The sequence below is a fragment of the Caretta caretta genome, chromosome 7 (genome assembly GCF_965140235.1).
Source record: "Caretta caretta isolate rCarCar2 chromosome 7, rCarCar1.hap1, whole genome shotgun sequence".
Classification (NCBI taxonomy): domain Eukaryota; kingdom Metazoa; phylum Chordata; order Testudines; family Cheloniidae; genus Caretta; species Caretta caretta.
Window position 1 is genome coordinate 806,147 of NC_134212.1, and position 117,744 is coordinate 923,890.

At 62.5% G+C, this 117,744-nt stretch overlaps 8 protein-coding genes across 27 annotated transcripts; 5 read left to right on the top strand and 3 right to left on the bottom strand.

Moving 5' to 3' along the window:
• The first annotated feature begins 594 nt into the window (after positions 1-594).
• On the top strand, positions 595-23,848 carry BRPF1 (bromodomain and PHD finger containing 1). Of its 2 annotated transcripts, none has more exons than XM_048856395.2 (14): positions 595-704; positions 1,075-1,683; positions 3,168-4,127; positions 8,608-8,764; positions 9,892-10,023; positions 10,529-10,675; positions 11,622-11,934; positions 13,959-14,261; positions 18,893-19,180; positions 19,274-19,421; positions 20,154-20,290; positions 20,383-20,501; positions 22,585-22,739; positions 22,917-23,848. In XM_048856395.2, exons 2-14 carry the CDS (start codon positions 1,085-1,087, stop codon positions 23,098-23,100), a joined length of 3,642 nt encoding a protein of 1,213 aa, XP_048712352.1. In that variant the 5' UTR covers positions 595-704; positions 1,075-1,084; the 3' UTR covers positions 23,101-23,848. The 2 variants fall into 2 exon arrangements, with proteins under 2 accessions (XP_048712352.1, XP_048712353.1); XM_048856396.2 differs by having other exon boundaries at positions 10,529-10,657.
• Positions 23,849-24,074: 226 nt separating this feature from the next.
• Positions 24,075-30,828, top strand: OGG1 (8-oxoguanine DNA glycosylase). The gene is made up of 7 exons (XM_048856404.2): positions 24,075-24,177; positions 24,746-25,095; positions 28,080-28,259; positions 28,459-28,637; positions 29,276-29,423; positions 29,569-29,618; positions 29,772-30,828. Exons 1-7 carry the CDS (start codon positions 24,080-24,082, stop codon positions 30,063-30,065), a joined length of 1,299 nt encoding a protein of 432 aa, XP_048712361.2. The 5' UTR covers positions 24,075-24,079; the 3' UTR covers positions 30,066-30,828.
• Positions 30,785-48,563, bottom strand: CAMK1 (calcium/calmodulin dependent protein kinase I). Of its 5 annotated transcripts, none has more exons than XM_075130163.1 (13): positions 48,461-48,563; positions 46,346-46,538; positions 40,159-40,290; positions 39,688-39,840; positions 38,832-38,906; positions 36,529-36,667; positions 34,506-34,632; positions 34,097-34,172; positions 33,723-33,835; positions 33,485-33,563; positions 33,140-33,227; positions 31,727-31,853; positions 30,785-31,569 (listed from the first exon to the last, which is right to left on the bottom strand). In XM_075130163.1, the coding sequence occupies exons 2-13, from the start codon at positions 46,432-46,434 to the stop codon at positions 31,505-31,507; spliced, it is 1,263 nt and encodes a 420-aa protein (XP_074986264.1). In that variant the 5' UTR covers positions 46,435-46,538; positions 48,461-48,563; the 3' UTR covers positions 30,785-31,504. The 5 variants fall into 5 exon arrangements, with proteins under 5 accessions (XP_074986264.1, XP_074986263.1, XP_048712358.1 ...); XM_075130162.1 differs by having other exon boundaries at positions 31,727-31,871; XM_048856401.2 differs by lacking the exon at positions 39,688-39,840 and having other exon boundaries at positions 48,461-48,562.
• Positions 48,564-50,141: 1,578 nt separating this feature from the next.
• TADA3 (transcriptional adaptor 3) lies at positions 50,142-68,060 on the bottom strand. 2 transcript variants are annotated; one of them, XM_048858073.2, is made up of 8 exons: positions 67,470-68,045; positions 66,248-66,498; positions 65,827-65,932; positions 63,523-63,664; positions 62,944-63,047; positions 62,738-62,847; positions 53,490-53,675; positions 50,142-53,421 (listed from the first exon to the last, which is right to left on the bottom strand). In XM_048858073.2, exons 1-8 carry the CDS (start codon positions 67,674-67,676, stop codon positions 53,229-53,231), a joined length of 1,299 nt encoding a protein of 432 aa, XP_048714030.1. In that variant the 5' UTR covers positions 67,677-68,045; the 3' UTR covers positions 50,142-53,228. The 2 variants fall into 2 exon arrangements, with proteins under 2 accessions (XP_048714030.1, XP_048714031.1); XM_048858074.2 differs by lacking the exon at positions 53,490-53,675 and having other exon boundaries at positions 67,470-68,060.
• A 682-nt stretch (positions 68,061-68,742) lies between these two features.
• On the top strand, positions 68,743-79,173 carry ARPC4 (actin related protein 2/3 complex subunit 4). Its single transcript, XM_048856603.2, is given in 7 exon segments — positions 68,743-68,835; positions 68,838-68,864; positions 70,056-70,174; positions 72,632-72,743; positions 72,852-72,947; positions 73,125-73,295; positions 78,309-79,173. Coding segments are annotated over 7 exon segments (609 nt in total). The 5' UTR covers positions 68,743-68,757; the 3' UTR covers positions 78,315-79,173.
• Positions 79,174-80,487: 1,314 nt separating this feature from the next.
• Positions 80,488-97,199, top strand: TTLL3 (tubulin tyrosine ligase like 3). 11 transcript variants are annotated; one of them, XM_048856587.2, is made up of 15 exons: positions 80,488-80,587; positions 83,393-83,478; positions 84,148-84,249; positions 84,823-84,932; positions 86,819-86,984; positions 87,634-87,695; positions 88,292-88,420; positions 88,609-88,723; positions 89,065-89,199; positions 91,741-91,933; positions 92,013-92,161; positions 92,531-92,774; positions 92,857-93,292; positions 94,231-95,051; positions 95,781-97,199. In XM_048856587.2, exons 2-15 carry the CDS (start codon positions 83,415-83,417, stop codon positions 95,899-95,901), a joined length of 2,847 nt encoding a protein of 948 aa, XP_048712544.2. In that variant the 5' UTR covers positions 80,488-80,587; positions 83,393-83,414; the 3' UTR covers positions 95,902-97,199. The 11 variants fall into 11 exon arrangements, with proteins under 11 accessions (XP_048712544.2, XP_048712553.2, XP_048712556.1 ...); XM_048856596.2 differs by having other exon boundaries at positions 94,231-94,753; XM_048856599.2 differs by having other exon boundaries at positions 94,850-95,051.
• On the bottom strand, positions 97,177-105,625 carry RPUSD3 (RNA pseudouridine synthase D3). Of its 3 annotated transcripts, XM_048856601.2 has the most exons (9): positions 105,519-105,625; positions 102,326-102,471; positions 101,996-102,040; positions 101,694-101,790; positions 101,200-101,307; positions 100,846-100,930; positions 100,544-100,670; positions 100,191-100,330; positions 97,177-99,311 (listed from the first exon to the last, which is right to left on the bottom strand). In XM_048856601.2, exons 1-9 carry the CDS (start codon positions 105,584-105,586, stop codon positions 99,129-99,131), a joined length of 999 nt encoding a protein of 332 aa, XP_048712558.1. In that variant the 5' UTR covers positions 105,587-105,625; the 3' UTR covers positions 97,177-99,128. The 3 variants fall into 3 exon arrangements, with proteins under 3 accessions (XP_048712558.1, XP_074986265.1, XP_048712559.1); XM_075130164.1 differs by lacking the exon at positions 101,996-102,040; XM_048856602.2 differs by lacking the exon at positions 101,200-101,307.
• A 4,652-nt stretch (positions 105,626-110,277) lies between these two features.
• Positions 110,278-115,578, top strand: JAGN1 (jagunal vesicle mediated transporter 1). Of its 2 annotated transcripts, none has more exons than XM_048858862.2 (3): positions 110,278-110,419; positions 113,378-113,486; positions 114,403-115,578. In XM_048858862.2, exons 2-3 carry the CDS (start codon positions 113,398-113,400, stop codon positions 114,863-114,865), a joined length of 552 nt encoding a protein of 183 aa, XP_048714819.2. In that variant the 5' UTR covers positions 110,278-110,419; positions 113,378-113,397; the 3' UTR covers positions 114,866-115,578. The 2 variants fall into 2 exon arrangements, with proteins under 2 accessions (XP_048714819.2, XP_074986260.1); XM_075130159.1 differs by having other exon boundaries at positions 110,291-110,415.
• Positions 115,579-117,744: the final 2,166 nt, after the last annotated feature.

Sequence of the window (117,744 nt, forward strand, 5' to 3'; positions counted from 1 at the left end):
GCCGACCCCCCACAGCCCTCCCTGCATTCCCCTCCCCATCCCCCACAGCCCCCCATCCCCCCAGCCGACCCCCCACAGCCCTCCCCGCATTCCCCTCCCCATCCCCCACAGCCCCCCATCCGACCCCCCACAGCCCTCCCTGCATTCCCCACAGCCCCCCGCCGACCCCCCACAGCCCCCCATCCCCCCAGCCGACCCCCCACAGCCCTCCCCGCATTCCCCTGCCGACCCCCACAGCCCCCCCCAGCGGGGCCTATCCCGGGCTGGCCGCGGGGGGGCGGGGCCTGCTCCTCGAACCGCCAGCAGCGAGAGAACCCAGGCGTCCTGCGCCTCCCGCGCTCATTGGCTGGGCCGGAGCCGCCAGTGATTCCCGGCCGCAGATTCGCCTCGCCCGGCCCGGCGCGGCCCGGCTCCGGGGGGCGCTGTAGGGCGCGGCCCGCCCCGGCCCGCCAGCCAGGCCCGGCCCCGCTGTCCCGCCCGGCCCGGCGCGGCCTCGCCCGGCCCGCCCGCTGTCCCGCCCGGCCGTGGCGAAAGTGCGGTTGCTAAGGGCCGCGAGGCGCTTTACCCAGCGGGGCCGCCCCGCGCCAGGAGCCGCCGGAGCCTCCATTGTTCCGGGCCCGGCCCGGCCCCGCCGCCGCCATGGCCCCGCCGCCCCCGCCCGCCGCGACCGGGCTCCGCCGCTGAGCGCGGCCTCCGGGCGGCCGGTGCGTCCCAGGCCGCTGCCCCGCGCGGGAGCCCCGGGGTGGGGACACCGGGGGGCGAGCCCGGGGCGTGGGGGGCACCGGGGGGCGAGCCCGGGGGGCGGGCGGGGGGCGAGCCCGGGGCGTGGGGGGCACCGGGGGGCGGGGGCCGCGGGGGGGCACCGTGGGGCGGGGGACGAGCCCGGGGCGTGGGGGGCGGCGGGGGGCGAGCCCGGGGCGTGGGGGGCGGCGGGGGGCGAGCCCGGGGGGCGGGGGGCACCGGAGAGCGAGCCCGCAGGGGATGAGGGAGGGGGCAGGGCGGGTAGTGAGAGCGCTGGGGGGCGAGGGCACGTGACAGCACCCCATGCCTGTCTCGCACCCCTCTCCCTTGCAGAGGTGACGCCATGGGGGTGGACTTTGACGTGAAGACTTTCTGCCACAATCTGCGGGCAACCAAGCCCCCCTACGAGTGCCCCGTGGGCACCTGCCGCAAGATCTACAAGAGCTACAGCGGCATCGAGTACCATCTTTACCACTATGACCATGACAACCCCCCTCCACCCCAGCATACTCCCATCCGCAAACACAAGAAGAAGGGGCGCCAGGCCCGCGCCGCCAACAAGCAGTCCCCCAGCCCTTCGGAGACCTCGCAGTCACCGGGCCGTGAAGTGATGACCTACGCCCAGGCCCAGCGCATGGTGGAAGTGGACTTGCACGGACGCGTGCACCGCATCAGCATCTTTGACAACCTGGATGTAGTGTCAGAGGATGAGGAGGCTCCTGAGGAGCTGCCGGAGAATGGGAGCAACAAGGAGAACACCGAGACCCCGGCCACCACCCCTAAAGCTGGCAAGCACAAGAACAAGGAGAAGCGCAAGGATTCCAACCACCACCACCACCACAGCGCCTCTGCAGGCACCACCCCCAAGCTCCCAGAGGTGGTGTACCGGGAGCTGGAGCAGGACACCCCTGATGCACCACCTCGCCCCACTTCTTACTACAGGTACCATCTGCATGTTGGAGGGCGGGGGGACTCCCTGCTAGGTTTCATCTAAGCTGTCCCCCAGGGGCTGGGGCAGGATTGTTCCCCATATTCTATTTACTAGTACTTTGTCCAGGCGCTGTGTAGATGGTACTTGTCTGATCCTTCTCTGGGCCTCTCTGGTGCCTGTCTGGGGAGGCGAATCCTACAGATCCTGCTGCACTGTTGTTTCAGGCTCCAGGGACTTTTTCTTTTGCTCCCCTTTGTGGTGTTCCGTTAGCCCTGGACTGGGGTCTGTAAGCTGGAGACTCGGTTCCCACTTCTTGTCTGGCTGCCAAAACCTCTCTTGTTATCAAATCCCTTCTCACTGGTACAGTCCCATAGCAGGTGGAGGAACAGGAGCCTGATGGTTCCTGAGAGTATGTCGGCACTTCAGTAAAATACCCGTGACTGGGCCATGTCAACGGACTTGGACTGGGGGCTAGCAAATTGCAGTGTAAACGTTCAGGCTTTGGGACCCTCCCCCCTTGCAGGTCTCAGAGGCCTAGCTCCTGCCCAAGCCAAAGGTCTACACTGCAATTTTACTGTCTCACAGCCCGAGTCAGATGACCCAGGCCAGCTGCTGTGTGTTGCCGCAGTGTAAACGTACCCTGTGTCTTCCACTGTTCTGCTCCGTGTAACTGGCTGCAGAATTTGCTCCAGAATGTAAGCGTTTAAAACACAATACAAGTTTCTCCTCTTATGTGCGTGAAGAAGAGATTCCAAGTGGGACTTGATGTGGCAGCCAGCCCATGAGAATAGCTGAACTACCCCACTTGTCTGCAGACTAATGGGGACCATTTAGCTGAACTTTGCTGTTCTGTCTCTGGAATGTGAGGCCAGCGTTATTGAATTTCTGATCCCTGTACTAGAGATCTCCAAGTCCTGTGCCTCATCGGGGTGGCTGTTTGGGAGGAGGTGAGGATAATGGCGAGGTCAGTGCTGCCCTTAGCTGCTGGAATAGGAAACCAGAAGGTCAAGCCCTTCCTCCAAAAACCAAATCCCCCAGTTGGGAGGGAAAGAGAGTATTCGGTCCCTTTTCATGACAAACCCAAACTGTGCTCTATGCCTTCTTTCCACAGAATTCAGCATTGTTAGGTCAAATGGCCCCGGAACACATGGGAACTTGCTTGGGGGTTTTTACCATGTTCCGTTTGATGGCCTTGTCTTCGTGAGACACCCCAAGCTTCATCAGTTGCCAAGCAGGAGCATTGTTTGGTGCAGTGTGCTTGCTGTGTTGTGCTGGCCGCACCAGCATACTGCAGTTCTGCTCAGTAACTGAGAAAAGGGGCGTGCGGCAACATCTCTCATTTCAGTGGGTTCCTTCCCCTTCCTTTTTCTTTCTGGCTCATTGCTGCTTTGTGGCCCTGGTGGTAAAATCTCCCCCTCTCGTCCCTTTGGAAGGTTAGGCTGGACTAGCTCTTGGTCCCTCCCAGTCACTCATTCCCTCTCTATGTGCCTCTCAGGTACATTGAAAAGTCAGCAGAGGAGCTGGATGAGGAGGTGGAATATGACATGGACGAGGAAGATTATATCTGGCTGGATATCATGAATGACCGACGGAAGACAGAGGGTGTGAGTCCCATTCCCCAGGAGATCTTTGAGTACTTAATGGACCGGCTGGAGAAGGAGTCCTACTTTGAGAGTCACAACAAGGGGGACCCCAATGCCCTGGTTGATGAGGATGCAGTCTGCTGCATCTGCAATGATGGAGAGTGTCAGAACAGCAATGTCATCCTCTTCTGTGACATGTGCAACCTGGCTGTCCATCAGGAGTGCTATGGGGTGCCCTACATCCCCGAGGGCCAGTGGCTCTGCAGAAGGTGTCTCCAGTCCCCCTCCAGGGCAGTGGACTGTGCTCTGTGCCCGAACAAGGGTGGTGCTTTCAAGCAGACAGACGATGGGCGCTGGGCACATGTGGTCTGTGCCCTCTGGATCCCAGAGGTTTGCTTTGCCAACACTGTGTTCCTGGAGCCCATAGACAGCATTGAACACATCCCACCTGCCCGGTGGAAGCTGACCTGCTACATCTGCAAGCAGCGTGGCTCTGGGGCTTGCATCCAGTGCCATAAAGCCAACTGCTACACTGCCTTCCATGTCACCTGTGCCCAGCAGGCTGGACTCTACATGAAAATGGAGCCCGTCCGGGAGACGGGAGCAAACGGCACCTCCTTCAGTGTACGCAAAACTGCCTACTGTGACATCCACACGCCACCCGGCTCTGTGCGCAGGCTGCCTGCCCTCTCCCACAGCGAAGGGGAGGAGGAGGACGAGGAGGAGGAGGAGGAGGGCAAAGGCTGGAGCTCAGAGAAGGTGAAGAAGGCAAAGGCCAAATCCAGAATCAAAATGAAGAAGGCAAGGAAGATCCTGGCAGAAAAGCGAGCGGCAGCACCTGTGGTGTCAGTGCCCTGCATCCCACCCCACAGGTACAGCTCCCAGCACTCTGCCCTCTGTCCAGACAGCCCCTTGCCTCGGGGTCCTGGGCCCCCCCCAGTACGGCCCCTTGCCTTGGGGCCCTGCATCCCACCCCACAGGTACAGCTCCCAGCACTCTGCCCTCTGTCCAGACAGCCCCTTGCCTCGGGGTCCTGGGCCCCCCCCAGTACGGCCCCTTGCCTCGGGGCCCTGCATCCCACCCCACAGGTACAGCTCCCAGCACTCTGCCCTCTGTCCAGACAGCCCCTTGCCTCGGGGTCCTGGGCCCCCCAGTACGGCCCCTTGCCTCGGGGCCCTGCATCCCACCCCACAGGTACAGCTCCCAGCACTCAGCCCTCTGTCCAGACAGCCCCTTGCCTCGGGGTCCTGGGCCCCCCCCAGTACGGCTCCCAGCACTCTGCCCTCTGTCCAGACAGCCCCTTGCCTCGGGGTCCTGGGCCCCCCCCAGTACGGCTCCCAGCACTCTGCCCTCTGTCCAGACAGCCCCTTGCCTCGGGGTCCTGGGCCCCCCCCCAGTACAGCTCCCAGCACTCTGCCCTCTCTCCAGACAGCCCCTTGCCTCGGGGTCCTGGGCCCCCCAGTACGGCCCCTAGCCTTGGGGCCCTGCATCCCACCCCACAGGTACAGCTCCCAGCACTCTGCCCTCTGTCCAGACAGCCCCTTGCCTCGGGGTCCTGGGCCCCCACCAGTACGGCTCCCAGCACTCTGCCCTCTCTCTCCAGACAGCCCCTTGCCTCGGGGTCCTGGGCCCCCCCAGTACGGCTCCCAGCACTCTGCCCTCTGTCCATACAGCCCCTTGCCTCGGGGTCCTGGGCCCCCCCAGTACGGCCCCTTGCCTCGGGGCCCTGCATCCCATCCCACAGGTACGGCTCCCAGCACTCTGCCCTCTGTCCAGACAGCCCCTTGCCTCGGGGTCCTGGGCCCCCCCCAGTACGGCCCCTTGCCTCGGGGCCCTGCATCCCACCCCACAGGTACAGCTCCCAGCACTCTGCCCTCTGTCCAGACAGCCCCTTGCCTTGGGGCCCTGCGTGCCCCCCACAGGTACGGCCCCTTGCCTTGGGGCCCTGCGTGCCCCCCACAGGTACGGCCCCTTGCCTTGGGGCCCTGCGTGCCCCCCACAGGTACGGCCCCTTGCCTTGGGGCCCTGCGTGCCCCCCACAGGTACGGCCCCTTGCCTTGGGGCCCTGCGTGCCCCCCACAGGTACGGCCCGCCTGTCCAGACAGTCTGTGTCCCTGTCATTAGCCCCTCCAAGCTCTGTTTATTTCGTTCCATGTTCGCGGTGCTCGGTGGCTTTGCTGGTGGATCTGGCAAGCAGTGTGACTCCGGGGCTTGCTGCCAGTTTCCTCCGTCCAAGTTGACCTCCTCTCCTCTGTGCCGCTCCCTGAACGTGGCTGGGGCAGGAGCAGGAGGTGGCTTCTCTTAGTCTAAGGGCAGGAAGCAGCTGGGGGTTCCCAGGGTTCCCTTCCTGTTATGTTAACCTCAGGGACTTTGGAACAAACCATTGTAGAAGAAAGGGGGTACTGTTAATTTATCTGACTTGTATTTCTCCCCTTGGCCCTACTGCTCTTTCAGCTCTTTGTTAGGGCCAAGGCCATCCTGCTGAAGAAGTCTGTGCAGAATGGAGCTGGCTGCTGGGATACCATGTGAGGGTCCCAGGAAAGGCACTAACTTTATGCTTTCTGCTGGCTGTTAACCAGCCCCGTCTCCCAGCCTGGAGTGGTACCTGCTCTCCTCTGGAGCACAACTAGAAGTTGTGGGAACTAGGAAACCCCCTGTGCTCCACAGACCCATAAGGTTAGCCAGGACCACAAGGGTCATCTAATCTCAGGATCTGTGGTGTCCTCATGGTGTTTCTCACCTCCTGTTAGCTGTCTCATGACCTGCAGTTTACCCTCCAAGCAGGACAGGGAGCATGCCAGTTGTACAGTGGCCTTGCTAAGTGAGCTGGGTAAGAGGATGAAGGGCTGGTAACCAGCAGAGCAGTGGGGCTTTGCAGGGAGATAGCAATTGCCAGACTGGATCAGACCCAGGGTCTATCTAATCCAGTCTTCTGTATCTGACCATGACCAGCCCCAGAAGCTTCAGAGGAAGGAGAACCCCACACTAGGGATGATCTGCCCCTCCACGTTAGACCTTATCCTGGTCTCTAATAGTTAGAAACTGGCTTAAGCCTTGAAGTTCTTGACCTCAGTGAGATCATGTGACAGAGAGTTCCACAGACTAACTACATGTTGTGTGAATAAAGTGTTTCCTCTTATTGGGTTTGAGGTCAGAATATCATGCAGCACAGTCCTGCAGAGAAGCCCGTCTGTCCCATGCCCTTCTCGGCTGGACTGCTGCCTTGCAGGAAACTCCCCAGCCAACCCTGAGCTGGGTCTCTGGTGTTTGGCTTGTGTGGCTAGGCACCTCTTGCTGGGCTTGGCAGGGCTCACTTGGCTGATTATGTACGTGCTTTCCCTCCCTCCCCAGGCTCAGTAAGATCACTAACCGTTTAACCATCCTGAGGAAGAGCCAGTTCATGCGGTCTGCCATCTTCCGTTTAATTAAATGCCTCTTTGTTCTTGTGTTGTGATATGGGGAGAAGGGATGAACTAGGGCCTGGACAGTGACCATGTGAAATCCTAGCACGCTGGATGCCTGATAGGACTGAATATTTACTGAGTCTACTTCCTCCTTGGAGCGCATCCTGTGGCTAGACTCCAACTCTCTCTTTCAGGCTGATAGTAGATCTCTGAGGCTGTGTTGGGTCCCTGTTGGCTGGGGGATGGATAGGCAGAAGTGGTGGGGTTTGGTTCACATGGGTGTAGACTGCTCAGAGACAGTGCTGTGGTGTATTGTGCAGGGAGAGATCTCTGTTCCTGAGCTGATGGCTTGGGGTTGTGGCCTTTTGCCTACTAGGCTGGCTCACTGCCTTTCTCCTGGTTGATTCTGGGCCTGCAGTCTCTCCTTTTGGTGATTTGACTCCTGTTTGACTCCCTGCCAGCCTGCGTGTGTGCTTGCTGCTGTCACTATGTCGCAGTGGAGCACATGGAGAAGTGATTGCTCTGACCTGGGGCCCTCCTGTTTCTGAGAAACTGTGTGTGAAAATGCTGGCTATTACTGTGCAAACTGTGGCAACAAGTATCTAACAGGGCTGCCCTCCCCTGCTCCCTCAGAAATGCATGCGGCACACGGGGAAGAATGGATCACATCTAAACAGAGTGTCTGTTAGGGGCACCTTCCACCCCTTGCCCAGCCCCCAGCTCCCCACAGACCAGAGTCAGCCAGAAGCTCCAGCTGCGGAGCTGCAGGAGTAGCCAAAGCAGGGACTCTGGGTGTCTAGAGGACTGGACTGTGCGGATTGTCTGTTTGCGCCAACCCTCCCCAGTCTCTTCACTTCAGCTTTACGCCACACTGGCCCTTCACTCTCCCCTTCTTCTCCTCTGTCCCTCTTTTCCCTTTCCTTTCCATTTAGCTGATCTCCTTCTAACACCGCCCCCCAAAAGTGATGGCCCTAGCATGCTGTTTGCTGCCACCACACTGGTCACTCAGCTGGCGTTCGACGCCTTCCCCCGCCCTGGGTCTTTCTGGTCTCGTTAGACCGTAAGCTCTTCAGGGTGGCTCTGTGCTGGACTTCGTACAGCACCTGGCTCTTGCTAGCTCCTTAGCGACTGCTGTCATGAGCCTGATGGATGCCCAGGTGGGAAATAAGCACTGGGAACACATGTGCAGTACTGAGGAGAGTCAGCGCCAGGTGTCTGGCAGACTCCCATAGACTATGTGTTTGAGAACTGCTGGACTAAGATTTTCCTGTAGGCCCCCATGGCTGGGTCAACGTCCCAGGCCACATGGCTGCTGCCTGCACAGCCCTCCTCAAGCCCCGCCCTGCAGCGAGCCCCACAAGAAACAGGGCCCTGAGGCTGGCCAGTGATGGCCCCTCAGCTGGTGACTGACAACAGAAACCCATGTCCCTGGAGTCCCTGGGCCCTGTCACTCAGCTGGGCCTGGTGCTAACCCCTGTAGCCCCGTGATCCCCCCTTTCCTCCTCTTACGCACACGGATTGTGTGTTGGGAGCTCTTCAGGGCAGGGACCTTCGCTGTGTGTGCAGTGCCCAGCAACGGGGCCCAGACCCAGGCTGCAGGCACTTCGACCGTGCACATAATAATTGTAATTTTCACAGAGGCCTGCGAAGGCCCATCCTGTCTGCGACACCCCTGTGCAGAGTTCCCAGCCCCGCCTGCCAGACTGGTGTGCAGGAGGAAGGATGATAACTGTCCCCCAGAATGCCATGGAGCACAGTCCTGCAGAGAAGCCTGTCTGTCCCATGCCCTTCTTGGCTGGACTGCTGCCTTGCAGGAAACTCCCCAGCCAACCCTGAGCTGGGTCTCTGGTGTTTGGCTTGTGTGACTAGGCCCCTCTTGCTGGGCCTGGTTTGGTAGTGGCAGGGCTCACTTGGCTGATCATGTACTTGCTTTCCCTCTCCTCCCCAGGCTCAGTAAGATCACTAACCGTTTAACCATCCCGAGGAAGAGCCAGTTCATGCAGAGACTTCACAGCTACTGGACACTGAAGAGACAGTCCCGCAATGGGGTGCCTCTGCTGCGCCGGCTGCAGACACACTTGCAGTCACAAAGGAACTGTGACCAGGTATGGGGTGGGCTCTGGGCACTGATGCTCTGTGTGCTTTGTGCATCCCAGGGCCTTGGGGCTGAAGCATTTCCTGTACGTGATGCCTGCAATTTCAGAGCCATGCCGGAGAATGGCCCGACCTGTCCTTGGGAGGAAAGGCCAGTCCCAGCTCCGCACCACAGCTGCTTCCCCTTTCTCTACTCTGTTCAGCATCCTAGACTTGCCAGGCAATGACCTTCCAAAGCTCACCGTGGGGAGGGATGCAAAGAGTGTGTCTAGCTGGCTTGGTCTCTCCTGCCCATCTCCAGCTGGCAGGGGTTGGAAAAACCTACTAGAGAGTGCTAGCCAGAGGCCAGGTGAGAGTGGGGGACCTACTAGTGAGGTCCATGGCAGTGTCCCGAGGAAAAACACAGTCCCCCATTCCTGATGCAGGGGTCCTACCAGAGTTCTGGCTCTGGGCCCTTCTTGTTCCCACCATCTGCATCAGTCTGTCGCTAGTGGGTGCCTCTGGTTTCTGGAAAGGAGCAGGGGGTTTCTGCTCCCTGCTCACCACTTTAGAGCCTCCTGGCTCGTGGGCGTCTCTTACCCTACCTCTTCTCCGGCACCCTGGGTGCTGGGATGGGGCAGAGGTCTCCCCTACTCTGCTCCTTCTCAGGTTTGTGGGCTGCTCCCCGAGAGCAGCTCCAGTGCCTGCCCCTAGCTATCCCCAGCAGAGTGAAATTCACCATTTCCCTGCTGCCCCAGCAGCGGAACTGACCAGAGTATTATTAGCTTTGCTCCACTGTCCTTTAGCAGAGCTCTGAGCAGCTGCAGAGGCACACCAGCTTTTCTGTCTGCAGACTTGGCAGGCCGTGCTGCGTGGGGTCAGTGCTGGGAAGGGTCCCTCTAACCTTGGGGACGAGGAGCCTGCATTTTCAGAAGCGACTGCCCAACTTGAGACACCGCAGGGGCTTGGCACTGGCTGGAAATCAACCCATTTTTGGGTGTGCCGGGCACCCAAAATCACAAGTCACTTCTGAAAATGTAGGCAGGTTTTTCAAAATAAAGATAGGTCAGGCCCCTCCCTCTTCACGGGGGAAAGAGTGCCCGCACACTGCCACGGGGAGCTGCTTCCCTCCATCTCATGGTCTCTGATGTTCCTGCAGAGGGAGACAGAGGATAAGAATTGGGCCCTGAAGGAGCAGCTGAAATCATGGCAGCGCCTCCGCCATGACCTAGAGCGTGCGCGCCTGCTGGTGGAGCTGATACGCAAACGGGAGAAGCTCAAGAGAGAGACGGTAACCATTGTGTGTCCCTCCTGGGAGCTTGGGGCTGACAGCACAGGCCCATCCTGCAGGAGCTGTGGGGCGAGCCCATCTTCCTGACCTGAGTGTGGGGAGGGAGAGGAGCGCAGGTTCCCCCTGCGGGTACTGGCTGGTTCTCCTGTCTGTGCCATGCGGTGGTGTGTGCCCACACAGTGCCCTGCCCCGCAGGGTCTGAACGGGGTGGGGCTTTGGGAAGTGCAGGTGCAGTTCCTGCATCTCTGCTTTTCACTGGCATTGACAGGCTGAGTCAGAGCCTGTTTCTCCAGTCAGAGTATCCCGCCTGCAGCCATCACGCGGGGAGGTTGGCCTCTTGAAGCAGCTGGGAAATGGCTCCTCTTTGCTACAAAGCGGATCTCTCTGAAGTCCAGATCTCACCCTGTGAGCCTTGTCTGCGTCCCAAGGGCAGTAGCTGTCCTGGCTGGCTGTAGCATGGTCAAGGAGGCAAAAGGCTCAGTCCCGCCCTGTTCTTGTGTTTCAGATTAAAATCCAGCAGGTGGCGCTGGAGATGCAGCTGACCCCCTTCCTCATCCTCCTCCGCAGGACTCTCGAGCAGCTCCAGGAGAAGGATACGGGCAACATCTTCAGCGAGCCGGTCCCTCTGTCTGAGGTAACAGAAATCTACGAAGTAAGAACCCCCTCCCCCCAGATTTCTACTTCGCTCGAACTCAACCCCAGTCTGCCCATGCCAAGGGCAGCAAATGGTGCTCTCCAGACAGCTAGCGGGCAGCCCGGGGCAGTTAGCTAAGTGGGGACATGGGCAGCTGAGCTGAGCACAGCTGTGACTGTAGCATCGAGCAGGGACTGGCAGAGAGATTAATGGTCCGTCTTCCTCTTGTGTGTCAACGGTCTCTCTGTGTGCATGGTGGGCCAAGCCAGGCCAGGCAAGCGGGGCTCCTTGCTTGGAAAGGCAAGGTGCAGTGGGACCCTCAGCACGCTCCCATCCGTTCCCTTGGAAGCACTCTGTCTAGGCATAGACATGAAATGAGTTTGGCCTCAGACTTCTCCCGAGCGGGTGCAGCAGAAAACACTGTCCGAGTCTGTCAGCTCTGTCATTCTTGGCCTTGTCCTGCCAGGGGCTGGGGAGAGGGTTGCACTGTGCCTGCCTGCGCCTGCTGTCCCATTCTTGCAATTCTTCTGTGTGTTTGTATGTCTTGGAGCCCTGTGTAACTGGGCTATGAAATTCCACCCCCTCCAACCCATCTGGAATTAAAGCAAGCCTCTGCCATGCCCTGGGGAATTCCAGAGCCGGGGCCAGATTCCTGCTTGCCACCGACTGGAGGAGAGGGCTAGGGCTGTGCAGTGTGCAATGGCACCTCTGAAATACCTCTAATTGTATTACTCCCAGTGTTGGGTTGGGCTGCAGTATGCAGGGCCGCTTGTCTAGCCCCAGTCTGGTCGTGCCGGGGTATTGCCGTTCCCTGTGTCTACACAGAGCGGGCAGTGTTTGCAGGGTATGCAACGCCATTTGGGGCAAAGCACCAGGACTGGATTCTTCTAACAGCTGTTTTCTTGGAGCAGGTAGTTCTGAGGTATGACTTCCAGGCTCAGATCTGACTGTTCTCCCTGTGCAGGTCCCAGACTATCTAGATCACATCAAGAAGCCAATGGATTTCTATACCATGAAGCAGAACCTGGAGGCCTATCGTTACCTGAACTTTGATGACTTTGAGGAAGATTTCAACCTGATTGTCAGCAATTGCTTGAAATACAATGCCAAGGACACAATCTTTTACCGTGCAGCTGTCCGGCTGCGAGAGCAGGGGGGAGCTGTGCTGCGCCAGGCTCGCCGGCAAGCGGAGAAGATGGGCATTGATTTTGAGACAGGCATGCACTTTCCACACTGCATCCCTGTGGACGAAGCGCTGCACCGAGACACGGAGGAGGGTGGGTACTGACACCCCGTCCGAGGATGCAAAGGCTGCATGCAGGAGGGTCACCTGTGGAAGTCACAGCTGAGAATTTCTGTTAGATCATTGGAGGCCAGGGCAAGATTGTCCCCCCTCCTCAGCGCATAATCTAGTGCCCCCATCCTCCCCCCGCAGTCTCTGCCACATCCTCTTATGTCTCCTAGCCAGCCCACATGCCCTTTCCCCAAAGAGACAGGGCCAGTCCCAGGTCAATTCTGGACCCCGAGGGTCAGGTGCATTTTGCTGGTTGGCAGCTGTGACACGCTTGCCCAGATGGAGACGGGCTTCCTGGCTTGCCCCATGGTGCTGTTGGTGCGCAGGGTCAGCCTGCAACAAGAGAATCTGGTTTTTGTGGTCTTGTGCTAAGGATTCGAGGGTGACGTCGTGCATATTGTGCCATGCAGGGGCCTCTGGCAAGCTGCTGTTGTGTGCCTCCGAGCCAGACTCTTCCCTTCAGTCACTGCTCCCCTCTCAGCTCCCTCCAGCAGAGCAGTGAGGGTGCAGAATGGAGGGCACTGCCCTTATCAGGGCCATCCCCATGCCCCTGCACAGGGCCGGCCTTAGGGAACATGGCACCCTGGGTGAACTTGCATTTTGGTGACCCTGGTCCCTGTGGGTCCCCCCCATTGCCCTTGGCCCCCATGGGCTCCCCACCCTCCCTTCACCCCAACCCCTGCACTGTGTCCCCTTCATCCCAACCCCTGGCCCCTCCTGTGCCCCTAATCCCTGCACTGTGCCCCCTTGACCCCAACCCCTGCACTCCCCTCCTGAACCCCTAACTCCTGCACTGTGCCCTCTTCACCTCAGCCTCTGTCCCCCTCCTGTGCCCCTAGCCTCTGCATCTCCCTTCTGCCCCCACATGGGAAAACTGATCTGGATGCAGTGACAGGAGCTGTGTGGGGGGAGCAAGGAGCGACATCCGGGCTCCCTGCATCCAGGTCACTTTCCCTGCAGGCTGTGTAAGGAAAGGGCAAAAGAGCAGCAGCTCCTGATATCAGGACTGTGCTGTGAGGTGTATGTGTTGAGGGGAGTGTGTGAAAGACCATGTGTGTGCTGATTGCATGGCGAGCACGCTATCTCTTTAAGAAAGCACTCAGGGTCAGGTGCCTGAAGGTCTGTTCAGACCCAAGCAGCTGCTGCTGGGATCCATAGAGGCAGCAGATCACACCGATTCCCCCGTCCCATCATCCCAGGTCAGTAGAGACCGGGTACACAGGTGTGGGGAGGGGGAACACCCTGATATCAGTCCCCCGCACACAGCAGACAGGAGGATATGCCCAGTCCAGAGTGACCAGGAGCTCTGGGGAGGAATGGGAGGGGGGGACAGGAGCAGTGGGGCCTGGGGGAGGATGGTCACCCCGGCTCTGGAGGAGTTCTCTAGCTCAGCTTTTCGTCCAGCTGCCCCCTGAAGCTCGGGTCCCTCCCCCCCTCTCCAGAGCTGCTTCACCTTCCTGTCTGCTGCCTCTGTTAGCCCAGCTAGCTCTCAGCAGGTCAGGTAGGAATCGGGCAAACCCTGCACGGCACCCCCTTTGGTGGGCCGCCCTGGGCCACCGCCTGGACCACCCACCCGCAGGGCTGGCCCTGTCCCTGCAGTCTGGGCTGCTGGAGGAATTAAGGGGCCTGGAGCTGAGCACAGGGCCCAGGAAGTGGGGTCTCCCCAGAGCTGGGGGTGGTGGGGGGGAACGACCCTTCTCTCCCTGCTCCAGGACACCCCCGAATGAATTGATTCTTGTGCTGCTCTATCCAGTTGCAAACCCCTGTCTTATTCTTGCCAGTCCTTTGGCCCATTCAGCATGATGTGGATTATTCTCTGCATTTCTGAGGCTAAGCCTGTTCGGCTCCTCCCTTCCCAAGGAGCTCATCTCTTGGGCCCCTTCAGGTGACTGTTCTGTGCCCGTGGGTTAATCCCCTCTGGATTGCCATGTCCCCTGTCCAGGAGGAAGGGAATTCCAAAGACCTACCTGGCTTCTCTCACCTATCTGCCCCTCTTTGTGCCCACAGAGGAGGTGCGGCTGTTGCTGTCAGAGAACCAGAAACACCTGCCCTTGGAGGAGCAGCTTAAGATCTTGCTGGAGCACTTGGATGAGGTCAATGCTGGGAAGCAGAGCATCGGGCGCTCCCGCCGTGCCAAGATGATCAAGAAGGAGATCACAGTCCTGCGCCGGAAGTTGGCTCACCCACGGGATGTGCTGGACAGACACGGCCCCTCCGCCAGGGGGATTCTGCAGGCCCACCACCCCTGTGAGAAGGACATGCAGACCGACAGCGCTGCAGAGGAGAGCAGCAGCCAGGAAACTGGCAAAGGTACTGGCTGGGAGGTGGTATTGACGCTCTGGCACAGCACATTATGCCCAGGGGCTTGGCGTAACCCCACATCTGGGCAGGGCATGAGAAGGGTGGAGGATGCAGAATCAGCAGCCATGGACCTTCCCTCCCAGAGCAGAGGCTGGGGTGGGGGGAGGTCCTGCTCCTTCCTTGGTTCCTCATTAGTGTCCCTGAAGATGGCTGGGAGCTCCTCCTTGCAGCGGGGCCCCTCCCAAGGGGATTGGGAACCAACTAGAGATGCTGTTTTTCCCAGTTTTCTGGGAGGGAAAGATCATAGAATCATAGAATATCAGGGTTGGAAGGGACCTCAGGAGGTCATCTGGTCCAACCCCCTGCTCAAAGCAGGGCCAATCCCCAACTAAATCATCCCAGCCAGGGCTTTGTCAAGCCTGACCTTAAAAACTTCTAAGGAAGGAGATTCCACCACCTCCCTAGGTAACGCATTCCAGTGTTTCACCACCTTCCTAGTGAAAAAGTTTTTCCTAATATCCAACCTAAACCTCCCTCACTGCAACTTGAGACCATTACTCCTTGTCCTGTCATCCGCTACCACTGAGAACAGTCTAGAGCCATCCTCTTTGGAACCCCCTTTCAGGTGGTTCAGAAAGCAGCTATCAAATCCCCCCTCCTTCTTCTCTTCTGAAGACTAAACATCCCCAGTTCCCTCAGCCTCTCCTCATAAGTCATGTGTTCCAGTCCCCTAATCATTTTTGTTGCCCTCCGCTGGACGCTTTCCAATTTTTCCACATCCTTCTTGTAGTGTGGGGCCCAAAATTGGACACGGTACTCCAGACGAGGCCTCACCGATGTCGAATAGAGGGGAACGATCACGTCCCTCGATCTGCTGGCAATGCCCCTAGTTATACAGCCCAAAATGTCATTGGCCTTCTTGGCAACAAGGGCACACTGTTGACTCATATCCAGCTTCTCGTCCACTGTCACCCCTAGGTCCTTTTCTGCAGAACTGCTGCCGAGCCATTCGGTCCCTAGTCTGTAGCGGTGCATGGGATTCTTCCATCCTGAGTGCAGGACTCTGCACTTGTCCTTGTTGAACTTCATCAGATTTCCTTTAGCCCAATCCTCTAATTTGTCTAGGTCCCTCTGTATCCTATCCCTACCCTCCAGCGTATCTACCTCTCCTCCCAGTTTAATGTCATCTGCAAACTTGCTGAGGGTGCAATCCATGCTATCCTCCAGATCATTAATGAATATATTGAACAAAACCGGCCCGAGGACCGACCCTTGGGGCACTCCGCTTGATACTGGCTGCCAACTAGACATGGAGCCATTGATCACTACCCGTTGCTCCACCTGGGGCCTGTCCTGTAGGCTGATGGAACCCTTTGGCCAGTTCCCTGCAGTGACCCAACTTGCCTGGGTTAACTGCGAGGAGAGCCCAGACGAGGATAGGACAGGAGCTCAGGTAGGGGCAGGACCCCTGCGGAGGAGAGCCTGGATGGGGGCAGGGCTCTGGATGGGCATCGGGCTGGGTCCCTGGGGAGGAGAGGCCGGATGGGGGCAGGGGGCCTGCTGGGAGGAGTGGGCTGAACCAGCTGGGCTAACTGGGAGGAGAGCCCAGATGGGGGCAGAGTGGGAGCCCGGGTGGGGCCCGGAGAGCCTGGATGGGGGCAGGGGGAAGCCCAAGTGGGGGTTGGGCTCTGGATGGGGGTCCGGCTGGGCCCCTGGGGAGGAGAGGCTGGATGGGGACAGGGCAGGAGCCCGGGTGGGGGAGGGGCCAGGAGAGCCCAGGGTGGGGCGAAGTCGGGTGGCGGGGGTGCTAGAGCTGGAGGGGACGGGAGCTGGGAGGAGTGAGCTGACCTGGCTGGGCTAACTGGGAGGAGAGCCCAGATGGGGGCAGGGCAGGAGCCCAGGTGGTGGTGGGGCCAGGAGAGCCTGTATGGGGGCAGGGGGAAGCCTAGGTGGGGGTGGGGCTCTGGATGGGGGTCGGGCTGGGCCCTTGAGGAGGAGAGGCGGGGTGTGGGCGGGGCCAGAGCGGGTGGGGACAGGAACCTGCTGAGAGGAGTGGGCTGACCCGGCTGGGCTAACTGGGAGGGGAGGTGGAGCAAACCAAGACAAGGGCTCCTTTGACATGTTGAGAAGTGAGACGGGAAAGCCCCACAGGCAGCAGGAGCTGAAATTTGGACAGTCGTGGCCAAGGCATGATGCTTAGAACGGGCATCTCTAGGATCCCTGCTCAGGATCCGTGGGGCCTTGGCCACGCTGCCCAACTAGGTCCAAAGCCGTGCTGTTAGCAACAGAGATCGCTCTCCGGCAGCCTGGGCAGCTTTTCCTCTCCTGGGCTGGCAGTGCAGCTCTGCTCTCGCTGGCCTGTTCTTTGCCTCTCCTTGGGGTGGCTGCTCCTGAGGCTGTCCCTTTGCACCCAGTTTGTCCCCAAGCGGGTTTCTTCACTTGGGGCCTTCACCTGGGCACTGGGCCCCTTTGACCTGTATTGTGTCACTAGACGGTGTCACGGAGTGTGGGGGAGTCCAGGCCCTGCACCCCTCTTCCTGGGATTCACTGAGACTCTCAGCCAGCCAGTAAAACAGAAGGTTTATTGGGCAACAGGAACACAGTCCAAACCAGAGCTTGTGGGTACAACCAGGACCCCTCAGTCAAGTCCTTCTGGGGGAGCAGGGAGCTTAGACCCCAGCCCTGGGGTTCCCTGCGTTCCTCCACCCAGCCCCAAACTGAAAACTAAACAACCCCCCCCCCCCCCCCAGCAGGCTCTCTCCTGCAGCCTGTCTTCACATTCCTGGGCAGAGGTGTTACCTCCCCCTCCCGGCTCAGGTGACAGGCTCTCAGGTCTCCAATCCCCAGGGCACATTCCCAGGTCTCAGAGGAACAGCCGTGTTAGTCTGTATTCACAAAAAGAAAAGGAGTACTTGTGGCACCTTAGAGACTAACCAATTTATTTGAGCATGAGCTTTCGTGAGCTACAGCTCTCCCTGCTGAGTCACATCGTCACAGACGGTCAATCTCTGGTCACATGCTTCAGGCTCTTTGGGGGCAGGGGATGTCTCGCTTACCCTTTGCAGGATCTGGTTTAAACTGTCTTTGGAGCCTGTCCTGTTTTAACCGGGTAGATTGCCTTGATGCTCTCTGCTGCACATCTGTAGATGTTTTCCCTCCACTTCCCTCTCTGAGTGTCTGGTCCCAGAGCCAGGTCTGACTTTCCTCTTTTCCGGCTTTCCTCCTTCTCACTTCCCAGTTCTTCTGTTATCTGATCCCCTACCTTCTTCCCCAGCTCCACCCACTCCAGCTTCTGCATCCTCCTCCTTCCCCTATAGCTCTTTCCAACTGCCTCTTCGGGTGAGTCCCGAGCCCCCTCCCAGCTCGTGCCCCCCTCCTTGGCTGTCCCACCCCAGGGCAGCGTTCTGTGCTGCTGTTTGCAGGGGCTAGTGCCAGGGCAGGGTTACCACACCTCACATATTGGCACTCCTTAGCAGGGCCATGCGTGAGCGTGACCCAGGAAGGTCAGGAAAGCTGGGATCAATAGCTTTGGCAGGCATGACCTGTCCTGTTCGTCTCAGATGGAACAGCTGCCAACTCCAGAGTGTAGAGTTGGGCATTTTCCAATCCAGGATTCCCTTTTTGCTGCACCAGGTGCCCAGCATTTCATTTCCTGTCTCCTAGCTGTGCCAGGACCTGCCTGCAGCTGCCACTTGTTTGGCAGCTTTCCCCCAAGAGGCAGTTAATTGGCTGACAGGGCATGCTCCCTGCGTTGTGCCTTGGAGCCAGGCTGCAGAGGACTGAGTCAGAGGTGGATGGGAGCCAGCAGTGTTGGCTGGTCAGCTAGGCTTCCTGGAGGACAATGCAGCAACCAAGAGCTAGGGGCTGAGCCACTGACCAGCTACAAGCTCCCCCTTCCCTGGTGCACACGAGGAAGGAGGCTTTGGGCCTGGCTGCCTTGAGAGCATGGCAGAAATTCCATCCTTCAAACCAGTCCCTTTCAGAAATAACCACAGGCCATGAATTGACTGTGAGCATGGGGCCCAGTGGGAGTCCGGGCCCCTGGGGGGCTGCACGACTTTCCTGCTGCAGGCTTGCTGGGCCTTTAGCACAAGGAAGTGCAAGCTTTTTCACAAGCACTTCAGATGTCAGTAGCTTTTCAGGGGTGCAGCAGGGCTGGGCAGCTCCCAGCTGGAGCCTGAGGAATTCGGGAGATGCTGTTGCTGCTCATCTTGCTTCCTTTCGTTGAATTTGGCGTCTCTGAACATGAGGGAGTGGCTGCACCTGCTAGGGTGGAGTCTTCTCCAGAGATCCCCTCCGGTGAGGAGTCTCGGCAACTCCACTAACTGCCCCGGTTTGGTGATGTGAGGGCAGTGGTGGCAAGGCCCAGGAGCAAGGCTCCCGCAGGATGGGACAAGGCATGGGACATTCCCTTCCTTATGAAGCTCTGCTGCTGATCGGAAGCCTCTTGTGCTAGCTCTGGGCTCCCCACAGCTCTCCCCTCGTGCTTGTGCACACTGCTGCCCGAGGGCCTCACCGGAGGCGGTGGGAGCTGTGGGGGCAGATCTCCAGAGCTCCCTTGGGGAGCTGGGAGTGGGGCAGGGTGGTGGAGCCTGCTGCCCAGCTTCTGAACATGCTTTCTCTCATCCTCTCTCTTCCAGGTCTGGGCCCCAACTCTTCCTCCACCCCAGCGCATGAGGTCGGCCGGAGGACTTCTGTGCTCTTCTCCAAAAAGAACCCCAAAACCGCAGGGCCCCCAAAACGCCCTGGACGCCCACCCAAGAACCGGGACAGTCAGCTAGCTGCAGGGCATGGGAGTAGCCCAGTAGGTCCCCCCCAGCTTCCAGTAATGGAGGGGTCGCAGCGCCAGCGGAAAAGAGGGAGGAGCCCACGGCCAAGTTCCAGCTCAGAGAGTGACAGCGATAAATCCACCGAAGAGCCTCCCCTTGGTGAGTGTGGCCGCGGCAGCAGCGTGGGTCGGCGGGGGCTGTGCTGGATCCGTGTGTGTGACTTACGCTGTCCCTCACCTGGCTCTGCTGCAGACCTGTCAGCCAATGGCTTCAGTGGCGGGAGCCAGCCGGTTAAAAAGAGCTTCCTGGTTTACCGGAACGACTGCAGCCTTCCGCGGAGCAGCTCTGACTCGGAGTCCAGCAGCAGCAGCAGCAGCAGCGCTGCCTCGGACCGCACCAGGTACCGCGCCGGCGGCTCTGCTCCGGCTGGCCCCGGCACTAGGCCAGCCAGGGGCTCCGTCCCAGCGGCTGTGCCAGGAGTGGGGCCGTCAGCCTGCTCGTAAAGCCCCTGAGCAGTGACCCTTTCAAGGCTGCAGCACCCGCCACCGCTGCCCCTTCCTGTCACATGCAGCGCCCAAAGCCACGCCTGCCGAGGGGCAGAAGGCCCAGACGCTGGGACTCGTTGGGCCTGGCAAGCTATAAGTCTGCCAGCGCTCAGCCCTGCCCTGCCCTGCGGGTAGCTGTCAAACAGCCCTCTTGGTGAGGCCACGGCTGGAGAGCCCGAACCAGAGACCTGCACAGAGGCTGCTCCTGCACGTGTGTCTGCTGGAGGCCAGCATGGACGGGGTGGATTGTGCCAGTTCCTTCCTCTCTGTGGATAGAGGGACCCCAGGCCTGCCCTGGAGTGAAGACCCAGGCTAAGTGGGGGGGGCCCATGCCATCTGGGGGAACCCTTCTCACTTAACCACTGACTCCCCCTTTCAAAGGCACCTGGAGAGCCCCGTATCTCAGGGCACTATTGCGGGCAGTTCTTCTGCCGAGTGCTGTGGGCTCTATTCCTGAGGGCACTAGCTGGCCGCCTCCCCAAAACGTGGGGTCCCGTCCCTTCCCACCACACAAACACGCACGCACGCAGTGCCTGGAAGGGTAATGTGGCGCCTAGTAACAGGACTGCTCCCCTGCCTTCCCACAGCACGACGCCCTCGAAGCAGGGCAGAGGGAAGCCCTCCTTCTCCCGTGTGAACTTCCCGGAGGACAGCAGTGAGGATACTTCTGGAACGGAAAACGAGTCGTACTCTGTTGGTGCTGGGCGAGGGGTGGGTCACAGCAGTGAGTATCTTGGGCCTCGGCCAGCAGCCTCCAGCTCCTGTCACTGTCTGGAAGCATCGGTGCTAATTCTTCCCCCCTTTTCTTTGGCGCAGTGGTGCGGAAGAGCATTGGGCGTGGAGCCGGGTGGTTGTCGGAAGATGAAGACTCCTCTCTGGATGCCTTGGACCTGGTGTGGGCTAAGTGCCGGGGGTACCCATCGTACCCAGCACTGGTGGGTACAGCAGGCTGCGTGTCCTCGTCTCTCCTTTTGCTCCCCCTGCAGTATCCGGGGCCTGGCAGAACCTTTGCCTGGCTCATAGTGAGGGACTGGATGGACTCTCTGTGGCCAACGAGCTGACACTCTTACTGGATGGGCCAGAACCCTGGGAATCCCCTCCCCTTGCACCCAAATGATCTGCACCCCATGTCACTGCCATCCTTGGGCCAGTCCGGCTGGAGGCTTGCTGCTCTTGTGCCAATAGTAGGCTAGTCTCCCTGAGCCCTGTGACTAGTGGGGGAATTAAGGGGCTTGCTGTTTCCCATAACAATTAGGGCTAAAGCACATCTGCCATTTGCTCCAGTGTGAAAATCCTGTGGGTACCCGTTCTTGGGTCTTATACTGAGATCTGGGGGTGGCCTCAGGTCTCCTCTGCCCCCGGCCTCCCAGAGAGAACACTTATGCATGGTCTTCACTAGGGGCATGGAACAGCTTCCGTATGAGGAGAGAGCAAGAAGACCGGGGCTGTTCAGCTGGGAAATGAGAGGACTGGGGGGATGGGAGAGAGGCCTGTAAAATCGTGACTGGTGGGGCGGGTGAACAGGGAAGCAGCATTTGCCCCTTCACGTAACATGGTTAGGCAGCAGTACTTCTCGCGTGGCACGTGTTGCCAGGGGATGTGAAGAGAAGTATGACTGGGCTCAAAAAAAGAACGATACAAGTTCATGGGGGACAGCCCACCAACGGCTGTTAGCCAGGGTGGGCAGGGACACAAGCCCGGGCTGTGGGTGTCCCTAAACTTCTGACTGCCAGAATCTGGGCGTGGGCGACGGGATGGATCATTCGATAACTGCCCCTTTCTGTTCATTCCCTCTACAGCACCTGGCCACTGCCAGAGCCAGGACACTGGGCTAGCTGGACCATTGGTCTGACCCAGCACAGTCCTGCTGATGATCATATGTGAACCCCTTTAGAGTGTGGCCTGCTGGCTGGCTCCCTCGGCTAGTGATCCTGGCCCCAGCTGTTCCTCAGTTCTTAACTAGTCCTGCTTTAGTCAGCCCCAGTGGTGGGTCTCAGTGCAGGCATCACTGGGTGGCGCTCTCTGGCCTGTGTTATGCAGGTGCTCAGATTATAAAGTTCCTTCTGGCCTTAAAATCTAGCAATCAAACCTCAGAAGGAGGTTCTCTAGCCTGAGCTCTGAGCGTGGAAATACCCCTGTCCCTGCAGATCTGGTCCCCAAGGTGACGGGAGGCTGAGCTGCGGGCTCTAGGGTCTCCAATACGGCTTCACTTGTGAGTCCAGTGATAGGCGCAGCCCCTGGAGAGCTGGAGGCTCTTCTTCCCTGAGGCTCTCAAGACAATTGGTTTGTTAGTATTGGGGCATTGCCTTGGAGCCCCAGTTACAGACCAGGTCTGTGCTGTGCTAGGTGCTGTATGCACAGAGCCTGCCCCAGTCAGCTTGCAGTCTAAACCGAAGAGCAGAGACGACAGAAGGAAACAATGAGTCTGTTGGTCAGCATGGCAGGCAGTGCTCTCGGCACACCAGCTGCCTAGCTGCTGTCTTGTCAGTGATGCCAGAGGCCCATCGCGGAAGGCAAGGAATTGCAAACACAAGCATGAGCTAAGGCTGTTTCTGAAGTGGGGATGTGAGCTGGAGAGAGCCCCTGTGACTTAGCCTGAACTGGTTGTGGTGTTGCCTCTTTGCACACACCTGCAGCCCCTTTGCTTCGGGTTGTCACGGTGACCGACATGGCGCTCAGGGAGCTGGTGTCAGCCAGCCGCTTTCCAGTGCAATCACTGACACGGGGCCTTTGGGTCCTAAGCACAAGACTTAGGAGTGAACTGTTCAAACCAAGTCCTGCTGGGTGGGGTTCCAAGGGATACTGCTGCCAAGAGCTGAGCCGGGGGGAGGGAGCGGGGGTGCAAGAGCGGATTATTAGGGGCCGGGCAGCACTTTGCTTGTTCCAATCCTGATTCTGTCTTTATACCCCCCAGGAAAGGCTTTCCTCAGTGTCTTAGTGGGGCTGGTGAGGGCTTCTATGCTCCCCCTCCTGCCCCTTCTCTGGGATCTCACCTTTGTCTCCCTGCTGGTTTGACAGATCATTGATCCGAAGATGCCACGGGAGGGTATGTTCCATCATGGCGTCCCCATTCCAGTGCCTCCCTTGGAGGTGCTGAAGCTGGGAGAGCAGATGACTCAGGAAGCACGAGAGCATCTCTACCTCGTCCTCTTCTTTGACAACAAGCGCACCTGGTAAGGGCCGGGCCAGGGCTTTCTCCTGATGTGTGCCAGCTCTGTGCCCCCCAGCAAGACAGAGCATGGCCTGCTGGGGGGGGGTGGTGAGGGCAAGTCAGTGAACTCCACCAGGGAGGGGGTGGGGTATGCAGATGATGGGAAGCCTCAAATGAGGTGTGATGCCCTTTCCTCCAGGCAGTGGCTGCCCCGGACCAAGCTTGTGCCACTGGGTGTGAACCAGGACCTGGATAAGGAGAAGATGCTGGAGGGCCGCAAGTCAAACATCCGCAAGTCTGTGCAGATCGCCTACCACCGTGCCATGCAGCATCGCAACAAGGTGCAAGGCGAACAGAGCAGTGACTCCAGCGAGAGCGACTGACACCAGCTGCTCCCTCGTTGATCCACTGGCTCTGCTCATGGCTTCTCAGTCTCAGGGCAAACAGGGCTCTCAGTCCTGGGCACTTAGTGCAGCTGGTCTGCACAGGAGCAGGGGCTTGCCCTAGTCACTGGGACAGAGAGCGTGCTCCTGAAAGCAGCTGTGGCTGAGCACCTGGCGCTTGCAGCGCAGGAGTGAGTGTGTTAGAGCAGAAGCAGGCAGAGCTGTAGCCTGCTGCAGAAGGCAGTGCCCAGCAGTGCCCTCTGTATCCTCCCTCTTTTCCAGCTGGCGCTGCTAGAGCCTCCCCTCCTACTGTGCTGCCCTGCCTGGCCCTGCTCGGTCTCGAATTTCACATTCCCAGGGGCGAGGCCCGGTTGCCTGGGGCTGGTGCCTCGCTCACTGAGCACACCTCCAGTGGGTGAAGTTCCCATGCCCGCAGGGGCACTGTAAATACTGTACAGGATGGAGAATTTAAATTATTCTCATTTGTAGCCCGTTTCAGTGTCTTGGGGGAAGCATTTTGGTACTAAACAGCGCTTCCTATCAGGGCCCTTCCAGCCTGCGTGGCCCGGGCCGTCTCTTTGTAACCTTCTTACTCGCACACTTTGATACGGGAGCTCTTGGGAGCGGCTGCGCCCTGCCCACCCCCACTGGACTCGCGTCTCCTCCCCGCCGCGGTCGGACGCTTGTTTGTATTTATTTGGAAGGAAGAAAATCTATTGATTCTTAGAAAATAAACCGTCTATGGGGACCCCGGCGTGGGCCTGGTGCTGCGGGCGGGGGGCGTGGTCCGCCCAGGGGTCCCTGGGGGCGGGGCCTGGGCAGTGCCAAGGGGCGGGGCTTAGGTAGGGCACGTCCCTGGGGCGGGGCCTGGGCCGCATGCGCCGCGGGGCGGGGCTCGGTGGCCTCGGCTCGCCATAGAGTTGCCGGCGGCAGCCTAGAGCGCCGGCGGGGCGGGGCGGGGCCGCGGGCGGGGGGCGGCATGGGGCGCGGCGGGGGCCCGGCGCTGTGGGGCCACCTGCCCTGCCGGCGCTCGGAGCTGCGGCTGGAGCTGGTGCTGCGCTGTGGCCAGGCCTTCCGGTCAGCTGGGGCGGGGGGGTCTGGGGGCCGCTGGGGCGGGGGGGGGGCCTGGGGGAGTAGGGGAAGGGGGGGCGGCTGAGGGGGGGCCCTGGGCTTGGGGAGGCCCCTGGGGCGGGGGGGGGGCGGGGGGAGTAGGGGGCAGCTGGAGCTGGGGGGGGACCGTGGGGGGCGGCTGGGGGGGCCCCTGGGCTTGGGCAGGCCCCTGGGGCAGGGGGCAGTAGGGGAAGGCTGGGGCTGGGGGGGGACCGTGGGGGGCGGCTGGGGGGGGGCCCTGGGCTTGGGGAGGCCCCTGGGGCGGGGGGTAGTAGGGGGGGCCTGGGGGAGTAGGGGGCGGCTGGAGCTGGGGGGGGACCCCTGGGCTTGGGGAGGCCCCTGGGGCGGGGGGCAGTAGGGGAAGGCTGGGGCGGGGGGGGGGACCGTGGGGGGCGGCTGGGGGGGGCCCTGGGCTTGGGGAGGCCCCTAGGGCGGGGAGCAGTAGGGGAAGGCTGGGGCGGGGGGGGCCCTGGCCTAGAGCTGCCGCAGCCGGCCCCGGCCCCGGCCCCGGCCCTGACCGGCGGGTGTGTGTCAGCTGGAGGGAGAGCAGCGCCGGGCACTGGACCGGGGTCCTGGCGGGCCGCGTGTGGACGCTCAGGCAGACGGAAGAGCGGCTCTGGTACATGGTTCACCAGGAGGAGGAGGAGGAGGAGGAGGAAGGCAGCCGCGCAGAGGCCACGGGGCAGGAGCTGCAGCCCAGGGGAAGCGACCCGGGGAGCTGGCAGCCTGAGGCCCCTGCCAGGGCGGCTCCGGGCGGCGCGGGCGGCTGTGATGCCCAGCAGATCCTCCGTGACTACTTCCAGCTGGACGTAGGCCTGGCCGGGCTGTACGAGGCCTGGGGCGCAATGGACCCGCACTTCCGGAAAGTGGCTGCCAATTTCCCAGGTATATTGGGGGCCAGAGCCAAGGGCTGAGCTGGGGGAACGCGCACGTGTCGTGTCTCGCCTGGCAGGCTGACTGGGAAGGCGCGATGTCTCGCTGGGACTTTCGTCTGGCCAGTGCTCTGCACGTCCGGCCACCAGGGCTTTTCGCTGGGGGCCTGGCCTGGCAGAGCTCAAGCGCCCTGACCCCGAAGGGCAGACACTGGCTACCTTGAGCTAAGGGCGGGAGCCTTCTTCCGTTGACCAAGCTGCATCTGGGCCGGGGCTGCTCGGTCAGCACGGCTCCCGCTCGCCGAGCCCTGAGCGATGCCATGGCAGGGCGGCTCCTCTCCTCTGCTGCCTGGTCTGTGTGTGGTAGCCCTGCCGGGCCTCGCCCCAGCCGGGGCCCTCGCCATATGCTTGCTGGCTCCTGACTGGTTCGTGGCTCTTCCCAGCTGTTCTGCTCTGCTCAGGGCTGAGTGGGCTTCTCCTAGGGCGGCCGCCCCTCCAGCAGGGGCTTGGCACACTTCCTCACCACCTGCTTCTCCCATGTCACACTGTGCTGAGCCACCCCAGCCCAGGGGCTCTGTCTGAGGGGCGCCCAGGAGCACGTCGCTGGTGGTGTACCTGGTGGGCTCTGGGTCAGTTTCCCAGGCAGTAAGACCAGGCCTAAGCTCCTGGGGGCCTTTCTTGCCAATCCCATAGGTCCTGATCCTTTCCAGTCTCCCTGCTTCCCAGGACACTGTTCCCTGTCTGTGGGGGCCTGTGCTCCTTGGCCCTCAATGTCCAACTTGCCAGTTGGCTGAGCTAAAGCATGTTTTGTGTGAATGGGCCCAGCTGGCCGCGCATCTGCTTGTCTCAGCAGATTTACCCCTCCCTCCATCTGTGGTCAGCAGGGATTGCCGATTTCCTGCCAGAGGAGCGATGAACATGCTGAACAGCATCTGGCTCTCACTGATTCCTGTGGAACCCCACTAGAAACGCCCCCATTCGATGGTGGCCCCCATGGACATCTGCTCTGGGAGTGCTGGCAGTTAGCCAGGGCTTACCCCACTTGACATGTATCTTATTGAGATGGTACAGGGCAAATGTTTGAAACAGACAAAGCTACGGCAAACACCTTACAAAAGTTACGACAGTTACGTTTATCAGTCAAACGTGGAAGCTCCTGAAAGAATGACATGTGCCGTGTGTCCCAAACACCGTGGGGCTGGCATTGATAATATTCCCACCCTTTAATTGCTTGTTAGCTGAACCCTGTATCAGCTTTTCCATTATTTTGCCCGGGGTTGATGTCAGGCAGATTGGCCTCTAGTTAGCAGGATATCCCGCTTGCCCTTTTTGAATATTGGCCTGACCGTAGCACTCGTCTTGTCTTCTGGAATTTCCCAGCTCGTCCAAGATTTATTTAAAAGTAACATCAGTAGCCCAGAGATCTCAGTCAGCTCTTTTACGACTCTTAAGTGCCAATTTTCTAGACTTGCTGATTTAAACATGTTTGTCCCTAATAGATGTTGTTTAACATCCTTCTTAAGTTACTAATGGACTGGAAAGTACTTCATCATCCTCATGTGACGTGATATGCTTCTTTCCAAACACAGAACAGTTATATTTACTGAACACTTCTGCCTTTTCTGCATCATTACCAGTTTTACCATCTCTGTCTAGCAAGGGCTTATACTATTGGTTTTCTTTCTTTTATTCATAATATACTTAAAAACTCCTTCTTATTATTGCCAGCCATGGATTTTTCCCTGGTTTCTTTAGCTTCCCTTATTTATTTTCTACATTTCATAACTTTACAGTTATAGAAATTGCCATCTTTCCCCATGTTTCTCATTTGTTTATTGTTTTTTTATTTCTAGTTGCTGCCTTGACTTCCCCACTGAACCGCGAAGCCCTTCTAGCCACAGCTGCCCTTTCTTAGCTGTAGAATCATGGCATTTTGGCCCCCTGATAAACTCTTCTTAAAGAACTCCCAATTTGTTACATTTTTTCAGTCTACATTTTTCCTTCTGATCTATTTCACTCATAGTCTTCCTCAGTTGTGGGGCCTCAGCTGTTCGAAAGCACCAGCTCCCCAGTGTGGTCCTCGCACCACCTTCTTTCCTCTCCCTTGGGGCATGTCACAGTGAGTTAGCGTTGCTTTGGGCAGCTGTGTGCCTCCCCTACCCCAGTGCCGATTGCCCTGGGTGTCTGGCTGCCTTGGCTCACTCAAGGTTCTCAGAATAGTCGGGGGGAAACAAACGGGCACCGCATGTCGCACAGATAAACCAGCTCATGCATTTCCCCCAGATCCGTGTGAGCCTGGCAGGAGCCTGCTTGCCGCAGGGCTGAGAACTGGGCAAGTCCCTGCCTCTGTCTCCCGTCCCTCGGCTTGGAGCAGTAGGGACAAGCAGCTCTGTTGGCGTGTGCTCTGCAGAGGGGGACATTGTCAGCCCGCCCAGGTCAGTGTAGCGTTCCTGCTGACAGAGGCGCGTCACGGTCTCAGTGCTGCCTGGCTCTGTTGCACCATGTGCTGCCGGAGCAGTGTACCAGCCGCCCTGCCGCTTGGGCCCATTGCAAGGGGGGAGCTCTCGGAGGGGCAAAGAGTGGGGCAGCGGGGCGGTGCTGCTCCAGGGGCCTGTGCAGGGTTGGGTGCTCAGCGGGGTGGGGCACACGGGCAGGAGGTTCTGGCGCTGCATACAGTCGCATCTCTCGGCTCAGCCGGTCCTTGTAAAGGCCAGAGGCGGAGGGAGGAGATGCGTGGTGGCCGGTCTGGGGCCGTGTGGAGTGCTGGTCCTGTGGCTCGGGTGAATCTTGGCTCCTGCCTGGTGCCTGTGGCTGGGGAGAGGAGCTGGGCTGGGGCCTGCCCAGGCTGGTTTAGTCACAGGCTGCGGGCACCTGAGTCCTGCTGGGTGTTTGGCGCTGGCCGCAGGGAGGGGTGGTGACTATGAGGGCTTTGCGTGGGGCTGCCATGTGGAGGCCAGGCAGCACCTTCCCTGTCTGAGGCTGCCCTCTGGTCTGCAGGCGTCCGCGTGCTGCGCCAGGACCCCGTCGAGTGCCTCTTCTCCTTCCTCTGCACCACCAACAACCACCTGGCGCGCATCACGGGCATGATCGAGCGCCTCTGCCGGGCCTTCGGGCGCCGTCTCTGCCAGCTGGACGCGGAGCCGTACCACGCCTTCCCCTCGCTGCAGGCCCTGGCCGGTGAGTGTGTCCAGCCCCCTCCGGCCCCCCAACCTGCCGGCCGGCAGCCCCACCCCCTCCTGCCCCCCCAGCCAGCTGGCCGGCAGCCCCCTGCCCACCCCTTCCTGCTCCCCCCCCAGCCAGCAGCCCTGTGCCCCCCTCCCACCCCCGGCTGCCAGCCCAGCACCCACCCTGTGGCTGACCTGCTGTTCTGGTGCAGGGGTTGACGCTGAGCGCCGGCTCCGGGCTCTGGGCTTTGGCTACCGGGCAAAGTTTGTGAGCCAGAGCGCCCAGGCTGTGCTGAGGCAGTTTGGGGCCGAGGGGTTGCACCAGCTGCGCAGCACCCCCTACCCGGAAGCCAGGAGGCTGCTCTGCACCCTGCCCGGCGTGGGGGCCAAGGTGAGTGCTGGGGCCCCAGGGGGCCTCCTTTCACCTCAGCCGCCAGGCGCTGGGCCGGGGAACAGGGCCCCATCCTGCAGCATGCTGAGAGCTGGGGGGGCCACAGGGGACGTGTATGGCAGGAGCAGTTCAATGTAGCGGGCTGGGGGGCGCTGATGGCAGGGGGGCAGGTGGGGGGCCGAGGGAGCTGATGGGGGGCAGGTGGGGGCGGGAGGGAGGCGGGGGACAGATAGGGGGCGCAGGGAGCGGAAGGAGCTGATGACAGGGGGTGGAGGGAGCTGATGGCTGGGGATGGGGGGCAGAAGGAGCTGATGGCTGGAGGTGGGGGGGTGGATGGGGTGGGAGGAGCTGATGGCTGGGGGGCGGACGGAGTTCATGGCTGGGAACGGGATGGAGAGAGCTGATGGCTGGAGGTGGGGGGCGGACAGGGGGAGCTGATGGCTGGGGGAGCTGGGGGTGAACGGGAGGTGGGGGGAGGCGGGGGGAGCTGGAGGCGGGGGGTGGATGGGAGGCAGGGGGAGCTGATGGCTGGGGGGAGCTGGAGGCGGGGGGCGGACAGAAGGCAGGGGGGAGCTGAGGGCTGGAAGCAGGGGGCAGGGCCTTACCCTTCTCTCTCCCCCCCCCCCCCCCGGAGGCAGGTTGCAGACTGCGTGTGCCTGATGGCGCTAGACAAGACGGAGGCCGTGCCCGTGGACACCCACGTGTGGCAGATCGCCCGGCGGGACTACGGCCTGGAGCTGGGCTCAGGCGCCCGGAGTGTGACGATGCGTGTGCACAGTGAGCTTGGTGAGTGCTGGGGGGGTCGCGCTGGCCCCCTCCCTGGGGAGCAGCTCAGCAAGGAGACGGGTCCCAGGGCGCAGATTGGCAGGGAGGCCGCGTGGCCCCAGAGGCTGCTCCCCCGCCCCCCCTCACTGGAGCTTTCTCTCCTCAGGAGACTTTTTCCGGAGGCTCTGGGGATCCCATGCAGGCTGGGCGCAGGCGGTGAGTAGTGCCCAGGGCATGTCCCCAGAGGGGCCCCCCCACAGACATGGGACTGGCCTGCGGAGCGGGGCAGCCCACAAGGCCAGATCCCCCTTCCCACGGCTAAGCGTGTCCTCCCCACCCCCAAACTCCCCATCTCTCCCTGTCTCACAGGTTCTCTTCTGTGCCGATTTAAAGATGTTCCGGCAGAACCCTGGCACAAGCGTCGGGGCAAGGGGGGGCCTATCCCCAACAGCGGCTTCTCTGTCCTGTTGCAGACCCACCCCTGCCCTGGACGCAGGGGGGCAGGACTCGACTTCGCCTGCGGCCACAGGGACTCTGTACACAGAAGCAGCTCCAGCCACTTGTGCCCTGATTGGCAAATTCCACCGTGGGGCCAGCCAGAAGCGGCCCCGTGGGGAAAAGTGCCGCACCAGCCCCAGCCCCTCCCCACAGGGGGCGCTGTAGGGGGCGCTCCGGCTGCAGCTTTGCTGGGGAGGGCTGCCCCTGCTGCTGGTGCCACCGGCCCTGGGGGGAAGGGGGCGATGACAAACCCGGGGGGCGGCCTGGCTGTGTGGACAGGGTCTGTAACGCCGATTATCAGCATCCAAAGCGGTTGGAGGGGAAACTGGGGTGGGGGCTCAGTGCGAACTCAGCGCCGTGGGTATGGCACCCACCAGGGCAAAGGGCCAGTCCTGGCTCAGCCCAGCACCCCAAGGCACAAGCCAGGCGGAGGCTCCTGGAGCGGGGGGAAGAGCCCATGCGAGCCAGCACAAGCCAAGGCTGGGCCCTAACCCCGGTGCCCAGGCTCTAGACCGGCTGCAGCCGGGGTACCAACGAGAGCTGCAGGGGGCCTGCCCAGAGCTGCCGGGACTGGTACTGGGGCTGCAATCTGCCGGGCTGCAGCGTGGGACCCGGGTGCTGCGAGCAACCCCTAGCATGGGGGGAGGGGGCATTTACCCTGCTGGGTCTGCCAAGCGTTCTCCAGTGCACTCAGCAGGTGACATGGATTCACCCTCTCCCCTCGGGTCCCCCCTGACTGGTGACACAGGCTGGGGGGCTTGGGGCATTGACCCAGCACAGCCTTGCCTTGGCCCAGCCATGGTGCGAGTGGATGGAGGGGGACTCTGCCCCCCTCGCGTCTCCCCTCCACGGAGTCAGGGCCCCAGTGAGCAAAGCTGCCGGGCTGCATTCACTGCTTTCCTTTAATACAAGCGTCAATGTAGAAACAGCCTTGTGTGGAAATTCTGCTTGAACATGCGGGAAGGGGCTGGGGACACAGGTGGCGGGGGCAGGAATGGCGGCTGCAGCTAGGTGAACCAGGCCCCTTGTTCCACAGCAAAGGCCAGCCCCAGCCCCACCCACTCACCCTGCAGCTTGGCTGCACCAAGCCCTCCCCTCCCCACCCCCTCAGTAGAGCTAGGCAAGTAGCCTGCTCAGGGCCCCTTGTTGGGGGTCCAGCCAGAGTGCGAGCCCCAGCTCTACCAGCTCCCTACAGCGGAGAGGGAGGGAAGGGGGCTGCAGGGGCGTGAGCAAGTACATGCAAGACCCAGCACGTTAGGGGGTCAGTGTGCCTGGCCCAGGGCTGGAGCCCAGGTGCGGCCCCTAGGGAGGCTGGGCCCTGGCTCTGCCCCAGGGGAGATGGTAGGCTCCTAGCCTGGACCCTGCAGCAGGGGCATCCGTGCCTCAAGCGCGAGCTGCGGTTGCCGTCTCCCGCGGAGGCTCTGGCCCGGGACATCTCTCTGTGGTGCCCTGCCAGGGCTGCAGCCTGCGTCCACTCACCCGGCTTGGATCATGGCAGCTGCAGCAATGAGATGCCAGCGCCACCACCCACCCCGGGCAGGTCATCCCCAAGTTCGGAGCCCAGCCTGCCAGGGCCCCACGGGGCAGGGCCATGCTGGGTGCTGTCAGTCCTGGGGTGGGCCGTGAGAGCTGGGCCCCAGCGACCTGTCGCAGCCCCTGGAGTCTGACCCTGCCGGGAGAGAAGAGGCAATCAGACGCTGCATTCCTGCCTGGGGGCTCGGCTCAGCCTGGCATGGGGAATATGGGCAGGGAGGGCCTGGACATGGGGATGTAGCCCTAGCCAACAGGACCCCCCCAATTCAATGTCCCCCGGCCTGGAGACTCACCATTGCTGGCGGCAGCCTCCAGCAGGTCGCAGGGGCTGGGTGGAGTGGTCTGCCCGGGTCCTTCCTGGCTGGTTCCAAGCTGCAGCTTCCTCATGTGTCTCACCACGGCGGTGGCGTTGAACGCTTGCTGCACCAGGACAGGGGGCTGTGAAGGGGTGCCGCTAATGGGGACTGGCTCCAACGCCAGCCCCAGAGCAGCAAGCGCACATAAGCAGGGCCCTACTAAATTCATGGCCATGAAAAACACGTCGCAGACTGTGAAATCGGGTCTTTTGTGTCCTTTTACCCTCTACGGTACAGATTTCACGGGGGAGACCCAAAAGGGAGGTGGGGGGGCGTCACAAGGTTATTTTAGGGGGTCGTGGTAGAGCCACCCTTAATTCCGCTCTGCCTTCAGAGAGCCGCGGCTGCTGAGGGAGGGCCCGGCTCTGCCGGCAGCAGGGGCGCAGTGAGGGGGCGATGCCGGCCCGTGCCCCCCCACTCCCCCCTTCAGCACTGCCGCCCTCAGCGCGGGGCTCCCGGCCAGCAGCCCTCGCTCCCCAGCAGCGCGGACATAGGGGTAGCTCTACCCCAGAAATCCCCCGCCCCTCCACGACTCCCTTTTGGGTCAAGACCCCGACAATCACAGCGCTCTGACCTTCCAGATTTAAATAGCGGAAATCGACAATTTTTAAAATCCTATGACTGAAATTGACCCAAACACAGAATGAATTTGGTAGGGCCCTGTACATGAGACAGCTGGCGCCCCCTGCCAGGAGAGCCCCGAGCTCCCCCCACAGCCAGCGCCCCGCCCCGCCTCGCCTCCTGCCGGGAGAGCCCCGAGCTCCCCCCACAGCCAGCGTCCCGCCCCGCCCCCTGCCGGGAGAGCCCCGAGCTCCCCCCACAGCCAGCGCCCCGCCCCGCCTCGCCTCCTGCCGGGAGAGCCCCGAGCTCCCCCACAGCCAGCGTCCCGCCCCGCCCCCCACGGCGCCTCCTGCCGGGAGAGCCCCAAGCTCCCCCACAGCCAGCGTCCCGCCCCGCCCCGTCCCACCCCCCACGGCGCCCCCTGCCGGGAGAGCCCCAAGCTCCCCCACAGCCAGCGTCCCGCCCCGCCCCCCACGGCGCCCCCTGCCGGGAGAGCCCCGAGCTCCCCCCACAGCCAGGGCCCCGCCCCACCCCCCACGGCGCCCCCTGCCGGGAGAGCCCCGAGCTCCCCCCCCAGCCAGCGCCCTGCCCCGCTCCTCACGGCGGCCCCTTCTGGGAGAGCCCAGGACTGGCGGAGCCAGGAGCTCCCTCCCAGCCGGTACTGCTGCCCCACTCCCCACAGCGCCCCCTGCTGGGAGAGGCCAGGGCTGGAGTTGGGAGTGGCCAGGGTGGGGATGGTGATGGCGTAGCTGTGGGTTGCTGGGTGGGGGTGGGGGAAAAGGCACTCACTTTCCACTTGCTCTTGGCGAAGTTCTTTTTGATCTGTTCACTGACAGACTGGTGGATGTTCTTGTCCAGCGCAGTGTCCCCGGCGATCCTGAGATGGGCAAGAGGTGGGGTGGGAGTTGGTGCCCAGGGTGGCAGGATCCCAGCAGCTACCCCCTCCCGCTCACACACACACACACTGCTTAAAGGGCAGGCCCATGAAGGCTGGGGCAGAGCAACCCAGCAGTGACCGAGCCCCTGGAGCAGCTGGCTGTGGAGGGACAGTCCCTGTCCTACTCCAGGGACACCATTGGGTGGGGTAGTTTGTCAGAGGGGATCCCTGGGGGGGACAAGGGATGGGGCTCTTACCAGGGGTGCTGCAGGGCCTGTTCACATGTGAAGCGCTTGCTGGGATCCTTCTCCATTAAGTGCTGGATGAAATCTTTGGCTAGAACCAAAGAGAACAAACACCCATCATGGCACCTGCCGGGCCCTGCCCACCCTCCCCCCATCCCGCCTCTTCTGCACCCCCCGCCCCATGTCACCACTGGCCCCTGCCCACACTCACTGCAGCCCATGGGGGAAGCAGAACCCAAGCCCCGCGCACCTGACTCGGAGATGTCGTCCCAGTAGGGCGAGTCGAATTCGTACTCAGCCCGCAAGATCTGCTCAAAGAGTTTCGCATCATTCTCGTCATAGAAGGGGGGGTAACCACACAGCCTGGGGGGGAGAGAGAGATCACTGCTGGGGGGGGGAACTGCACAGTCTGGGGGGGGATGAGATCACTGCTCGGGGGAAAGTGAGAGATGGGGGGAGACCCGCACAACGGGGGGGAGAAATCACAGCTCGGGGGTAACTGCACAGCCTGGGGGGGAATCACAGGAGGGATCCAGGTAATGTACCCACCCAGTTCAGGGGGATTCCCCCCAGATCCCTGCGCCACCCACACCGCCCCCCCCCCCGCAGCCCCGCAGTACCTACAGGATGTAGGCGATGACACCAATGGACCAGCAATCCACAGCCTTGCTGTAGGGCTTCTGGGCCAGCACCTCCGGGGCTGGGGGAGAGGGGGGCAGCTGTGAGGATGGGGCTTGGTCTCCTTTGAGAGAGTTAATTACACGATACCCCCCCGACAGGGAATCCCAGAGGGGGCAGAACCCCCTGCCAGGAAACCCCAACATGGGGCAGAACCCCCCTCCCCCTGGCCTCCGACAGGGAACCCCAATACGGGGCAGAACCCCCCCCCCGACAGGAAACCCCAAACGCAGGGCAGAACTCCGCCCCTCCCCCGACAGGAAACCCTAACCCGGCACAGAAGCCCCCTCCCAGGAAAGCCAAGGTTGGGTGGGGTGGGGCACCCTCCCGTCCCCCATACCCCGGCATCACTCACCCACATAGCCGGGGGTCCCGCAGGCCGTGGACATGACGCTGCCAGAGCCCTCAATCTTTGACAGCCCGAAGTCGCTGATCATGATCTTGGAGTCCGGGTCCGGGCTGTAATAGAGCAGATTCTCGGGCTGCACCGAGCCAGTGGGTCAGCCAGGCCCTGGCTGGCTCCAGCTCCCCAGCCACATACGGCCCCCCACGCGACAGGGCATCCTGTGTGCCCCACACTGCATTTCCTGCCTGCCCCCACATCCCGGCCCTGCCCCATGGCTTCACCTCCTGCCCCTGCCACAATCCCAGCCACCCCCACACCCCAGCCGTGCCACAATCCTAGCCACCCCCACGCCCTGCCCCTGCCCCATGGCATCACTGCCTGACCTGCCACGATCCCAGCTGCCCCCACACCCCAGCCCTGCCCCATGGCCTCACCTCCTGCCCTGGTCCCCTGCCACTATCCCAGCCTGCCCCATTTGTTCCCATCCCTACCAGCCTTCTGACCCCCATTAACCCTGCTCCTAGCCCCCCAGTCTCTTCCCCTCCCCCTGCCTCCCACCTTGGCAGTCGAATCAGCCTGCCCGGGCTCCAGCAGGGGGTGCTGAGTCCCCTGGCCAGCAGTGCCGTGCCCAGACTGCGGGAGGAATATGGCAGGGGCCTGGCACTCGGGCGCGCTGGGGCCGGGGAAGAGGCAGGTGCTGTCCAGGCACAGGGAGGGCGTCTGAGGGGCTGGAGCACTCAGTGCAAATAGGAGCTTTGGAGAATTCACAGACACTCCATCTCACAGACACACGAGACCAAAACTCTTCTGCGGCTCAGAACACAGCACACTTGGGCCAGGCTCCAGAGACCGGGCAGAGCCCCCTTGGCCCCGGAGCACGAGGCTGCGTAACTTCCCCTCCCAGCACCCAGGCATGGGACTGCTAGAGCTGCGTGAGGCATTTCCAACCCTAGGCAAACAGCATCTGCTCCTCTCAGCTCATTCTCGGTAGCGGCTGGGCTGGGAAGGGGCCTGGGCTAGGTGCAGCCTGGCAAAGTTACACGCCGGAGCACTGGGCCACCTTCCTGATCAGCGTAGCTCCCTGCACCACCTGGAGCCCAAACCAGCCTCGTGAGCTCTGAGCCCTGCCCACCCCCTGGGAGACGAATCGGCTGCTGCTTGCCCATGGCTGGCACCTCTGGCATCTGCAGAGAAACCAACATGCCCTGCAGGGCACCCCGGGACAAACGCAAGCCAGGGTATTTCAGAAAGTCCAGATTGAAGAGAAGGGCCCAGGATCCCTGTGAAGGCAGCTCCACGCACCCTTGTGCTGTATGGAAATGGCTACAGGCAACTGCCATAAAACTCTTCCACAGCGGCCCCTGCCCTGTTCTACCGGGCAGCAGAGACACAACCTCCGAAACCAGCCGCCCAGCGACTGCCAGCAGATCCCAGGTCCCAGGGGCTCCTGGCCCGCCAGCCAGCTCCTCTCCACAGGTCTTTGGGCCGCCCTCGACCACAGCAGCAAACACCGCTCCGGACCCGAGCTTCCGAGCGAGCGTGGGGCCAACAACCCAGCCACTGGGAAGTAAGTAACTCAGCTGCCAGCAGAGCCAGGGCACCCACAGACAGCTCCCTGCAGGACACAGCAGAGCCTAGGTGACTCCCCGGACACAGCTAGGGGCCAAGCAGCATGAGGCAAATCCAGCAGCCACCCCCAGGGACCGTGCAGTAGCACGGCACACACAGCTGGAACACGAGGCATGGTCAGAAAGAGCCTCACTCAACCCGCACAGAGACTGGGGAGACTCCTCTGTGCCCACCCCGGTGGAGAGAGGCAGAGCTGGTGCCGGGCATGGATGGCAATCAGATCAGAGCTCTCAGGCAACCCTGGCCTGAGGCTCAGCCTGCCCCAGAACAGGCTCCAGGGGACAGGCCTTCAGTGACGCCTTGGCAGACCTGGTGCAGGCACTTGCCAGTGACGCTTTGGTGACTCAACCGCCATGTTTAGCAGTGCCACACGGGCAGGGCCCCTCCCCAGATGCTGGCTCACCTTCAGGTCCCGGTGCACAATGCCCATGTCGTGCAGGTACCTCACAGCGTCCAGGATCTGCCGGATCAGCTGGCTGGCGTCTCGCTCCGTGTAGAAACCCTTCTCCACAATCCGATCAAAGAGCTCCCCACCCGAGACCCTGCAGGTGGAGGGGAGAGCTCCGGGTTAGCCCCCGCTCCATGAGACGTGCATGTGTCAGGGACTAACCCCCTGCCCAGCAATGGTGGGACATGCCAGTAAAATCCTTGCTGATCTTAAACACAAAAAAGAAGCTTACAAGAAGTGGAAGCCTGGAGAAATGACCAGGGAGGAGTATAAAAATATTGCTCAGGCATGTAGGAGTGAAATCAGGAAGGCCAAATCACACTTGGAGGTACAGCTAGCAAGAGATGTTAAAAGTAACAAGAAGGGTTTCTTCAGGTATGTTGGCTACAAGAAGACAGTCAAGGAAAGTGTGGGCCCCTTACTGAATGAGGGAGGCAACCTAGTGACAGAGGATGTGGAAAAAGCTAATGTACTCAATGCTTTTTTTGCCTCTGTCTTCACGAACAAGGTCAGCTCCCAGACTACTGCGCTGGGCAGCACAGCATGGGGAGGAGGTGACCAGCTCTCTGTGGAGAAAGAAGTGGTTCGGGACTATTTAGAAAAGCTAGACGAGCACAAGTCCGTGGGGCCGGATGCATTGCATCCGAGAGTGCTAAAGGAGTTGGCGAATATGATTGCAGAGCCATTGGCCATTATCTTTGAAAACTCATGGCGATCGGGGGAAGTCCCGGATGACTGGAAAAAGGCTAATGTAGTGCCCATCTTTAAAAAAGGGAAGAAGGAGGATCCTGGGAACTACAGGCCAGTCAGCCTCACCTCAGTCCCTGGAAAAATCATGGAGCAGGTCCTCAAGGAATCAATTCTGAAGCACTTACACGAGAGGAAAGTGATCAGGAACAGTCAGCATGGATTCACCAAGGGAAAGTCATGCCTGACTAATCTAATCGCCTTCTATGATGAGATTACTGGTTCTGTGGATGAAGGGAAAGCAGTGGACGTGATATACCTCGACTTTAGCAAAGCTTTTGACACGGTCTCCCACAGTATTCTTGCCAGCAAGTTAAAGAAGTATGGGATGGATGAATGGACTATAAGGTGGACAGAAAGCTGGCTAGATAGTTGGGCTCAACGGTTAGTGATCAATGGCTCCATGTCTAGTTGGCAGCCAGTATCAAGCGGAGTGCCCCAAGGGTCGGTCCTCGGGCCGGTTTTGTTCAATATCTTCATAAATGATCTGGAGGATAGCATGGATTGCACCCTCAGCAAATTTGCGGATGATACTAAACTAGGAGGAGTGGTAGATACGGTGGCAGGTAGGGATAGGATACAGAGGGACCTAGACAAATTGGAGGATTGGGCCAAAAGAAATCTGATGAGGTTCAACAAGGACAAGTGCAGGGTCCTGCACTTAGGATGGAAGAATCCCATGCACCGCTACAGACTAGGGACCAAATGGCTCGGCAGCAGTTCTGCAGAAAAGGACCTAGGGGTGACAGTGGACGAGAAGCTGGATATGAGTCAGCAGTGTGCCCTTGTAGCCAAGAAGGCCAATGGCATTTTGGGCTGTATAAGTAGGGGCATTGCCAGCAGATCGAGGGACGTGATCGTTCCCCTCTATTCGACATTGGTGAGGCCTCATCTGGAGTACTGTGTCCAGTTTTGGGCCCCACACTACAAGAAGGATGTGGATAAATTGGAGAGAGTCCAGTGAAGGGCAGCAAAAATGATTAGGGGACTGGAACACATGACTTATGAGGAGAGGCTGAGGGAACTGGGATTGTTTAGTCTGCAGAAGAGAAGAATGAGGGGGGATTTGATAGCTGCTTTCAACTACCTGAAAGGGGGTTCCAAAGAGGATGGATCTAGACTGTTCTCAGTGGCAGCAGATGACAGAACAAGGAGTAATGGTCTCAAGTTGCAGTGGGGGAGGTTTAGGTTGGATATTAGGAAAAACTTTTTTACTAGGAGGGAGGTGAAACACTGGAATGCGTTACCTAGGGAGGTGGTGGAATCTCCTTCCTTAGAAGTTTTTAAGGTCAGGCTTGACAAAGCCCTGGCTGGGATGATTTAGTTGGGGATTGGTCCTGCTCTGGGCAGGGGGATGGACTAGATGACCTCCTGAGGTCCCTTCCCACCCTGAGATTCTATGATTCTTTGTGTCTGTCAGGGACTAGCCCCCGCCCCAGCTGCCTCCAGCACCAACACAAGCGCGTCCCCTCCCCGCTCTGCCAGGCAGGGAGCCCCATTCCCCCACTCACAGCTGCATGATGAGGTAGAGGTGACCCCCACTCTCGTAAATGTCATCCAAAGCCACAATGTTGGGGTGCTTGATCCTGAGAGAAAGATGGGGAAACGGCTTATGACATGGGGGGCTGGAGATAGGGGGCTGAAGACAGGGGGGGTGCAGATGAGACAGGGGGCTGCAGATGGGTAGGACATGGGGACGGGGGGGGCCACGGGGCAGATGGAGACAGGGGGACCGCAGGGGAGATGGGGGCCGCAGGTGAAGCGATGAAGTGGCCGGCCCTCGTAGGCACCAGGCCCTGCACAGGGTGCTGTTTGCTCCTCCATGGACAGAGGCTTCAGCGGTCACAGGCCAGGCCAGGCAGATGGCTCAGCCTGGCCCTGGGTCCTGCAGCCCAGCCAGGAGTGGGCAGGTGTCCCTAGAGCTGGGGGCACTGCATCCTGGGGCACAGAGCAGCGAGGGGGCCATTCCTGGGCACCACAGGTCTCCTCCCACGGACCAGAGGTGTGGCGCAGGGGTCACCTTTGCTCTCTGCTCAGTCTCGCTCTGCACCCCACCACCCTGAGGCAGTCGCCTGCCCCGCAGGAATGCCCTGGGGTACAAGGCTCCCCAGCACGGCCCCTGGCGCCAGGGCGCGGGGGCAGGAGGCCACATGGTCAGGACTGTCCTGCCCCAGCTCCTGGGGCCCAGAGGGGCCATGGGCAGCCGTGCCCAAGCGAACGCAGCTCTGCAGGCTGCCGTGCCTAGCAGGGGCGGCCCAGCCCACGCAGCACCAGGCAGCTGGCACTCCCCACTCCTCCTGCAGGCCCTGGGCCCGGCAGCGCCAGCTTGCAGAGGAGTTTCTTTGGCAGACCAGGCCCCATGCTAACCTGCTGCCAGAGGGTCCCCCCGCCGCACTCCCCAGCCCAGCAGCGGGCAGGACCAGGGGTGTCGCAGCCGGGTTTTGGCCAGGCGGGCCGCTCGCCCACGAGTCCCAGGACACGGCCAGGTCAGGCGCGGCAGGGACATCACGAGGCTCCAGCCTGGGGTTATTTTGAGAAAGACTCTGATAAGCGGCCCAGATGCCTGGATGTGGCTGCCCAGAGGGGAGTGGCAGGGCTCTGTGACCGACCCGCCAGAGGAGATTCTCTGGCCCCTCGTGGCACAAGGCGCTGGGCAGGCGGCCGTGCTGGTCCAGACCCGGGGCTGCCCAGCCACAGGTGGAACGGGGCCAGCGTGCAGGAGGGATGGTCACTCTCACGAAGGTGCACGCTCCGAGGACGGGGGTCAGCCAGGCCAGCCCTGCGCCCATGGCACATGCAGAGCCCGGCAGCCACGCTGCCCAGGCCGGCAGCACCTACTTGTGCAGGACAGCAATCTCGTTCTCCAGGCTGGTCTCCTTCCCCTCCAGGGCCTTCTTCGCAATGCACTTAATGGCCACCAGCTTCCGGCTCGTCTTCTCCTCGGCCAGCACCACCTCGGAGAAGGCTCCCCTGGGGAGAGAGGGGGGTGAGCTGGGACCAGCCCCGCAGCCATGCCTGGCTCTCCCAGGGCGGGGCTAAGCCGCCAGAGGGCGCTCAGGACGGGGGGGAGGGCCGGGGGGAGCCCGGGCGTGAGCAGCACAGCTGGCTGCTGTTGGCATGGTGACAGCCGGAAACCCCAGCTAGTTCGAGAAGAAAAGGAGGCCCGGGGGGAGGGGGAGGCCGAGACGCAGGGCCGGAGTGCCGGGGGTCACACCCAGGCCTGGACCTGCACAGGGCTTTGGGCTTCCCCCGCCCTCTGCGGCGGGGTCAGGACACGGGGCTGTTGCCGAGGGCCCATCCGGGAGCAGAACGAGCCCTGGGCCCTGGCCGGCGGCTCCCCCAGAAACAGCGGGGGTAGGAGCCCGGCCCCGTGCCCGCTCTCGGAGATGCCAAGCTCTGAGCCTCCTCCCCTGCTGCTGTGCCGGGCTGGGGCGTGCTGGGAGCCCAGGCCGGCCCGGCCAGCGCGGGAAGGGGCCTAGCTGGGCTCCATGGCGACTGGCTAGCAGGACGCAAGCAAGCCACAGTGGGCCAGGCAGCACTGCGTCCTTGCCCCCCACTCTGCCCCACCCCCCCACAGGCTGCCTGCAAGGAGCCAGCCCTGATCATTCATCCCCTTCCACTCTGACTGCGAAAGCCCCACCGCTCTCCCCAGGCAGGCCACACCCAGTGCTAGCGCCCTGAGCCAGCCCCCGGCCAGGAGTCCCTGGATAACCAGTCCCCACGCGCCCCCCCAGAGCCAGCTGCACCTCGGCACCAGGCAGGGTCCCTGGATAACCAGTCCCCGGAAAACCAGTCCCCATGCTCCCTTTGGATGGCGGTCTCGTGGCTTGCCCTGAGCCCCAGCCCGCCCCCCGTCACGGGCCCAGCAGCGAGCTCCCCTGCCAGGTTCAGAAGCAGCAGTAGCAGGTGCCTGCGCCCAGATGGGCTGCCCAAACTGATGCCACACGGCTTGGCTGGGCAGCTGTTTGCACAGGAACATCCTGATCCAGCCCAGGGGCCAGGCCCGAGATAAGGACGGATTGGAGCCGCCCATGGCAGCTGGGAAAGGCCCGGCCAGGGAGCGCATGGAAACCAGCTGCACTGGGCTTGCCCCACCCAAGCCAGTACCAGGCAGTCGCACCCCAGACCCCAATGGGCCCTGCAGAGGCTCCGACCCCTGCTCCTCCTAGCCAGGAACAGGGCACTCCGGCGCACAAAGCCAGGCAGCTGGGCCAATGGGGGAGGAGAAGACGGCACCCGGAGGCCCAGATGATGGGCTGGCCCCGGTGGACTGGTGGTCTCACAGAGCTGCTCCGGTGCTCAGATGGGGGGATTTAGCAGGAATTCCAGGCTCTGCCCCGCCAGGTCTGGCACTCACGCACCATCCATCTGGAGAGGCTGGAGCTTAGGATGACTTGGAAAGGGACAGGTTTCAGAGTAGCAGCCGTGTTAGTCTGTATTCGCAAAAAGAAAAGGAGGACTTGTGGCACCAATTTATTTGAGCATAAGCTTTCGGGGCTACAGCTCACTTCATCGGATGCATACTGTGGAAAATACAGAATGTATTACAACGTAAGGAGAGTGATCACTTTAGATAAGCAAGAGAGTGGGGTGGGGGGAGAAAAGCCTTTTGCAGTGGTAAACACCCATTTTTTCATGGTTTGTATGTATAAGAACATCTTCTGTATTTTCCACTGAATGCATCCGATGAAGTGAGCTGTAGCTCACGAAAGCTTATGCGCAAATAAATTGGTTAGTCTCTAAGATGCAACAAGTCCTCCTTTTCTTTTTGGAAAGGGACTGGTAGCCAGCACCTCTGCTCGAGCGCTGCTGAGCAGGCTGGCCCTAGTGCCCCAGCCAGCCAGCTCCAGCCTGCCTGCTGCTGACCCATGGCCAGCTCTCTTTTGACTTGCTCGCTTGGGCTGTAAACAGGAAAAGGCAGAGACACCAGGGCCCAGGTTTCCGGAGAGGACAGGAAGTGAAACATGGTTTATCTAATACTGTGACATCTGTAACCCCAGTCCCCTGGGAGCCCCACACTGCCCCATCTTTCAAACCCAGCCCCTAGGATCCCCGCCCATGGACCCCCCTGTGCAAACCCCAGCCCCTAGGATCCCTGCTTTGCCTACTCCCACCGCCGCATGGAAACCCCAGGCCCCTGGGTTCCCTGCACTGCCCCACCCCAGCCCAGGGAAGAAGTCACTGTGTACGTTCATCCAGCTCCTGGCTCCCCAGAGGCCTGCAAACAGCCCTGTGCGAGGGGAGTTGGGGATTATACAGAGGGGAGAGACCAGCCCCAGGACCCTGCCAGTGCAGAAAGCATCATTCCCCCAGTGCAGACGGGGGGCTGCCCCCTCCTCACTGGTCAGCGTGATGGGCGGCGAGCTCAGCACCAGCAACCGAGACCTGGCCACGGGTTTCGGGGCACCCCAGCGAAGCAGCACTTGAAGGAGGGCTGCGCAAGTGGACAATGAGATGGCTTTGGAGATGTTTGCGGGAGGGGCAGCAGGGGAGAAAGAACAAAGGGGCTGGTTTGAAAACCTCACAAGTGGACGAGGGAGGCTGGCCTGGGGGCCACTCAGAGGCAGGAGTCAGCTCAGCAGCCAGAGAGAGAGTGGGGGTCAGCTGGGGATCCACTGCCAAGGGCCTTGGAAGTGCAGATCCAGCTCATGGTGCATGGGGTAGAGCCCGGGGAGCCAGCGGCTCACAGCCCCCCCCCCCCCAGGCACACCCCCAGCAGACAGCCCCCCCCCCGCAGTAGTTCAGGGCAGAGCTGGACAGGTGGGGCAGGCGGAGCCGGGGAGCGAGCTCAGCCAGCGCAGGGACCAGATGCCATGGCAACGAGGGCCCAAGGCCCAGTGCACTCAGCAGGGGCCTGGTGAGGAGCTTCCTGCCCAGCTAAAGGCAGCAGGGAGGGGGGCCCACAGGCAGGAGGGAGAGGGGCTTTCGGGGGGGTCGCTGTGACTCCTGCTCTCTGTGTGGGAGGGGCACTGCCATGGGCAGGGGTGGAGCTGAGACTCTGGGGCAGCACAGCAGATGGGGTTTTGGTGGGAGCCCCCCTGCAGGAAGCCCCAAGCCCTTGCCCAGCCCACGGGGAGCAGCCCTACGCCTTGCAGCCAGGAGGGCCAAGTGGGTGCTCACCAGAGCCAGGAGCCAGAGGAGCAGCTGCAAGGCAAGCCCTGAGCACCGAGCTGTGGGCTCCGAGGGGTACACCGGCCGGGGCCGGGGCCGGCGGGGAGAGCCGCCCAGGGAGCTGGCTCTGGACAGAGGGGAAGTAGGACCTACATGCAACTGACTGCACCCCCCGGCCACCTGTGCCCAGCTTGTGCCTCTGAGAGCCCCCCACAGGAGTGCCAGTCGTTTGAGTGGGGGAGACGGCACCACCCGCCCCAACGCAATGCCCCCCAGCTGGTAGCAAGCCCAGGGGGGGAAAGGTTCTGGGAGCCCCTCGATCTGCTGGCAGCCCGAGCCGTTGTGGGCCGTTTGTGGGACCCTCATGGCAGGATATTATGGGACATTCCTTTTGCTGTGTTTTGGGTACAGAAGTTGTGGGGTGAACCGAGAGGACTCAGATGCAAACCGCTAAGGCTGGCCCCAGCGGCCCACAGACGGGCTTGCTGGCTTCCCTCAGCGGGACGCTCCATCAGTGCTGAGCGCCACTGGGCAGAACTCGGTCTGTGCAGAGGCCCTGCTGGGTGACGGCACCAGACCCACAGTCCTGGAGTCCGGACAGGAAGGCCAAGCCAAGAGCGAAGCGAATTCTGCCCCATACCCTCCCCCACCCCCGATCAACCTGGAGCAGACGTGCAGACACTGCCCACCAGTGTGATCACTGGGCCTGTCTTAGCTGGAGGTAACCCCCATTGGGGAGGGGGGGCCGTGCCTGGGGTACTGGGGGCTCTGCTCCATTTGTTGGGGGGAGGCTTTGGGGGATCTGGGTACAGCTTATGAAGGCTGATTCCATGAACTCTCTGGAGAACTCCAGCCCAGGGCCTGGCCTCCGGCAGTTGCTGACAGGGGCCATAGGGCGTCTCCAGGAGCGTCTCCAGGACAAAGATGCTGTGAACATGGAATGGCTCAGTCCTGATCATGCAAAGGATCTGCTAAAAGGCCTAGTGAGGCTGAAAGAGACCAGCTCTCCCAGGCCGCCGGCAGGGAGCAGAGCCAGGGAAAGAAAGGTTTCAGAGTAACAGCCGTGTTAGTCTGTATTCGCAAAAAGAACAGGAGGACTTGTGGCACCTTAGAGACTAACCAATTTATTTGAGCATAAGCTTTCGTGAGCTACAGCTCACTTCATCAGATGCATACTGTGGAAGTGTAGAAGATTTCATGCTATGTGTATATAAAAGATCTTCTGTACTTTCCACAGTATGCATCCGATGAAGTGAGCTGTAGCTCACGAAAGCTCATGCTCAAATAAATTGGTTAGTCTCTAAGGTGCCACAGGGAAAGAAAGAGAGTTTAGAGGCTGGCTGAGCGTTGGGGCCCACTGGAGGAGAGCAGGTCAAAGACCCAGAGCTGCAGGGGCAGGGAGCGTGGGCACCAGGAGGCGGTGCTGGAGGACAGGTGGGCTGAGGGCCCTGGCAGGACGGAGCGACTGGAGGGCTCTCAGCAGAGGGGTTTCATGCAGGCTTGGCATGGATCTCCCCAGGAATAAAGCGGGTATGTGAGAGAGTCCCCGAAGGGTGACATGGAATGGACGTGCCCCTAGGGAGGATGTGTTTAGGGTCTGGGCGTGAGGGGTGGGGGAGTCAGGCCTGGTCTCGGGTCCTAGGGAGCTGGGCTCATGGCCCCACTCCTGAGCAGGGGCACAGCCCGAGTCAGGCCAGTGCCCAGATACAGAAGCCCGGTAGGCATGGACCAGGCATTTGCCCTAATCCTGCCTGTAATTCACACATTAATCCAGCGTTAGAGCTTTAGCCAGCCTCAGAGGGCACCACCCTGCTAACCCCATGGCTGAGCCCCAAACCCACCTGTGCCGTGCCAAGCCAGGGAGCGCAGCACCACTCCAGGTGGGCACATGGCTGGTTCCCCACCAGGAGGGGGGTCTTGCCCAGCTGGATGCCTGGTCAGCCCCAGCCCCGCTTCACCCCACCAGCACACTGAAGGGCTCTGTCAATATTGACGCAGCCACTCCCGGCATCAGTGCTGAGCCTTGGGCTAATATTTGAGGCAGCAGGTTCCCGTCCTGTGTGTGTTCCTCTCCCCCCCCGGCCCCGCCCAGCACCAGCCCCACTGGAGCCCATGGGGGAGCGGCACAGGGCCACCATCTGGGGAGAAAGCAATGGCTCCAGAGCTCCCGGGGACACCCCTGCCCCCCACAGGGACAGGCTGGGGCTGGGACAGGCTGGGAGCTCCCCCCACAGCCAGCATCCTGCCCCGCCCCCCCCCACAGCACCCCCTGCTGGGAGCTCCCCCCAGAGCCAGTGCCCTGCCCCGCCCCCCCCCACAGCACCCCCTGCTGGGAGCTCCCCCCAGAGCCAGTGCCCTGCCCCGTCCCCCCACAGCACCCCCTGCTGGGAGCTCCCCCCAGAGCCAGTGCCCTGCCCCGCCCCCCCTCACAGCGCCCCCTCCTGGGAGCTCCCCAGAACCAGCATCCTGCCTCGCCCCCACAGCGCCCCCTGCTGGGAGCTCCCCCCACAGCCAGCGCCCTGCCCCCACAGCACCCCCTGCTGGGAGGTCCCCCCACAGCCAGTGCCCCCCCCCACAGCACCCCCTCCTGGGAGCTCCCCAGAACCAGCATCCTGCTCTGCCCCCACAGCGCCCCCTGCTGGGAGCTCCCCCCATAGCCAGCGCCCCGCCCCCACAGCGCCCCCTGCTGGGAGCTCCCCCCATAGCCAGCGCCCCGCCCCCACAGTGCCCCCTGCTGGGAGCTCCCCCCACAGCCAGTATCCTGTCCCACCCCCACAGCACCCCCTGTTGGAAGGACTGGGGTTACAAGCCCTCCCCAGGGCAGACAGGCCGCAAGGCCGGGGCGGGCAGGGCGACATGGTAAGCGCAGAGACGGATCCGAGCACCGGGCTGGGCAGCAGCTGGTCTGACTCACGTGCCCAGGGTCTCCCGGAACTCGTAGATCTCCCGGATGTCCTGGGCTCTCTTCTTCCAGCTCGGCCCATCCTCACCCAGAGGCATCATCCTTCCCGGGCCGGGCTGTCAGCCGCCTTCCCTGAGGGGCAGCGGGCAGCGCGCCCCAGCAGGCCTGGCGCAGAGCAGCAGCGTGACGGCACCACGCTCAGGGCCTGTGCGGGGCAGCAAGCAGGGGTGGCATCAGAGCAGAAGAGCCTGTGCCTGCCCGGACAGGAGCTCGAGCTGAACCAGCAGAGCTGAGGGGTCAACGACTGGATCAGCCGGGCTGGGAGGGCCGGGCCGGGCCCACGGGCCGAGCTGGGGAAGGGGCCGGGGAGGGCCGGGCCCACGGGCCGAGCTGGGGAAGGGGCCGGGGAGGGCCGGGCCCACGGGCCGAGCTGGGGAAGGGGCCGGGGAGGGCCGGGCCCACGGGCCGAGCTGGGGAAGGGGCCGGGGAGGGCCGGGCCCACGGGCCGAGCTGGGGAAGGGGCCGGGGAGGGCCGGGCCCACGGGCCGAGCTGGGGAAGGGGCCGGGGAGGGCCGGGCCCACGGGCCGAGCTGGGGAAGGGGCTGGGAGGGCCGGGCCGGGCCCACGGGCCGAGCTGGGGAAGGGGCTGGGAGGGCCGGGCCGGGCCCACGGGCCGAGCTGGGGAAGGGGCTGGGAGGGCCGGGCCGGGCCCACGGGCCGAGCTGGGGAAGGGGCTGGGAGGGCCGGGCCGGGCCCACGGGCCGAGCTGGGGAAGGGGCTGGGAGGGCTGGGCCCACGAGCTCAGCCCCTTCGAACCCCCAGGAGTCCTGGTCACCCCCGGTGTGGTACACGCCCAGACCTATTGCCACTCTCACCGGGGGGAGGGGGGTAGGAGTCTGCCTCAGCAGAGATCAGGGCCATGGCCAGCAGCCACATGGGCTGGGCCCCAGGGCGATGCCAGGGCACGGGGCTCTTCACCCTACCACCCCCCTGGGTCGCCAGGGCCCTGCCCCCAGCCTCCTCAGCCAGGCCAGTTCTGCCCCTGGCCCCAGCCCTGCTCCCAGCCCCTTCCACCCAAAAATCAAACTTTGCTTTTTTAAATCAATTCCCTCACAGTCGGCATGACAACAGCAGCCACTCCAGGGAGTGCCCCAGAGCAAAGGTGCAAATCATACGAACATGAGAACGGCCATCCCTGCCCATTAACTCACACCCCACAGAACCTGCCACACGCCCACGCCTGCCAGTGGCGGCCAGGCCCTGCATCGCACAACATGCCTGGCCAGCGGGAAGGTGCCCAGGGGCACAGTCAGGGCACCAGCAGGCAGAGGGCACACCCAGACAGGTAGCATGCCCCCGGAGAGTGGGGCGTGCGCACAGTTCCCCCCCATACACGCACACGAAAACACGGATACCCATGGGTGTGCAAGCACACACGTACACAGATCACGTGCACAAACAGAGCTCTCCAACCACGCAAGCATGCACACACAGATCCATGCACACACGCACACACACAAATATACACATGCACACACATCCCTGCACACGCACACAGGGATCCCTGCACACACAGGCATGCACGTACCTGTGCACACACAGAAGGATCCTTGAGCGCATCCACACAGACCACTGCACACACAGGCCTGTGAGCACACACGCACGGAGACCCCTGTGCCCACACACGCACCTGCATCCCACACACCCACACCCACAGATCCACCACCGCACACAGTGTGTACAAACACACGCGCACACCCCGCACACACACACCCCTGCATCCCACACACACACACCCACACAGATCCACCACCGCACACACAGTGTGTACAAACACACCCCACACACACCCCTGCATCCCACCCACACACCCACAGATCCACCACCGCACACACAGTGTGCACACACCCCGCACACACACACACACACCCCGCACACACACACACACCCCTGCACCCCGCACCCCGCACACACACACCCCCCGCACCCCGCACACACCCCGCACCCCGCGCACACACACCCCCTGAACCCCGCACACACGCCCCCTCTGCACCCCGCACACACACACACACCCCCCCCCGCACCCCACACACGCACCCCCCGCGCACGGCCCCGCACGGCCCTTACCGCGCGCCCCGCTCTCCCCCGAGCCGAGCCCGAGAGCGGCCGCAGCGCCCAGCGGCCAGCCCCGTGACGTCACAGCGAGGCGGGGCTCGCTGCGGGGCGGCCAATCCGAGGCCGGGATCTGCCTGGCGACGGGATTAAACTAAAATTAGCTGGGGGAGGGGTAGGGCGGCTCCATTCACAGGCGGGGGGGGCCCGATCCCGCCTCCTCCCCCAGCCGGACCCACTGAGAACCTGAGACCGGGGGGTGCGGCCCCCCCGAACCCCTAGGTCCAGCCCCTACTAGGGCGGCGCCCCCTTCTCCAGACCCCCCCCCCGCGGAATCCCCCCCACTCCTGCCCCGTGAGAGCCCTCCCCCTCCTCCAGAGCAGCCCCAGGCCACCCCATGGGACCCCCCCCCCGAATCCCAACACACGCCAGCCCCAGGCCACCCCATGGGACCCCCCCCCCCAGAATCCCAACACACGCCAGCCCCAGGCCACCCCATGGGACCCCCCCCCCAGAATCCCAACACACGCCAGCCCCAGGCCACCCCATGGGACCCCCCCCCCAGAATCCCAACACACGCCAGCCCCAGGCCACCCCATGGGACACCCCCCCCCAGAATCCCAACACACGCCAGCCCCAGGCCACCCCATGGGACCCCCCCCCCAGAATCCCAACACACGCCAGCCCCAGGCCACCCCATGGGACACCCCCCCCCAGAATCCCAACACACGCCAGCCCCAGGCCACCCCATGGGACACCCCCCCCCCAGAATCCCAACACACGCCAGCCCCAGGCCACCCCATGGGACCCCCCCCCCCAGAATCCCAACACACGCCAGCCCCAGGCCACCCCATGGGACCCCCCCCCAGAATCCCAACACACGCCAGCCCCAGGCCACCCCATGGGACCCCCCCCCAGAATCCCAACACACGCCAGCCCCAGGCCACCCCATGGGACCCCCCCCCCCAGAATCCCAACACACGCCAGCCCCAGGCCACCCCATGGGACACCCCCCCCCAGAATCCCAACACACGCCAGCCCCAGGCCACCCCATGGTACCCCCCCCCCCAGAATCCCAACACACGCCAGCCCCAGGCCACCCCATGGGACCCCCCCCAACCCATTCCATTTCTCCAGGCCCCTTCCTCATGCCTGCCCCACGGGCCCTGCGCTCACCCCTTTGCACTTCACAGCCCCCAGCTCCCTCCCTGGGCCACGCAGCACAGGACCAGCCAGCCGGGCCGGGCCAGGCCCAGGGCAACTTGCCCTGGGGGGTTCCCCGTAGCTCCTCAGGCTGCGGGCCCTTCTCTCTCTCATGCTCCCAGATGCTCCCTCCTGGCCCCGTTACAGCCTACGGAGGCATCAGCCCTGGACAGCGGAGGGTTGACCAGGTCTTTCCTCCCTGCTGCAAACGGGCTACCTGCCAGTCCCGAAACGCCCGGTTCTCCTGTCAGGACAGAGGGAGAACGGCAGTGCCCACTCTGCCTTTTCTAGCCCATTCATTCCCCAGGCCACCTTAATCCGCTCCCCCCTTGTCTCTTCTCTAATGGAGACAGGCCCAAGTGTTTCAGGCTCTCTGCCTGGGGGCTTTCCAGCCCCAGACCATTCGCGTTGCCTCTGCCCAAGCCCCTTGATTCCTGCTGCGTTCTGGCGGAGACGTGGGGACTAGCACTGATCACAGCATCCCAGAGGAGGCTTTTTCATCCTTGCGTATCCCACCTGTTTATTTGCTTGTTCACTGCGGCTGCACACGGAGCAGAGCTTCCACTGACCCGGCCCAAAAACAGCCAGGCCTTTTCCCTGGGTCATTACAGTTCCTTGAGAGCCCTGTACAGCGAGTGAGCAGGTTGACTTATTCCTGCCAATGTTCATTTGTCTGTCAGCTCTGACTGCCATCTGCCAGTGGGTCGCCTGGTCTCCTGGCTGGTCAGACCCCCACAGGCTCCTTTCAGTCTTCACCATCTTTATTTAAATAATTTGGTGTCATCTGCAACAATGGCTAAATTTCTCGCTTGCTAATAAATACACTGAACACCCAGCCTCGGACCCAACCATGGGCCAAGAACTTTCCAACTCTACAATTGTCCTCTCAGGAAGAGGGTGTGGGGAGCGAGGCAGGCGTAGAAAAGTCCGTGAGCCACCGAGGCAGCTCCATGTAGCCATAGCTTGACCGTGCTCATGGCCTCAGGCCTTCCCCACCTTTTGCCAGACTGGATAACCTAGGCGGGGGTTTCTGGCTCCGGCCCTGTCTGAGGCCCTTTGGAAGTCCCACTCCACGACTGAGCTGCTCACAGAATTCCAGCAGCCTAGCGCCCCCAACAGTGCTTTGCAGAGGCCAGGGAGACCCTGGGGGTTCCCCTTCAACTAGTCAATATAGTCCCAGCTCTTCAGCTGGCACACTTCCCTCCCTAGCCAGAATGACACGGAAACCCTCCTGCGTGTGTGTCAGCCGATAGGTTTGCTCCGGTTTTAGCCCACTAACAGGGACCTCCCAGAGCTGCTGGCATCATGGCCAGGGGCTGGAGCAGGCCTCACCTGCTCCCATGCCCTGATACGACCATTCAAGCTTTCAGAGAAAGTGGTGCAAGGACCCTCTGACCACCCCCCAGACCAGCGGGCCCAAGAGCCAGCCCCAGAGTCTCCCAGCGAACAGGGAGGTGAGTGAAGAAACCGCTGGAGAGAAAACAAAGGTTTCCCTGGCTGGAACCTATCCTTGTGCACCTTCGGTTGGGGGAGGCCAGGGGGCAGACAACTGGCATTCGGGAAGCCCAGAAGGTGCCCAGTGCTGGACTGGAGAGAGCACCCACAGGGCTGGCAGAACTCCAGCCCACCCCACTAAGGCAAGTAGCAGCTTCCCCACCCACCCCATGGGCAGCAGCTAGGTTTGGAGGGTCTCTGCTCTCCAGCCCCCCACTCCCTGGCAGGGCCTGTGCAGAGAGCACCCACCCACGGGCAGTGGTGCGGGGCACTGACATGAGACAGGTGCACGGCCCACCTCATCCCTCCCCTGCCCCATCAGCTAAAAGCTGTCATTCTCATGCAGAGCCCAGCAGGCGGCACCCCCAGCACAGGCCTGACCCAGCCTTGGTGCTGAGACCCCCAGAGCCTCAAATCTCAGCAGCAACTGGGCTGCTCCCGCTAAGCAGAGGGGAGCCCAGGACCCCTGCCTGGCCCCAGCTCAATCCCTCTGGGTTCTGCCCAGTTGGCACAGCCCCAGCCATGGTGTCCCTGCCCTCCCAGGAGACGGCTACTACAGCCAGAAGGAGCTCCACAAGCTAGGACTAAGGTGCTCTCCCAGCCAGGCACAGCCTGTGCCTCCCCGCAAGGGGCAAGCCTCATAGGGGGCACCTCTGCAGCTGAGTGCAGGACTGCAGGGGCCCCAGGTGGAGCGGGGCCCTCCCTGCGCAGAGGCAGAGATCCAGGTCCTGCACTTCAGCCAGCCCCTGCCCCTCCATTTGCTACCGTCTTCCTGCCCACCCAGCACTGCCAGAACTGCTCTGGCACGACCTGTACAGCAGGGGAGCGTTCCTTCCCCCTTTGCCTCAGGCCCCCTCTGCTCTGCTGCATGCCCACCCCCACTGCTGCGCTGGCCTGAGGCAAAGCGAGGGGCTGCCCTTCGGGCCTCAACTTCCCATCGCACTTCGGCAGCTCCCTCCTGTGGCTGGACAGCCTCCAGCCATGGAGACTTCTAGCCGCACTTCTAGCCCCACTCCCACAGGGGCCAGCCCCCCACCCAGGGGAAGGGGACAGGGACACAGCTAGAGCCCCCTGCTTTGGCAGCTCCCGCCGCACCTGGGGACTGAGCTGGAAATGGAACAGAGATGCACTGTCCAGCAGGTCTGTATCCTCCCCACTCCCCGGAGCTACACACCCGCCCCATGGAGGCGCCCCAGGCAGTGGGGCTGGAGGCTGCAGCGCAGCTGATGTCAGGGCTGTCACGGCTTTCCAAGAATAACAGCAGGGCCCAGCTGCACCCGGAAAGGGAAGCTGGGCTGTTCCCAGGGTCACAGCACTCTCTGCTGCTCACAACTGGGCACGTGGGGGGCACCCAAACCCTGGTTTCTCCAGGCAGCAGCTCCCTGCTTGGCTTCAGGCCCTTTGGAGGCTGGGGCTATGCTAGCAGGGCTGGTCAGCCCCTGCCCTTGCCCATGCGACCAGGAGAGAGGCCGGGACCAGTGATCCTTCTAGACAGGCAGCTGTGTTTGTGTAGTCCTGGGGCGGATGGATGGCTCTCGCCTGCAGCCAGACAAGTGCTCTAGATCTACAGCCAGATAGGCCAGAAAGGAAAGAGCGCTGCCTACAGGCAGACGGATGAGGGAGCCCTCTGGTGCCCTTGGCTGCAGCAGGGATCCAAAGAACAGGCCTAGGAGAAGGGACCTGGCCCAGCCCTACACAGCACCCGCCCCTGCAGATCACCTGCTGCAGGGAGCAGGCCCGCCGGGGGCTGGGAAGGGAGAGCGCACCTTGCACAGCATAGTAGTGAAGGGAGATACGGGGAAGCTGAGCACCCCGGGGAGAAGGGGGAGTCCAGGGAGCTGCTCAGGGAGGTGCTACCAGGTGCAGAGCCGCAGGTGGGGACACACATAGGGGCTCTGCCTCCCCAGGGCCTGGCAAACCCCTCCAGCCTGGCCCCAGGCAGACAGAGTGAGCCTGTGCCCAGCCCCACTGAGACAAGGCCAGGGAAGTCACTGCTAAGGCCCGGGGTCGGAGCCTCCCTGTCCCCGGCGAGGAGCGGTCTGTGCAGGCAGTCTGGAGAGACAGGGCAGGCTGAGGCACTTCCCCATTAGCCATCCAGGAGCTTGAGGATGCTCTCGCGCTCCTTCAGGGTCTTCCAGGCCTGGTCCTTCTCCTTCTTGGTGGGCGTGCGCTTCTTCTGGCGTGCCGCCATGATCTTGCGGAAGGCGTCCATGACCTCATTGTCAGCCACGCGTACACGTTGCCGCAGAACCTGCCTGTGTAGCTCATCCTTGGCCAGCCTGGGGAGAGAGGCAGAGCCGTCAGCTGTGGCCTAGCCTCCTGCCAGCACCTCCGGCCCCACACCCACCTGAGCAGCTCCTGCTTCTTGGCCCGGTTGTGAGCACTGAGCGCCTTGAGCTCGGCCTGCCTCTTGCGCAGCTCTGCCAGGACCTCATCCTCCGAGTCCTCGGGGGGGCGGTCCTCGGACTCCAGCAGGCCTTGGGCAATCAGCTCCTCCTTGAGCCGCCCCTCCAGGGACTTGGTGTGGGGGACGCTGCAAGGGGCAGAGAAGGGAGCTTCTGTGAGGCCCTGGCAGCCCACCACCCCGGCTACTGCAGCAGCACACCTGCTAGATCAGCAAAGAGCCGGCCGGCCCTCCCTTTGTCCCCTCCCCTCCGCCCAGGGGCGGGCAGGGCTGGCCCTCACTCCAGAAAGGAGGCAGTGAGAACTAACCAGGCTCCCCACCCAGATCTCACCCACAGGCTGGCTGCTTCCGAGTCCAACTCGGCAAGAGTATGAGCCCATTCCTCTCCCTTGGCTCTGGTGCTGCCTGCCAGGCACAGGAGAGCCCAGGCTCTAGAGCACTGGATCTCAGAGGGGACAGGAGAGTTCTGCTCAGGGGCTGAACACACCAGGCTCTCTAACCCTTTAACTTCTCCCTGAGCAATTCCTCAACGCATGTAGACATGAGAAGAGAAGTTTCTTCTCTGCTCCTACTACAATTCTGTGAGGGGGTCAGCACGCATGTGGACAAGGGGGATCCAGTAGATATGGTGTACTTAGATCATCAGAAAGCCTTTGACAAGGTCCCTCACCAAAGGCTCTTAAGCAAAGTAAGCTGTCATGGGATAAGAGGGAAGGTCCTCTCATAGATCGGTAACAGGCTAAAAAGATAGGAAACAAAGGGTAGGAATCGATGGTCAGTTTTCAGAATGGAGAGAGGTAAATAGTGGTGACCCCCAGGGGTCTGTACTGGGCCCACTGCTGTTCAACATATTCATATCCAACATATCCAACTGATCTGGAAAAGGGGTAAACAGTGAGGTGGCAAAATCTGCAGAGGATACAAAACTATTCAAGATAGTTAAATCCGAAACTGACTGCAAAGAGCTACAAAAAGGATTTCTCAAAACTGGGTGACTGGGCAACAAAATGGCAGATGAAATTCCATGTGGATAAATGCAAAGTAATGCACGCTGGAAAACAATCACAACTATACAGATAAAATAATGGGGGTCTCAATTAGCTGTTACAACTCAAGAAAGAGATCTTGGATGAATTCAAACTGGAACAGGTACAGAGAAGGGCTACTAGGATGATCCGAGGAATGGAAAACCTGTCTTATGAAAGGTTTCAGAGTAACAGCCGTGTTAGTCTGTATTCGCAAAAAGAAAAGGAGGACTTGTGGCACCTTAGAGACTAACCAATTTATTTGAGCATGAGCTTTCGTGAGCTACAGCTCACTTCATCAGATGCATACCATGGAAACTGCAGAAGACATTATATACACACAGAGACCATGAAACAATACCTCCTCCCACCCCACTGTTCTGCTGGTAATAGCTTATCTAAAGTGATCATCAAGTTGGGCCATTTCCAGCACAAATCCATGAAATCTTATGAAAGGAGATTCAAGGAGCTTGGCTTAGCCTAACCAAAAGAAGGTTGAGGGGAGATATGATTGCTCTCTATAAATATATCAGAGGGATAAATACCAGAGAGGGAGAGGAATTATTTAAGCTCAGTACCAATGTGGACACAAGAACAAATGGATATAAACTGGTCATTTGGAAGTTTAGACTTAAAATTAGACGAAGGTTTCTAACCATCAGAGGAGTGAAATTCTGGAACAGCCTTCCAAGGGAAGCAGTGGGGGCAAAAGACCTATCTGGCTTCAAAATTAAACTTGGTAATTTTATGGAAGAGATGGTATGATGGGATAACATGATTTTGGCAATTAATTGATCTTTAACTATTCATGGTAAATAGGCCCAATGGCCTGTGATGGGATGTTAGATGAGGTGGGATCTGAGTTACTACAGAGAATTCTTTCCTGGGTATCTGGCTGGTGATTCTTGCCCACGTGCTCAGGGTTCAGCTGATCGCTATATTTGGGGTCAGAAAGGAATTTTCCTCCAGGGCAGATTGGAAGAGGCCCTGGGGGTTTTTCACCTTCCTCTGCAGCATGGGGCACGAGTCACTTGCTGGAGGATTCTCTGTGCCTTGAAGTCTTTAAACCATGATTTGAGGATTTCAATAGCTCAGACATAGGTGAGAGGTTTATTGCTGGAGTGGATGGGTGAGCTTCGGTGGCCTGCACTGTGCAGAAGGCCAGACTAGATGATCATAATGGTCCATCTATGAGTCTATGAATCATTGCGGATAGTTCTCAGAAAACATCCACTTGATGTGCAGCGGCAGCCAAAAAAGCAAACAGAATGTTGGGAATGGCTAGACGACTATGCACACACTAAATAAATAAAATTAAGAAAGGGATAGATAAGACAGAAAATATTGTACTACCTCTTGTGACAGGGTCGGGCCAGAGGGCTACAGGAGAGTAACAGAAGGCAGATATATTAGCCCCAGGCTAAGTAGGTCCCTTTTCTCTGGGTAAGGTAACAGGGAAGGTTCCAGAACAATCAGGAACCTTCTGGAGACAGGTTTCAGAGTAAGAGCCGTGTTAGTCTGTATTCGCAAAAAGAAAAGGAGTACTTGTGGCACCTTAGAGACTAACCAATTTATTTGAGCATGAGCTTTCGTGAGCTACAGCTCACTTCATCGGATGCATACTGTGGAAACTGCAGAAGACATTATATACACAGAGACCATGAAACAATACCTCCTCCCACCCCACTCTCCTGCCGGTAATAGCTTATCTAAAGTGATCATCAAGTTGGGCCATTTCCAGCACAAATCCAGGTTTTCTCACCCTCCACCCCCCACACACAAATTCACTCTCCTGCTGGTGATAGCCCATCCAAAGTGACAACTCTCTACACAATGTGCATGATAATCAAGTTGGGCCATTTCCTGCACAAATCCAGGTTCTCTCACCCCCTCACAAAAACCACACACACAAACTCACTATTCTGCTGGTAATAGCTCATCCAAAGTGACCACTCTCCCTACAATGTGCATGATAATCAAGGTGGGCCATTTCCAGCACAAATCCAGGTTTTCTCACCCCCCCACCCCCATACACACACAAACTCACTCTCCTGCTGGTAATAGCTCATCCAAACTGACCACTCTCCAAGTTTAAATCCAAGTTAAACCAGAACATCTGGGGGGGGGGAAGGGGTAGGAAAAAACAAGGGGAAATAGGCTACCTTGCATAATGACATAATGACTTCTGGAGACAATTAAGACAGGCTGATTAGAACACCTGCAGCCAATCAAGAAGCTGCTAGAATCAATTAGGCAGGCTAATCACGGCACCTGGGTTTTAAAAAGGAGCTCACTTCTGTTTGTGGTGTGCGTGTGAGGAGCTGAGAGTGAGAACACGGACTGCTGGAGGACTGAGGTGTACAAGCATTATCAGACACCAGGAGGAAGGTCCCATGGTGAGGATAAAGAAGGGGTTGGGAGGAGGCCATGGGGAAGTAGCCCAGGGAGTTGTAGCTGTCACACAGCTGTTCCAGGAGGCACTCTAGACCGCTGCATTCCACAGGGCCCTGGGCCAGAACCCGGAGTAGAAGGCGGGCCCGGGTTCCCCCCAAACCTCCCAACTCCTGGTCAGACACAGGAGGAGTTGACCTGGACTGTGGATTCATGAAAATGGCCAAACTGAGGGCTGCCATGAAGCTGCAAGACGAGCAAATCCGCCAATAAGTGCAAGACTCACCAAGGTAGAGGAGGAACTTTGTCACAACTGGTGTGAGCAGTGGGATCTGGTGTGCATGAGCGTGGCGGGAGGAGGAAGGTGTTGGTGGGGGGGGGGGGGAAGGGAAGAAGGTCTATTTTTATTTTTTCTCACCACAATGGAGGTGGTGCGGACACTGATACAAGCCACGGCTGCCCAGCAGGAGGCTACTAGTGTCCAGGCAACCGGCCAATAGGAGGCAGTGAGGCTGCAGCAAGAGACTAATCGCCTGTTGATGGACCAGGCTGCTCAAGACCGGACTATGTTGCGGGAACTAATAAACCAGGTAAAGGCCCTTACAGAGCTGAACCACGGCCATGATGGGACGCAGATCATGCGGGCCAGCAACTGGCTGCAGAAAATTACGCGGAAGGATGATGTAGAGGCATACCTCCTGGCCTTTGAGAGGACAGCCCTGCGGGAGGCTTGGCCCTGAGAACAGTGGTCTGGCATCCTCGCTCCATTCCTGTGTGGGGAGGCCCAGAAGGTCTACTATGATTTGCCTGAAGAGGTTGCGGCAGACAACCCCCAGCTGAAAGCAGAGACTGCCCAAACCAAGAGACCAGGGAACTCCTAGGACTCCATAGAGACGTTACGCCTGTGGGGAGTGGGGACACATAGCTGCAGTGTCCCAATGCCGAGGAGCCTATGCAGTGTAACCTGGGGAACTGGGCAGACCCATGCTCCCTAATCCACCTTGTGGGGGTCTCACTAACCCCACATATGTACACTAGACCAGTGAAGCTAAATGGGGTAGAGACCACAGCACTGGCTGATTCGGGGAGTGCTATCACGCTTGTCTCGGGGAAGCTCGAGAAGCGCAGTCAGCTGCTGTGGGCTAAGCGTACGGGGATAACATGCATCCATGGGACAGTTGGTTATTACCCCACCATCCCAGTAAAAAATAGAGATTCAGGGGAACACTACTGAGGTAGCAGCAGGTGTAGTCCCAAAATTCCCATACCCAGTGCTCATAGGGAGGGACTTCCCAGGGTTTGGAGACTTACTCCCGGTAGGGGAATTGGAGAAAGGGGGAAGCCCTGAAAGTAGTGAGGCATCCACAGTAGACTGTCAGCCCCCAACCTTCTCTGAAATATCCCCAGATTTGTTCTCCACTCCAAGACAGCGTAGAAAGACAAAAAGGGAAAGAAGGGAAGCTAAGGCCTTGGGAACCCGAATACTGGCCTAAAGCCAGAGGGTCGCTCTCGTAGGTAGGCGGCCCCGAAAGGCGCCAGCTGAAAAGGAGGCCACCCAGGAGGGAGAAGCACCCGAATCTGACCCACACCCTAACGCCTCTGAATCAGTAGAGGCAACAGAGACTGGCCCCCTAGATCTCGGGCAGATTAGCCCCGGGAGAGGAAATTTTGGACGGGACCAGGCTGAAGACCCAAGGTACGACAACATTAGGAAGGAGGTGACCGAAACAGATGGGGTCCCCATGGAAGGGAAAACCCAGGGACCAGGACCCTACTTCATAATGAAGAAGAATCTCTTATACCGAGTTTGCACCAGTACAGGGCAGAAGGTACAGCAGATCTTAGTACCTCAAAAACACCAGAATACTGTATTAAGTCTGGCCCATAGTCATCTTTTTGGGAGGCATTTGGGGGTAGAGAAGACCCTGGCACGGGTCCTGCGACGATTCTTCTGGCCCGGAGTACATGAAGAAGTGCGGAGGTACTGTGCGTCCTGCCCAGAGTGTCAGCTGCACAGTCCCGATCCCCACTTGAGGGCACCTTTAGTACCCCTTCCCATCATAGAGGTCCCCTTCAAATGAACAGCCATGGACCTAGTGGGACCCCTGGAGAAGACAGCCTGGGGCCACCAATATATACTTGTCGTTCTGGATTATGCTACTCGCTACCCAGAAGCCGTCCCCCTGCGGAACACGGCCTCTAAAACGATAGCTAAAGAGTTGGTGGGGATCTTTGCCCAAGTGGGGCTACCAAAGGAGATATTAACAGACCAAGGTACCCCATTTATGTCTAAGCTAATGAAGGACCTGTGTATGCTGCTCCATATACATACCCTGAGAACTTCAGTCTATCATCCGCAGACCGATGGGCTGGTAGAAAGTGGTAAATTGGGACAGGAAGGATTGGGACACCCTACTACCCTACCTATGTTAGCAATCCGGGAGGTACCTCAGGCCTCAACTGGGTTTTCCCCCTTTGAATTATTATACGGACGCCACCCCCGTGGCATACTAGATATTGCAAAAGAAATCTGGGAAGAGGAACCCAGTGAGGGGAGGAATATAATTGACCATCCGTTGCAGATGCGAGAACGGATAGCCCGGGTCACCCCTATTGTACAGGAACATTTGGAAAAGGGGCAGGAGGCCCAGCGAACCCATTACAATCGCCAGGCAAAAGTCCGACCGTTCCAACCAGGGGATTGGGTGACGGTGTTGGCACCCAAAGCAGAAAGCAAGCTTTTGGACCAATGGCAGGGGCCCTATGAGGTGGTTGAACCCGTGGGGGAAGTAACCTACAAGGTGCTGCAGCCAGGACACCAGAAACAAGAACAAATTTATCCCAGTAACCTCTTAAACCCTTGGCACCAACGAGAGGGTGTGTAGTGGCCCAAGAGACCCTGATCCAGGGAAATAGTATGCAGAAGCAGATCAGGATATCCACTGATCTGACACCAAACCAGAAGAAGGAGGTATCGGTTGATCAACCGATACCAGGACATGTTTTCAACCAAACCAGGCCGGACCACTGAAGCATATCACCATATTATCACAGACCCTGGGGCAAAGGTAACTTTAAGGCCCTGCCGGGTCCCAGCAGCAAAAAGGGAGGAGATCAAGTCAGAGGTAAAAAGGATGTTGGAGCTGGGAGTCATCGAAGAGTCCCACAGTCAATGGTCAAGCCTGACTGTGTTGGTGCTCAAACCCGATGGCACCACTAGGTTTTGTAATGACTTTCGCTGGCTGAATGAGATATCCAAATTCGATGCATACCCCATAACTCGTATCGATGAGTTAGTTGACCGCTGGGCAATGCCTGATTTTGACCACTCTTGATTTAACAAAAGGATACTGGCAGATTCCCCTTGCCAAAGATGCGAAAGAAAAGACGGCATTCTCTACCCCCAGAGGGTCTGTTTCAGTATACTGTTCTTCCTTTTGGACTGCATGGGGCACCTGCCACCTTCCAGGGTCTTATGGACAAGCTCCTACGGCCCCATACCAGTTATGCAGCGGCATACCTGGATGATGTGATTATTCACACCCCCTACTGGAAAACCCACTTAGGAAAGGTGGAAGCAGTTCTGGACACGCTAAGACAGGCTGGCCTCACAGCCAACCCAGCCAAGTGTGCTATAGGGCTAGCCGAGGCTAAATACCTTGGCTACATTGTAGGAAGGGGCATGGTCAAGCCCAACTAAAACTAGAGGCTATCCAAAATTGGCCCCAGCCGAATCGGAAAAAGCAAGTCTGGGCATTCCTGGGTGTGGTGGGGTACTACCGACGATTTATTCCCCATTTTGCTACCAGAGCAAGTCCCCTGACAGACCTGATAAAAGCCTGGGGTCCAGACATGGTGAAGTGGACAGATGCCGCAGAGAGAGCATTCATGGATCTACAGACAGCCCTCTGTAGTAACCCTGTGCTTATAGCCCCAGACTTCAACAAAGAATTCCATTTTACAAACAGATGCATCTGAAGTAGGACTGGGAGCTGTCCTATCACAGATGGTCGGAGATGAAGAACACCCAATCCTCTACCTCAGCAGGAAACTCCTGCAGAGAGAGCAGAAGTATGCCAAGCTTGAAAGAGTGCCTAGCTGTGAAATGGGCCATGGAAACACTATGTTATTACCTTCTGGGACAACGGTTTACCCTTGTGACTGACCATGCACCCCTCCAGTGGATGCAGCGAAATAAAGAGAAGAACACAAGGTTGACCAGATGGCTCCTGTCCCTACAACTTTTCCAATTCACCATACACCATCAGGCTGGAAGCCACCATGGCAATACAGATGGCTTGTCACGAGTACACTGCCTGACGTCCCAAGTTGCCCAACCCCATAGTGTTGGGCAGAGGGGGGGATATGTGACAGGGTTGGGCCAGATGGCTACAGGAGAGTAATAGAAGGCAGATATATTAGCCCCAGGCTAAGTAGGTCCCTTTTCCCTGGGTAAGGTAACAGGGAAGGTTCCAGAACAATTAAGACAGGCTGATTAGAACACCTGCAGCCAATTAAGGCAGGCTAATCACGGCACCTGGGTTTTAAAAGGGAGCTCACTTCTGTTTGTGGTGTGCGTGTGAGGAGCTGAGAGTGAGAATGTGGACTATTGGAGGACTGAGGTGTACAAGCATTATAAGACACCAGGAGGAAGGTCCCATGGTGAGGATAAAGAAGGGGTTGGGAGGAGGCCATGGGGAAGTAGCCCAGGGAGTTGGAGCTGTCGCACAGCTGTTCCAGGAGGCACTCTAGACAGCTGCATTCCACAGGGCCCTGGGCCGGAACCCGGAGTAGAGGACGGGCCCGGGTTCCCCCCAAATCCTCCCACTCCTGGTCAGACACAGGAGGAGTTGACCTGGACTGTGGGTTCAGAAAAACGGCCAAGCTGAGGGCTGCCGTGAAGCTCCAGGCGAGCAAATCTGCCAATAAGCGCAAGACGCACCAAGGTAGAGCAGGAACTTTGTCACACTCTATATAAATCCATGATACGCCCATATCTTGAATACTGCCTGTAGATGTGGTCGCCCCATCTCAAAAAAGCTATATTGGAATTGGAAAATGTTCAGAAAAGGGTAACAAAAATTATTAGGGGTATGGAACAGCTACCATATGACCAGAGATTAATAAGACAGGGGACTTTTCAGCTTGGAAAAGAGACGACTAAGGGGGGATATGATTGAGGTCTATAAAATCATGACTGGTGTGGAGAAAGTAGATAAAGTGTTATTTACTTCTTGTCATAACACAAGAACTAGGGGTCACCCAATGAAGTTAATAGGCAGCAGGTTTAAAACACACAAAAGGAAGTATTTCTTCACACAACGCACAGTCAACCTGTGGAACCCTTTGCCAGAGGATGTTGTGAAGGCCAAGACTATAACAGGGTTCAAAAAAGATCTAGATAAGTTCATGGAGAATGGGTCCATCAATGGCTATTAGCCAGGAAGGGCAGGGATGGTGTCCCTAGGCTCTGTTTGCTAGAAGCTGGGAATGGGCAAGGGGATGGATCACTTGACGGTTACCTGTTCTGTACATTCCCTCTGGGGCACCTGGCAGTGGCCATGGTCAGCAGACAGGATACGGGGCTAGATGGACCTTTGGTCTGACCCAATCTGGCCATTCTTATGTTCTTCCCTTACAGCCCCGGCGCACCCACCCCAGGCCTGGGGGGCACCTCAGCACATTCAGACCAGGTTCTGGAGCAGTTTCCCAGGCAGACAAGAGCCTCTTGGCCAGGCCACCAGCCCACCAGGCTGGCTGCATAGGGCTCCTCACCTGAAGGGTTTGTTCTGGCTGCGGGGTGAAGTACCGGCACCGTCAGCTCCCGAGTCTTTGCCCACCAGCTCTGGGATCGGGGAGTCCTCAATGGGCGAGATGATGTTCTCCTAGCAGCAGAGAAGGAGAGAAAGATGAGTTTCAAGCTGCTGGGACCCACGCCCCACGGGGTACGGCAGCCAGGGTCGCCCCGGAGCCTCACTCACCTCTACAAGTGCCTGCAGGAGGCGCTGCGTCAAGGGCCCAAACGGGCAGCCGTCCTCGGGCTGCTCCTGCTGGGACTCTGACTTCTTCAGCAGTGCATCCACATCTGCGAGAAGGAAGCGGTGAGCAGAGCGGTGGCTGCAGCAGAACAGGGCCTAACAGCCTCCACTCTGGGACTCCCCAGCTGCCCAGGGTGAGGCTGGCATGTCCCCCACCGCCCTGCACCAGGGCCGGGGACTCTCCAGCCACATGGGTGAGGCTGGCACATACCCCTACCCCCACACCAGTCCGTCAGGGCTGGGCGTGCCTGAACCACAGCCCCCCCTCCCCCTGGCATGGACGAACCCCCTCTGCCTCCCACCCCCCGGTGCTGGGTGTGGACGAACCCCCCCACCCCCTCCCACACACCCCCATCGGTACTAGTGGGGACAAACCCCCTGCCCCCCTCGGTGCTGGGCGTGGACAAACCCTCCAGTTCCACTCTCCCCCCTAGTGCTGGGCGTGGACGACCCCCCCCTCCCCAGTACATGTCGCTCAGTGCCTCCATGGAGGTGCTGCCTGGGGAAGGGGAGCAGAGGCACCTTTTGTGTCCAGCTCCGTTAGTGGTCCCAGGATGCCTTTCTTCTTGTCAGCAGCCGCTGCTGCCCGGGTGCCATCCTTCTGCTCTTCCAGCAGGTCCTCCTGGGCCCAGCGCACAGAGTAATGCTTCCCCAGAGGTGGGATCTACAACAGCAGGACAGCGAGAGCAGGAGCTCAGGGAGCTGGGTTCAGAGCCCCTGCAGCCCCTCTCCCACCAGAGACGTGGCAGAGCATGGCCTTATGCTGCCCTCTGCACCCCACACTGACGAGCAGTGCCAAGCAACTCACAGTGCCAGCTGGCTGTGGTCAAGCCCTGCCGGAAGTCTCTGCAGAGAGCAGATGCATGTCCTGTAAGGGCCACTCCTTGGGCACATGCCAAGAGCTTCAGAATTCCTGCCTGAGGAAGGGCACAGCATGGCAGTCCCAGCTCCTGCCCTGCCAAGGCTGGGGGGAGTGGGCTGGGTTAGGGGCTCTCCTCCCCCTTTACCGTGTGACACACCCGCACTGACAGACAGCTGCAAGGGATTCTGCCAGAGCACTTGCACACAAGAAAGAAGAGCTTCCCCTTGATCTCAGCTCTGGGAAGCTCAGGTATGATGGATCCTGGTCAGATGCAAAGCACGCGTGGGCAGTGTCCCTCACAGCTCGGGTCTTGCCCCAGCACAGCACGCACTGAGGTTACCGGCTTGACCAGCACAAGCAGAGCCAGGTGCCAGCTGCCGCCTATGCTACACAAGGAGCGTCGTGGACTCCATTTGTCACTCCTGCACGCATACGTGGGGCAGAGAGGCAGCTGGGCCGGTGCTCGGGCGCTCTCGCTGTGTGAGCTGGGAGGGCAGCGGGTGAGTACTGGCCAGGGTCCTGGCCCCCTGGACTTCTGCTTCTCACTAAGGTCTGGATTTTCATACTCCTCTCTGCAGCCCTGTACCACCCCTGACTCTGCACAGCCATTGGGTAGTGTCCCACGCATCTCCTGCCTGAAGCAGTGGGACCAGTGAGTGTGTCTGTTTGCATGAAAGGGGGGGGAATTGTTCGGCGTTTGGGACAGGCACTCTTTGAACGCTGTTAAAGCAGGTATTTCGGCCCAGAAATTCTGCTTTGCCACCGATTTGGAAGTGGTCAGTATATTTCAGACTCCATTTTCCCTGGAGTGGACACAAACTGTGTCTCCAGGTGCCACGGCTTTCGCTGCATTAAGCGGCAGCAGATTAAGAGGCATTTGCACTGATTGCTGTAACGCTGCAGTTTAACACTAAACCCCTCCAGAGGCTAGCACATTTTCGTCTCCCTGATTCAGTTGTCCACCATGGTGCTGCACACAAGTCCTGGGTGACCTCAAGCCTACCCAGAGCTGTGCTGAGCACTCAGAGATGCTGCACATTTCTGTCGCCACTTAGAGAGAAACCCCTGGTCTGGGACCTTCTTGCTGGTGGTGGTATCTGAGCTTGCCCAAGGCAGGGGTAAGGCTGCGCATGCAGCTTTCCCCTAGGCTCTCTAGATGTGGGGCTTGGCCGTGCCATTTTGAGGTGACTTTCTGCATTCCGGCCCCACGTCCGGCCTCGAGGGCAGCACAACAGGGCTGAGCTGCAGTGACAATATCCTAATATACCAAATGTACTGCTCTCCTCTCCCTTCCACAATGCCCACTGCTCCAGCCAGGTTCTCGTTCCGCGCTGCCCAGTGGGGGATCTGAGCACTCATGGACTAACTGTCCCTGCCCTCCCTCTCCGCTGGGGTTTCTCACTGAAAACAATCTGCTGGGCCAGGGCCTGGCACAGCACAGGAAGGAGGTTTGGGCATGGCCTGCAGCATGCAGAGATCTGGGTTCGTTCAGATCCTGCAGCCGCAAGTGCCACAGGTTGTCTCCTGCCCCTTGCAGCAGGCAGTTAGATTGTGTCTGAAAAGCAGAGGGAGGCCCAAGTGCTGGAGCAGGGGACGAGCTTTCAGATACCCAAGGCCTGGGCCACTTAGTGCCCTGGAAATGAAACCGAAATGGTTGCTGTATTCCATGGAGAGCCCAGCGCCGCTCTGCTGCCCTAGAACGGGGGCAAAGCAGCATGGGCCTTTCGGAGAATACAGCCTCCAGCTCAGCTTGGTCCCACCCAGCCTGCATTGCCCGAGCACAGACAAGAGGCCCCGTGGCCCTGCCTGGATCCAGAGGGGAGGGAACGGCCTACAAACACAGGCCTTTGCTGCGTGCCTCGCCCCAGTGGAGTCGACAACCACCGCAAGGTAGAGGACTGAAGAGTCCAGACAGCAGGAGGATAGCGTGGGGGCTTGGAGGGTGGCTGCGCCGAGGTCTTTACCTTGTAGTGCTCAGCCTCATCCTCCGGGGGTTTGAGCAGCTCCTCCAGGGTTCGCACCTCCTCACTGGTGAGGTCAGCACAGTAGGGCTCCACCGAAGCCCAGAACCTGCAGGGCAGAGCAAAGCAGGCACTCAGAGAGCAGGGGGCCACCCCAAGCCTGGCACAGAGCCGCTGACTTGAGCTGTGGCTGCTCCTCTACCGAGGAGATGGATTCTGTGCCCTAGGATGGCTCAGTGCCAGACCAGACTTCACTCTCACGCCATCCAAGCTCCAATTCAGCTTCGCAGCTGGTGGCTTTGACCAGGAGCAACAGGGAAATGAGTTTGTTTTCCTTGGGAACCCCCCAGTGTCCCTTTGCTCACTGTGCCCAGCTGTCTCCACCCCCACTCTCTCAGTGTCGCTTCGCACAGATACCCCATACCTGTTTGGGGCATCATTTTTGGGGATCCGAGGCATGTCAACTGGGTCGTCTGGAAACTCATATTCTTGGATCTTGGGCTGAAGGTTCTTGGATTTGGGCCGCCCAGGGCCGGGCCCTGTGCCATGGCCACCCTTCCCCTCTAGTTTCTGCTTCTTAGGCTTTCCGTGTTTAACTGGGGTGCCCAGTTCGTGCTCTTTGCCCAGCTTCAGGAACCGCCTGTCCCCCTTCTTGTCCTGCCAGTCTGTCAAAATCTGAAAGAGAATGGCACTGTGTCACACCAGACAGACAGCTGGCTGCGCCCAGAACCAGGAGCAGAAAGGGAAGGGTCTAGTTCCATCCAGGACTCCTGCCCTCAGTGAGCCGTGCCTGCCCTTTAAGGGTCCCCCCCATCCCCTTTCCCCTCAAGCTCTGTTCTCCCTGGCAGCTGGCATCCCTCTGCAGCTCACAGGGAGCACAACCCACAGAGAGAGAAGGAAGGGGAAACAGGCTGGGCAGACTTGCAAGACTGGCAGCAAGCAGGGCTCTGTTGTGGCATTGTCTGCCATGGGAGGGAGGAACCAGTACTGGGGAGATGGCACACTGGACAAAACAGGGGCTAGCCCCTGTATGAAGCAATTCCAGGCACAGAGAAAACAAGTTAACAGGCCTCCCGGTCAGAGCCAACCCACAGAGCAACAAGCAGTGACCCAGCTGCAGCCGTTACCACAAGGCAAAGGTTCTTGGCCTTTTAGGCCAGAGGGGGCTATGAAATCATGCAGTCTGACCTCCTGTATAGCACAAGGCCCTGGCCATTAATCATCGCTCAGCCACCCCAATAACTTGTGACATTACTTGGGACTCTGTTATAGTGTTCACTCTGAAGAGTAATGACAACTCATCAAACCCCAACATGTTAACCATTCCACAGCTGGCTTGTTTGAAGCCCACAGGATCTACCCCCTGCTGCTGGGTCAGCACTGCCCCCAAGCGGCTCTTGGCATGGGCACCATGGATTGGCAGACCCCAAATGGGCTGTGCGTGAAGTGGGGGGAGCTTTGCAGATATGGGGTACCTCTTCCATCTGCCATAGAAGGGACTTCCCTCCTGAGCCCAAATGGTCCCTGGCAAAGGGCCGCGAAGCCAAGACCGATGGACTCCAGCTGCAGCTGTACTGGGTGGCCTGGCATCCCCATGCCCATCACCCTGGTACCCCAGGCCGCCCCGAGGAACTAGGGAGCCTGACCTGCGTCTCTGCCTCCAGCACCCGCAGCCTGCGGCTGGCTGAGGACAGCAGCGTCTCCAGTTCCAGCTGTAGCGTGTCGAGCTCCTCGATGCCGATGCCATCGTCCTCAGAGCGGGCCAGCACGGCCGTGTAACGCGGGCAAACCTTCAGGTGATCCACCGACTTGAAGTCGTGGAACTGCAGTGGGCAGTCCTTGAGCTCGCTCATCGCCCAGCCGCGAGCGCGCCAGGCGCTGGGGTTTGGGGGCGCCGGGCTAGGGGGGAGCACCAGGGTATGGGGGCCAGGGGGCGCTGGCCTATGGGGGTGCCTGGAAGTGGAGGCACCAGGGTATGGGGGCCCAGGGGGTGCCAGGGTATGGGGGGGCACCGGGCAATGGGGGGCCGGGACGCAGAGGCACCAGGCTATGGGGGCCGGGCTGGGGGGGGCCGCTGGGCTGGGGGGGCACTGGGATATGGGGGGCCAGGACGCAGATGCACCAGGATATGGAGGCCTGGGGGGGCCGGGCTATGGGGGGCCGGGACGCAGAGGCACAAGGATATGGGGGCCTGGGGGGGCTGCGCTGGGGGGGCACTGGGATATGGGGGTCTGGGCTGGGGGGGCCGGGACGCGGAGGCACCAGGGTTTGGGGGCCTGGGGGGTCTGGGCTAGGGGGGCACTGGGATACGGGGGGCCGAGGGGGGCGAGGCTGGGGGGCGCTGGGATATGGGGGGCCGGGACACAGAGGGACCAGGATATGGGGGTCCGGGGGGGCGGCGGGCTGGGGGGCCGCTGGGATATGGGGGGGCCGGGCTGGGCCAGGGGGGCGCTGGGGGGCCCGGGACGCGGGGGCGCTTCCGGGGGCCTGGGCCCAGCTGCGGAGGCCTCAGGCCGCGGCCCGCGATCGCGGGTCCAGGGAGACGGCGCCGCTCGGCGAGGCGGCCGCTACCACTGCGACGCCGGGGGAGGGGGGTTCCCACAGCACTTCCGGCGGCGCAACGAGCCTCTCGGCCCTTCCGGCCGCCGTAGCCCAGGGCAGCCATACTCGATCCCCATTGGCTGGGCGCCACCCAGAGGCCCCGCCCCGCTGGCTGAACAAGCTCACTCTCCGTTCCCTAATATGGAAGCAGCGGCCGGAATGTACCAAGTGCGGGATGGGGGGGAGTGAGGAGCCCCAGCACTCCCGGTGGGCCCGCAGCGGCCGAGTGTTGCCCCTGCTCCCCCCGCGCGGGCAGCCGGTGTGGGAGGGTGAGAGGCGGGTTCCATTCCTGGCCAGGAGGGAGGCTCGGATGAGAGACCCCCGCAGGCGGTAATGGAACGGGCCGCCCATCCCGGAAGAGAGAAGCCGCCGCGGCTGCACCCGCCACTTCCGCTTCCTGGGAGCTGGACGGACCGGACCGGACCGAAGCCGCCGCTATGGTAGGGGCGGGGGAGAAGGGATCGGCGAGGCCCCGTGGGGGCTGGGGACCGGGAGGCGAGGGCCGGCGAGGTGGGGGGAGGGCCGGCCTGGGCCCGACCTGGCGGGGGGAGGCGCGGGGGGGCCTGGGGGCGCGGCCGGGCCGGGGAGGGGGTCGGGAGTGGGGAGGCGGAGGCTGGGGGTGGGGAGGCGGGGGCGGAGGCCGGGGAGGTGGGGGGGAGGGCCGGGCTGGGCTGGACCTGGTGGGGGGCTGGAGAGGGCCGGGAGGGGGATCGGGAATGTGGGGCCGGGGAGGGGGTCGGGAGTGGGGAGGCGGGGGCGGAGGCCGGGCAGGTGGGGGGGAGGGCCGGGCAGGGCCGGACCTGGTGGGGGGCTGGAGAGGGCCGGGAGGGTGGTCGGGAGTGGGGAGGCGGGGGCGGAGGCTGGGGGTCGGGAGTGGGGAGGCGGGGGCGGAGGCCGGGGAGGTGGGGGGGAGGGCCGGGCTGGGCTGGACCTGGTGGGGGCTGGGGAGGGCCGGGAGGGGGATCGGGAATGTGGGGAGGCGGGGGCGGAGGCAGGGGAGGTGGGGGGGAGGGCCGGGCAGGGCCGGACCTGGTGGGGGGCTGGAGAGGGCCGGGAGGGTGGTCGGGAGTGGGGAGGCGGGGGCGGAGGCCGGGGAGGTGGGGGGAGGGCCGGGCAGGGCCGGACCTGGTGGGGGGCTGGAGAGGGCCGGGAGGGTGGTCGGGAGTGGGGAGGCGGAGGCTGGGGGTCGGGAGGCGGGGGCGGAGGCCGGGGAGGTGGGGGGGAGGGCCGGGCTGGGCTGGACCTGGTGGGGGCTGGGGAGGGCCGGGAGGGGGATCGGGAATGTGGGGAGGCGGGGGCGGAGGCAGGGGAGGTGGGGGGGAGGGCCGGGCAGGGCCGGACCTGGTGGGGGGCTGGAGAGGGCCGGGAGGGTGGTCGGGAGTGGGGAGGTGGGGGCGGAGGCTGGGGGTTGGGAGGCGGGGGCGGAGGCCGGGGAGGTGGGGGGAGGGCCGGGCAGGGCCGGACCTGGTGGGGGGCTGGAGAGGGCCGGGAGGGTGGTCGGGAATGCGGGGTCGGGGGCTGGGGAGGCGTGGAGGGGCCTGGGGGCGCGGCCGGGTCGGGAGTGGGGAGGCCGGGCCTGGGAGGGGCGCTGGTGGCTCTTGTCCTGGTTCTGACTTCCCCGCTCTCCCTAGACCGCCACCCTGCGCCCCTACCTGAACGCAGTGCGCGCCACGCTGCAGGCTGCCCTGTGCCTGGAGAACTTCTCCTCCCAGGTGGTGGAGCGACACAACAAGCCGGAGGTGGAAGTCAGGTACGGCGGGGGGTTGGGACCCCGAGATGGGCGGGGGGCACCCTGAAGTCTGCTGAAGCCCAGCGTGCCCTGAAGGCCTCAGAGGGCTTGGAGCCCCTGTTCCAGCAGGGGAAATATACGGGGGTTGGCTGCTTGCTCAGGCTGCTGCCTGTCACCCCGGGGGCTGGGGGGCTAAGGCTGCCAGAAGCATCATGGGTTATGGAGCAGCGAGCAGCTTCTTAGTAATCTCTTCCCCTACCCCTACCCCCACCCCCCACACACACTTTCCCCAGGTTCTTGTCCCAGTTGGCTTCCCTTCTCTTCAGTTCGTTCTCAGGCTTCTTGCCCAGCCAGTCCCAGTTCCCCCTCCATCTTCGACTGATCTGCAATGCCTTCTAGCCAGCTCTCAGTCCCAGTCTGTCTCTCCCCCCACAAGCTATCCTGCCCCCAGGTTCAGCCCTTGTCCTTTCTGTATCAGAGTCAGTGTGTTTTCTTCTCCACGCTGCCTGGGCATCAGCCAGAGGAACACCAACAGCATAGGAAAACAGACTCTCCCAACCCCTGCTCCCAGACTTGCCCTGACTTTGCCCCACTGTTACCCCTTCCCTGCATGTTCTGGTGCACCAGGCAGCAATGGCCAGGAAAGTCCTGCTCACCCTGGGTTGGAGCATGGTCAGTGCAGATAAACTCTTTGCAGAATTTAGCTGGTGAACTCTGAGGTCTCCATGGAGCATGGGTGAACGGAGTTTTTCAAAGGCTAGAACACATTTGAGCAGGTTTTCACAGGAACAGCAAAATGGGCTCCTCACTGACACCTCACCCCGCCAAATTTCTAGTCCCGGCTGCAAAGCACTAGAGCGTCTCAGTGAATTTAAGAATTGTTTTAACATGGACAAAATATTTTCCTCTACGCTTGGTCAGACGGTTGAACCATTTTTGCTGAGACTTGTATTCAGCCTGAATAAGATGCCCAGCATGGGAAAGTGGTTACGGTTTGACCCAGTTTATATGCAGTTTAAATTAGTGTCTTATAGGAAGTGTTTGGCAGCCTTAAGTATAGGCATCAATACCAGCTCTGCCTAGAATGTTGTTCTCACGAACCAGTATTGAGATCCTACTGTCAATTGAGAAGGTAATTTTGTTAAATATGTTTACTGCTCAGACTTTCCGTTTAACAATGTCCCTTAAAAGTAAATGTGTTGCTACTTAAATCAAGGTAACAGAATTTGATTAAACTAACAATCGATGGGTCAGAGTTAAGGTTGTTTTGTTGTGATCTAATTTTTTGTCATGAAATATGCATTTCTGCGTACTTGAGGAAAGCAATGTGTGTTCAGCAGACAAGTCCCTTCCTGGCTTTAATTAATAATATATGGCTCTTCCATGGCAAAGTGCTTGGAAATTGCATTGTCATCATGCAGTCAAAGGGCATGGTTGAGGTTGCCGAGATGTTTGTTGTTTGGAATGTTTCAGTGAGAGGCTGAAGTTAGTCCCAGGAGCGTCTCCATCACCGCACGGGACTGGCTGTACTGCCCAGTCTGCTCTGGAGAATGGGAACCAGAGTCCCCTGCCATCCTTAGGAGATATTCCTATCCCTTGGGGGTTCAAAGCACCGGCTGTGTGGGGAAAGCTTGTATTGCAGCTGTCCCGTGGGACCGGAACCCTGCAAGCACCACTTTGCATTGCTCCCTTCAGCTACTGTCTTGGAGCTTTGGGGGAGAAGTAGGCTTTGTTCCTGCAAGATGGTTCCTGGCTCTGGAGGCCTTGTGATCTCAGGGGAACCCTGTGTGTTACTCTGCTCTCAGGGGTTTCTTCGGTTTACCTTTAGCTCCTAACCAGGAGAAAGATGTAAAGTGAAGAGAGTCCCTGTGATAGTGGGGGTTGGATGCCCATGTGAAGGCTGCCCCAGGATAACCAGAGAGGTGTGAATTTAAAGCATTGTTTATATCAAGAAAACATTCCCATGTAGTGAAGACCTTACACAGCCCTTTGCAGGCAAGGCGTCTTTCCCTCCTCCCCCTCTGCCAAGCCACTGGCTACAGCAAAGGGTGTTGGCTGCTAATTGGCCCGTGTCTGGTGTGAGTCTGTCTAGTGCATGGTGCCACACACACAACTCACAGCTGGCACAACTGGCACTAATTAACCATCTGGTCAGTCCCATCAGGGAAGCTGAGGACTGGATGGACCAAGGAGGCTTGCGGGTGGCTCCTGTGGGACAGAGATGAGGCATGTTGACAGGGGTAGTGCTGCTCAGGCTGGACCTCTTCAGTCCTGAGGGCTGTACATCTGGCATCAGTGCTATGTACAAAAGTGGAAGCTTCTGTATTACAATGAGGTTCCTACGCTTTTCCCCAGCTGCAAGTGGCCAGGTAAGCGAGCCACTCCCTGGTAGGTGACTGCCCCTTGTGGCATGCACGTGCCTTGGGCTCACAGGTGTTCCCTTCTTTATGCATGCTGATGTCTTTTCTGGGTTTGCAGGAGTAGCAAAGAGCTGCTGTTACAGCCAGTGATCATCAGCAGGAATGAGAAAGAGAAGGTTCTGATCGAGGGGTCCATCAACTCCGTGAGAGTCAGCATTGCAGTGAAACAGGTGAGCCTGCTGGGGGGGGAGGGGGAGAGAACGGAGCTGGAGCTGAGGAAAAGGGTTGGTGGCTTGCACTCAGCTTGAGGAAGCCTGACTTCCCCTTCCCCTCTTCAGGCAGATGAGATTGAGAAGATCCTGTGCCACAAATTCATGCGCTTCATGATGATGAGGGCTGAGAACTTCTTCATCCTGCGCCGGAAACCCGTGGAGGTGAGATGACTGGGGGAGGGCATATCCTGTGGTGTAAGAGAGGGACGCTTCTACTCGCCCGCTTTGGCAGCTCACTGTTGTGAGCGTCTTTGCCATGGTGCTGAGCTGCCAGGCAGGGCAAAGGGGCTCTGGTGCTGATCACTGATGAGGTGTTGCTCCTTTCCTCTCCCCTACTAGGGCTATGACATCAGCTTCCTGATCACAAACTTCCACACGGAGCAGATGTACAAGCACAAGCTAGTGGATTTTGTGATCCACTTCATGGAAGAGATTGATAAGGAGATCAGTGAGATGAAGCTGTCCGTCAACGCCAGGGCTCGCATCGTTGCTGAGGAGTTCCTCAAGAACGTGAGCTCCTAAGCAGGGGAACAGCAGCTTCCTTCCCCTCCCCATTGCAGGAAGGGGCTCGTGGGTAGCCTCTTATTGACCAGGGAGAGCTTTGGGGGTAACAGCTAGACAAAGGGGGACTACAGCCTTTCCTGAGAGATGTGGGAACCTGGCCTTAAAGCGAGGCCTGGCACATCCCCACTGTCTGTTTCCATGCTGGCTGAGTGTGGGGAGGGTGAGTTTGGATTGCCAGAACCAGCATGGGAACAATTTTCAGAGTAACAGCCGTGTTAGTCTGTATTCGCAAAAAGAAAAGGAGTACTTGTGGCACCTTAGAGACTAACCAATTTATTTGAGCATGAGCTTTCGTGAGCTACAGCTCACTTCATCGGATGCATACTGTGGAAACTGCAGAAGACATTATATGCACAGAGACCATGAAACAATACCTCCTTCCACCCCACTCTCCTGCCGGTAATAGCTTATCTAAAGTGATCATCAAGTTGGGCCATTTCCAGCACAAATCCAGGTTTTCTCACCCTCTCCCCCCCCCCACACACACACACACAAACTCACTCTCCCGCTGGTAATAGCTTATCCAAAGCTAATCCACCTTGATTATCATACACATTTTAAAGAGAGTGGTCACTTTGGATGGGCTACTACCAGCAGGAGAGTGAGTTTGGGGGGGGGAAGACCTGGAATTGTGCTGGAAATGGCCCAACTTGATGATCACTTTAGATAAGCTATTACCGGCAGGAGAGTGGGGTGGGAGGAGGTATTGTTTCATGGTCTCTGTGTATATAATGTCTTCTGCAGTTTCCACAGTATGCATCCGATGAAGTGAGCTGTAGCTCACGAAAGCTCATGCTCAAATAAATTGGTTAGTCTCTAAGGTGCCACAAGTCCTCCTTTTCTTCATGGGAACAATGTTCCCTTTAGAGGGCCTTGCGAAGGGTCACATGAAAGCCTGTTTGGGTCTCCTGACTCTGCCCCTTAAAAAGGTCTAGTTAGAACACAGGCAGTCCCATGTATGTGGTCTCTGCCTGGAGCGTGGCATGGGGAGGGGCTAGGGTACAAAATATGTAGGAGTGATGGAGCACATCACACTGAGGGGGAGGCGTGGCACTATCTCTGAAAGAAAGAGAGTCAAATATAGTAACTAATGGAAATTCCATACTTGAATAATAAGATTAGAGCAGTAGGAATATACTGCCAGCCACCTGACCAGGATGGTGCTGGTGACTGGAAATGCTCAGGGAAATTAGAGAGGCTACATAAGAACGGCCAGACTGGGTCAGACCAAAGGTCCATCTAGCCCAGTATCCTGTCTTCCAACAGTGGCCAGTGCCAGGTGTCCCAGAGGTAATGAACAGAACAGGGCAATTATTGAGTGATCCATCTCCTGTTGCCCATTCCCAGCTTCTGGCAAACAGAGGCTAGGGATACCATCCCTGCCCATCCTGGCTAATACAAAATCAGAAAGCCCAGTAATAATGGGTTTCTTCAGCTAGCCCCATGTTGACTGTACAGATCACCTCAGGATAGGATAAAGAGATGAAAATTTTTTGACATGGTAAATGACTGTTTCTTGGAGCAGCTAGTCGTGGAATCCACAAGGGGAGAGGCAGTTCTTGATTTAGTACTAGGTGGCGCACAGGATCTGGTCCAAGAGGTGAGTGTAGCTGAACTGCTTGGTAATAGCGACCATAATGTAATTAAATATAACATCCTTGTAGAAGGGGAAATACCAGAGAAAATCACCACGGTAGCATTTAACTTAAAAAAGAGGAACCATACAAAAACGAGGAAGTTAAACAGAAATTGAAAAGAACAGTCACAAGCATGAAAATTCCTGCAAGCTGCATAGAAACTTTTTTAAGACACCATAATAGAGGCAGGACTCAGAGTAGCAGCCGTGTTAGTCTGTATTCGCAAAAAGAAAAGGAGTACTTTTGGCACCTTAGAGACTAACCAATTTATTTGAGCATAAGCTTTCGTGAGCTAGAGCTCACTTCATCGGATTCATTCAGTGGAAATCATAATAGAGGCAGAAACTAAATGTATATCCCAGATAAAAGAACTGTTAGAGGACCAAAAAAGGTCACCCTGGCTAAACAGTAAAAGAGGTGGTTAGAGACAAATATCTTTCAGAAACTGGAAGTCCAATCTTACTGAGGAAAACAGAAAGGAGCATAAACTCTAGCAAGTCATGTGTAACAGTAGAATTAGGCAGGTCAAAGAATATGAAGAGCAACTTGCAAGAGACCCATAAGCTAACAGTAAAAAGAAAAGGAGTACTTGTTGCACCTTATAGACGAACAAATTGGTTAGTCTCTAAGGTGCCACAAGTACTCCTTTTCTTTTTGCGGATACAGAATAGCAGCCGTGTTGGTCTGTAACCTGTCATTAAGCAAAAAGTGTTTAAGTACATCAGAAGCAGGAAGCCACTGGGCAATCAAGGTTCTAAAACAGCAGACAGGGAAAATAAATCCACTGGAGAGAAACTGTAGTGAAAAAGTGATGCAAAGAATTCATGTAGAGGATGAGAGGGAGATTCCCAAACCTGAGCCATTATATTTAGGTGACAGATCTGAGGAACTATCCCAAATTGAGGTGTCAATAAAGGAGGCTTTGGAACAAATTGCTAAATTAAACAGTGATAAATCACCAGGATCAGATGGTATTTACCCAAGAGTTCTAAAGGAACTAAAATACAAAACTGCAGTATATAACCATCACTTAAATCAGCCTCTCTAGGTCAGTGGTCTCCAAACTTTTTGGATCGCGCACCCTCAGGGCCAGTTCTAGGAAACCCAAAAAAAAAAAAAGCTGGCACTGGTGTGCTGTCAGAGAATCAAAGGTCCGGGAGCACTGCCCCCACCGTGACAGCGGCGCTCCTCCTGCCACGCACCCCACTTCGGAGACCACTGCTCTGGATGACGGGAGGATGGCTAATGTGATGCTGGTTGGTTTTTTTCAAAGCCTCTAGAGGCAATCCTGGCAATTACAGGCCAGTGAGCCTAACTTCAGTATTGAGCAAATTGGTTGACTCCATAGTAAAGAACAGAATTATGAAACATAGATAAATGAGATGGTGGGGAAGAGTCAACGCAGGTTTTGTAAAGGGAAATCATGCCTCACCAGTCTATTAGAATTATTTTGTGAGGGGTCAACAAATGTGGACAAGGAGGACCCAGTGGATATAATGCACTTGGACTTTCAGAAAGCCTTTGATAAGGTCCCTCACCAAAGGCTCTTAAGCAAAGTAAGCAGTCATGGGATAAGAGGGAAGGTTCTCTGATGGATTGGTAACTGGTTAAAAGATAGGAAACAAAGGTAGGAATAAAAGGTCAGTTTTCAGTGGAGAGAAATAGCTTGGTCCCCCTAAGATCTATACTGGGACCAATACTGTTTAACATATTCATAAATGATCTGCAAAAAGGGATAAACAGTGAGGTGGCAAAGTTTGCAGATGTAAAACTAAAGATAGTTAAGTTGAAAGTTAGCTGCAAAGAGTTAAAAAGGGATCTCATAAAACTAGGTGACTAGGCAACAAAATGGCAGGTGAAATTCACTGTTGATAAATGCAAAGTAATGCACATTGGAAAACATCATCCCACCTCTACATATAAAATGATGTGGTCGCAGCTAATTTAGACACCTCAAGAAAGAGATCATTGAACAGATGTCAGAACTATCCACAATGACTCCATCGGCTGCAGCAGTTAGAAAAGCTAACAATAGTTAGGAACAATTAGGAAAGGGATAGGTAATACAGAAAATATCCTAACACCACTATATAAATCTGTGGTACACCCAGACCCTTGAATACTGCATGTAGATGTGGTTGCCCTATCTCCAAAAAAAATTTTTTTTTAAATTGGAAGAAGTACAGAGAAGGGCAACCAAACTGGTGATGGGTTTGGAACAGCTTTGGCAGGAGATTTAAAAAGACTGGGCCAGGTCAAATTTGGAGAGAAACTACTGAGGAGGAGGACAGGGTTGAGGCCTATAAAATCACGACTGCTGTGGAGAAAGTAAATGAGTGCTGTTTACTCCTTCTCATAACAAAGGAACCAGGGGTCACCCAATGAAATTAATGGGTAGCTGGTCAAACAAACATAAGGAAGTACTTCACACAACAGTCACCCTGTGGAACTCATTGCCAGGGGATGTGAAGGCCAAAAGTATAACTGGGTTCAAAAGCTAACTCGATCAGTTCCTGGAGGACAGGTCCATCAATGGCTATTTGCCAAGATGGTCAGGGATGCAACCCTGTGCACTGGGTGTCCCTAAGCCTCTGCCTGCCAGAAGCTGAGACTGGTTGACATGATGAATCACTCCCTCTGAAGCATCTGGCACTGGCCATTGTTGATGGGGCTAGATGGACCATTGGTCTGACCCAATATGGCCATGCTATGCTCCTATGATCCCTGGAGGGTGCAGCTTGGGGAGGGCCTGCCTGGGGTGATGTGAAGTCTCCCAGAGGTGGGACTCATCATGGGGGATGAGGGCCTGCTGCTGGGTGATGTGGGCATCCCTGGTACCCTGTTACATGAGGGAGCAGTGTGGTACCAAGTGACTGGATGGCTGCAGCAGGCAGGCTCCTGCAGGGATGTGAGTTCAGTGGGCTGGGGCAGGCGCGGGCGCACAATGTGTGCGGTTGGCTGGTCGGCAGCTCAACCTGCCCGGGCGAAGAGCTGTGCAGTAAGAAGTGACCATCTCCAGAGCACAGGTCCCAACTGCCCATGCTCCGTGAGCTGCCTGGAGTGTCCAGTTCTGGGATCTGTGCTTTCCATAGGCTGCCCCCTCTCTAGTAGAGACGAGGGCAGCTTGGTTCCAGCACATTCTGTGCAAAAGCACTGGAGCTCGCAGGGCCCTGCACAGGCTGGGTATGTGACTGGGGAGATGGGCGGGTGCACAGGCTGGGTATGTGACTGGGGAGATGGGCGGGTGCACAGGCTGGGGAGATGGGTGGGTGCACAGGGACTAATGGGCACCTGCCCACCTTTCTTTTTTCCTTCCTTACAGTTTTAGAGCGTGGTGCTGGACTCTACAGCTCAGGTTCTCATTCTCTCCTGCGTCTGCACAGCTGCCCTGCTAGGGAGGGCCATGCTCAGGGCCTTGCTGTCTGGAAGAGATGAGAAGCAATCCGATCTTCGGGAGCTGTCCCAGTGGGATGTACATTGATTCTCCGCCAGCCCCGGGGAAGGGGGGGGGGGAGTTAATAGTTTGAACCAAACTCTGTGCTTGTTTGAGACTGTCAACTCTGTATGATTTTTTAAATGACTAATCATTGCTGTAATTGTCCAAGGCTCTGGGGGCTGGAGGGAGCTGTCTGCTCCAGTACCGGACAGCACGAGCAGCTTCTGCCCTGAGGCTGGTACCTGCTGGCTGGCGTCCCAGCTGAGGACAGAGCCCGCTCAGCCCGCTCTACCAGCTGCTGCAAAGCAGCCTCATGCACGTGGCGTTCTGGAGACACAACTCTGAGCCTGATCCTAGCGTTACGGCTTCCAGCAAGTCGGGCTGAGAGCAGCTGTCCTGGGCAAGGCAGCAGTGTTCGCGGGGGCCAGTCCTGGCACCCTCCAATTCCCAATCTCCACAGCCTCCCTGCTGCAGCTCTATGGGCTGCTTTGGTGAGAGATTCCCCGCTAAGGGTAGGGGTGCAGCTGGGCAGAACTGCAGGGAGCACTGCTCTCCTTCAACCCCATCTGTGTGACACAGGACTAGGCAGCATGTACTCCGGCCTGTAGCCTTCACCTTCCATTTTTCTGCCTGTAGCTGAGGAGGCTGGACTCCCCGACAGAGTTGGAGTCTGTAATGGGTGCTGCTTTTGCTATTGCACTTGCTGTTCGTGCTCTGGTACCTTCCCCATTAAAGCCTTTTTCCTGCCTCACTGAGGGTGGCCTGCTGGTGGGGGGTTCTTGTGTGCTCCTAGGGGCAGGGCATGGTGCCCGGGGCACTACGGGGGCCCCTCAGTTCAGTGCTGTGGGGGGCTAGCACCAGCTGAAGCCCTGCTGCCTGCACCTGCCAGGCATTGGGGTGGGGTGGGGTGGGGTGACAGGAGAGGCTCTGCTCCCAGAGGGGGGAGGGAAAGGAGGAATCCTGGGCTGGGGGGGATAGAAGGGGGAGAGAGGAGGGGCCCTGTGCGGGTGGAGACCCTGCTGCTGGTGTGGGAGGGGACAGTGCAGGGATTGGGGGTGCTATAGAGGGTGGGGGAGTCAAAGGGGGATTGGGGGTGCTATGGAGGGGGGAGAGGAGGGGCCTTGGGGGGGAGACCCTGCTGCTGGTGTGGGAGGGGACAGTGTGGGGATTGGGGGCGCTATAGAGGGTGGGGGAGTCTGTGGGGGGATTGGGGTGCTATGGAGGGGGAGAGGAGGGGCCTTGGGGGGGAGATCCTGCTGCCAGCGTGGGAGGGGACAGTGCGGGAATTGGGGGCGCTATAGAGGGCGGGGGAGTCAAAGGGGGATTGGGGGTGCTATGGAGGGGGGAGAGGAGGGGCCTTGGGGGGGAGATCCTGCTGCTGGTGTGGGAGGGGACAGTGTGGGGATTGGGGGCGCTATAGAGGGTGGGGGAGTCAAAGGGGGATTGGGGGTGCTATGGAGGGGGGAGAGGAGGGGCTTTGGGGGGAGATCCTGCTGCTGGTGTGGGAGGGGACAGTGTGGGGATTGGGGGCGCTATAGAGGGTGGGGGAGTCAAAGGGGGATTGGGGGCGCTATGGAGGGGGAGAGGAGGGGCCTTGGGGGGGAGATCCTGCTGCTGGTGTGGGAGGGGACTGTGGGGATTGGGGGCGCTATAGAGGGTGGGGGAGTCTGTGGGGGGATTGGGGCGCTATGGAGGGGGAGAGGAGGGGCCTTGGGGGGGAGATCCTGCTGCTGGTGTGGGAGGGGACAGTGTGGGGATTGGGGGCGCTATAGAGGGCGGGGGAGTCAAAGGGGGATTGGGGGCGCTATGGAGGGGGAGAGGAGGGGCCTTGGGGGGGAGATCCTGCTGCTGGCGTGGGAGGGGACAGTGCTGGGATTGGGGGCGCTATAGAGGGTGGTGGGGTCAGTGTGGGGATTGGGGGCGATATAGAGGACGGGCGGGGTCTGTGGGGGGATGGGGGCGCTATGGAGGGGGGAGAGGAGGGGCTCTGGGGGGACAGAGATGGGGCCGGGGGGGGACCCTGCGGGGGCGGGGCGGGCTCGACACCGAAGGGCTCGGGTTCGCCTGACGTCACAGGGCCGTGGCCCGCCCTCGCGTCGCCATGGAGACCGCACCATAGCGGGGCCCTCGAGCCAGCGGGGCAGGGCCCGGCCGGAGCCTGTGGGGTCAGTGGGGGGTTTGGGGAGCGCTAAAAAGGGCGGGGGGGTCCGTGGGGTCGGTGGGGGGATTGGGGGTGCTATAGAGGGCGGGGGGGTCCGTGGGGCCGGTGGGGGGATTGGGGAGCGCTATAGAGGGCGGGGGGGTCGGTGGGGGGATTGGGGGTGCTATAGAGGGCGGGGGGGTCCGTGGGGTCGGTGGGGGGATTGGGGAGCGCTATAGAGGGCGGGGGGGTCCGTGGGGTCGGTGGGGGGATTGGGGAGCGCTATAGAGGGCGGGGGGGTCCGTGGGGTCGGTGGGGGGATTGGGGGTTCTATAGAGGGCGGGGGAGGTCTGTCGGGTCGGTGGGGAGATTGGGGGTGCTATAGAGGGCGGGGGGGGTCCGTGGGGTCGGTGGGGGGATTGGGGGTGCTATAGAGGGCGGGGGGGTCCGTGGGGCCGGTGGGGGGATTGGGGAGCGCTATAGAGGGCGGGGGGGTCGGTGGGGGGATTGGGGGTGCTATAGAGCGTGGGGGGGTCGGTGGGGGGATTGGGGGTGCTATAGAGGGCGGGGGGGTCCGTGGGGCCGGTGGGGGGATTGGGGAGCGCTATAGAGGGCGGGGGGGTCCGTGGGGTCGGTGGGGGGATTGGGGGTGCTATAGAGCGTGGGGGCGTCCGTGGAGTCGGTGGGGGGATTGGGGGTGCTATAGAGGGCGGGGGGGTCGGTGGGGGGATTGGGGGTGCTATAGAGGGCGGGGGGGTCTGTCGGGTCGGTGGGGGGATTGGGGGTTCTATAGAGGGCGGGGGGGGTCCGTGGGGTCGGTGGGGGGATTGGGGGTGCTATAGAGGGCGGGGGGGTCGGTGGGGGGATTGGGGAGCGCTATAGAGGGCGGGGGGGTCCGTGGGGTCGGTGGGGGGATTGGGGGTGCTATAGAGCGTGGGGGGGTCGGTGGAGGGATTGGGGGTGCTATAGAGGGCGGGGGGGTCCGTGGGGTCAGTGGGGGGATTGGGGGTGCTATAGAGCGTGGGGGGTCCGTGGAGTCGGTGGGGGGATTGGGGGTGCTATAGAGGACGGGGGGGTCTGTCGGGTCGGTGGGGGGATTGGGGAGCGCTATAGAGGGCGGGGGGGTCCGTGGGGTCGGTGGGGGGATTGGGGGTGCTATAGAGGGCGGGGGGGGTCCGTGGGGTCGGTGGGGGGATTGGGGGTGCTATAGAGGGCGGGGGGGGTCCGTGGGGTCGGTGGGGGATTGGGGGTGCTATAGAGGGCGGGGGGGTCTGTCGGGTCGGTGGGGGGATTGAGGAGCGCTATAGAGGGCGGGGGGGTCTGTCGGGTCGGTGGGGGGATTGGGGGTTCTATAGAGGGCGGGGGAGGTCCGTGGGGTCGGTGGGGGGATTTGGGGTGCTATAGAGGGCGGGGGGGGTCTGTCGGGTCGGTGGGGGGATTGGGGGTTCTATAGAGGGCGGGGGGGGTCCGTGGGGTTGGTGGGGGGATTGGTGGTTCTATAGAGGGTGGGGGGGGTCTGTGGGGTCGTTGGGGGGATTGGGGAGCGCTATAGAGGGCGGGGGGGTCTGTCGGGTCGGTGAAGGGATTGGGGGTTCTATAGAGGGCGGGGGGGGTCCATGGGGCCGGTGGGGGGATTGGGGAGTGCTATAGAGGGCCGGGGGGTCTGTCGGGTCGGTGGGGGGATTGGGGTTGCTATAGAGGGCGGGGGGGTCTGTTGGGTCGGTGGGGGGATTGGGGAGCGCTATAGAGGGCGCGGGGTGTCCATGGGGTCGGTGGGGGGATTGGGGGTGCTATACAGGGCGGGGGAGGTCTGTCGGGTCGGTGGGGAGATTGGGGGTTCTATAGAGGGCGGGGGGGGTCCATGGGGTCGGTGGGGGGATTGAGGGTGCTATAGAGGGCGGGGGGGTCTGTCGGGTCGATGGGGTGATTGGGGGGTTCTATAGAGGGCGGGGGGTTTGTGGGGTCGGTGGGGATATTGGGGGGTGCTATAGAGGGCAGAGGGGTCTGTCGGGTCGGTGGGGGGATTGAGGGGCGGTATAGAGGGCAGGGGGGTCTGTCGGGTCGGTGGGGGGATTGGGGGTGCTATAGAGGGCGGGGGGGGGTCCGTGGAGTCGGTGGGGGGATTGGGGGTGCTATAGAGGGCGGGGGGGTCTGTCGGGTCAGTGGGGGGTTTGGGGGGCGCTATAGAGGGTGTTGGGGTCCGTGGGGTCGGTGGGGGGATTGGGGGCGATATAGAGGGCGGGGGGGGTCACGGTCAGTGTGGGGATTGGGGATGATAATGGGGGGGCTCTGTGGGGTCATGGTCAGGTTGGGAATTGGGGCGATATGGAGCCAGGGGGGCCTGTAGGGGTCAAGGTTTGGGGGGGTGAGGAGGGCAGGGGTGATACAGTCGGGGAGATGGAGGTGGTCTCCATGGCCTTGCTGGCTGCCTGGGGCACCGGAGCTGTCTTGGCCAGCGTGCAGGCTCTTACTTACTGTCCCCCAGCTGGCCCCATGGGGCTGGCGACAAGGCCCTCGTTCTGGCCCCATGTGCTCTGTGGTCGTGCCGTGGCCGGGGCTGTCAAGCTGCTGAGCCCCCTGGCTCCGCTCTCTTGGCCACAGGTGGGGAGGCTGCTTTGCCCCATGCGTGACTGCGCTTGGCCCTTGCGCTGGGAGCTGGTGCCCTGGGGGTGATGCCAGGGGCTCCTCTGGAAGGGTGTGTTTGGGTCTCAGGCTGCACAGGGGCCACGTGCGGCTTTGTGGGAGCGTCGACAGGTCGCGAGGGGCCCTGGCACTCGCTGGTGGGGCGCAAGGAGGCGCAGCTGCACCAGTTTCTCCTTCTCCGTCTCAGGTGGCTGGCTGGGAGCTGAGCCATGCTGACAGAGCCGGGCTGTCCAAGAGGCTGCGCAGAGAGCAACGCGCCCCATGGATTCCCAGGTGAGGGGAGCTGGGGGTTGCCGAGCGGAGGAGGCGCTGTCGGGGGGCTCTGTGCAGCTCTGGGAAGCAGTGGTGGCATGCCAGCCTGGGAGGCGAATGGCTCTGCCACCCACTGGCTGTCTGGTCTTGGGCAAAGCCCCCACCCCCCTGTGTGCCTCAGTTTCCCCATCTGGAGAATGCTGGGCCTGAACTCAGTAATGTCTGTCAGGGGCTCTGAGCTGGGAGGGTGGCGCTAGCCAAATGTAGGGGCATCGACATCCCTCTCAGCGAGCCACACGGGAGGTGACAGTCATGGGGGTGAGGGGACAGGGAAGGGGAAGGTCTGATGCAGGTGGGTGGGACAGCTGCTCCTGCAGGCCTCGGGGCACTAGCACTGCCAGTCCCAGGGACTGAATGAACTCTGCCAGCTCCTCTGCCAGCTCCTCTGCCCACACTGGGAGCCCATCAGCCGCTGGCCGGTGGGGCAGGGTCAGCCCAAGCCATTTGGGCCTGAGACTGGCCTTAGCAGGAGCGTAGGACACCCCCAGACCACTCCCTCCAGCCCCTCCCACAGAGACAGTGGCAGCCATTGGAGCCTGCTGTGGGCTCCATACACCCTGGCAGGTTGCTCACAGAGGCTCGGCGGGTGAGGGCCTGGCCCTGATGTGCTGCTCCCCTGGCTGAACGCAGGTGCTGATGGCGAGGGGGATGCTGGCACAGAGAAGGCAGCTCTGCTCCCTGCCCGCCGCAAGGGCCCTGCTGCCCCTGGCCCCAGGAGGCAGCGGCAGGAAGGTAGGAGCCCTGCAGCTGGTCCAGGCCAACGCTTCTCTCTGCCCTCCCTGCCCCTTTTCTTTGGCGCACCTGGCTGCCATGGCTAGTCCCTGCAGCAGAGCAACCCCAGGCATGCAGGGCATGGCCTGGGCCAGCCCAAGGCACCTGGGCTCCCAGTGGAAGCACGCAGGGTCTGGCACCAGGGGAGAGTGTCCCTGGCTCGGTCCCTTTCCCCACCCTGGACTGAACCGCTGCCTGACCAAGAGCCCCCCAGCCAGTTCTCCCCATGCTGCCCACTGCGGGGGGGCGCGCCTCAGCCCGTCGCCCCCTATAGCCTGTCCTGGGGACTGTTCCTTAGCACATGACCTGCCCAGGGCTGGCAACACAGGGGGGACCGTTACCCAGCCTCCTGGCTAGCGGCACTGCCAGGAGCCAACCCCCCTTCCTTCAGGGCCCCCTGAAGCAGCAGAAAGAGCAGAGTGCCATGGGTGAGGGCCCCCGAGCATGGCCTGGCAGGCATGCGGGCGGCAGCTGGGGCTCCAGAGCTTGGAGTGCGTCTAGCAGAGCTGACCCTGGGCTGTTCTCCCATTCCAGGGCTCACAGCCCCTCCGAGCGAGGGGCGCACCCGGCGCAGCAGCGGCTGCTACCCTCTCAACCCAGAGCGCCTCAAGCAGGCCAGGATGCACGTGGAGAGAGCCGTCAAGGTGAGGGGCTGTTCGCTCTGCCCCACCTGCAGCCCATCTTCTCCCCAGGAGCGCCCGCCTCCCCTCCCCCACAGGCCTTGCCTGCCCCTCCCCGGCCTCCCCCCCCCCCGCCCTGCCTGCCCTCCCCACCGACCCAGCCTGCCCCCCCATTTGCCTGCCCCTCACTGCCTCCCCCTGGGTCCTGCCTGCCCCTCCCTGTCTCCCCCCCATCCTGCCTGCCCCTCCCCCGCTTCCCCTCCCTCCAGCCCTACCTGCCCCTCCTCTACATCCCCACCTGTCCAAAGGCCCTGTGGGCACGCCAGGCTCTGCCTTCCCCTTCCCTGCCCCACCCCATGCAACCTCCCCGGGTACCCATGCACTCCCCCATCTTCCCCATCCCCTACGTGCCCCTCCCCCAGACATACTCTCCCCCAGCAAAAAGAAAAGGAGTACTTGTGGCACCTTAGAGACTAACCAATTTATTTGAGCATAAGCTTTCGTGAGGCACAGCTCACTTCATCGGATGCATACTGTGGAAAATACAGTGAGGAGATTTATATACACAGAGAACATGAAAAAATGGGTGTTATCATACACATTGTAAGGAGAGGTTTCAGAGTAGCAGCCGTGTTAGTCTGTATTCGCAAAAAGAAAAGGAGTACTTGTGGCACCTTAGAGACTAACCAATTTATTTGAGCATAAGCTTTCCTGAGACATCGGATGCATTCAGTGGAAAAGGAGAGTGATCACTTAAGATGAGCTATTACCAGCAGGAGAGTGGGGGGGCGGGGGAGAGAAAACCCTTTGTAGTGCTAATCAAAGGTGGGCCATTTCCAGCAGTTAACAAGAACGTCTGAGGAGGGGGGCGGGGGGAATAAACAAGGGGAAATAGTTTTACTTTGTGTCAGCAAAGTCTTACATGCCCCCAGCTCCCATGTCCTCCCTGTCATGGAGTCCCCGGGCAATGCTCTGGAACTGCTCCCTATGAAGCCAGGCAGGACTCTGGGGGAGCCTCCTCTCTCGGAGCAGACTATCTCCAGGGCAAGAAGCTTCCCCAGCTTCCACCTTCCTGGGTCTGAGCTCGGAGCATTCAAAATCCCCTTCCACACCGTGCTCTTCCCACAGCGAGTCCGCCTGGGTGGGGCTCCTGGGGCAGCCATAGGATCCTGCCCCCCAACTCCGCAGTCAGACGTGACTCTCCGCCAGCCAGTAAAACAAAAGGTTTATTAGATGACAGGAAAACAGCGTAGAACAGAGCTCGTTAGCAGAGAAATCAGTGACTTTCAGCCAAGTCCATCTTGGGAGTCCTGGGCCAGATGCCTTGGATTTCCTCTCTTCCGTTCCCGCAAGCCGACTGCCTAGCTTCCAGCAACCCGACCTCAGACACCCGCTCTTGCCCCTCCTCCTTTTCCTTGTCTTGCTTCCTGGGCAAAAGGTGTCACCTGGTTGCACACACCCCCCCCTCGTGTCTTAGGTTACACAGCTGCAAACAGCTGGGCAGTCTCACCTGCCCCGAGAGCCTCAGCAAAATCACACACCTAGTTCCCACCACTGCAGTATTAATGCAGCACACAGGGAAACTGAGGTACACACAGGATTGGTATAGGACAGTAGGACTCACATGCAACATAACGACAAATAAAACTCCACTTGGTCACACACCCCCACAGGCTTCACATGCCCTTGGCCTCCCTCCCATTCCCCCAGCCCTCCACATCCCTCCCACCCTGAGGCCTCACATATCCCAGGCGTTCCCCAACACAGGCCTTGTGTGGCCCTGCCTGCCTGAGCTCTGTCTGACCCCCTGGAGTGCCTATCCTGCATGTCTGTGCTAAGGGGGTCCAGGGCCCAGCTGCGCCTCAGGCTGGACCCCGTTGCGTGGAGCGTTCAGTTTCCTTCCCCTCCAGCAAAGGAAGATCTTCATGCTACATGGCCCGTACCCCGTGATCCGGAGCCTGCTGCGTGGCCGGGGCTGGGTGGAGAAGAAGGCCCCCAAGGTGGCATGCCGACGGGAACGAGCACCCGACGGCGAGGAGGATGGGGAGGGGGACGACAGCGACGGTGCCGAGGAGGGTGAGAGCTGGGCATGTGGAGGGGCCCGACAAAGGGCCCCCCCCAGAGCAGATCTTTCCTCTCCCAGTGCCAGGGCTCTCCAGCTGCTCTGGCCATGGGCTCTCCAGCGCAGGTCCCTGCTCAGGCCTAGGACTCGCTGGGGGCAGCAAGCTCAGGGGACCATAGCACAGGAGGAGGGTCAGCCTGGGCCCTGGCCCTAAGGAGACTACTGGGGAACCATGAAGCCTTGTTGTGGGGTGGCTCCAGATTCTGAGATACGCTTGGCCCGGTCCCGGGAGTGCCCCAGGCCTGGCAGGTCCCCAAGGAGTGTCCCAGCCCTGCCAGGTTCCCCCATCCCTGTCTCCGGGAGTGCACCAGCCCTGCCAGGTTCCCCCAGCCCTGTCAGGTTCCCCCATCCCTGTCCCCGGGAGTGCGCCAGCCCTGCCAGGTTCCCCCAGCCCTGCCAGGTTGCCCCAGCCCTGTCCCCGGGAGTGCACCAGCCCTGCCAGGTTCCCCCAGCCCTGTCCCTGGGAGTGCTCCCCCAGCCCTGCCAGGTCCCCGGGAGCGTGTGGGTCCCAAGATCAGAGTACTCAGCAGCCTGGGCCATCGAGCGCTGAGCCCGGGGCAGCGGTGCACTGGCCTCCCTTTGGCTCTTACTCTTCTTCCCCAGACGAGGAGGACGAGGAAGAGGAGGAACAGGATGATGACCCTGATGGCACCTACGACCTCATGGTTAGTTTGGGGGTGGAGGAGCCCAGGTCACCCCATCTCCCTGCACCCTCTGGCACAGGGGGAAGGCCAGCCTCACAGGACCCTCCACAGAGAATCGCCTGCTGAGAGTCGTGCGTACAGGCCGGGGCAGAGCACGGGGTGGGGTAGGTGACCAGATGTCCCGATTTTATAGGGACAGTCCCAGTTTTTGGGTCTTTTTGTTATATAAGCTCCTATAACCCCCCACCCCTGTCCTGATTTTTCACAATTGCTGTCTGGTCACCCTAGAAGGGCGGGGGCAGAGCAGGGGACTTTCAGGCTGGGGAGGGGCAGGGGCGGCCCCTTGGAGCTGTCTGACTGAGGAGCTTGGTGAGGCTAGCCCTGGGCTCTGCTGGACCCTTGGCTGCAGGAGTTGAGGGCTGGCACGTCCAGTGGCTGGGCTGTGTGCTGCGCTGCCCTGTCCCTTGCAGACAGCTGCTGGGCATGGGCCTGTCTGCACCGCGGAGGCTCTGGGTGCCCTGGTGTTTGGCCTGCTGAGAAAGCCTAGGCAGGACAGACCCGGCCGGGTGCCCCTGGGCTTCCCCGGCCCCTCACACCAGCCCCTCTCCCATGGGCAGTCGCGGCTGGTTCGCAACCAGATGCCCTATTTCATCTGGACAAACCGGCGAGACGCCATCGACTGCCGCTTCCTGCGCAAGGAGCAGGTGATGAACCACTACGCCAAGGCGGGCTCCTTCACCACCAAGGTGAGTGCAGGGCGGCCAGCCTGGGGGTCCCACCACCAACCTCGCCTGTGGTGGCAGGGTGTGGGGCTGGGGCCTGCGCAGGGAGGGGGTGCACACATGGCCCTGGTGGGCGAGGAGCAGCGGGGGCCATGCGGGGGTCAGTCCCCAGGCGTGAGGGCCCGGGAGGACCAAGCTCTGTTCTCTCCCAGGTGGGGCTGTGTCTGAACCTGCGGAACCTGCCTTGGTTCGACCAGGCCGATGCCGACACCTTCTTCCCCCGCTGCTACCGGCTGGGTGCCAAGGATGAGAAGCACGCCTTCATCGGTGAGCGCTGCCCTGTGCTGGGGGGCATATTGCTCCGCGGAGGGGCAGCTCCCAGCTGACCCCAGAGAGGCAGAGGGCTGTCCAGGGTGATGTGGGGGCCTCCCAGCTGACTGTGGGGAGGCAGAGGGCTGTCCGGGGATGGGGGGGCTCCCAGCTGACCCCAGGGGTCAGGGGCTCCCCACTGCCCCAAGGGGCCCATTCTGCAAATTGAGCCATCTCCCTGAAAATCCAGCCTCCTTTGCCCCCAACTTAGCCCCCCCCCCCCCCAATCTTAGCACTCCCCATGGCCCTGCCTCGCTCTGGGGCCTGGCCACCAGCGGTGGTGATGCCATCTCTTACAGAGGATTTCTGGCTCACCGCCGCCCGGAGCATCCTCAAAGTGGTGGTGAAAAGGTACTGGAGCTCACCTGCCTGGGGGGCTGGGGCGGCGGCGGCTTCCAGCGCACAGGGACCCGTGAAGGCCGGCGAGTCCACAGGTAGGTGCTGGACAGGAGAGCTGAGTGCACGGGGGGACAAGCAGGTCACGGCCCCGCTGCTGAACCCGCCTGCTTTACTCTCTGCGGCAGAGGGCAACAGCCCTGCCCAGCCTTTGGGGAGGCAGCCCCAGCTCCTTCCCTCTCCTCTGGGCTACACCCTGCCGTCCCCCCACCGCCTCCACTGCCGCCGGTCCCTGCCGTCCCCCCACCGATCCCCCCACTGCCTCCACTGCCGCCGGTCCCTGCCGTCCCCCCACCGATCCCCCCACCGCCTCCACTGCTGCCGGTCCCTGCCGTTCCCCCACCAATCCCCCCACCGCCTCCACTGCCGCCGGTCCCTGCCATCTCTCCACCGATCCCCCCACTGCCTCCACTGCCGCCGGTCCCTGCCGTCCCCCCACCGATCCCCCCACCGCCTCCACTGCTGCCGTTCCCTGCCGTTCCCCCACCAATCCCCCCACCGCCTCCACTGCCGCCTGTCCCTGCCGTCCCCCCACCAATCCCCCCACTGCCTCCAGTGCCGCTGGTCCCTGCCATCTCCCCACCGATCCCCCCACCGCCTCCACTGCCACCAGTCCCTGCCGTCCCCCCACCAATCCCCCCACCGCCTCCACCATGACCGCCTCCACTGCCACCGGTCCCTGCCGCCCCCCACTGATTCCCCCACCACCTCCACCATGACCGCCTCCACTGCCGCCGGTCCCCGCTGTCCCCCCACCCATCCCCCCACCACCTCCACTGCCGCCGGTCCCTGCCGTCCCCCCACCCATCCCCCCAGCGCCTCCACTGCCGCCAGTCCCTGCCGTTCCCCCACCAATCCCCCCACCGCCTCCACTGCCGCCTGTCCCTGCCGTCCGCCCACCAATCCCCCCACTGCCTCCAGTGCCGCTGGTCCCTGCCATCTCCCCACCGATCCCCCCACCGCCTCCACTGCCACCAGTCCCTGCCGTCCCCCCACCGCCTCCACCACGACCGCCTCCACTGCCACCGGTCCCTGCCGCCCCCCACCGATTCCCCCACCGCCTCCACCACGACCGCCTCCACTGCCGCCGGTCCCCGCTGTCCCCCCACCCATCCCCCCACCACCTCCACTGCCGCCGGTCCCTGCTGTCCCCCCACCCATCCCCCCAGCGCCTCCACTGCCGCCAGTCCCTGCCGTTCCCCCACCAATCCCCCCACTGCCTCCAGTGCCGCTGGTCCCTGCCATCTCCCCACCGATCCCCCCACCGCCTCCACTGCCACCAGTCCCTGCCGTCCCCCCACCAATCCCCCCACCGCCTCCACCATGACCGCCTCCACTGCCACCGGTCCCTGCCGCCCCCCACTGATTCCCCCACCACCTCCACCACGACCGCCTCCACTGCCGCCGGTCCCCGCTGTCCCCCCACCCATCCCCCCACCACCTCCACTGCCGCCGGTCCCTGCCGTCCCCCCACCCATCCCCCCAGCGCCTCCACTGCCACCAGTCCCTGCCGTTCCCCCACCAATCCCCCCACCGCCTCCACTGCCGCCTGTCCCTGCCGTCCGCCCACCAATCCCCCCACTGCCTCCAGTGCCGCTGGTCCCTGCCATCTCCCCACCGATCCCCCCACCGCCTCCACTGCCACCAGTCCCTGCCGTCCCCCCACCACCTCCACCACGACCGCCTCCACTGCCACCGGTCCCTGCCGCCCCCACCGATTCCCCCACCGCCTCCACCACGACCGCCTCCACTGCCGCCGGTCCCCGCTGTCCCCCCACCCATCCCCCCACCACCTCCACTGCCGCCGGTCCCTGCTGTCCTCCCACCCATCCCCCCACCACCTCCACTGCCGCCGGTCCCTGCCGTCCCCCCACCCATCCCCCCACCGCCTCCACTGCCGTCGGTCCCCCCCATCTCCCCACCGATCCCCCCACCGCCGCCAGTCCCCGCCATCCCCCCACCATTTCCACCACCACCGCCTCTACTGCCTCCAGTCCCCCCACATCCTCCCCCACCACCATCCCCATCGGCGCCCTGCACTGAAAGCGGCACACGTCCCCCTAGGCCTCCCCGCTCTGAGAGCATCTGTCACAGCGACTGTGGCCTTCCCTGGGGCAGCTGCACAGTTAGGTCGAGCTGAGCTGCCAGGACTCTGAGCACGGCCTCCGCCTGCGTGAGAGTGGGGCTGCGAGGGCCCGGCCGAGGGAGTAGGCTGTGTAGGGGGCCTGGGCTGTGAGAGCACTGGGGGGAGTTCTGAGGGGGCCAGGCCCCAGGGTAGCTCGCTGCCCCCATGCTGGCAGAGCCCAGCCCAGCCCCTGTAGGCGACTTGGGACACTCCCCAAACCTGGTGGCTCCCTGCTGTGCTGTCAGCCTCTGTGGCCCAGACAGACAGGAGGGCAGGGTTAGGCATGCTGGAGCATGGGGAAGGTAGGTGCAGACCCCACGGGAGGGAGACACCCCCAGCCGGAATCTTCTGTGCTCCCTAGAGCCCCAGGGCTCGCCAGCAGCACCTACCCACATGATGCACCCTCTGTGCAATGCCATGAGCCCTGCCAGCTGGCTCGCTCTCCCCCATGCAGAGTCCCCAGGAGGGACTGGCGGGAAGAAGGGCAGCCCCCTGCCACCACAGCTCATCGAAACGGCCCTGCAGGCCTGCGAGGAGCACCTGAGCAGCCTGAGGCACCAGGATATCGACAGGGAGCCCGAGTCCCCTCTGTGCATGACAGGGGCATGCTGGGGGGACTTCCTGCGCGCCTACTACCAGGTGGTTCAGTAAGTGCTGCGGGGCGGTGCCCGGGGGAGGGAGGCGGAGCTCACCTGCCCCGCTCTGAGCTGGGCTGTCTGACTGCAGCGAAGGGGCACTCCTGGATCAGCTGGTCTCCTATGTCGAAGAGTGCGAGCACTTCCTGCAGCGCCTGGCCGAGGTGCTCCCACAGCTAGAGATGGAGGGGGACCGCAATATCTGGATTGTGAAGCCGGGAGCCAAGTCACGGGGCAGAGGTAAGGCCTGGTCCTGCCGCCATGGAGAGTGGGGATGGTCCCGCTTCCCCTGCTGCATTTGGGGAGCTGCTGGGGCCTGCCTGGCCGAAGCCAGAAACCCCCATCCCACCTGCAAGGGAGCCTGGCACTGAGACACTGGCAAAGCAATGGGTATGACCTCCCCCAAACCAATCCCCCAGCCTGCCCTCTGCCTGCACAGCCAGTGGGGCAGCCCTGTGCTTTGCTGTGGGGGCTTCTCACTCACTGCGGGAGGCTCTGGGCTCTGTTTGGCCCTGACTGCAGCCTGTGTGCTGCTCTAGCTGTGTGCAGTCTGGGGCAGCCCCACTCCCCACATGCTGTGTGTCATGGGGTTGCTGGGCTCGCCCCCAGGAATCATCTGCATGGACCGCCTGGAGGAGATGCTGAAGCTGGTGGATTGCGACCCCATGATCGTGAAGGATGGCAAGTGGGTGGTGCAGAAATACATCGAGAGACCCCTGCTCATCCACGGCACCAAGTTCGACCTGCGGCAGTGGTTCCTGGTGACGGACTGGAACCCGCTCACCATCTGGTTCTACCGAGACAGCTACCTCCGCTTCTGCACACAGCCCTTCTCCCTGCACAACCTGGACACGTGAGTGCAAGGCCCCAGGTGAGGGCAATGTGGGCTGGCCATGTGCAGCTGCGGGCACTGAGCCCCTTTCTCTCGGTCCCAGCTCCATCCACCTGTGCAATAACTCCATCCAGAGGCACTACGAGAACTCGCTGAGCCGCCACCCCCAGCTTCCTCCTGACAACATGTGGTCATCACAGCAGTTCCAGGCCCATCTGCAGCAGGTGGGGGCGGCGGGTGCCTGGCAGGAGGTGATCGTCCCGGGCATGAAGGCAGCCATCATCCATGCCATGCAGACCTCCCAGGATGTGGTGGAGTTCCGCAAGAGCAGCTTCGAGCTGTACGGGGCAGACTTCATGTTCGGGGAGAATTGCCAGCCCTGGCTGATCGAGATCAATGCCAGCCCCACCATGGCGGCCTCCACGGCCGTGACCAGCCAGCTGTGTGCCAGCGTGCAGGAGGACACGCTCCGCGTGGTCATTGACCGTAAGCACGACCGCAGCTGCCCCACGGGGGCCTTCGAGCTCATCTACAAGCAGGTGAGTCCCCAGCAGCCCTGCACGGACTAGCTGAGCTGGGACGGGGCCTGGAGAGCACCCAGTGGGAGCCCAACTCTGCATGGACCAGCTGATCTGGGAGGGGACCCGGAGAGCGCCTGGGGGAGCCCAGTCCCAAACAGACCGGCTGAGTTGGGAGGGGGCCCAGACAGTGCCCAGGGGGAGCCCAGCCCCAAATGGACCAGCTGAACTGGGACAGGGCCTGGAGAGCACCCAGGGGGAGCCCAAACGGAATAGCTGAGCTGGGAGGGGGCCTGGACTGTGCCCAGGGGTAGCCCAGCCCCAAACGGACCGGCTGAGTTGGGAGGGGACCCAGACAACGCCCACAGGGAGCCCAACTCTGCATGGACCAGCTGAGCTGCGAGAGGGCACAGAGAGCACCCAGGGAGAGGCCAGTCCCAAGGCCGGGGACAGCAGTCTCACTAAGCATAGGCCCAGCCAGGGGCAGGCTTGGCCCCAATGTGGCTGTGGGGCTGCCCCCCCACCCTCACCAGCAGGGACTGGTGCGGGGCTCAGTAGGGGGCCCTCTGTCCTTGGGGTCAGTGCTGCCCCATGGGCACTAGAGGGTCCTGTGCTGCTGCAGGGACCAGCCTTAAGTCCTACCCACCCGTGTCAGGGAGTGAGCCCTGTTGCCTGACCTTGCCCTGCCTGGAGGCCTCTCAGAACGTCCCAGGGACTGTGTGCTGCTTGTCACTGCCTGCACAGTGGCCACATGCCAGCCCGGTACTGGGGACTTTCCCTGTCCCTTCCCAGAGTGGGAGAGCACCTAACGGCCACCCAGGGGCCCTGAACTAATCCAAAAGCAGCAGCCCAGCCCAGCAGGGCGCCCGTGCCCAGGCCCCAGCAGCCCCTGTGGGCACTCCTGGACCTGGCAGGGCTGCGGGGCTCTGCACTGAGCACTCTCCTGCCTTCTCCCGCAGGCGGCTGTCGATGTGCCCCAGTACATAGGAATAAGCCTTTTGGTGGAAGGATCCACTGTCAAAAAGCCACGGCCTCCAAACCACAGACTCTCCCCCAGTGCCAGCCCCAGGCCGGGCCCCAGCGTGCCCAGCTGCCCGCAGCACTCCCAAGCACACCCCCAGAGCTCCCCTCGTGGGCCTAGGGCTCCACAGCTCGCCAGGGCCACCAGGCCCCCGGCACCGGTCAGCGGCAAGGAGAACAGAGCCAGGGAGAAGGGGGCAGCCATCGGGGCCTGTGCTGCAGCTGGCCCCCGGCGGAAGCTGCTCAGCAAGCTGCGAGCACAGCCAGGCAAGACGAGGCTGCTGGAGATGCACAGCGTGGCCACTTCCCCACTGGGGGACAAGCTGGTGCCGCTGCCCCAGCCCAGGCTCTGTCTCAAGTGCAGCTCCCAGGTGGCGGTCCCTAGCCCCAGGGCACCCCCACGGCTCCACCTCCAGTGCAGCAAGGACAAGGGGCAGCTGCAGAGACCGGCCCGGCAGCCAGGTAGGGAGCTGCAGCTGCACGTGCGGGACTTGCGCACCTTCCAGCTGGCCTGTGGGCACGCTGCCACCCCCACTCACTCCCTTGCTTGCTCTCCAGGGAAGCCCCGTGTGCCGGAGCACCAGTGGGGACATGCCCAGGCTGCACTGCGGGAGAGGCCCCCAGCCCCTCCTGCCGGGCCTGGCCAGCAGTGTGCCAGGGGCTGGCTGCGCTGGGCCCCGCACCCAGCCTCTGCCCCTGAGCTCGGGGCCTTGCACACGGACGTGGGCAGAAGGAAGCAGAAGAGAGACAGGATGTGCAGGTGATGGAGGGAGCTGCCCCTGGGGCTGCTGGCAGCAGCGAGGGAGTCATGCCAGGGGCTGGTGCCCTCCAATAAAGGGCTCAAGAGAAGGAGCTGGATTTTGTGATGTGGGCAGGAAACGCAACCTGGGGCTGCCTTCACCCAGGCGGCGGCTGGCAGGGCCAGGGCCTGGGGGAGGGGGCTCTGGGGCTGGTTGCAGGCAGAGCAGGTCCCACATCTCAAATGAGCCCCAGCCCAAGGGGCAGCCCCCCGTTCCCCTCACCTTTGGCACACAGGGTTGCTGCTTGGCTCCGCTGGCCTGTCTCTCCTTCCCACACCTGCCCAGCTCCGCAGCTGAAATGGAAACTGGGGGGGGGGGGCGGGGGGGAGTGGGTTGGGTGCTGCCCTGTGCTGGCGGGTGGGGGCAGAACTGGGCACCACCCTGAGCCAGGGTATGGCATGGAGCTGGGCACCACTGGGGGGGGAAGGTGGCTACTGCCCTTGGGGGGTGGTGAGGGGAAAGGAGCTGGGCACCACCCTGGGGGGGGGCTAAGGGGGGCATGGAGCTAGCCACCACCCTGGCAGAGGCCGTGAAGAGGCCCTGAGGCAGCAGGCTTCAGGGGGCGTAGGGTAGTGAGCGAGGCCTGTGGCCCAGCTGAATGGGGCCATGCCCTGGTGAGGGACAGACCAGACCCAGCCAGTGCTCCCCAGATTGGGCCTTGCCCCTGCCTATTTCTCTTTCCTTCCCAGGCCCCGCAGAGACAGGCAGGCTCCCAGGCCTCTGCTGCCCTGCTGGAAACCCATAGGCTGGTTTGCACCTGCTCAGCAGCTGGCCCCACCCTGGCAGCAAGGCAGCCACCTCCAGCAGTGAGCCCCTGAGTGCTTGGGGCACGGCCCTCGGCCCTGCTTGCCTGCCCGTGCCTGCAGCCACCCTCCTGATGGACTGGCCTCAGCTGGGGCCCCACAGCAGCAAGGGATGCAGTGGGTTGCCCCATTCTGCTGGACTCCGCCAGTGAAGCCAACCTGTAGGGGGCTGGGCACACATCTGAGGACACCTGGCACTGCGGGCAAAGGCAGAGGAGCCCGCAAGGGACCAGGGACCCCACCCAGAAAGCGGAGAGGGGGAAAGGCATCAGCTGGGGCAGGCGGCAGAGCAGGGCAGAGAATGGTCACAGCAGCTGGTGCTTTGGCTGCAGCGCCCAGGGCCGAGACTGAGAAGCAGGATGAGGGTAGGATCAGCTCCTGGTCATGCCCTGAGACCACAGGCCACAAGTGGCCAGAGGGTCTGGAACTAGGAGTGCAGGGGTTTGACGTGGTTTCCATCATATCCAGGGTTTGCAGTTTGGCTCCATGGCTCAGTCCCCCCGTACACATTGCTCCAGTGCCCCTGCAAGCAGCCAGCCTTGGCACTGTTGGGGGGGGGGGGGCGGCGGACGACAGTGCAGACAGGCCAGGACCTGCCCCCTGATCCCTTCACCACAAGCTGCCCCCTACGGAAGGCAGGGCCTGCCCCCCATCCCAATGGGCAAACCCTTGTTTTCACTGCATTGGGACCAGCTGTGGGCTGGGCTCTCCGCCCCAGTGCTGGATTGGATGGTTTCACAGCACCGCAGCAGGGTGGGGGACACAGAGCAGGGGACCGTCTCACACAACCTGAGCACACCCAAGGCTGCTCTGGGGGGCCATCCTGCCAGACCCTGTGCATTCAGCTTCCCTTTGTCTCAGTGGGGTGCAGCACCCTGACTTCACTGGCACAGACTCTGCCTGTTACCCCACGGCCCAGCTACCCGAGGCCCCCAGACCAGGGCTGAGCCCCCAGACTGCCCAGTGGGCACTCTGGGATGCAGCTGACCTCTTCTGGGGCACTCCTCGTGAAAGCAGCCAGACAAGGGTTCTAAACCGGTCACTCTTAGTTACAGCCAGACAAAATAAATTCCTGCACAGAGCCCCCTGCCTCAGTTCCTCACCCTTCTGAATGGCCAAGATCTCCCCCTGCAGCTCATGCCTACTGTGAATCATGGGAGTGCCACTCTCCACCGGCTGGGCCTACAGGCAGAAATGGCCCTATGCTACCCCCATGTCCCTTTGGCCCTACTCTGGAAGCAGGGTTCCCAACCCTCCAGCATGGGCCTGGAATCTCCAAGAATTAAAGATGAAGCTTTAATTAAAGATTCTGTCATGTGATGAATACATGTAACCAGAACAGGCAGCCCTGCCTGCGAGCCCCTCAGTGTTTATAAACCCCACCTCCAACACCTGGCTCCTCAGCTGCTTCTGAGGATATTCAACTGCTCCAAGCCACTCCTTGCAGACTGTTCCCAGCGCAGACACCCTCCTTAGCGTACCTGTTGTTCTAGCAGAGCCGTCCCTGGGAGTACCACTGCCCCCCTTCTCCCTGGGCTGGAAGGGGCACCCTGACAGCCAAGGGCAAACTCCACCTACACAGAGCTGTCCAATGATCATGTTTTGTACATGGATTCCCCCAAATCTCCCCAGGAGGTACACTGGGAGTGCATACACCAGAAAACCAGAGCCCCCCGACAGCTGCATTTGCCCTTGCCTGGGAGGATTGGCCGTGGTTTGGATGCAGTCTAGGCATGTACACGTTTAAAACACAGAAAATACCCTAGTTCTAATGTACTGGCCCTGTTGCTCTAATGCCTCCAGCAGCAGGACACTGTGGCCATGAACATGGCACAAGGGGGTCTGCCCTCTTGGGAGAAGCCCTTGAAGGCCATGCTCACAGGCAGGGCCAGAGAAGCTGCCTCTCCAAGTGGCTTCTGCTCTCTGGCCAGGAAGAGGCCTGCAGGGCCATGGCCTCCAGCAGCCCGTCAGGGTTCACCTGGAAGCTGGGCCCTGCTCCCCTGCAGGTTGAGCTGAAGTGGGCCTGGGAGGGGTTACTGCTGCACCCCCCCACCCCTGCCCCACAGGACAGCCTCACACATAAGCAGGGGGAAATTAACTGCGACTGCTCACGACTCCTTCGCAGGCTGGCAGCTCCTTGCAACAGCTTATTTCTAGTGGCAGCCAGTGCAAGGGCTTCTGGGACATGCTCACTGCTGCCATCTCCCCCTGTGAAACCTGCTGGTCTGGGGCTGATGGGGGCCTGCACCTCAGAGAGCCTTCCCTCCGGGCTGTCGCCCCGCCCACCCAGGAGCTGTTGCCGACACACGCAGGGCGTTAAAGCTGCTCGAAGACACCCCTCCGCAGAGCGTGGGGTGAGGCGCTGTCGCTGCGTGGAGCGCCAGCGGGAGATGGGCTATGCTGTGCCCGTACCCAGCCGGGCCAGCCCCAAGCTCGCTGCAGGGAGCGCCCCAGAGGCACCGCTCTGCTCAGCCAGCTGACTAGTAAGCCCAGCCCCCCTAGCAGCAGGGAACCGCAGGGGCGTGGCTGGGGACACACTGGTTTGGTGTGAGTTGCAGATGGGGGGCAGCCGTGAGGGTCCTTCCTCCAAGGAGGGGCTGCCAATCCCAGCCGCTGGGGAGCACCCGACCCTGATCACCCATGACACAGGCAGCTCAGCAAGGAGACAGAGTGGGACGGGGGGTGGGCCAGGGAGGCCAAAGGCCCCTGCACAGGTGTGGCTGACAGAGCCAGAGGGAGCTACGAGACAAGACCCCAACCCACCGTTTGGCAAGTCTGGGATATGGTAACCAGGAGAAAAGCAGGAAAGGTCCCGAGAGGCAGAAGGATCAGTGCCCCCCACACCCCTGCCAGCACGCCACTGTTTGGTCATATAAAGATCAGAGCGGCTAAACCCGAGAACCAGCCTGTTGGTGGCACAGAGCCCAGCGCACAGACTAGCTGGGGCACCGGGGGGCTGTCCTGCTGCGCCCCCCCACCGAGAGGGAGGAGTCCGGAGCAGCGTCCTGCACAGAGCCTTCCAGGAAGAGGGGGAAGGGTGCATGTTCACGGCTATTCGGCCTTCCAAGAGACCATCCCTGCGGGGAGTCCCACCGGCGGGGATGCAGAGGAGACCCGAGCCTAGCAGCATCCCCGGGGTGAGTTCTGCTCCTTTCCCGGTTGGGAAACGCCCTCTCCCCCACAGAGCTGGGCCCGCCTCTTGTTCAGTGGCCATTTGGGCCAGGGCGCGCCCCATCACGGCACACTCTGGCTCCCAGGGAGTCCCAGCAGACGGAGCGTCTGGAGGAAGAAGGGTGGGGGCGGCGCGGTGAGACTAGCTGTCGGGAGGAGCAGCTGGTACAGGTGGAGATGCAGTGGCAGGCGATGCAGCAGCTCCTGAGTGAGGCGCAGCCTGCGGAGCAGCTGCTCGCCCAGGACCTGCCGAGAGAGAGAGAGAAATGAGGGCTCTTCGCTCCTGAGCCCCCGAGTCGTCCCCCCCGGCACGGCAGCGATCCCCAACAGCGACTGAACGTGGTACTCAAAGGAAGTGAGCAGGGCCAGGCCCCAGCTCTGCCAGCTAGCAGCCCACAGAAGTGGGGAGAGGACATTGCTTTGTACAATCAGCGGCCGCCCGAGTGGGATCCTCAGCCCATCCCACACGACACAGGGCAGAGGCTGCAGGATCGGAGGCTGAAAACCCTCCTCTGAAGAGTGACTGAAGACTGGCATTGCTAGTGCGGACTGAGGTGAGTAAGAGGGGTCTGGAGAAGGAAGACAGGTTGATTGGACACGCCCAGCTACTAACACAGGGACTCTCAATGAAGTTCTAAACTGACAAATGGAAACTCTGTCACACAATGCATAAGTCTTCTGTGGAAGTCACTGACACAGGATGGCCCCGAGGACACCAAGAAGGACTGGACGATAGGCAGCAAAGAAGGGATATTCAACCAGCTCCCAGAAACCAGGAGGAGGCCTAGTGTGAGGCAGGTCGTACCCCTTCCTTCGCAGCATCTGGTCTGGACGCTGGGCCAGGTGACCCCCAGGTCTCAGCCAGTCCGGAAAGTCCTTTGTTCACTCACTCCAAGGTACCCCTCACTCCTGACCCACAGCCCACTGCTATCCCAGCCCTGGCCCCCTTCATGGCAGGCCAGGCAAAGTGCTCTGCACGCTGGGCTGACCGGGGGGCTTTGCATGCAGAGCTCAGCAATGACGGGCCTCCCCTGAGACCAAGCCACAGCTCCAGACCAAGCCGTGGGACCGTGGTGTGCAACCAGCAAAGGGGTGCCCGGGGCGGGGCGGGGCAGAGCCCGGTACCTGTGTGTGGGGCACAGCGCTCCCCGCAGGCAGCAGGAAGGGCTCCCCCAGGACTCTGCCCACACGGGCAGAGTACACGTGGTCGCCCAGCGCAGGACACAGCAGCAGCGTCAGGTGCACCAGGAGCTGGCTGGGAAAGGCTGTGGCGAGGAGAGTGGGGGTTAATATGGGTACCGCGCCCCCACCCACGGGCAGCAAACGCACCCTCAGCCCCTCCTGCCCAGAGCCCCTCCCTGACAAGGATGGCAGGAGACCTCCCAGTTCAGCCCCTCACCCCCGAATCTGGGGCGCCGCTGGGCAGGGTTGTCAGGAAGAGCTGAAGACGGGGCTCCCTCACAGGGCCCATTCCCCACCTGTCATGGGCTGGAGCTGCACCAGGCTGCAGCCCGGAGCCGTGCCCAGCACCCTGTAGTGGGTCAGGGTTTGCTTCACCTCCTTCCTCTCCACGCTGCGGCGGGACGGGCCAGCCACCGGCACCACCTGCAACCAGAGCAGAGCCACACGCTCAAGGGAAGGCTGGAGCCGGAGGGACGGGCCAGGCCCTGCAGCCATCCCCACCCTGGGGCCCCGTAGCCCTTTGCCCCCAGGACACAGCCTGCCCCCACAGAGCTCCGCAGCCCCCCAGAACACACAGCCCAGTTCACCCTTTCCTTACCAGCTGCAGGTCCCCAACCTGCTCCAGCTTCAATCCTGTGTGGATTTCCCCCTCCACGGCAGCTGGGACCCCGGCTGTGACAGCACTGGGGGGAAGGAGAGGGGGTTACAGGGTGGCCGTACTCTCTGGGCTCTGGGGCTCACAATGGGCTGGGGTGGGAGCGGGGCAGAGAACGGGAGACGAGCGAGACGAGTCAGCGCCCTGGGGCTGCAGGACAGAGCAGTCTCCGGCGCACGGCCACGCGCCCTGCTGCGGGATGCGGGAGAGGGACGCTCCACTCGCCAGCCAGGGCCGGAGCACTCTGCAGGATGGAGCCCGCTCCCCGGTAAGTGGGAGGGGTGGGGTCTCACTCACCGGTAAGTGGCGGGGGGGCGCCCTGCTCTCCGGAGCTGCGTGAAGAATGCATGGAGCTGCCGCGTGGTGCCAGGGCAGCCGGAGAGAAGCACGAGGCCAGAGCTGTCCCTGGAGGACGGCGTCAGATTCAGTCCCATGGCACGGAGCCAGTGCCGGAGATGGGAACACAGCGCTGAGCTACGGAGAGGCATCCCCCTGCTCCCCAGTGCCACGCCCTCCTCTCCCCGCCCCCCAGGGCCAACCCCTCCCTCTCCTGCCTGCCTCTTTGCACCCTCCCCACCCCCCAGCACCCTTCCCTCCCCTACCCCCGCCAGAGTCCTTCCCTGCCCAGCACCCTTCCCTCCCCTACCCATGCCAACCAGAACCCTGCCCTCCGATTCCCCCCGCAAACCAGCCAGCTTCCTTCCCTCCCTCTCCTGCCCCATCCCAGCAACCAACCACCCATTCCTCCTCTCCGTGGGCAGCCAATCCCTGGCCTTTCCCCAGTCACTTACTTCCCGGCTGCTTTGACCACGTGGAGCTCATGGGGAAGGCTCAGCCTCTGGCTCAGATCTGGGAGCAGCGAAATCACACTCAGCTGCCCTGGACTGCCTGGGAGGGGAGTACAGAGAAGGAGCCATGAGCCTGGAGAGCCGGCCTGACCCCCCGCCCCAAGTGTCACTCCTGTGGGTGGCCAGGGGAACACCCCCTGTACCCCCTGCTCCCCCGCAGGCCGGGAGTGGAGGGATGAGCCCCTTCCTCTGGGCGGCCTTGCAGTGCCCGGCGCATGTGGGAGACGTGGACCGCAAGCACTCACCGGTCACAGCCAGGCCCGGGGGCTTGCTGATGGCCACCAGTGGCCCTGAAACAAAGGAACAGGCGAGGTCAGGGAAGGCCGACCAGCCCTCCCCAGCGTCCCAGACCCCCTCTTCTGGGACGAAAGCCAGCCCAGACCCACGGCCAGACCCCCTGCCCGTGGCCACACCCTGCTGCGCAGCCAGCCAGCGCCCTCCCGCCCAGGCCTCAGCAGGGCTGCTCTGCTGCCCCATCTCCCTGGCCGCCGCCGCCCCCCCCACGCCCAGCGCCGCCCCCCCTCCACACCACACCCCCCCACGCCCAGCGCCGACCCCTAGTGCCACCCCAGTACCTTCCCGGTACACAACCGCTGCCTCCAGCAGCCCCAGCGCCTCCTGCCGGCTCCACGGCCCCCCGGCTTGCCCCACGATGCTGCCTCTGCCCGGGCCACCGGCCGCCTGCCTCCCAGGGCCCCCCGGCCTCAGGGGCTGCTGGTACCTGGGGGAAGGAAGAGCGAGGGGAGCTGGGACCAAGCAGCAGAACCAGTGAGCCCGGCCTGCTGGGGTGGAGACGGGAACCCCCCCTTCCCTTCCCCCCGGCCCCCCGCTCCCCTGAACAGCCCCACACACAACCCCCCTGCTCCCCTCACAGCACCCCTGCTCCCCTCACAGCCCCCCTGCTCCCCTCCACAAAGCCCCACCAGCTCCCCTTACAGCCCCCACACAAACCCCCCGCTCCCCTCACAGCCCCCCTCCCCTCCGCAGAGCCCCCCGCTCCCCTCACAGCCCCTTCCCCCCCACACAACCCCCCCCGCTCCCCTCACAGCCCCCTTCCCCCCGGCCCCCCGCTCCCCTGAACAGCCCCACACACAACCCCCCTGCTCCCCTCACAGCCCCCCACAGCCCCCCTCCCCTCCACAAAGCCCCACACACAACCCCCCACGCTCCCCTTACAGCCCCCCCTCCCCTCACAGCCCCCCTCCCCTCCACACAGCCCCCCACAACCCCCTGCTCCCCTCCGCAGATCCCCCCGCTCCCCTCACAGCCCCCCTCCCCTCCGCAGAGCCCCCCGCTCCCCTCACAGCCTCTTCCCCCCCACACAACCCCCCCCGCTCCCCTCACAGCCCCCTTCCCCCCGGCCCCCCGCTCCCCTGAACAGCCCCATACACAACCCCCCTGCTCCCCTCACAGCCCCCCACAGCCCCCCTCCCCTCCACAAAGCCCCACACACAACCCCCCACGCTCCCCTCACAGCCCCCCCCCACAACCCCCTGCTCCCCTCCGCAGAGCCCCCCGCTCACAGCCCCCTCCCCCCCCCACAACCCCCGCTCCCCTCACAGCCCCTTCCCCCCGGTCCCCCGCTCCCCTGAACAGCCCCACACACACAACCCCCCTGCTCCCCTCACAGCCCCCCTGCTCCCCTCACAGCCCCTTCCCCCCCACACAACCCCCCCCGCTCCCCTCACAGCCCCCTTCCCCCCGGCCCCCCGCTCCCCTGAACAGCCCCACACACAACCCCCCTGCTCCCCTCACAGCCCCCCACAGCCCCCCTCCCCTCCACAAAGCCCCACACACAACCCCCCACGCTCCCCTCACAGCCCCTTCCCCCCCACACAACCCCCCCCGCTCCCCTCACAGCCCCCTTCCCCCCGGCCCCCCGCTCCCCTGAACAGCCCCACACACAACCCCCCTGCTCCCCTCACAGCCCCCCACAACCCCCCTGCTCCCCTCCACAAAGCCCCACACACAACCCCCCACGCTCCCCTTACAGCCCCCCCTCCCCTCACAGCCCCCCTCCCCTCCACACAGCCCCCCACAACCCCCTGCTCCCCTCCGCAGAGCCCCCCGCTCCCCTCACAGCCCCTTCCCCCCCACACAACCCCCACTGCTCCCCTCACAGCCCCCTTCCCCCCGGCCCCCCGCTCCCCTGAACAGCCCCACACACAACCCCCCTGCTCCCCTCACAGCACCCCACAGCCCCCCCTCCACAAAGCCCCACACACAACCCCCCACGCTCCCCTCACAGCCCCCCCTCCCCTCCACACAACCCCCTGCTCCCCTCCGCAGATCCCCCCGCTCCCCTCACAGCCCCCCTCCCCTCCGCAGAGCCCCCCGCTCCCCTCACAGCCCCCCTCCCCTCCGCAGAGCCCCCCGCTCCCCTCACAGCCTCTTCCCCCACACACAACCCCCCCCGCTCCCCTCACAGCCCCCTTCCCCCCGGCCCCCCGCTCCCCTGAACAGCCCCACACACAACCCCCCTGCTCCCCTCACAGCCCCCCACAGCCCCCCTCCCCTCCACAAAGCCCCACACACAACCCCCCACGCTCCCCTCACAGCCCCCCCCCACAACCCCCTGCTCCCCTCCGCAGAGCCCCCCGCTCACAGCCCCCTCCCCCCCCACAACCCCCGCTCCCCTCACAGCCCCTTCCCCCCGGTCCCCCGCTCCCCTGAACAGCCCCACACACACAACCCCCCTGCTCCCCTCACAGCCCCCCTGCTCCCCTCACAGCCCCCCGCTCCCCTCACAGCCCCTTCCCCCCCACACAACCCCCCCCGCTCCCCTCACAGCCCCCTTCCCCCCGGCCCCCCGCTCCCCTGAACAGCCCCACACACAACCCCCCTGCTCCCCTCACAGCCCCCCACAGCCCCCCTCCCCTCCACAAAGCCCCACACACAACCCCCCACGCTCCCCTCACAGCCCCTTCCCCCCCACACAACCCCCCCCGCTCCCCTCACAGCCCCCTTCCCCCCGGCCCCCCGCTCCCCTGAACAGCCCCACACACAACCCCCCTGCTCCCCTCACAGCACCCCACAGCCCCCCTCCCCTCCACAAAGCCCCACACACAACCCCCCACGCTCCCCTTACAGCCCCCCCTCCCCTCACAGCCCCCCTCCCCTCCACACAGCCCCCCACAACCCCCTGCTCCCCTCCGCAGATCCCCCCGCTCCCCTCACAGCCCCTTCCCCCCCACACAACCCCCCCCGCTCCCCTCACAGCCCCCTTCCCCCCGGCCCCCCGCTCCCCTGAACAGCCCCACACACAACCCCCCTGCTCCCCTCACAGCCCCCCACAGCCCCCCTCCCCTCCACAAAGCCCCACACACAACCCCCCACGCTCCCCTCACAGCCCCCCCTCCCCTCACAGCCCCCCTCCCCTCCACACAGCCCCCCACAACCCCCTGCTCCCCTCCGCAGATCCCCCCGCTCCCCTCACAGCCCCTTCCCCCCCACACAACCCCCCCCGCTCCCCTCACAGCCCCCTTCCCCCCGGCCCCCCGCTCCCCTGAACAGCCCCACACACAACCCCCCTGCTCCCCTCACAGCCCCCCACAGCCCCCCTCCCCTCCACAAAGCCCCACACACAACCCCCCACGCTCCCCTTACAGCCCCCCCCCACAACCCCCTGCTCCCCTCCGCAGATCCCCCCGCTCACAGCCCCCTCCCCCCCCCACAACCCCCGCTCCCCTCACAGCCCCCTTCCCTTCCCCCCGGCCCCCCCACTCCCCGCACAGCCCCCCTCCCCACAACCTCCCCCGCCCCCCTCACCAGGCCCGGGCGCTGCAGGCCGCGCGGGGCCCCCCCCCCGCGCAGAGAAGGAATCGGGGCGCCGCCATTTAGCGCGTGCGCGGTGCCGGGCGGGGGCTGGAGAGACGGAAATGCCCGCACAGATCGGCCCCCCCGCCCCGCCCCGCCCCCGGGCGGCCCCCCCCGCCCCGGGCAGCCCCCTCCTTCCATCGACCCAGAGGGGACCGGGACCGCCCGGGAGCCGCCGAGCTGCGCCCCAGCGCGGCCGGGCCGGGGCAACAGCGAGCAGCCCGCGGGCGGGGCGGGGCAATAGCAAGCAGCCCAGGGCAATAGTGAGCAGCCCGGGGCAAGAGCGAGCAGGCTGTGGGCGGGGCGGGGCGGGGCAATAGCGAGAAGCCCGGGGCAACAGCGAGCAGCCCGCGGGCAGGGCGGAGCAATAGCGAGCAACCCGGGGCAATAGTGAGCGCCCGGGGCAACAGAAAGCAGCCCGCGGGCGGGGCGGGGCAATAGTGAGCAGCCCGCCGGCGGGGCGGGGCAATAGCAAGCAGTCCGGGGCAACAGGGAGCAGCCCGCGGGCAGGGCAGGGCAATAGGAAGCAGCCCGGGGCAAGAGCGAGCAGCCCGCGGGCAGGGCAGGGCAATAGGAAGCAGCCCGGGGCAAGGGCGAGCAGGCCGCAGGCGGGGTGGGGCAATAGCGAGTAGCCTGGGGCAACAGCGAGCAGCCCGCGGGCGGGGCGGGGCAATAGCAAGCAGCCCAGGGCAATAGTGAGCAGCCCGGGGCAAGAGCGAGCAGGCTGTGGGCGGGGCGGGGCAATAGCGAGGAGCCCGGGGCAACAGTGAGCAGCCCGCGGGCGGTGCAGGGCAATAGCAAGCAGCCCAGGGCAACAGCGAGCAGCCCGCGGGCAGGACGGGGCAATAGCGAGCAGCCCGCGGGCGGGCCGGGGCAATAGCGAGCAGCCCGGGAGAACAGCGAGCAGCCCGTGGGCGGGGCAATAGTGAGCGCCCGGGGCAACAGCAAGCAGCGTGGGGGCGGGGCGGAGCAATAGCGAGCAGCCTGGGGCAATAGCGAGCAGGCTGCGGGCGGAGCGGGGCAATAGCAAGCAGCCCGGGGCAATAGCGAGCAGCCCGCCGGCGGGGCGGGGCAATAGTAAGCAGTCCAGGGCAATAGCGAGCAGCCCGCGGGCAGGGCGGGGCAATAGCGAGCAGCCCACGGGCGGGGCGGGGCAATAGCAAGCAGCCCTGGGCAAGAGCGAGCAGCCCGTGGGCGGGCCGGGGCAGCAGCGAGCAGCCCGTGGGCGGGCCGGGGCAATAGCGAACAGGCTGCGGGCAGGGTGGGGCAATAGCGAGCAGCCCGCGGGCGGGGCGGGGCAATAGCGAGCAGGCCGCGGGCGGGGCGGGGAATAGTGAGCAGCCAGGGGCAATAGCGAGCAGGCCGCGGGCGGGGCGGGGAATAGTGAGCAGCCAGGGGCAATAGCGAGCAGGCCGCGGGCGGGGCGGGGCGGGGCAATAGCGAGCAGCCAGGGGCAATAGCGAGCAGGCCGCGGGCGGGGCGGGGCAATAGCGAGCAGCGAGGGGCAATAGCGAGCAGGCCGCGGGCGGGGCGGGGCAATAGCGAGCAGCCAGGGGCAATAGCGAGCAGGCCGCGGGCGGGGCGGGGCAATAGCGAGCAGCGAGGGGCAATAGCGAGCAGGCCGCGGGCGGGGCGGGGCAATAGCGAGCAGCCAGGGGCAATAGCGAGCAGGCCGCGGGCGGGGCGGGGCAATAGCGAGCACCCAGGGGCAATAGCGAGCAGCCCGCGGGCGGGGCGGGGAATAGCGAGCAGGCCTCCGGCGGCCCTGTCAGTCCGCAGCCGCGAGACCCCGGGGCGTCCCTGGGGCCGCTTCCGGACCAAGGCAGCGGTCTGGGCGGCAGGCGCCTGCCGCGGGACACACCGGAGCAGGTGTGAACACAGCCCACGGGACAGGGTGGGAGTCGCCTTTCTCTGCAGCCCTGTGCCTCCCTGTGGTCGCAGTCCGGGCGGCGCTGGGGGGTGGGCGAGACCCTGGAGACCGTCGCCGACGGGCGAGCCGCTCCCTCGGCCTGCGCCCTGGGGTGCGGGTGTCCCCGCCGGCGGCAGCACGCCACCCTGCAGCGCTGGCCCGACAAGGTCACCCGGCGGCCAAACACGCGCGACCATTCCGGGGCGTCTGCCCAGGAGCGGGGCCCGGGGGCCGCGCTGGCCGGCCGCGCACTGGGAAGGGTCGGAGAGCGGCAGGGAGCCCAGGGGAGAGCAGAGGCTCAGAGCGGCAGCAGCCCGCCCCTGGGCAAGGGCCGGAACGCTGCAGGCGCTCAGGGCTGGGAAGCGGGGGCTCAGCCGGGGCTCAGCCCAGCCGCCCGGGCGGTGCCGGCGGTCGGGAAGAGGCGCGGGATCGGGCCGCGCCTGCAGCGGGCGGATTTCGGTCCGAGATCGGGGAGCCCTTGTGAGCGCGGGGGCGGCTGCGCAGTGCAGGCGTCGGGGGCTGGGGGGCCGAGTGCGGGATCCCCGCACCCCGAGGAGCAGGGCTGGGGGTCCTCGCCAGTGCCCAGCTCGAGCCCGCTCTCCCGCATGGCCCGCACTGGGTGCGGCCCGGGCCCCGCCCCCGGGCAGGGCCCACGCCCCCGGCTCCTCCCCCGGGCAGGGCCCACGCCCCCGGCTCCGCCCCCGGACAGAGACCCCGCCCCCGGCTCCTCCCCCGGGCAGGGCCCACGCCCCCGGCTCCTCCCCCGGGCAGGGCCCACGCCCCCGGCTCCTCCCCCGGGCAGGGCCCACGCCCCCGGCTCCTCCCCCGGGCAGGGCCCACGCCCCCGGCTCCTCCCCCGGGCAGGGCCCACGCCCCCGGCTCCTCCCCCGGGCAGGGCCCACGCCCCCGGCTCCTCCCCCGGGCAGGGCCCACGCCCCCGGCTCCTCCCCCGGGCAGGGCCCACGCCCCCGGCTCCTCCCCCGGGCAGGGCCCACGCCCCCGGCTCCTCCCCCGGGCAGAGACCACGCCCCCGGCTCCTCCCCCGGGCAGGGCCCACGCCCCCGGCTTCGCCCCCGGGCAGAGACCACGCCCCCGGCTCCGCCCCCGGACAGAGACCCCACCCCCGGCTCCGCCCCCGGGCAGGGCCCACGCCCCCGGCTCCTCCCCCGGGCAGAGACCACGCCCCCGGCTCCTCCCCCGGGCAGGGCCCACGCCCCCGGCTTCACCCCCGGGCAGAGACCACGCCCCCGGCTCCGCCCCCGGACAGAGACCCCGCCCCCGGCTCCGCCCCCGGGCAGGGCCCACGCCCCCGGCTCCGCCCCCGGGCAGGGCCCACGCCCCCGGCTCCGCCCCCGGGCAGAGACCACGCCCCCGGCTCCGCCCCCGGGCAGAGACCACGCCCCCGGCTCCTCGCCCGGGCAGTGTCCACGGCCCCGGCTCCACCCCCGGGCAGAGACCACGCCCCCGGCTCCTCCCCCGGGCAGGGCCCACGCCCCCGGCTCCTCCCCCGGGCAGAGACCACGCCCCCGGCTCCTCGCCCGGGCAGGGCCCACGCCCCCGGCTCCTCCCCCGGGCAGAGACCACGCCCCCGGCTCCTCCCCCGGGCAGAGACCACGCCCCCGGGCAGAGACCACCACCCCGGTTCCGCCCCCGGGCAGAGACCACGCCCCCGGCTCCTCGCCCGGGCAGGGCCCACGCCCCCGGCTCCTTCCCCGGGCAGGGCCCACGCCCCCGGCTCCGCCCCCGGGCAGAGAGCACGCCCCCGGCTCCTCGCCTGGGCAGTGCCCACGGCCCCGGCTCCTCGCCCGGGCAGAGACCACGCCCCCGGCTCCTCGCCCGGGCAGAGACCACGCCCCCGGCTCCGCCCCCGGGCAGAGAGCACGCCCCCGGCTCCTCGCCTGGGCAGTGCCCACGGCCCCGGCTCCTCGCCCGGGCAGAGACCACGCCCCCGGCTCCTCGCCCGGGCAGAGACCACGCCCCCGGCTCCGCCCCCGGGCAGGGACCACGCCCCCGGCTCCTCGCCCGGGCAGTGCCCACGGCCCCGGCTCCACCCCCGGGCAGAGACCACGCCCCCGGCTCCACCCCCGGGCAGAGACCATGCCCCCGGCTCCTCGCCCGGGCAGAGACCATGCCCCCGGCTCCGCCCCCGGGCAGAGACCACGCCCCCGGCTCCTCGCCCGGGCAGTGTCCACAGACCCGGCTCCACCCCCGGGCAGAGACCACGCCCCCGGCTCCACTCCCGGGCAGGGCCCACGCCCCCGGCTCCGCCCCCGGGCAGAGACCACGCCCCCGGCTCCGCCCCCGGGCAGAGACCACGCCCCCGGCTCCTCGCCCGGGCAGTGCCCACGGCCCCGGCTCCACCCCCGGGCAGAGACCACGCCCCCGGCTCCTCGCCCAGGCAGTGCCCACGGCCCCGGCTCCACCCCCGGGCAGAGACCACGCCCCTGGCTCCTCGCCCAGGCAGGGCCCACGCCCCCGGCTCCGCCCCCGGGCAGAGACCACGCCCCCGGCTCCGCCCCCGGGCAGAGACCACGCCCCCGGCTCCACCCCTGGGCAGAGACCCCGCCCCCGGCTCCTCGCCCAGGCAGAGACCGCCCCCGACTCCCCCCCCCGGGCAGAGACCACGCCCCCGGCTCCGCCCCCGGGCAGAGACCACGCCCCCGGCTCCTCGCCCGGGCAGGGCCCACGCCCCCGGCTCCGCCCCCGGGCAGAGACCACGCCCCCGGCTCCTCCCCCGGGCAGAGACCACGCCCCCGGCTCCGCCCCTGTCGCGCCCTGGGCACGAGGCACAATCCTACATCCGGGCCTCCCGTGGTGGAGACGAGCCCGCCTCAGGGTAACCATAGAGTTGGCCTTCCGCGAGCAAGAAGGGACTGACGCACACCATAGAGAATAACGCCGAGGTGATAGAGTGTCCTGGGCACGCCGGCTCCGTCCGTGGCAGGTGGGAGAGGGGGGCTGGGGGAGCCCCAGCCATGGGCTGTGTTCGGGGGGGTGGGGGGTTGGCTGGGGGAGGGAGGGGGAGCCCCAGCCATGGGCTGTGTTCGGGGGGGTGGGGGGTTGGCTGGGGGGGGGCTGGGGGAGCCCCAGCCATGGGCTGTGTTGGGGGGGGTGGGGGGTTGGCTGGGGGAGGGGGGGGGAGCCCCAGCCATGGGCTGTGTTCGGGGGGGTGGGGGGTTGGCTGGGGGAGGGGGGGGGAGCCCCAGTCATGGGCTGTGTTTGGGGGGGTGGGGGGTTGGCTGGAGGAGGGAGGGGGAGCCCCAGCCATGGGCTGTGTTTGGGGGGGTGGGGGGTTGGCTGGCGGAGGGAGGGGGAGCCCCAGCCATGGGCTGTGTTTGGGGGGGTGGGGGGTTGGCTGGGGGAGGGGGGGGGAGCCCCAGCCATGGGCTGTGTTCGGGGGGGTGGGGGGTTGGCTGGCGGAGGGGGGGGAGCCCCAGCCATGGGCTGTGTTTGGGGGGGTGGGGGGTTGGCTGGGGGAGGGAGGGGGAGCCCCAGCCATGGGCTGTGTTCGGGGGGGTGGGGGGTTGGCTGGGGGTTGGCTGGGGGAGCCCCAGCCATGGGCTGTGTTTGGGGGGGTGGGGGGTTGGCTGGGGGAGGGGGGGGAGCCCCAGCCATGGGCTGTGTTCGGGGGGGTGGGGGGTTGGCTGGGGGAGGGGGGGGGAGCCCCAGCCATGGGCTGTGTTCGGGGGGGTGGGGGGTTGGCTGGGGGAGGGGGGGGGAGCCCCAGCCATGGGCTGTGTTCGGGGGGGTGGGGGGTTGGCTGGGGGAGGGGGGGGAGCCCCAGCCATGGGCTGTGTTTGGGGGGGTGGGGGGTTGGCTGGGGGAGGGGGGGGGAGCCCCAGCCATGGGCTGTGTTTGGGGGAGGGAGGGGGAGCCCCAGCCATGGGCTGTGTTTGGGGGGGTGGGGGGTTGGCTGGAGGAGGGGGGGGGGAGCCCCAGCCATGGGCTGTGTTTGGGGGGGTGGGGGGTTGGCTGGGGGAGGGGGGGGAGCCCCAGCCATGGGCTGTGTTTGGGGGGGTGGGGGGTTGGCTGGCGGAGGGGGGGGAGCCCCAGCCATGGGCTGTGTTTGGGGGGGTGGGGGGTTGGCTGGCGGAGGGAGGGGGAGCCCCAGCCATGGGCTGTGTTTGGGGGGGTGGGGGGTTGGCTGGGGGAGGGAGGGGGAGCCCCAGCCATGGGCTGTGTTTGGGGGGGTGGGGGGTTGGCTGGCGGAGGGGGGGGAGCCCCAGCCATGGGCTGTGTTCGGGGGGGTGGGGGGTTGGCTGGGGGAGGGAGGGGGAGCCCCAGCCATGGGCTGTGTTCGGGGGGGTGGGGGGTTGGCTGGGGGAGGGAGGGGGAGCCCCAGCCATGGGCTGTGTTCGGGGGGGTGGGGGGTTGGCTGGAGGAGCCCCAGCCATGGGCTGTGTTTGGGGGGGTGGGGGGTTGGCTGGGGGAGGGGGGGGAGCCCCAGCCATGGGCTGTGTTTGGGGGGTTGGCTGGGGGAGGGGGGGGAGCCCCAGCCATGGGCTGTGTTCGGGGGGGTGGGGGGTTGGCTGGGGGAGGGGGGGGAGCCCCAGCCATGGGCTGTGTTCGGGGGGGTGGGGGGTTGGCTGGGGGAGGGGGGGGAGCCCCAGCCATGGGCTGTGTTCGGGGGGGTGGGGGGTTGGCTGGGGGAGGGGGGGGAGCCCCAGCCATGGGCTGTGTTCGGGCGGGGGGGTTGGCTGGGGGGGGGGGAGCCCCAGCCATGGGCTGTGTTCGGGGGGGGGGGTTGGCTGGGGGAGGGAGGGGGAGCCCCAGCCATGGGCTGTGTTCGGGGGGGTGGGGGGTTGGCTGGGGGAGGGAGGGGGAGCCCCAGCCATGGGCTGTGTTCGGGGGGGTGGGGGGTTGGCTGGGGGAGGGAGGGGGAGCCCCAGCCATGGGCTGTGTTCGGGGGGGTGGGGGGTTGGCTGGGGGAGGGAGGGGGAGCCCCAGCCATGGGCTGTGTTCGGGGGGGTGGGGGGTTGGCTGGGGGAGGGGGGGAGCCCCAGCCATGGGCTGTGTTCGGGGGGGTGGGGGGTTGGCTGGGGGAGGGGGGGGAGCCCCAGCCATGGGCTGTGTTCGGGGGGGTGGGGGGTTGGCTGGGGGAGGGGGGGGGAGCCCCAGCCATGGGCTGTGTTTGGGGGGGTGGGGGGTTGGCTGGGGGAGGGGGGGGAGCCCCAGCCATGGGCTGTGTTTGGGGGAGGGAGGGGGAGCCCCAGCCATGGGCTGTGTTTGGGGGAGGGAGGGGGAGCCCCAGCCATGGGCTGTGTTCGGGGGGGTGGGGGGTTGGCTGGGGGAGGGGGGGAGCCCCAGCCATGGGCTGTGTTCGGGGGGGTGGGGGGTTGGCTGGGGGAGGGAGGGGGAGCCCCAGCCATGGGCTGTGTTCGGGGGGGTGGGGGGTTGGCTGGGGGAGGGAGGGGGAGCCCCAGCCATGGGCTGTGTACGGGGGGGTGGGGGGTTGGCTGGGGGAGGGAGGGGGAGCCCCAGCCATGGGCTGTGTACGGGGGGGTGGGGGGTTGGCTGGGGGAGGGGGGGGGAGCCCCAGCCATGGGCTGTGTTCGGGGGGGTGGGGGGTTGGCTGGGGGAGGGGGGGGGAGCCCCAGTCATGGGCTGTGTTTGGGGGGTTGGCTGGGGGAGGGGGGGGGAGCCCCAGTCATGGGCTGTGTTCGGGGGGGTGGGGGGTTGGCTGGAGGAGGGAGGGGGAGCCCCAGCCATGGGGGGTGGCTGCCTGCGGTCACAGGATCCATGTAATCTCGTGTGTTTTCACTTGTGGCGCCCAGCTGGGCCTGCCCGGGATTCCTGCCCTGTTCCCCCAGCGTGATTCGGGGCACAGAGCTCCTGTGGGTACTGGTGTCCGTACCCCAAACGGCAGCGTGCCCCTGGCTCACACCACCCATCTCTCTGGCAGGGTTTGGGGTGCCTAGCGCAATGGCCTCCCGTGCGGGCCCCCGGGCTGAGGGCACTGATGGGAGTGACTACCAGCATCGCGAGAGGGTGGCCTCCCATTACCAGATGAGGTAGGTCTGAGTGCAGGCTGGGTTGAGCCCCTTGAGTCCTTGCGCCCTATTCTGAGTCCCTGCCCAGTGAGCTGGGGGAGGGTGCGGAGCTGCCCAGCAGGGCCGAGCTGGTGTCCATGAATGGCTGGGCATTCCCTGGGCCCTGGAATACGTCTGTCCCCAGGGCACTGTGTGCTGGGATTCAAGGGGTCACTGGACCTGTCTGAGCAGCTGAAGGTCCAAGCCAGGGCAGGGTGTGTGTGTCCAGGGCAGGTCTCTTATGCTGCAGTGCAGCCTCCTCCCTGCCCAGCCCACGGGAAAGCCAGAGGTGCTGTGCACACCAGCTCTGGGTCACGAGCAGCTCCCACCAGAGTGAGCATTGTAGGCTAATGCCCTGCTCCCATGGCCATAGGTGTTCCCGCCACAAACCAGGCTGCTTGTGGCTGTGGCTGGCAGGGGGCAGAGGGCCAGAGAGCGCCCGGGCTGACCTGCAGTTTAATTCTGTTGTGCTTGTCCTGGAGCACTCTGCCCCGAGCCCCATTCAGGTGGGGAGGCCCCCCGTCTGCCAGGGGAAGTGGCTCAGTCAGGCTTCACACCCAGCAGCTGCTTCCCCCGGGACCTACTCAGAGGAATCTGCCCTTCCTGCCGGGTTCACCCTGCTCCGTAGCCTTCAGGCTAGTGCTCCAGGATCACGCACTGCTGGTGACTTCAGCTGTACCCCAGGGAGACACATGCTGCCAGGGGCTGGTTTGCAGCCTTGCTCTGTTGGGGTCCTGGGGCCCAGCTGAGGTTCAGGCAGGCTTCAGGCTCTGTCCACAGCTCTTGGCAGCCTGACTGCCACCTCTCCTGTCTGAGTCCTTCCTGCCCAGCCCCCTTAGGCAAAGCCAGGGAGCCCATCGAAGTGCCAGCCTGAGCCTGGCTTTCTCCCTCTCTGCAGTGTGGCCCTGAAGTCCGAGATAAAGAAGCTGATCTACGTGCAGGTGGCCATCTGGCTGCTGCTCCTGGCCCAGATGTGTGTGGGTCACCTGAAGCTGCTGCCCCATGACCAGGTGGCCATGCCTTACCAGTGGGAGTACCCCTATCTGCTCAGCATCATCCCCTCTCTCTTCGGCCTCATGTCCTTCCCCCGCAACAACATCAGCTACCTGGTGCTGTCCATGATCAGCACAGGCCTGTTCTCGGTGGCACCCCTCATCTACGGCAGCATGGAGATGTTCCCCATGGCGCAGCAGCTCTACCGCCACGGCAAGGCCTACCGCTTCATCTTCGGCGTCTCTGCCGTCTCCGCCATGTACCTGCTGCTGCTGGTGGCGGCACAGGTGCATGGCTGGCAGCTCTACTACAGCAAGAAGCTCCTGGACTCCTGGTTCGCCAGCACGCAGGAGAAGAAGAGGAAATGAAGAGGGGCTGGGGGCCACACACCTGTGTGACTTGGAGGGGTGGGGGGTGCCACATCCCCAGGGGGCTGGATGGCACCATGGTGGGGGTCCCCACTTTTGGGCAGCTCTGCTGGTAAACACTGAAAGCTCCCTATAGATTGGGCTGCCCTGCCAGGCAGCCAGCCGGAGTGCGCTCAGGGCCCCTCCAACCCTAGCCCTGGCTGCAGTGACTGAACATGGGCCAGAGCTGGGTAGGGGGGCAGTCCTCATGCAACCAGGGTCCCCTCACCAGAAGTCCCCAGCAGCACTCGGCTTTGGTGCCTCTGCCCGGTTGGCTGGGATGAGAGGGGCCCAGGTGTAGCACAAGGGGGGCAGCCACCAGCCCTTACTGATATCCCCATTTCATGGAGCAGAAAGGTGCCCTGACCCCAGTGCCTCTGCCCTGAAGTCTGATGACATGGCACAGCCCCAGGGCTGCAGACGCTGGTTGGCGTGGCACTGCCCACTACCACAGTGGCTTGTGCTGGGCTGATGTTTGTGTCTGAGGCCCAGTCTGCACCAGTGCCCTGCCCAGATTGCCCTGGGGGCATGCAGGTTTCTCCCTTCCCCCGCAGCCGGGTGCATTCCGTGCTCCGACAGGGAATGAACGGCTCCAGGTCACCAGCGAGCCAGTGGTCTCAGGCCAGGTGCCCCTGCCCCAGCGATGGGATGAAATAAAGAGCCGCCTTGCTGAACATGTAGCCTCCAGCACTCTGTCTTCCAGGGGGTGGGGAAAGGGCAGATGCCCCTCACTGCCCTGCATTGATTTGTGTCCCTTAGCTGCTCCCCGAGTCTGTCCTGCTGCTGGGTTCCCAGAAACCCTGGGAATGGCAGTGCCTAGACCCCTGCTGATCTTCGTTGCCAGGTGCTGGATTCCCCATTGTCTTCCCCATGCTCCACTGATAGGGGGATTGAGGCCCAAGCAGCTGGGGACACCCTCCCTCTGTCTGCTAGCCTGCCCCAGAGCACACAGCCCTCCCCCTCCCTGCAACAATGTATAGGGGAAACTGAGGCATGCAGGCTTCATACCAATGTTACAGACTTCTCCCTAAGTGGTGCTGGGGGCTGGGCTGTTTGCTGTCAAACAAGGGGCTCCCTGCCAGCTCTGTGTCTGGGGGATGCCGGGCCTCAGGCTGCCCACCCAGCAGGACCTCCAGGACAGAGCCCAGCTGCCACGTGCGCCCGGAATGGAGGTGAGCGTGTGAGGAGCAGGCTGCAGCTGCTGCACGTGCCGCCCAGCTGTGTGGGTTTCTGTGCAGGCTGCCGCAGTCTCACAGGAAGCCTGAAATAAACCAGGTCAACCGCCGTGTTCCCATTGTCCCAGCTGCCTGCTCGCACGCAGTGCCCTGGGCGGGGGCGGCAGTGGGGACACAGGGAGCTTTCTGGGGCACGGGCTGTCCTGGGCCGGCGCCCTGGGCGGGGGCAATGGGGACACAGGGAGGTTTCTGGGGCATGGGCTGTCCTGGGCCAGCGCCCTGGGCGGGGGCAATGGGGACACAGGGAGGTTTCTGGGGGATGGGCTGTCCTGGGCCGGCTGTCCTGGGCCAGCGCCCTGGGGAGGGGGCAATGGGGACACAGGGAGGTTTCTGGGAGATGGGCTGTCCTGGGCCGGCTGTCCTGGGCCAGCGCCCTGGGGAGGGGGGAAGTGGGGACACAGGGAGGTTTCTGGGGGATGAGCTGTCCGGGGCCAGCGCCCTGGGGAGGGGGCAATGGGGACACAGGGAGGTTTCTGGGGGATGAGCTGTCCTGGGCCAGCGCCCTGGGGAGGGGGCAATGGGGACACAGGGAGGTTTCTGGGGGATGGGCTGTCCTGGGCCGGCTGTCCTGGGCCAGCGCCCTGGGGAGGGGGCAATGGGGACACGGGGAGGTTTCTAGGGGATGGGCTGTCCTGGGCCAGCGCCCTGGGGAGGGGGCAATGGGGACACAGGGAGGTTTCTGGGAGATGGGCTGTCCTGGGCCAGCGCCCTGGGGAGGGGGCAATGGGGACACAGGGAGGTTTCTGGGGGATGGGCTGTCCGGGGCCAGCACCCTGGGGAGGGGGCAATGGGGACACAGGGAGGTTTCTGGGGGATGGGCTGTCCGGGGCCAGTGCCCTGGGGAGGGGGGAAGTGGGGACACAGGGAGGTTTCTGGGGGATGGGCTGTCCGGGGCCAGCGCCCTGGGGAGGGGGCAATGGGGACACAGGGAGGTTTCTGGGGCACGGGCTGTCCGGGGGAGGGGGGCAGTGCCCTGCACCGGGGCTCTGATCCGCTGGGTGCTAGCCATAATTGTCATCAGCATCTACTGGGCCTGGGGGGAGAGGGGCGCTCCCTCGGGGGGAGCGACCCCCTCTGTTGCAAGGCCAGGGGCCCTGGAGGGAAGCGGGGGCTACACCCCCTGCCCATGATGTTTGTTCCACTCGAGGGTCCCAGGCCTGGTCCCCGTGTCCCAGCTGCCAGGAAACAGGTGTTAGCTGCGTGCTGCTGCGGGGTCTCTGGGGCAGCTCCTGGCAGACACCTGGGGGCCAGATCCCTGGCAGGAGCCACCCCTGCGGGGTCATAGAATCATAGAATATCAGGGTTGGAAGGGACCCCAGAAGGTCATCTAGTCGAACCCCTGCTCGAAGCAGGACCAAATCCCAGTTAAATCATCCCAGCCAGGGCTTTGTCAAGCCGGGCCTTAAAAACTTCAAAGGAAGGAGATTCTACCACCTCCCTAGGTAACGCATTCCAGTGTTTCACCACCCTCTTAGTGAAAAAGTTTTTCCTAATATCCAACCTAAACCTCCCCCACTGCAACTTGAGACCATTACTCCTCGTTCTGTCATCTGCTACCATTGAGAACAGTCTAGAGCCATCCTCTTTGGAACCCCCTTTCAGGTA

Coding starts and splice junctions, on each gene's coding strand:
- BRPF1 (XM_048856395.2), top strand. CDS start 1,085: ATGGGGGTGGACTTTGACGTGAAGACTTTCTGCCACAATCTGCGGGCA. Junction 19,181..19,273: donor CACCGAAGAGCCTCCCCTTG/GTGAGTGTGGCC, acceptor GCTCTGCTGCAG/ACCTGTCAGCCAATGGCTTC. Junction 20,291..20,382: donor GCGAGGGGTGGGTCACAGCA/GTGAGTATCTTG, acceptor TCTTTGGCGCAG/TGGTGCGGAAGAGCATTGGG.
- RPUSD3 (XM_048856601.2), bottom strand. CDS start 105,586: ATGGCGGCGCCCCGATTCCTTCTCTGCGCGGGGGGGGGGCCCCGCGCG. Junction 102,472..105,518: donor GCCTGCAGCGCCCGGGCCTG/GTGAGGGGGGCG, acceptor TCCTTCCCCCAG/GTACCAGCAGCCCCTGAGGC. Junction 101,308..101,693: donor GTGGTCAAAGCAGCCGGGAA/GTAAGTGACTGG, acceptor GCCGTCCTCCAG/GGACAGCTCTGGCCTCGTGC.
- CAMK1 (XM_075130162.1), bottom strand. CDS start 46,434: ATGATGCCTCTGGGTGAGGATGGGCCGAGCTGGAAGAAGAGAGCCCAG. Junction 39,841..40,158: donor GAGATTGCTGTCCTGCACAA/GTAGGTGCTGCC, acceptor AAATAACCCCAG/GCTGGAGCCTCGTGATGTCC. Junction 31,872..33,139: donor TCGCCAAGAGCAAGTGGAAA/GTGAGTGCCTTT, acceptor ACCCCTTCACAG/CCCCCTGTCCTGGTGCAGCA.
- OGG1 (XM_048856404.2), top strand. CDS start 24,080: ATGGGGCGCGGCGGGGGCCCGGCGCTGTGGGGCCACCTGCCCTGCCGG. Junction 28,260..28,458: donor CTCGCTGCAGGCCCTGGCCG/GTGAGTGTGTCC, acceptor GTTCTGGTGCAG/GGGTTGACGCTGAGCGCCGG. Junction 29,619..29,771: donor ATGCAGGCTGGGCGCAGGCG/GTGAGTAGTGCC, acceptor CCTGTCTCACAG/GTTCTCTTCTGTGCCGATTT.
- TADA3 (XM_048858073.2), bottom strand. CDS start 67,676: ATGAGCGAGCTCAAGGACTGCCCACTGCAGTTCCACGACTTCAAGTCG. Junction 65,933..66,247: donor AAAAATGATGCCCCAAACAG/GTATGGGGTATC, acceptor TCTGCCCTGCAG/GTTCTGGGCTTCGGTGGAGC. Junction 63,048..63,522: donor AACGGAGCTGGACACAAAAG/GTGCCTCTGCTC, acceptor TCCTTCTCGCAG/ATGTGGATGCACTGCTGAAG.
- JAGN1 (XM_048858862.2), top strand. CDS start 113,398: ATGGCCTCCCGTGCGGGCCCCCGGGCTGAGGGCACTGATGGGAGTGAC. Junction 113,487..114,402: donor GCCTCCCATTACCAGATGAG/GTAGGTCTGAGT, acceptor CCCTCTCTGCAG/TGTGGCCCTGAAGTCCGAGA.
- TTLL3 (XM_048856587.2), top strand. CDS start 83,415: ATGCTGACAGAGCCGGGCTGTCCAAGAGGCTGCGCAGAGAGCAACGCG. Junction 86,985..87,633: donor CAGCGACGGTGCCGAGGAGG/GTGAGAGCTGGG, acceptor CTTCTTCCCCAG/ACGAGGAGGACGAGGAAGAG. Junction 91,934..92,012: donor GCCTACTACCAGGTGGTTCA/GTAAGTGCTGCG, acceptor GTCTGACTGCAG/CGAAGGGGCACTCCTGGATC.